The sequence below is a fragment of the Idiotropiscis lumnitzeri genome, chromosome 14 (assembly GCF_059441095.1).
Source record: "Idiotropiscis lumnitzeri isolate Australia: NSW breed Sydney's pygmy pipehorse chromosome 14, RoL_Ilum_1.0, whole genome shotgun sequence".
Classification (NCBI taxonomy): domain Eukaryota; kingdom Metazoa; phylum Chordata; class Actinopteri; order Syngnathiformes; family Syngnathidae; genus Idiotropiscis; species Idiotropiscis lumnitzeri.
This window is the reverse complement of record NC_142404.1, coordinates 5,451,665-5,595,036: the sequence shown is the minus strand read 5'-3', so window position 1 is coordinate 5,595,036 and position 143,372 is coordinate 5,451,665. Positions and strand designations below refer to the sequence as shown.

At 40.1% G+C, this 143,372-nt stretch overlaps 1 protein-coding gene and 1 non-coding gene across 2 annotated transcripts; both read right to left on the bottom strand.

Moving 5' to 3' along the window:
• Window positions 1-62,638: 62,638 nt before the first annotated feature.
• Window positions 62,639-142,498, bottom strand: plcl1 (phospholipase C like 1). The gene is made up of 12 exons (XM_088314990.1): window positions 141,705-142,498; window positions 85,002-85,076; window positions 83,121-83,408; window positions 80,636-80,914; window positions 78,215-78,606; window positions 75,875-76,982; window positions 75,176-75,352; window positions 68,979-69,341; window positions 67,181-67,384; window positions 64,942-65,017; window positions 64,707-64,816; window positions 62,639-63,724 (listed from the first exon to the last, which is right to left on the bottom strand). The coding sequence occupies exons 1-12, from the start codon at window positions 141,873-141,875 to the stop codon at window positions 63,524-63,526; spliced, it is 3,444 nt and encodes a 1,147-aa protein (XP_088171116.1). The 5' UTR covers window positions 141,876-142,498; the 3' UTR covers window positions 62,639-63,523.
• LOC148323216 (U1 spliceosomal RNA) lies at window positions 124,161-124,324 on the bottom strand. Its single transcript, XR_015846573.1, has one exon. It is a non-coding gene; the product is annotated as a U1 spliceosomal RNA (small nuclear RNA).
• Window positions 142,499-143,372: the final 874 nt, after the last annotated feature.

The window sequence follows — 143,372 nt, the reverse complement described above, 5'->3', positions numbered from 1 at the left end:
AGTATTTGAGCCAGTATGGAGCAGAAGATGAGTTTTTTTTTGTTTTTTTTTCTGTCGACTCAGTGAAATCAGTTTGTTGCATTGTGCCAGCCTAATCCTATCTTTTTTTAAGAGTATTTAAGAAGAAGTGTAAAGTGTTTAGTGTATAACGTCTGGTGCAGTGGTGTACACCTACAGTATGTTCAAAACATTATGAGAATGAATCCTTTCTCATGACCGTACACTCCAACAGACGACCTGCTTTTTAATTATCACATCAACACGGATCAGAAATTGTTGTGCTTTTCTGTAAGACAGAAATCAGGGTTGGATACAATTCCCATGACAGTTCATTTCAAAATGTTCATTCAGTGTTGAAGTGAATAAAATTTGTGAATTCAATAGAAGTGTCTTTTCTGAAACGACTCTTATTTACTCCAATTTCATCTGATAGTAAAATGCGTTAGGTTTGGGTAAACCGGAAGAATGAACAGAAGGCTTCAAAGTAAATGATTATAAATGAAGGTCTTGAGATTGAAATGAGAAAAAAATATCATAAAAAAATGGAAGTTTAATGAACCAGATATTGCATTATATTTCCCCTCTAAACACTGAAAACACTCATATAAATGCATTTTTTTCATGAACTCGTACTCTTCTAAGCATATTCATGTTACTAAATATCAATCATTCCCACAGGGAGGTAAGTTCAATTTTTTTTTTTTTTAACCTCTAAAGCATGCGTGGGCAAACTATGGCCCGGGGGCCACATGTGGCCTGTTAGACGTTTTAATTCGGCCCGTTAACTTGAAAAAAATTTAATGAATAAACCTTGTTAATGTTTTATTTTCTAAATACTGTGGTTTTTCAAAGACATTTGAAAGTATTTTTTTTCTCAGATGAGGTGAGGTTACCAAAAACACTCCATCCATCTGCTCCTGGTCCGACCCCTCTGTCAAATTTTAGAACCCATTGTGGCCCGCCAATCAAAAAGTTGTCCCACCCCTACTCTAAAGCATAATAAAACACAACCGAAATCAGAACTCTCTTGGGTGTTTATACGGTAAATAATATGAGTTTAAGAACAGACAAAATGTCTGAGCAAATTCCTTTTTTCTTTATTGTTCTTGAAACTAAATACTCATAGCCTCTTGTTCCAAATAAAACTAAAACTTGATGAAATCTGCACTCTGTCACACAGAATTTGGTATGAATACCGTCTGTCCTATTCTGTTGGGAACAATTGTCTGAAAACATTTTTACCCGTCAACGCCTGTCCTGCGTCAAATTAGCTGATTGCGCGATGCCTTGTGAGTTAAAAGTGCAACAATACTCTTTCTCTCTGGGTTTAGCATAAAAGGCAGTTCAAAGTAGTCTTGAGAGGCAACTGCAAAACAAAGCCGCATTTGCTGTGCATTTTTTAAGGAAGAGCAATTTAGTACCTCTTTGGTAACATCAACATTAATAAGTACACAGTACGTAATCCAACTCACGTACGTAAAGGAAAAGCTGTTTTATTTTATTTATGTATTATTTCCCAATTAAATGTTTTTTTCTAACCAAGTGCTAAATAGTTTCATTAGAGAATCTGTATTTAGGATGAACCACAGTTCTGATACAGTCCCTTTAAAAATTTTAATCAGATATACAGATTCACAAAAACTCACAGTTTAGGTTTGACTGGATGTCAGCGCCGCTTTTGATAATAGTAGGTTGCCACATTTCATTAAATTGTACTCTTGTACTCTTTAGTTGGTTCATCTCCTACCTCACAGATCACATTCGTTTCTTTGTAGGAATAAATATATTTGACTCCAGAACACATAACATTGAACATGGGGTGCCTCAAGGGTCAATTTTAGGTCCAATTCTTTTTAATTTAAACATGTTTCTCCTTGGGGAGATCGTTAGTGGAGAGACACTCCAATTCTACCCTGGTTGTGGTGGTCTCTGTGGCCTGCCTCCTCGGTGACTGTGGGCTGTAGTACCTCTGTTGATGGCTCCGATAGGTTATATTTCCCCATGAGATCCTCAGTGCCTTGCAAAGTTTTAGTCTGTGTGGATGTGTGTGTCCAAATGATGATTGGAGGGGTCGGTTTTTGCACATTTTCTTGCTATTTAATCGAACAATTTATCTCTACATAGCTCTTTGCGTTACATTTTTATTGCACCAAAAGTGCGACATAAATACAATTTGATTTGATTTAATAATAATGGCAAATCGACACACGTTGTCAGAGTAAATGAGCAGGATAAGTGAATGACATGAATGATGAACCATGAAAATGAGAGGAGACAGAAGATGGGTCGTACTACTTATTGATATGTTGCAGCCCAGACTTAACAGCAACACTTAAGGGAATGGTATCGAGGCTAAACAGGCATCATTTAAACTTTCCAACCTAGTTATTGCCTCGCTCGCGTCGTCAAGACAGAGTCAATTTGGCTCCGAGTGGAGTCTGTGGCTTTGTGGTTGAAAATTGATGGGTCACGGAGGTTTCTCTGAATTGGGCGAAACTACCTTAACTAAACTGACTCAAGATGGGCTGTGGTTGACACTGCAGGACAGGCAGAGTGGATCCCAGTTGGATGTGTCAATCAAGGGCCATTTGGCAGACATAAAAAGCTGACTTTTGTTGTGAGAAATCTTCGAAACGTCTCCTCAGATGAGTTTCAGCACAAATCTTTTAACTTTCAAACAATAGCCCCTAAATGTTGATGATGATCTACACACATGAATAGGGAAGACAATCAGCTCATGCAGCGCTTTTGACACAATGGGATGATTTACACCTGCAGAGATGCACCATTTATCGCTGTATAGCCCCGTCCTCCCCGAGAAAATGCTATGTCTCTACGGATCCCTGAAAAGATTTGCATTGTAACACATTTTCTCACTCCAGCGAGCATGCCGGGAAGTGATCATTTCAGAAAAGTCACATTCTATTCAAGTTCTACAGGAAATGGACTTGAGCATGTAATATTAATTCTTTTGTGTCCGTGTTTGAAAGTGGCCCCAAGAATCCGCGTCAACATCTGAACAGTCATCAAGTGATGGACGTACCGGCATGTCCATGATGAAACCAACCAGCTAGTTGTCAAAGTGTCAAAATGAAGGCAACTTTCATGCACAGAGTGATGCCATTTCATCCAGACCCGGTGAAATGGTCTTGCCAAAGATATTATGTTATATTTCAGAATATTGTTTACATCTTCATGATAATAAGGTATTTCTTTTGTTATTACTCTGGGTTTTGATGATTACCTGAAAACATTTAGAATTGAGAATTTGTTCAATGTTATTTGTGCGTCTGACCTGCTTAGATTATTTGCATGATGAGCATTTTTCACATGATGGTAAAATTAAAAAAAATAAATAAATAAATCACTGTGCGCTACTGCTCTTGTATGAGTTGCCTGAAATGGATTTAATAAACGAAAAGTCTTTTGAATTGAAATCTTGTAATGTGTTTCTCGTGAAACATCCAACTTTTAACTTTTTTTTCTGAATAGCAGCTTACTTTGTAGGCTGTGTCCAACAACAATTGGGCATTTTTACATTTGTTGGCAGTGGAACCCAAACTCTTCCACTACAGATACAAAGTCATATTCCTGAGATATTGCCGCCCCTTATTTTAAAAAGTGTCACAGAAAAGAACTGCTGTCTTGTGTGCTGTTATCCACGAATGGCTTTTAATCTCCTTGAAAAATCAAAACAGACAGCCAGAATCAAGACTTGGTGAGCTGACATTTTGCGATTTGAACAATTGTCTGTAAGTAATCAAGAAATAAGAGAGATTTTTGTCTATTGACTACCTTTGCCCAAATTAGTTGACTGGGGAATTTGGAAGGAAAACATTTGGTTTTCTCAAGTACTTCCAGAGGATGGCACGGTCACAACTTTTTATTTTCACGAGTGATGATGGTATTTTTATTAGATTGGGAAACCTGTAGTCATTTTTTTCCCCCCTTTCAGCACAAAATATTCTTCACTGAAAGAATATGTTTACCCGTTTTGTGTCATGAACAATAATGTGCATCGTATGAAAAGCTACAGAGCAAACTGAAGACAAGCGAGCGAGAAAAACGAGCGAGCAGACAACGCCGCGGCCACAGGAACCAAATGTTGCTTCATTTGTACATGTATGCAATCAGAGCAAACCAGAAATGAAAAATACACCCCAAGATGTTTTTTTGGCTAAATTTACTGGAAATTGAGGATGACAATGCAGCTTATTTTGTTTAGATACTAAAAAAAGCATGTGTCTCAACTAAATAGATGTTCCAAAGCCGCAAATAACTGCACACAAAGGTACAATCTGGCCAGTACACAACTACCCTCTGCAGTTATTCGAAATACCAAAACTAATCCACTTGAAAGGAACATCATTATGCAAGAAATGGCTAATAAGTGGCCAAAACCCCAATATAACTGCAAATGTTTTGCACGCTCTCTTTTGTTCTGAAAAACAAAAGCGAATTACCACATGGCCTCGCTGTGAATGCTTCGGGATATTAAATAATAAAGTTCAACAAGACAGTCGTACTCCTTGTTTCACCATCACCATGCAGCATAGATATGCACATAAAGAGAGGATATTGAAATGGAAATGCCACTATTGTCAAAGTTACTTCACAAGACTGCAGCCGGAAAATAAAGTGCAGTAGTGCTTTGTGTGTCCATCTCTCAATCTGAAGTTTGTGGTCCGAATATGGGGTCTGGTCTTCCTGTGAGTATTCCCCCCCCCAAAAAAAATGTCAGTTATGTTCATCAAAGACTAAATTATTATGCATGTTTGTTTATAGAATATATGGCCTGCATTAGACTGGCGACCGGTGCCCGGCGTAATATCATTATTATGTATTTTTTTCATTCAAATTAATTTTTCTTTTACTTGTCAAATTCTGTTAGATCTAATTAGTTTTTAGCACCAGTGGGTTTCTTTTTCCTTTTTTTGAAAAATTTTATCTTTTTTTTTAATTAGTTTTGTTATTATTTAATTCTTTGCTTTAGTTATTTAAATGCAGGCTATTTCTTGTGTGCAAAACTTATGAAGATCAGAGTAAGTACGGTGTCCAAAAAAAAACTCAACAATTAAGAAATATTACAAAGCAGATGGACAACTATTACCAAGTCAAATACAGACAAAGTAAAATAAGTGCAATACATGATACTGTTATGAGATTAGATTCAAAGTATCACAATTTTCAGAAAAATAAGACATATTCGGTATGTCAGAAATTGCCAAACATCTGTTCGACCTCCCTTGCTTGCTATGGCTGTACATTACAGCTGTCATAAAACTGGAATGAAAACATTTGAAAATCAACCCCGAACGCTTATGAATGAAATGAATTGACAAAGACCAAAACAAATATAATTTTTGCTCTATAGTTAGTTTTACTGTGGAAAGTTTTAAAAATGTAAAATGTAGTTTATTTGTGTTGTAGCAACACTCTCATTTTTAATTTGTTTTCAATTGAATGTGTTTTCAGTTTTACTGATGTTTTTTTTCCCGTTAACCACAATGTCCTTGGTTTTCACTGTATTGCTAGCGCAGTTATCAAAATAAGTGGCAAAGCGTGCATGCTACAAGCTGTTTATGTGTAACTTCTATTTGAAGTTTATTGTAAAACTGACTCATAAAACAAAAGAAAATGAAACATTTTATATCTACACATCAAAATGTTCAACGAAATCATATAAGTCAAAGTGCGCTATGCTACCAGAATTGAAATGCCATTGACAACTAAAGGAAATTAACATTAATGTTACGTTCCACAATGAGAGGCCAGTGTTGGTCAAGATACTTCAAAAATGTAGTATATAACATTAAATGTTAAATTACTTTCATGAGAAAATAAGAAGTTCCTTTACATTATTACTGTCATTATAGAGAAATTAGATACTCAGTTACTTTTAAGTTACTTTTATTTTAAATCTGGGATTAATTTATTTAATAATGATTTTGACCCGTTGAAAGAAAAATGCAAAATTTTCTCCCATACTGAAGCTGGTAAAGTTAACTTGTAATGATATATATATATATAGATATATATATATATCTATATATATATATATAGATATATATATATGAACTGACAGTTCCATTTACACAAAACAAAACGTGTTACTTTTGTAACATGTTATCCACAACACTGCTAGAGGCTCACAACTCGAAATTTGGAATTGCCTGTAATTTCATTAAATCCGCAACACAATAGGCTGCCAATGATAAATTGTAAAAAGGTTATTTCAACAACTGAAAATAATAATATTTCTAAATAGTAATAAAATAATATAATTTATTATTTATAATGTAATCATATTCAATAACTAATTTTCTTTACCTCTTTTACAATGCATTTGAAAAAAATCCTGGATAACAACAACAACAACAATATTATATTTGTTCAGGGGAGCTGGAGAAGAAAGTCTGTCTGGAAGTCAAATTTCAGATTCAGGAGGAACAGTGTGTTTTTCGTACTCTCTGAGTTCTTCGTAAATACAGGGTACTGAACCCCCTGGGTCTGTTCGGTCCCGGGACAACTGATGTCAGCGTTTTGTCTGCATTACGACGAAAATTCGGATTTGTTTCCAGCGGGGGTTGGACTCCGCCAAAGCTGCTCTTTGTCACAGATTCTGTTCGTAACCTTTTTGGAGAGAATTTGGTGGCGTGTGGAGTCCGGTCTCAATCTTGCATCTCTCCTTTTTGGAGATTATGTAGAACTAATGGCTTCAGCCGCGATTTCCAACTCTGAGTGAAGCTGCTCGGATGAGAAAATGTTGGAAAAGAGTGGAGTTCTCTCTCCGGTTCAGCGATGAGATCCTGCCCCAAGTGGAGGAGTTCAAGTATCTTGGCGGATCAGTGCAGCGTCTGAAGTGATGCACACTCTGTATCGCTCTGTAGTGGTGAAAAACCCCAAAACATGAAACTCTTCATTTACCGGTCGGTCCACGTTCCTACTCTAATATATGGTAAAATGAAAGAAAAGATCCCGGATAAAACGGCCAAAATGATTTTTTTCTGCAAGGGTTCTAGGCGCTCACTTAGAGATAAGGTTTTGCCAAGAAAACATAGATGTCACGGCAGGTCGGGTCAGGTATAGGACCAAAGCTTTTTCAAGTGCCACAAAAATATATCAATATCGCTACGTAGAGCATTGCTTTTTTTTTTTAACACATCCCACAAATGTTCGCGTGAACAAGATTTAATATGTACAGAATTCCACAGCGAATAACGATTTGTATTTATTGTCTGTCAAAATGACTGCTGTAGGATGTTCAAAACAACAGTAGTGGAAATGTGCTTGTAAGAACATTCCGGGAAGATCGGCATGTTTAGGGCTGTGTTCACACCACAGCCTCCATCATTAGACTCGAATCCCCGGGCCCACTGCGGCGGTGACAACAAGCACCTCTGGTTTTCATTCAGCTCCAAACGAACCCTTCTTCTCCTTCTTCCACCTCATCCCTAAATCTCTTGATTCAAGTTATTATTCGCTCAATTGGTGGGCTTCAACCCCTCCCTATTCCCCTGCCTTCCTGTGGAAGCTGGTAGTCATTAGCAGACTGAATCTGTAACCGCGCCGCTCGCGTGCGCACACTCGCGCACACACACGCACGCGTGTGCACGCACACACGTACATACTATGAATAAGTGGGTTCAGAGCAGCAGAGTGTCGCAGCAGTGAAACGCATATCAGCCCTTCAGTGTTAAACAGCAGGTTTGATGGGAGTGGGCTACAACAGATAGAAAGACAGACAGTACTTTCACACCGCAAGACCACCCAGAGGCTCTTGCGGTCGTCAGCATGCTGATGTGTGTGCAGCATCTGCCCCACCGAAGCCTTCTGGGAAGTCTCTAAGGGGAATGAATTTGACCTCGTGTTGAGAGGAGGCACATTAAGCTTTAAAGCTCAAGTGATCACATCCCCTGTGTTTCCCGGTTGTGATGGTGGAGGTCAGCGGATCAAAGGCTAATTCAAAACAAACCACAATAATGCAAATATGACGCTTCAGATCTGTTTACACAAGCACTTAAGGTCGATTCAGATTGGGATGGAACACCATTTTTTGAATTTCCATTGACAATGGTTATGAAAGGCAGCAAAATAAATGGTCTGCACCACTTTTGGCTTCGCATCATGGAACCGAAAGGCTCATTTGTGACGGAAACATGGAAGGGTTGCCGTGATGGCAAAGAGGGAAAATGTGTTCATAACCACAGAGCAGGGAAAGGTACCCAGTCCCAGTGGAATCCAACTTACAATTTTTTCGAGAGAGCTTCATATTCGTTACGAGCTGCATTTAACTCCAGCATGTTTGCGTGGCTATGAACTAATTTGGTTACAATTTTCAGCTGGGAGCCATCTATTGGGGTAGGGGGCACGGTGGATGCCTAGTTAGCATGTCTGGCCTTCCTGTATGGAGTTTGCATGTTCTCCCCGTACCTGCGTGGGTTTCCTCCGGGTACTCCGGTTCCCTCCCAGATTCCCAAAACATGCATGGTAGGTTATTGGAACACTCGAAATTGTCCCAAGGTGTGAATCTGAGCACGAGTGATTGTTTGTCTATATGTGCCCTGTGGTTGGCTGGCAACCAGTTCAGGGTGTCCCCCGCCTACTACGCGAGGACAGCTGGGAAAAGCTCCAGCATTCCAGCGACCCTTGTGAGGAGAAGTGGAACAGACAATGGATGCATAGAGTGTAGCGCTTGAGTTGAATTGTTCAAGTGATTAGCTTGGTTGGGTGTTGCACCAAATAAAATTGAATAATGGCCAATGAGATATCTTTCTAAGTTTTACTCTCTGAAAAAGAGGACTGTTGCGGTCGTCTTGAGCAGCGGTGGCAACTTCTGCTACCACCAGGTTGGATTAACACGAAGGACAAGAGACACTGATGTTCAAAGTCGGTTACAATTAGCATGTTTGTGCGTCTTGTGTGTGCGAGATTGACAGGTGTGTTGATACCCAGGGCTCCTAAGACAGCTGTGAGGGGACCACTGTGGACTATTAGGCCTGAAAGAGGGATGATTAGAGAACATTAAGGGTGAATAAGGGGGGAGGGGGGAGGCACATCTGCTGTTGCTATTATTACCCACAATGCAGCACCAGAGGGGAGGCCCGATACGGAGGCTGCTCACACACCTGTGGCCTCCTGCTGTGGCCACGGGAGATGCAAGTGTCCCACTCCTGCTTCACCGTGGTTCACATAGTTACACAAATTCTGCTTGATAATATGGCCCAGAGACGTGATTTTGGAGTAATTCCCATGCTCACAACTGAAAAACTCGCATACACAGTTCTGAAATGCTCTCATTCGCAGCACTTAGACTGAAATCCTCTTAAAGACACACACGATTGTACTTTTTTCCTCGCACACAAATTAAACTCTGCCACATATGCAATTGAAATACTTATTAAACTGAAACATGCTCAGAAAATATCCTGGAAGGCACTTCTATATGGACTGAAACATTTGCTTCAGAAGTGTTGATGAGAGTGTTTCAGTAGTGTGTGGAACCGCGGTACAGTGGAACAGCCGTGAGTAAATCAAACAAAACATATCCGACCCAATATCGTTTTGTGTATGGAAGTGTGTTTCCAGAAGGCAACAAGTATTCTTTTGGCGGCATTGCCATCTTACAACACTCCCATCAGGGGGTCCTCTTCAGTAACACTCAGGTAACAGCAGTGTCTTCTTTTTGGAGATTTGCAAGTTACAGCTTTTTGTGTGATGGCTCCACAGCGTTGTGTGTGATCAAGTTTGGTCGGTACAATATTTGGACAGGTTTCCAGCCAATCATAGGGCTCAAATTGAACATCAACCATTCAAATCGACATTCACACCAATTTAAAGTCTTCATTTAAGATAAAATACAGAATGTGGCAGTAAGGCAGAGAACCCAGAGCAGGCAGACAGAACTGCGATTTAAACTACCCGACGTAAGAAATGTGATGCAAACATGCAAAAACACCCCTCGTTTGCTTTGGGTTGGGTATGGAGCAACCGATTCATTTTGGGAGAAGTTCCGCCCTCTTCTGAGGGTCACCGCAAACAGCCAAGAAGCAAAACAAACAATTTTTCATGTAAAAAGTTGAATGCGGTGTGAATAAACAATGTCCCGTGTTGCAGCAGGTCACATGCGTCTCCTCCAATCTGGCTCTTTGTCAGCCTAGATCTTCAATATGAGAAGGCAAACAGCTGCTGTGATTAAAAATAAATCACACTCAGCATTTCTCTAAACCCTGGAATAACTAATCTGGACTGGGACATGAAAGATGCATGAGGGAAAATGTAATGATTGCCCCTATCAAAAGATTAAATCAAGAAGACTGCACTGCGAAAACAATGAGAAAAGCACAGACGGCAACAATGGAGATAAAATGAGTTTAAAGGCTCACCTGGGTCATAACTGGCATGAATAGGCTTTTTTTAAACAAATCAGAAGTTACATTTGATGCTCGCTAAAATCACACTAGTTGATTCGTTTCACCAGAAGCCCATCATTTCCATCATTTACAGCATAGTTGTGTTCATTTCCTTGAATCTTACGGACATTAAGCAAAACGCTGCAGTAGAGGTGAGGAGATTAGATGGTAATAATTCTGGAATAATACATAGCAATGAAAAAGATTTCCATACACATGCACTGATGGGTTTAATAAACGCAACCTTCTTCAGAAGAAGAATCTTCACCACCATCTCCATGGATGCTGCAAGTGCTGTAGCTTGTGAAGCCATAAATTAAAACATTTTCAAGGTGGTTCAAGAAGGTACGCTCACTCATCGCCGTGCTTACTGTTTTTCATTTGTGTTATTCATACAAATATGAAGTGTTGTAATTGTTACTTCGTTACGATTTATGACTTAATAACTTAAGTTTACGGCGCACTTGTTTGGTTGAATTTTGTCTAGTTGTCTTTGCCAACGATTAAAATACTGCAAGTTAAAGTGTTTAGTAGGTTATAAACTCTAATTGAAGTAAATAAATTGTCTTTCATATTAAATCATGGTTGATTCGCTGTTATTTTAGCACACTTGCAATACTGAGAGGGGGACCAAATTGCAATTACATTATTTTTCAAAAATCTTTCAGCCCTATTTAGGAGAATGAGTATATGTAGACAACCAAGGAGAAAAACTATGAGACCGTCATGTTTTCTTTAATTTCTTAACAATAATGCATGTCTGGTGTCACTAAAATTGCATCGTGACAAATCGAAACAAAAGAAAACATGGAATGGCGAAAAGTGCCAGTTTTGCCAGTTTAAAGATTGAACTCTTTATGTAAGAACTTGAAAAAAATATTTTGGTTGTTATCAGGAATCTCCATCAGGTCTTAAAATCAACTCTATTGATGCGTTCAGATCAATTTTGCGTTAAAGATATGCGCATGTGGCTTTGTATTTGTAGTGTTTTGTTCATTATGTTATTGACATGTCTGAAATTAATTTTAAAACGTAATGAAAAGCAGATAGTGATGTTTCAAATTATTTCCAAAAGGGAACACTGAAATGATTTATGAGTAAATTGAGTTACAAGCTTGTCATTATTTTTTTCATTTTCTTTTATTGAGTGCATATGTGATCCGTCGGGTTACAAGTAATAGTCAGCTATAGGGAAAAATGAGCAAATTGATAAATACCCAATACATGTTTACGTAATAAATGGGTCTCATTACTCAATCCAAAAAGCTGACGCGTCAAATCATCAATGCATTGATGTCTTTTTTTCCCATGTATAATTTTATACGTCAAAAACATCGGAAACAACTGACTTAATAGACTGATTGCATCTTAAGCCCGGCTGCCGTAGGCTCGGGCAGGCTTCCCTCAGGCGAGCAGGCGGCAGGTGTGCGCAGGCCGCCGCTGCCTCGGGCTGTCCCTCGGTGACAGCCTCCACCAAACTCAGCACTGATGCTTGCTGACAGAGAAGCTGCTCGGACAACGCGGCCAGGGGACGGACACAGTACAACTACAAGAACTCAAATAGATGAGATGCCCACTCAAGTCGGACCTGGACCGAAATATTTTGGGGAAAAATGTAGCTTTGGAATTTTTTGTGAAGCTTCCACCATAAAGGGATACCAGTGGTAGCCGAGAGAAAATGTGATAAACCAAAATGACAGTTAATTGTGAATAGCATTTTGATTGTATACAATGCGATTGGCCACCGTCATTTTACCAACATTTAGTTTTTATTATAACAACTTATTTTACAATTGAATTAAGAAAAATTATATTAAATTGTTACTTAAAACATTGCTTATAGAGTTATTAAAGGTTTTCAAATGGTGCGGATTGATTAATTAATAAATTTCCATTATTTTCAATAGGGAAATTCCATCGAAATTCAAATTTAGATTCTGATTCTTCATTTGAGATTCAGGATTCAAATCTCAACTCTGACTCTTGTGTGTATTTAGTTTGCATGTTCCTTTCGGACTCTAAATTCTCCATAGCTGTGAATATGAACTTTAATTTGTCTATATGTTCCCTGCGATTCGCTGGCAACCAGTCCTGGATGTACCCAGCTTCTCCCCCAAAGTCAGCCGGGATGGACTCAACTTTAACCACACATGACGACAATGAGGACAAATGGTATTGTAAATAAATGGAAAACTTGATCACCCGACATTTCGTCCATCTATATGTCCAATTTCTGTTCTGTTACCCAATGCAAGCATGGGAGGAACACAAACTCTACACAGTTGGCCCTAAACCGAGATGCAACGTCTTGAATGTGAGGCAGACGTGCGAACCACTCGTTGACTGCGCTGCCCATGACCTTATATTAAAAGCCTGCAAACAAGACAAGCAGTGGATGAGTAACTAGCATTTACGAACGTTGCGATGAACTCTCATCAGGCATTAACCGCATCAGGAGCCTATTGAGCCGGGCGTGCCGCTTGAATGGCCACCGGTCACTTATTGTCCTGCGTGTGTTTATCTTAATACATCCAAACGATCATTCCGCAGATCGGCAGGACATCAATCTGGCACTACATGGGTCTCCTAGGCCATTCATTCAAAGCAAAGACAAACAAGACCGATTCAAATATTTACTACCATGAAAATAAGTAATGAGCACTGGCCAGCGTGTTCCATGCTGACAAAAGTCCCTCATTATTTGTGTGTGTTAATCAACTAAAAACAAGATGAAGCTACCCTGCAAGTAGTTCACTTTGAGAGGAAATTGACATTATTCAGACGTTATCGCATGTTGTACAGATAAAGCACACACACGCGCACGTTAACATGATCGCACAAGTGTGTTCAATATTCATCAGCTCAGGCTGTCACATAATGGGCTCCCTCTGCTGAAATAGTTAAACAGCTGACAGAGCACAAGTGACACGCACACACGTGCACGCTTCTTGCACTAGTGAAGAATTTCTCTTATGCTAATTCCTGCTAAGGTTCACAACACCATTCTTCTGGACTGCCTTGTGCCAGCAGCGATCCCCGAACAGGTGAAATCTCTTTGCTGCATCAACAATCGATTAACAACAATTTGTTAACTTCCACAAGGTGTTTGATTAAATCAATAGAGACGGCTTTGGAGTAACAGAATGTAATCAGAATTTTTTTTTTTAAGTAACCACATTCCAATACAGTTACAGAAAAAAAAACAGAATACAGGCATATTTATGGGAAATTGTCATTATTGTGCAGTATTATAATTTTCATGCTTGACAGTGAGCAGAGCAACCAAGTTTTTTATTAGATACAGGGGAGTTGGCTATGGTTGTGATAAATTCAATTTGTCCTCTTTATTTCCATGTCTTGTTAAAACATTTGCTTTGTTATGCACGGGAATCTAATTTGGCAGACCTTGCAGCACATACGGCACAAGCTGAAATGTGATTGGCCAAAAAAAACTGCTACATCCAAATCAAGAGAAACACAACGAAGAGAATCGACTGATGGGAATAAATTAATACAATTCCATGTAACACATATTGGAATGAATATGGTAAATGTTAGTCTGTGCTTCTGACAAGACCTTCTCTGCCGGCCCTGACCGCCGTCCGCTGCCTCAGGTCTGTGGACCAAATGCTGCTGGAGGTGCCGAGGACTAAGCGCAACCTCAGGGGGGATCGCCCCTTTTCGGTTACCTGTCCTTCCCTATGGAATGAGCGTCCATTAAATGCAAGCCCCCTCTCTGTCCATTTTTGAAACCCATTTGAAGACACATTTTTCTTCTTTAGCTTTCGACTCAACATGAAACTGACACTGTTCTGCTGTTCTTCTGGTATCTATTGTAAATGTGTTTATGTGTTTTAATTTGTGTTCTTATTAACTGCTAATTTATGCTTTTTCACAGCTCCATCTGTTGTGAAATGCGCTATAAAAATAGTATTGTATTGTATTGTATTTTCTCTCAAATGACATTGAAAGACATTGAAAGTGAAAATAAAACATCCTGCTTTTGTTGATACACATAATTAAAAATTCCAAAATAATTATGGCCGAGAGTACACTGCACATATTCGCTTTACTTGTTGCTTCATTGGGATGTGGACAACTCGTGTATACGTGTTGTGGATCAGGTCTGGACTTGGCCTAAGAAAGGTGTATTAGCTCACCTGCTCCCATACAATCTGCAGTGTCACGCTAAATTAGCCTTCAATGAGCACATACAGGCACATAAACACACACACACACGCGCACACGCGCACTCACACCCCATACACGCAGAGACGCTAGAAGCGATTGTGTGATCACAGCGGCGATACGACTGCGCCCGTCTGTCTGTTGATGCCACTCTGGATAACATTCACAGCTCCATTTTCAACCACTCCCCTCGCACTACACGAGCAGGACGTATGAAAACAAATTTGTACAACACACACACACATGCACACACGCACGCACCCCCACACACACACACAACAATTTGGGATGATACAGGTGAGGACATGGAGGGAAATCACAGAGCTAATGAAAAATATACAGAAATGGTCAAATACGTGGTACCTTCACTTGTAAGTTTAATTATTAATTGCAGGACCAAGCTAGTGACACAATTTACTTGATCGTTGAAATAAAATAATCACAAACTTCATGTATTCCTCAGCATGATACTGTTTTGTTACATAATTTTTAAAAAACGAAAGATATCAATGAACTAAATTGGAAAATTATATAATAATAATAATCACACTAATGCTAATAATATTAATACATTTTGCTCCTAGAATGCTTTTAGAAGGTGCTGAAAGACACTTCATGTATCACAAAGACAGGTAGCAGAAAGAAATGAGTAAAACACATTCAGGAATAAAACATGCAATTAGAGCCAGAAAGGAATAAGTTAGTAAACCATATAGAACCATAAAATAACCTGATCAAATAGAAAATACCTTTTACTGTAAAGTGAAATCAATCCGAAAGCCACACATACACTACATTTACTGTATGTGATGGTGTGTGTCTTTATCAGATGAAGTCAGGAGCTGCAGTCAGTTTACCATGTGGTTAGTTCTGTGTTAATGTCTGCTTCATGCTCTTCGTGAAGGATTTCATTTTGTATTGTGTCTGACTGTTTGTGTCGTTCAGTAAATGGCTAAATATAAATCTCGGTGGCGGTCATTACTTTTTCTACTTCACTTCAGCACTGATCAGACGAAACGTAATACAGATGAATTTACTACTTCTGCATGTTGAAAAAAAATCCATGGGACGATGACGTTGAAAAATAATAAACGCATATTAAATCACAATCGCAATAGTGAGGAGGAAAGTTAGAATCAAATTATTTTTCAAAATTGGTCAGCCTTGACTCTGATGTACACTTTGTCCTGCAAACGGGCACCTTGCCAAAAGTCACAAAGCAGAAGAGATCTTTCCAACAACTACTTGCCTTTTTATTTTGTTGGGACTTAATTTGTGCCATTCTGGTTCCAAAGCTCAAGTCCTTACTGTCACGGCAGTACAACTGAAAGACATTCATGATGTTCCAAATTTTAGAGTACAGCTGTAGTAGACTAGAGCAGGCTAAAATCCAGACCAAAATCTGGCTTTACCTAAAGAAGGGTTCTCCAAGTCCAGTCTTGGGTAGCCCTTATCAATCATGTTCCTCTCGTTCCAACACATCTCATTAGAATGAGGGAAGATGGCATGATGACATGTCAACTGTCATTGACATTTTTATGGAAAGGTGTGCATCCTTGTGGAGTCGTCCTCTGCAGAATGAATGCAGCGTGGCGATATTGGGAAGTATTGGAAGATGTAATTACATCTACACACGGTTGTGTTGCGTGTCCAAGGGGTTCAGAGACAACGGGTAGGTGCGAGATATGTTTTGAGCACTCTTTTTGTGAAACACTTTGTTCTGCTTTTTAATAATGAAGGTGTTATATCAACAAAGGGTTGATTGAGTCATTCGTTCCTTGAATAATTGATTGGTTTGTTGATTGATTGAAGCAAGTGGTATTCTTAATGACTGTAGTATGTTCTGATTTTATGGGTGCGTGCCAACTTGAAATTGCCGATAACGTCTCATTTAACATTCATTAGCAGAGTGCTTTATGGGCCCTTGTTGCTTTTATTTGACCCTTGCAAGATTGATTGTTTTGGATACTTGCTTCTCTTTACATTTTTTAAGTTGAAATAATATAATCTTATCATATAATTTTGAATTTGTTTGGTCTGCATCATTTGGGGGCTTGTATAAGGCTGCCATCGAGTTAGAACCACCGCTGCTCATAAAATTTGTGATTTTTTTTTTTTTTAGCCACAATAATTCAAGTGTATATATGTTTAATAGAAACTATTCAAACTGTACAACTGGTATTATTTGACATCATTGAAAATATCGCGACCAAAATCTGACTTAACCTGCTGTTTCTAGGCCTGTCTTCATACATCCCCTCCAACTGCCCGCTTCCCTCCCGCCTCCTTCCTTTACTGAAGGCCGTGCCAGTCAGGAGGAGGGCGGGGGTCTCAGGCCCGGGCCTCCCAGACAACTGCAAACAATTAGGGAAATTAGTGGCTCCAGCATCACCATCAGGAGGCCTGCTTGTTTATAATTTAATCGGGCCGCATGTCAAAACAGTCAGGGCTTGAGAGAAACAAGATGCGTCGGTGAGATGAAATTCAAACTGCCAGCCAGCTCAAAATATTAGGAGTGCTCTTTTAATATAGCGTGCCAGTGTGTGGCACACAGTGACATGTAGCAGCAGGACACAATCAAAAAGGCTATTTTTTTTTAATTTATGGAAAAAAATAAATATATATTTTTTTTCAACATGCAGAAGTAGTAAGAAATAGGCTTTTTTAAAATTTTTATTTTTTTACCAACCCACATTTTGTTAGTCAATGCTTTCAGTTTTTGGACACTTGCCCCCCTTACTCACTCCCCTCCTCCTCATTTCACTTAGCGGAGCTCTGGGAATTTCAAAAGCTTGGATCTGCGCCGCCGTTCAAATTCATTATAAAAGCTTTTTGCTAACTAAATAGAGAGCGAGGGGGGGGGAACTGCCACATTCATCTCTCGGAAGCCCCCCTCCCACACCTCCACCCACGTCCTCCTGACAATATATAAATAAACTAGAGTGACCTGATTGAGATGTAAAAGGCAGGGAGTTAGCACTGGGACCCATACATTACTTCCCAACATTAAGAGGCGTCTGCTCAGGCGACACATGGCATTCAGAGAGAGCGGCCCCAACGGGCAAACGTTGAGGTTACAAATGATTCACCTCAACCAAAGGATGAAACGGCAAAAAAAAAAAACAACATTTCTTTTGCTATTAGCACCTTCAAAGCCTCTCGCCAAAACACACAAACATAAAGACGTCGCTTACATAAATCCAAAAATATTTGAACATCAACGGTTTGGCATAGTGGAGGCCTTTGCCAAAGCCAAACAATCCTAATTTGGACCAGCACCAACTGCTCACCTTCTGAAACACCTCATCCATGTGCTTCAAGATCATTTGTACATTATTTTCTAACAATGTCATTTAAAAACTTTGCATCTATGACAAAAATCTGGAAAAAAAATAACTAAAGCAAAAATAACATTTATGGGTTTTTCTTTGGCAGCAGAATCCCAACTGTAGCTGTGGCTCATTTGCTGCTTGTCAATCATTTTTTTAGGTGGCAAAAGGGCTATACTAAATTAAAAATAACCTTTGACACAGGTGAGGACAGGAAGTGTGTGTGTTGCGTCGGGGCTCAGCGTGAAAAGTTTGGCTGTCAAAAAAGTGTTAGGATTGTGACACCCACAACTTTCTGAGGGGTGACACCCTACAGCAAGTAGTACTAATAATATTGAAGTGGTTTTATATAGAGATTTTGTAAATTTGCAAATAAAAAAAGAAACTATTTATTGATAAAATGGTTACTTCATATCGCAGCAAAAAGTATTTCCTCCACTTTCTGCTCTGTGTCAAAGTCTGATTTGATTCTTAATTGTTATATGTGATTCCGCTGCTGCTTTGTGCAGGCAGGGATCTTTTACATTATAATGAGATACAGGGCCACCGGGCACCCCAAAATCCTGAGAAAAAAACCTAAATGAGTATATTTACCTGAAACAGAAAGCAATGACAAGCAATTTTAGTAACTATAACAGAAGGAAAATGCATATTTGCTGAAATGATTGTGCGCAGTGTATTTGATCAATTTAAGTCCGGGAATTTAAAATTGGCTGCTGTCCTTGTACTGTGGTACTTTGACTTATTTATGTATGTTCTAACTTGTTTTCTTATTGTTTCGTAAAATGCACCAATATGAAAATTCTTGGCCAAAAATGGGGCCACCAAGGCGGAAAACTGAAAGACCAAAAAAAAAAAAAATCTTCTACTGAATCATTTTCTTTGCCAGATTTGTCTGAATGCTTCTTTGTGCTGCGGGCCAAAATTTGAGGAACAAAATCTTCTGATGGAATGAATTGAAAAATAAGGACTGTCATGATGAACATTCAGCTGTTTATCGAACACAATAAACAGTCACATACATGAATACAAAATGAAAGCACTCACAAGGAGCATAGAGAAGATATTAACACTAAAGTAACTGCATGGTCATGGCCGACAGAACAGAATCCAGGCTGAAACCTGGCAACAGTCACTAGGCCATGCCCACTTAAAGGCGTTACATGAAGATACTAAAGTGAATATGTGTGGCTTTCCTTAATGACACTTCGTAAAATCTCTTTATTTCTTTACATTGTCATTTATTTGCAATTTATATTTACACTTAAAGTACCATTTGCCTTCATTAACAGTATATAGTTCTAACATGGTGCTTGAATAGATTAATGGCATTTCAATTACTGTATTTTCATTACCGTAAGGCGCACCAAATTATTGGGCGCAGATATGTTACAACATACTGTGGCGCTCATGGGTCAATTACAGACTCGAGCATGTTAAAAAAACGTAAGCAGATGCATAAGCTCACAGTCACTTGATCACATAATGCCGTTGTGGGCAAGTCACTCGTCAACACACTAGGTACGGCCACATCAAAACCAAAACTATCATCCAACATCAACTGAACAGCAAACCGGAAAACAACAAAACAAAGAACAAAAAAATACAACCAACACATAACATGTATCTCTCATGCCATTTATATCCAAAAACAAAAACAATTAACATAAAACATGCATCTCTCATGGCGGCACGGTGGACGACTGGTTAGCACAATGGACGACTGGTTAGCACAATGGCCTCACAGTGCGGAGGTCATCGGTTCGATTCCGTCTCCGGCCTTCCTGTGTGGAGTTTGCATGTTCTCCGTGTGACTGTGTGGGTTTCCTCCGGGCACTCCGGTTTCCTCCCACATTCCAAAAACATGCATGGCAGGTTGATTGGACACTCTAAATTGTCCCTAGGTATGAGTGCGAGCGCGGATGGTTGTTCGTCTTTGTGTGCCCTGCGATTGGCTGGCAACCAGTTCATGGTGTCCCACGCCTACTGCCCGAAGATAGCTGGGATCGGCTCCAGCACCCCCTGCGACCCTTATGAGGAGAAGCGGTACAGATATTAGATGGATGTGGATGCATCGCTCATTTCATGGATATCCCAAGTGCTGCAAAGCATTCTGGGAGTGTTTCATCCTCAGCCAATCAGATAGCTGGTTAGAGAGATGTCAAGAGTGGTGTGCTTTGGGAAGCGTCTGTTGTGTAAAGGTTTGTGGTATCCTGAGTGTGAAAACTAAACACGGTTAGTGTTCCAAGGTTCTCCAGTAGGAGGTGAAGTCACCTCGTACATACCATGTGACGACATTAGACCAAAAAGAACAATATGTATAATAACATGACAAGTTGTTGTGACTATGTAGTTGCCAGTAAAAGACGTCTGAGCAGAACATGTGAGATGTTGTATTGAATTATTCTGTCACGTCACAACAAGGTTAATCTAACGTGTGACGTTTCTTGCTTACAATAACATCAATGATAAGACAGACTATGACATCCTGGACATCGGCCCTTTTATCCAACTTTCTCCTGCACATACATACACGTATAACTGGTCTACTGCCCAAACATAGCTGGAATAGGCTCCATCATCCCCCGTGACCGTTGTGAGGAGAAGCGGTACAAATAATGGATGGATGGTCTGTTTCAACTGACTGTAGTCTCAAACCTTCACCGACAGGGTAAAAAAAAAAAACTGGCAAATAATGGATTCGTTGATATTGAATTCTCTCGCAGCTGTTCGATTACAATGTCCCTCTACGTAACTGTTATCGTGCAGCTTAGACTCTGCTTCGTAGGTGTATCTCTTTGGAGGTGCCATTTTCAAGGATCCTTTGCCAAAGCAACGTTTTGCACAATATATACCGGCTCTACATATCGGCACCTACTGGGGGCATGACTTTCTGTCGACTTTCACGCGCACCCTTCGCCCTTTAACGTCTGCATGCTGTCATCAGTAACGTCCACCTTTCCTCAATATTAGCAGTGTGTCGGCAGGAAATGTTCCCAGTCAGTCCAGCGGCCGCTAATGAAGTCTCACCATATTTAACAGATATTTGGAACTCGGTTCAGACATATAAGGCACCCAGTCCATTTTGGAGAAAATTTAGGACTTTTAGTTGCGCCTTATGGTTGTGAAAATATGGTCATTTCAATCAGGAAAATGTGTTAAATAGATTAGTAAATTGAGGCGCGAGGTTGGTGACGGACGAAATAAAACTCATAAGTCAAGTTATCTTTGCATATAGGGGAAAGAAGGCTGAATTTGAAGGACATTTTGGATTGGGCCAGCATCCACATGACCTAATGTGGCTTCAAATGCAACCTCCCAAGAATAAAGATACTAATTTGGACACATCTGCTTTTAACAGCATTTAAAATGAGACCCAAACAAACACAACCAGCATAATAAAGCAAGTCAAGTCAAGAAGAGATGGTACGCATGTTGTGCCGAGAGAAGAACTAAACAGACGAGCAGAATGAGGTCAGCGTGGATGGAAAAGGGAGTCCTGACGCTGATGGTCTCAGTAGAGCATGATTAAAGCTGATGGGAATCACAACAAGGCCGTAATTGGCGATAAGACAACGCACGGTGAAAGTGATCCAGAGCCAGGGATCATGATAGCACAAACACACGCATGCACATTCATACACCAACACACACTCACTCAGTGTGTGCTTGAGTGACAGACCAGCCAGAGAGCAGACCACAAGGACTGGCAGACATGCAGGATCCCGGTCAAAGAGCATTATTTCCAGTGCATGACTGCATGCAGCGTGGCACCAAACGGCTCTCATTACAGCAACCCGCTAATGTGGCTGAGCTGGGCCGGCCTCTCACACAATACACACGCACACACTCAAGCGTATGCACACACGCACACACTCAACACACGGGCCCTGACCACCAGCCGCCAGGCCGTGCAATCAGCCGGCTGCTATCAGCTTTCTAATTGGATCAGTGGCACGAATGTGATTACAGCAGGCGTATTTATTTACATAATAATTATTACTGCCGTCCCCAGAGGAGCCGCCGAGAACATCAGGGCCTGAGGAGAGATGGAGGGCGGGATAGGATAGGAGGGAGGGAGATTATGGGCAGTGCAAACAGGGAGGATGAAGAGTCTTCCTGATGAGGAAGACAAATTAACTTTGAGGCAAACAGTGGAAGAATGCATGCTTGCAAGTACTCTCTAAATTTTCGGTGGAATTGCATTCCACAGACTAGCTTTCTTTCATCACATCAGTCAGAATAGGATAATAATGAATATTGAGTTTACTCACTGCTTACTATTATAAATACTATAACAGTTTCCCCCATATTGCAGTGAGGTCCTTTGCGTCCCCATTATATCATAGATTTTTTAGATCTGTTTTTTTGTTTTCCAGTACACTTACTATAATGCCCAAACATGTGGGAAGGAGCGACACCGTTCCAGATGCTCTTTTCTGCCATTTCTTGACCGCCAGTAGAGCAGTAAAACACAATAGGTACACACACAGAGAACCTGATGTCAACCACGGCTTTACCCAGACATTCACACGCAGACTTGCTGATGCTACACATCACGCCACAGGGCCCCGCCTTGTAAATGCACATGCATCTGACACAGACACATGTACAGTATTTTCAGTATATTTTGTGCTAGTTTGTGTTTGAATACATTTTCAATGTGTTTAGAGAGTATGTTATAGTTAACGTGTGTTTTAAAGTGTTGAAATGTGTGGCAGCAGTCGAACAATTTTTAACAAACTACATGGTCTCGGACTTTCAATATCGTGCATTTTCACCAAATGAGGGTGGGTCTGGGCAATATCCCAAGCGATAAATGGGGGGTCGTCATATCGTAATTGAAAAAAGATGAAAGCAATACAATAGAAACCGAAACAAAAGTTAGCTGGATGAGCATGCTAGTGCCCGCTACCTGGCACGTTTGCTATTGAGCTAACAAGAGTATAACGTAACTTTATGGATAATAACATGATTTCTTACATTGGAGCAGACTAAGGTGCACCTGACAACTACCCAGCTATATCACAGCTTGCAATTATATGAATTACCAGAGCTGGGCACTTGACCCTTTTTTGCCAATCAGTCCTGCGCCCTCCGACCGCGACCTAAGTACCCCCAACCCAACAAAAAATGTCCGTGGATGACGCCGCCGCGAGAGCGATGCTATCGACAGAGGTTTATTTAAAGATCATTGTTTGTGTAAGAAGAGATGTGAGACAGCAGTGTGTGTTCAAGCGTGCCTGAATTTCCTCATTCTGACGTCACGTAACCTGCTACTGGTGCCTATCAATACAAGGGGGTTGGGGGCAGTACCACAATCCCTATGACAACCGTTAGCTGGCTAATTTACTATTCAAATCCCCTTTCCTTGTTATAGATTATGTCGATAAAATGTCCCTTAGCAAAGCAAAATTGGTAAGAAATATAATTTTGAGAACTGTTATTGTGAGGATCTCGAAAGTCAGTACTCTGAGGTGCAAATATTGATGAGATGACAAAGGGGGTCGCGCCCCACTATTTGAGAATCACTGTCATACACAAACAGTTGGTAGTGGCACTTTTGATGCGTTCAGAAGCATTTTTTGTTGTTTGCCCGTTTCCGAGTAGGTTCATCACACGCACGAGGGCTGATTCATGGGCCCGATTAAAATCCACGTGAGGCCTTTGTTAACCGAACCGTTTTTAAAAATTTTCTCACCCCCAACCCCCGTCCCAAAAATGGGCGTCCGACCAAGTAGTTAGCGTTTACACAATTAACATGTTGAGACCACTGTTAGCTAAAAAGTATTCTTCTTGATTTGTTTTGACACATAACAATTGGAAATGTGCACAATCTACAGCAACAGAGACTAACTACAAAAATATAGTTACCATGTCGTACTTTTTAGTCACTTTCCACAGACAAAAACTCAAAACACTCTAAGATTGTACAGTGCATACTCAGTTTAACACAATCAAGCTAATCTGGTTGAGTTTCTGCCTTTGTTTTTTTTACGTAACCTGTTCCCACTTCAACTAACTGGGTTAGCATGCAATTAAGGATAAGACATTAGCCGCATTGGAGATAAGCATGTTCTGCAGGCCCTGTCTGGGGTCTGGTATTGAGGTTCCCTCACATTAACGTGTACATATGGTTATAACGCACATTAATTTACATTGGTGGTAGCCTGCCTTCCAATCCTGACAAGCTGTGGATTTTTAACAAAATTCAGATAACGGTTGTTCCCTTGAGAATCCTTCAAATACATCCTTCTAATTTACCAGCAGTCCTTTGGAAAGAGAGAGTCAGGGTGAGCGATGTGGGAGGGGGAACTCTGGGGACATGCTTAAGTTTATGTTTGTCGCTATTGAAGTCGTCCGTAGCCCAACTTTGCGTGCCGCTTAATGGTGCATAATCACAGAGTCTTCTAAAATGGGCAATTATATATCGGCTATGGCACGCAAGAATGACGCCAAGCCCTTGGGGCTGTAGTAAATTAACAGTCATTAATCAGATCCTTTTCGGAAGCCTTGGTTGATAAATACCTCCTGAATGAATACGGTTTGCTCACCATGTATAAACTACATTTGATATTTGTTCTGATGGCCGGCAGGGTGGGACAGGAAGCATGCAAGCAAACCAAAGAGTCCCAGAGGAGCGCTACCACAGTAGTTGACGTAAATATACATCCGTTTAAAAGAGAATAAATGACACCTACTGACAATTAAAGATGTAATCGGCTTCCTCGTTTACAAATAGTTCTGAAAAGTAAATATTAAGCTAACTGGAAGTCTCTGGCTGAGCGCCAATTCAGGATGGTCAAGCAGAAACTGTCAAAACAAACACTCCTCCGGGGCCAAACATTGTCCACTCTAATGGAGGGTTAATCAAATATCTGGAAACTCTGCTTGCTGTGTTTAATAGCTGACGAGACCACACGCAATTACTTGTTAGTGATTGCGATTTTTCAGTACTTGCAATTAACTGACTGCAGTTGTAAAGAAGCCAGCAAAGCAGGATTGTATTCATTATATTCATTCACACCTGTTTTCCAACATTATGCAGTTTGTTCACTCACGGGCTCTGATACGGCCAGAAGTTGGAAAATTGCAGGGTTGCCGTAAATGAGAGAACTGGATGGGAAAATGCTAGCTTTGACAGGCACGGCTCTGTATTCCTAGACAGCTGCGGTCAAACGTATCAACTGGAGGATATTGATTTTTGTGCTGGTTCATATCATGGAAATTTGGGATCTGTGCCATTCTGGCCGAAAGTAAACTATGTCAACTTTATGCTTGTTGGAACCGGATTTGGAGCCGGTGGTGGAACAGACAAAATTCTGAGTTCCCGGTATATTGGTTATATATCTTCTGAACAATCTTTTTTTTTTTGCAAACAAGGGCGTTTCCTGTCAACTCTCCCAGCTCTATACTGTCACGCCTCTTAATCACTTATCTCCTTCCTTTTCCTCAAGCCACCTATGCATCTCTTGACACTCAGCCACAGAGAGACTGCTAACGCAGATAATGTAATTAATTATGAACCAATACGTTACCGTCTGTGTGCGGCTTGGGGGAATTTGTGTCTCCCTGGCCTGGCATCTGGTCCTCTCTCATCATCAAGAAACAGGGGAATAGATGCGAAGGAAAGAAACCAAGAGGCGGTAAAATGAAAATCCTGAGTGCGGCCACATTTGGGGAAAAAAGTACTTCAAATGCCAAACGAGACGAAGGAAGCAAGAGAAGCTGACGTCATCAAATGAGTTCTTGTATGTACTGTATGTTTACATTTCTCACTTAGCTTTTACGAGACCTCTATTGCTGAGGCAGGTGTTATAGAGTTCAAAGGTCATTGGATTGTGCAGAAATAATCAACTGTCAAGATGGTATAAAGTACAACAATGGCAAATGGCTTTTTCTAAATTAGGGTTAGGTTAACAATGCTTGAGATTCTTTGTACCAGGATGACTGTATGCGCCTGGGAGGTGAGTCTCTTGATAGAGACGGAACATGGTTGAAATGCTGATTATCTTATTGTCATTTAGCCATATTCTACTGATCGGCCAGAACAGCAATGCCTGTCAGACTTTTGTTGCATTGAGTTAATTGACTACAATTAAATGGCTTCAATATTCGGGCCAAAGCTAAAATTACATTTAACTAATTCGTTGACATGTGTGAGCAGACAAAGTTACTCTCATGTACATGGTAATTGTAATCAATTGGAATATGCCCATGTCACGCACGGACAACCAAATTATTCAAATAGACGTGATTTCCACTTATTATTTACTACTATCAAGAAAACATATTCTTTCACTGCACAAATAAAGTGGTCGCTTTCCTCCTCGCTACAAAAGTGTGGATCTGAGTTGGTTTGTTTGATAATCGCTTTGTGTATTTCTGATTTTTTTTTTCTGATTTCAGACACCGTGCATAGCCTGCAAAAAAACACAAACGAAAAAACAAAACAGCATTGACTAGCATTGTTTTTTTGTGTGTTTTTGTGCTGGTCTTGCTGCTGTCTAGTGTCACCAGAAAGACCAGCAGCAAAAGCAGCCCAACTACAGAAACCACCTTCACGAGGTGTTGGGCCCAACGAAGAGTTCCTGGCAACAACGAGATACAATTGGCCCGAATTATCTCGTTGCTCGACAACAGCAGCAAAAGCAAAACGAAGATCCAAGATTCAAACAGCTGAAACTTCAGTCACTGGGTAACCCGCTCTCAGAACTGAGTCACAGCTGTGAATCGTGGCTGAATTTCTTGTGCTTTTGCCGCAGCTGCTTGTCAAACCAGCAAGACCCAAATGTTGCTGTTACTCTGCTCGTAGCTGGCGACAACGGCATAAAAACAAAACCATGCTGGGTTTTTTTGTCTTTTTTTTTAAGTGGTTCATCAACTCAAGAGACCAATATTTCACACAGAAAGAGCGGGCACAGAACACAAACCAATTTTCCTTTTAATGGAAGTATTCAGACACGCGTTTATCCATATTCAGGTTAGAAAAGGAGTATCGCAGGGGTTATACTCAGGTTCTTAGAAACCTAAATATGAGCATATTCTGGTTTTTGCAGGTGTTTACATGGCCTTGAACAACCTGGATATTGCTAATATTTAGGTTTTGAAAGCGTTATTAACGGCATGTACATAAAATCATTCGGTTAAATGTTATTCCTATCAGTGGTAGCATCAACAACACAAATCTAAATTGTAGACCCACAGACTCGTTAGGTTCCACTCTCTTTTGTGTACTGCATTGTATGTGTGTCGGACAAAATGGATGTGGCTCTTAAACAGGACTGTGAAAATGACCAGTGGTTTTCAATGTTGTGATTGAATGGTGTAAACAGGGTGTCTTCTCTATATTTATACAGAAATTATGTGTTGCAAAAGTTGATATTAAAGTAGAATTCTTTTCTATGTGACTAATTTGTCACCGCACTGCCATTCTGGTCCCATCCTCGTTAGCCCGGCGCGGTTCACGCCGGGACAGTGGGAAGGCGCAAGCGGCATCCTAAAGAGAATAAAGCAAAGTGGGATGAAGCCACTGTCCACTTTATGGCTTACACCTGTGGTTTTGCAGCTGTGACAAAAATGTCCAGTGTGGGAAAAGGCCTCCTCCCAAGAAATGTTAGCAGTGCGGCAAACGTGCTTAAGTCATTTAGGTTTTCTTCTTTTTACCCGTCATATGCACCCGTGGCCGTATTCCAGCTTCAAGACGCGTGTCTCTTATGAAAAGCCTCTTTGTTTTCTCAAAATTATTGTGACTGACATTGTCCCTTCTATTTTTCTACCACGCAGCAGAGTCAACTTGTGTGGCCTTTGCGTGTCCTGCCTGTGACCTCTGCTTTGTTCCAATGAAATTAAACCTGTCGTGACAAATTCCGCATAGAGTCAGATTTTTTTTTATTTTAATTGGTGGTACACCAACCACTTAAAAGCAGGCTGGCTGCATACCAGGAAAACTACAGTACGGTGAAGCCTTCAAAGTGGAACAAAAAAAAAAAAACTAACCGAAAACAATTTTGGAAAGTGAAGGGTCTAACTGACACTTGTAAAACCCATTATTAACTGTGCAAATTAAACATTAATTTGTGTTCTTATAAAGCATAATAAACTAATATAAATTGAAATTCATAGGCATTGACAGTTACAAAGGGGATGTTAGATTTGGCTAAAGGAAAAGTGTGCATGTAATTTTAATGTTATTACATTTCTCATAATTGTACGGAACAACCAAACCTGCGCATCTGCTTCACAGTCAAAGGTTTCTGAGATTTGAAAAACAGTATATGCAATTCTCAAAAAATTCATACAAATAGTAAAACCTCTCGAAAATAATGATGTCATCGAACATGTCAGCGCCATCAGACAAGTCTTGACGTGTTTTTGTTTCATTCTGTTTGGGTAAGATAGACAAATGGCTTCGAGCTCTTCGAAGGGATGTCGGCGAAAGTTTTGAAGACCACTATTCCAAATTGTAACTAACATCTTAGTGCGTTTACTGTTTGTACTGCAAGTTGTTGACAGGTCATCTCACCGTGATACCGAACGGAAAAGGCAGCAAAAAGAAAAAAAAAGAAAAATTGGAAAACTGTACATTCAGCAGAGATGGAGATGCCTAATGCGAATGTGAGTGTCCCTCTTTTTTTTTTGGTCTTGCAACTCGACTGAGAAAAACTGTATACAGAGCACCAATGAATGGGGATACGTTTGGATACGTTTATTTCAGCGAGAGAATGTTGCAATGTAACTGCGACGAGCAAATTTGACATCATTATTATGACAACTTATTCTAACATTTCACATTTAAAGATTTATGCCATCAACTAATGCCACCATTTTGTTGAGCGTGGCTCAATTCCAGAGAGACCCATTTACATTTTGATCAGAAGAGAATGGTACATAATCATTTGCATGGATGTGCCAAACAATTGCAGCTTGTTCAAAGAAAGAAGAAAAATTAATTACGACGTGCACAAGTGACAAATGGATGTGAAGATTGCGCAAGAGGTTTTTTCAAATGCTGATCTGAGAAATGTACAAAAGTGACTTGACTGAGACGAAATGAACAGGTGGATGGACAGAATAATAGTCATGAAAATGCGAGGAAGAGCCAGATCAAACGATAGATCCACAGATATAGAGAGAGATAAAGTTAGGAAAGGACCTTTGACTTTTAACAGGCATGTTATGGCCCCTATTTTTTATGAAAGGAAGGCTAAACAGTCATGAAGTTTCACATAGAGCTGGCGATAGATAGATAGATGAAATATTGGTTGTATTCCAAATTATACGATCTTTAATGTTTATAACAGTTGAGTTTATACTGGTGTATTGGTGTGTGAATATGTTTACAGATGTGTACGGATTGAAGGGACACTTGGACAAAGGTGACCAAGTGCACTTCAAGTATCACAGGACCTTTTCATTGGTTAATAAATAGAGCTTTAACAGTCCGGATATTGGAGGGAGATGACAGTACCAGGATAGGGGGGAGTGACTGCGTGTGCGTGTGTGTGTGTGCGCTGTGTGACTTCTATACAGGGGTTGTTAAATTGTACTCACAAGGCTGCAGTTAAATGCTGGTTAATGATGGGCAGCAGTAGAAAAAGACAAGCCACCTTTGGACTCGCCAAGTGTCCTCAGAACAATCCTAGCTCATAAATCGTAATGTATCCATGAACTACACACACGCACACACAGTACATTTAGAGTCGCCATAATTTGGCCAATGTTACAATCGATGGCTCTCTATGTAATATGCATGTAATGCAATAAAAAAATAGACCACCCTTGAATAAAAAAAAATATCAGAATTGGGCAATTAATGTAGCAACACCCTGTTTTAGTCACTGATGCAGCATTCGAGAATGCTGGGAAAAAAGAAAATATCCCACAAGGAACTTACGTGTTTATAGCTGCAGCTTTAACCACTTATTCCACATGAAAGTACAAGAAAAAGAAGTTCAGGCGTGGAGTTGAACATTAGTGGTTGCAGGTTCACAGGGATCACAAGTAGGAATTCAGATTTGAGCAATGAAGGCCAAAATATATCTTTCAAGCATTTGGGAGACACCGTTATTAATGATCATTTTGTGCAGAAGACCAAATCATAATATTAAATATACTGTAGGTGTACCAAAGGCGAGAGAACAGAGGGAAAGTCAAACCGCTAACCCACTTCGGTTTGACAAAATGCCTCCATAATGAGCCCATAATAAGGTAAGCGGATTTGAATAGTAAATTAGCCAGCTAATGATTGTCGTAGGGATAGCGGTATTGCCCCCACCCCCTCTTGTAATGGTATGCCCCAGTAGCAGGTGGGAGGCGTGGGTTACGTGATATCAGACGAAGGAAATAAAGGCACACTTGAACACAATCAGTCGAGGCCCGACATTTTTTATGAATAAGGACAAAGGGTTGAGGCCGGATGGATACTGAGATAGCAGGTCAAGTGCCAGGCTCTGTGAAACGGTGAATATGTCAATACAATATGTGGATATCCGTCATTTTAAAACATCTGCTTATAATTTGGAGTTCCTAATTACAACAACATATAGCTTATCAACAAGAGTATCATCTTACGAAAACAATAAAATATACTGTTTTTAAAACGAAAATTGATATGGAACATGACTGAGGTTAGCATGTTGGCACGGCCCTCAGCAACTCTTGCACTTTCTCACATGGCTTTGACCGCAATCTGTATCGGGCTGTTGAAAAGTTTAGTTCCAGCCAAGTAATCATACTGACTGGCTCACTGCTTTTATGTTCTATTGTTGAAAGGGTCCTACGGTCAACATGGGCCAGCGTTGGTTCTCACAATCACTGGTGCACTGGGGCGGACTACAGACGCACATAACATGTCCGCCACCGAGGCCGCAGACGCCCCACCGTGCCTCATGATTAGCATGGCCGTAGCTGCGCTTTTGTTTTTTTGCTTTGTTTGTTTGCCACAGTGCAGAAATGTCTCTGTGGAATCTGGTGTGATTGCACCACAGGTTAGCGACACCCATCCATTAGAGCTCAGAGGAGCCTTGTACTTAGACAGTCTCAGCGGCATCTATATTTGACCATGCATGCCTAGCTGAGGCCGGACGTCGCTCAACTTTACTGCTGATGTCCCGTCCCCCCCCCCTCCCCCGCCCCGCCACACATTCCAGCCACTGTTAGCCGTCCTGACGACCAACACTAAGGTCCTCCCATTAGTGGGCCTCACTCTACTGGCACCATTTTGCACAAGTCAAGTAATTCTTTAGTTAAAATGATCCTGGTACTGTTCATCAATATAATTTCAACTTCTTATACTGTTATGTTAAGTATGGCAATGTAAATATAGAATTGAGGCTTCTATAATTTGACAGACAAAAATCCATTCTGCCTCACAATTTATTTTTTTTTCTTTTAAATCGGGATTGATTTTAACCCAAAATATGCTGCGGTAGGCTCTGACAGTGGCAACAAAAATGAAAGAAGCTAAAAGTATGCAGTATTATGGTGGAAAAGTCACAGCAGTGCACAATATGCAGCTGACTACTTGGAATGGTGATGAATACATTACAGGCAATACAGAGATGTGCAAAATGACAGCAAAGTGTCACAGTTTACTTGAACAGGTCGTCTCTTCAAAAAGTGAATGCAACAACTGGTGGTTTTGGTGAGCAGTGAGGGAAGACGTTTGAAAAGGAGGTGTCAATGGTCAGAGAAGCATGTATCCTGCTCTTTTCTTTGGACTTTCAAAGTGAAACTCCCCAAGAGATGGTGGGTGGATACCAATAACTAAATGAAAAACAGACTTTTGGGGCTCTCTTTTCATATATTGCGCACATGCACTAGGCGTAAATAATAATGCATCTTTATTTGGGTGCCGGGGCAAGTCAGGTTTAGCATGTTTGGCAATTTGGCAGACTACGATGAGCCATGTTGGGTGTTCCAGCAGGCCAAGGCTGTTTTGTTTTACACGCCACGGCACACCTGAAATTTAATGCCGTGCTCTACTGGATTTGGTGGTGCCATTAAAAACTGTGCAGTCAAAAACTAGACCTGAGCCTTGGTTTAATGACAGAACTCGCACAGCTAAACGGGAGTGCTGCAAAGCTGATCGCAAATGGTCTCTTATCAAATCTGGAAAGACTGCTACCAGATCACAATTAAAGAAGCCAAAACAGAACATTTATCAAACCTTATTCAGTCTAAACGTCACAACCCACCTGTACTTTTTAAAATTACTGATTCTGTACTTAAACCCCCTCAGCCTATTCAGACTCTTCCCCTCAAATGTGCAATGAATTTCTGAAATGTTTTATTGACAACATTTCTATCACGAGGACAGATAATCCCTCTGTCCAAGTCCCGTGTTCAGCAGTGTTAAATTCTTTTGAAATGGTTTCTTTGACATTTTTAAAAGATTTGGTTTGCCAGACTATGCAATCTGGCTCCCCTTATGACTCTTTTCCTCTGTATTTCTTTAAAGAGGTTCTCCCAAGTATTGATAAATTGGCAACGCAGGGAGTGATTGAAAGGGGCATTTAATTTAAAGAACCTTAGCGCTAGATTTGCACTGGGCATAAAAATATAGTGATTGGTGTGTTTTTCTTTACCCAAAAATGATGGTATCATGTGAACAAACTGCAGGAGGTGGCAAATCTAAAAGGGAAAGAAGATGATTCACAGCTCCTATTTTACACTGGAGACGGAAAATGATGCGTCCCACTAAATAAGAAACTCTGGACAGATTGCCTGGATTGGTTTTGACACAAAAAGAGACAAAATCCTAGCAACCTAACTCAATGAAACTTTGCAGTACTACGGTGAAACATTGATGACGAGTACACGGCATGCTGCTTACTTTTAAGAATTACAACGGCAGGTTTTACCGCAAATCTGCCAAAAAATGTCACATTACTGAACAATGGAAGTCGACAGCAAGACAAGACAATCGATGAAATACTGCTTGGAGTATTATGCAAAACTGCATGCTGCTCAGAATGTGAAATCAATTTGAAATAAAGTGTATTAAATGGAATCAAATGATCAAACTAAAGAATTCAGCAGCAAAGACAGTGACTGCAGCTGAAGCACATGCAATGTATGTACGATTCAAATGTTTCTCATTTTTTAAACATTTCTATAATACTTTATGAAATATTTTGTAAATATTTATTGCCAATCATATCTTATCCGTGTCACTGATGGTGTAGTGGTACACTCGCCTGACTTGTGTGCCTTTTGCACAGTCAGCTGGGATGGGCTCCAGCGACCCTGCGTAGGATAAGCAGTGTGGTTGATGACACATATCTCAACCGTTTCCTCTTTTACCTCTGCTCACTTGGAAACATTCATTGCAATGGGACATTTTTGCATATACTGTACAGCCTGTGAGTCTTACGACAGCCATTTAAGTTCACATTAGTAATAGTAGCAGTAAATCAGTCAGCATAATAAAATTTAAAATGGTCTGTGTGTCGTGTTTATTTGACAGCGGCAATTAAGACAGCGAATTAATATATTTTTAAATGCAGAATTTTGTTTTGGATCGTAGATGTGCAGGTACATCATATTCTGGCCTGTGTATTTAAATGTGCTTGTGTATCCAATCCCACGTTTGAATATATGTGTGGCAAAGGGAAGGTATCACATGGGAAAGAAAAGACATCTAGAAGAAAGGAGAGAGAGCAGAGTTGAATAAAAAAAAAAAAATCGTCATTTTGACTTAAAAATGCACTCATTATGTGCACTCATGAATTATTTTGCAGCAAAACACTAATTCTGCATTAGACTTACAGTACAGTGATTCGGTAGGCGCAAGAAGGATATTCAAACACTCGTGGGGATTTTTTACCACCGCTCTACTCTCCACCTTGGTGTGTTAAAGTGCTGCGGTGAAAATAGGTCATATCAGCACCGGGCGCAAAGGATGGCGCTGTAAAGTCTCTTGGCAATGGCACCAATACCAAGGGAGAGGCTTCTCTCTGCACTGGATGCTTGTGTTGACACACACGCGCACGTGCACGCACGCACACGCAAACACACACAGTGATCGGCAAGCTGCATTGCTATTAATACAAGCACCAACCATTTTAATATTTAATTGCTTTGATGGACTGCATCTGTGCTGCTCTGTGATGCAGACATTATTATATATACTAAGTGCCTTAATTGCAATTAGAGCTGAAAATTTAATTAAACTCAATAAAGGAGATCAGAGATGCTTTCCCCCCGTTCCTGCCTCCTGTTTCCCTTCTGCGTATTTAAGCCCTTCCTTGTCGGAGTGGCCCACTCCACCCGTGAGCCTTCATGTCAAGAAGAGTATCAGTATGTGTGAAGAAAACTGTTCAAATTGAATAATGTTTTCAAATTGTAATTTGATGTTTTTTAATCAATGATGCAAATGATCTTTTAAAACATCATCATCATATATTTATTGTATTACCATACAACGAAAAGGTAAAAGCAACACGATCCCAAGTTTTGATTCTAAACCGGTGGCAAGAATACTCAAAAACTACAGCAAAAAAATATGCCCCTAAATTCACACAACTTGAACTTCAAAATGTATTTTTGCCTTGAATCAGGAAGTTCTACTGTGCTCAGTGTTGCACAGTGAGTTGATTTGCTAGCAAACACATCTCCAAAATATATCCATCCATCCTTTTTCTGAGCTGCTTCTCCTCACAAGGGAGGCGAGGGGTGCTGGAGTCTGTCCCTGCTATCTTCGGGCAGTAGGCAGTGTACACCTTGGACTGGTTTCCAGCCAATCGCAGGGCACACATAGACAAACAACCATCCGCACTCACACTCATAATGTGTGGTCAAGTTCAGATTGATATATCTACTTCGGACTGGTACCGTCCCGTTTTGCACATCATTTTGTTTTGGGTATCATTGCAGTAGTACCAGGTTGATATTATGGGACCCTTAATAATGAGTTTTTGGAGGCAATGTGACTTTTTTGGCCTAAAAACCTCTGAAGACATTATATGATATTGTTCTACTTCTCTGCTCAATCTCAATATATTTAAATGACATTAAATGCCACATACAAGATCACTAATTTCCACAAATAGATGATAAATAGACCAACGGATAAATAAACAATGACATCTAGTAGTTCCTATTTGCTGTCGAGGCTGCCATGCCGAACACACAGTGATGCAGGCAGCAATATAGCCGTCTGTCGGGTGTGTGTATTATTTATCAGGAGGCGAGGCGTGTCGGCGTGGGGTGTTTGTGGCCTGGTGTGTAAACAGCTGTGTACTGCTTGACATGCTTTTGCACTCTCAGCTCAGCGCTCACAGGGTCTGCTGGTCCTGATCAGACCAGAACCAAGGCGACAGGACAACTACCGGACCCTCCCTGCCCCCCATCGTGAAACCGCTCCCCGTGCACACAAACGTCTATTGGTGAGTGCAGGAGGATGCAGGCACTTAAATTGTCACATGAGCTGAAAGGTGCCTCACGTGCAGATAAATGGCACACACAAACAACAAATATACACAGCTTTAAAGTAAATCATGAATAAATGAATACATATTCAGTCTGCCATGGTCTTTGTTTGAACTTGCATGGTTTATACCAACTGCTGGTTATGTGTGGCGGTAACAGTCAGGTTGAACTGGGAGGGTGACAAATGCACACAATGGTTCAAAGGTGGAATGTCAAACTCATCTACAAATAAGAATAGGATTTGTCAGTTGGTCATTGCTGACGCTATCGAGAATAATCTTCAATCATTACCTAATTTACATATTGTGGCTGTGCGGCGCTACTAATGGTGCATCCCCATTTTGTCTGTAATGTTTAGGCAATTTTAGGTCATTTGAAGCGTGAAAAGAGTTTGAAAATAAATACAAATACAAATATGCCGCTGCTCTTGAACGCGACTTTTGTTTGAGAAGTCTTGAGAGAGGTGGAGCAGAACTACTTCCTCGTTCTGCGGAAGGTGTGTGGCGCAGTTGCCACCTCGGTTTAATGCCTGATTGTTATTTTGGGACATTAATGAGCAAAAATAGTTGGCTGAATTAAGGGGCTTGTTCGTTGAAACTCGATCGAGGTAATTACTGTTTTTTCCGGACTATAAGGCGCTAACAAAAAAGCCACAGCAACTCTTTCGGGGGGGTGGGGGGGGGGGGGGGGTGGGGGGGGGGGGGGGGGGGGAACAAACAAACAAAAAGAAACATATACAAGCCGCACCAGGTTATAAGCCGCTGTTTTCTATATTGAAAAGAAATTGTTGTTTACTGCATGTACAGAACGGTTTTGTACTGTGAATGCACATAAAGGTACATAAACAGAGTGGAAACAGTGCCTTTCAACACGGCAACTACTTTGCTCATTAATACAGAACAGACCCAAGAAAAGAAAAAAATCAAGAATTATTTAGGGGTATTTTCTGAACTATAGAGCGCCCCTATTGGTGAAAGAAAAATCCACAGAAAACCTGCACCATTGTATTAGACGCATGGTTCAAAATCTAGGAAAAAAAGTAGCAGCTTCTATACGGTAAGTCTCCCCATTTCATATTAATATCCACTTCATAGACTTGGTTAGTTGGCTCATTGTTTTATTCATTGAATCACGCATGGCCTAAGATTTTTAAGAAGGACTTTATCATGCACATTTGCTTTTGTAATGTTTTTCAAAGGTTTTTGAACACAGTAGGGGTTTTGGATGTATTTTAGGAAGTATTATGTTGACGTGAGTGTACAATAGCAATGTAATGTATAATCCAACCTGAGCAAAGCGGTAATTGGAAACGCAAACAAGCTGTCATTTTTTTAATATCTTAATATCTAATGTTGATGATGAGTGGAATTTATCAAAATGTTTCCCGTCCATTGGATTAATTCAAAGGGCTACCGGTTTGATAACACACATTTGAAATAGCAAATTACCTGTAATCATCTAATCCTTGTATGTTATAATTGATAATAAATTATATTCCTTTAGGAGGACACTGATCATCTTAATGATTTCTCACTAGAACAATTATGCAACATTTTATTTCTATAAATCTCTGCCAGTGTTTACTTTTCCAAATGATCACAACATTCCTCGAAGATCACAATATCCCATCAGTGCTGCTCACGGGCTACTCATGTGTTCCTTGGACTATATCTCCCAATACATTTGTCCATAAAATGTAATTATTTAGTTGTCCGTCATGTCTCATCTAGAAGAAATCAAGCATGCTTGTAATATTCTTGGTGCACAACTTTGATTTATGGTTATGGTAACTCTGTGTCTTTAAAAAATGATTTACACTGGGAGTAAACATAAAAAAAAATGGATTGGGGGATTGGGGGAGGGGGCGGATGTTAACAACGTGATTTACGGAAGGAAAGGTTCAAATCGATGCGGCCAGTAATGTATTCAGTGCCCACTCTGTTTACAGCGCATGTAGACCACCTGATGATATCCAGGCGTTTGGCCAAAATCAAATGAAAACCTTTTAGCAGTCGCCTGTACTGCTCGTGTCTGAAAAGTACACAAGGGCCAGTGGACCTCTTGTGAACAAACTGTCTGCTGAATGAAACACTTTGAAGATGTGATCTTGTGCTTTATAAGAACAATAGCTTTGCTATGAAGCATCATGTATAGTATATAAGAGTGGAAATTTACATACCAAGGATAAACTTCAAAATATATTGATTACAATAGTCAAAGACAGAAGCACTAAATTTGACAGAAACGGCAGTTTGTTTAACTGAAGTACATGACATCACGCATTAGCAAAGCTCATGAGATGACAACTCCATGAGTGTCGAAAGGATTTGTTCCAAAGTTGTGCTATGCGCAGTACCTATTAATAGGTCGCATGTAATAAAAACCTTAAAAAAAAAAATGAAAATTTGGTGCAAGTAACATTACAAGTTTTGGACACTTTTTTTTTTTTTATGCCAAAATACTAGTTTGGCTGGTAAACCAACTTCCTGCAAGAGATTGCATTGTGAAGGGTGGTTTGCATCATTCACGTGCAATCGGTGTTGTACTTTGTGTCTGGTCCAGGAAAATATGATATTGGATGTGGTAAGAATGGATTGTCGACAAACTTTTGGGCTGAAATTGCACAAAGCAAGATTTCATAAAAAAGTGGTCCAGTAAGAAATATTGAAGAGCTTCCTGTTTTGTGGGAGTTGCACTAATATTACTGAGCAAGCCGAGTATCTAAGTCCCAAGTTTTGGTGCAGCCAGGCAAAACCCAAGTAAGTCCCGTGCTAGTTCCATTTTTTGGTTACTGCTGCGCTAAAATTGCTGAGAGTGTCGCGAGGACTTCCAAGCAAGTCTTGTTCTTGTTTCGTGGCATGTGCAAGATTTCCGTTACCTTTCTCAATTCATCCTAATCTGGTTGAGGAATATTGGAATGGGTTGCATCGTGTTTCAGACGACATCCTCTTTTCAAGTCAAGTGTTTATGAAGACCGCAAGAGCCAAGAGGGTCAACCATGAGAGTTGAGAAAGCAACAAGTAAGATAAGAGGAAAATAAAGGGAAACAAATCTAATCTATTAAAACAAATGTGTATTCAAATACTAAGGTGCTTCCCCCAATAAAAGCACCGTTGTCTGAATGAATCCAGGAAGTCCCATTCAGTATCATTAGCAGATTGAATTCATATCGATTCCATATCAGTAATAAGTGATATATGGGGCTCATATTGGCTCTATTAGGTTAAACAGGTTGGCATGAGGTCATGTGCATGCAACATTTCATAGTTGCTCGTAAATTGAACGCTATGTTTTATTAGATTGCTGCCCTGCAGTAAACATTTTGATTAAGTCCTTTCATATTTCTTATTTTTTAAATTCCTTCCGTGTAGGCAGTTTTGCAAGTGATTGTTAATGCAACAGTACGACAATATAACTTGACATATTTGAAGTAGATGTTGTTTACGCAGGAGGACAGCTTGTCAATTTTATTAGTGAACATTGCACAAAAAATTCCTCAAGCTATTTGCAGTATCATCGTTGAGTGATTTCATCCGTTTATAGGAGGGTCAAGGTGTAAAGTGCATAATAAGCACCGTGGCATTTTTTTTTTATGGCAGGTGTGATGTGCTAGTTAACGATGCCATACTTAATGGCAGCGCTGTTTTTTACGAGCGACCCAACCTACACACGGACTGACCCATAATGGCACCACACGAGCGCTAACTTGTGTTAGCATGTACGAGCCACATGTACCGCCGTAATGTTCCGACCTGGCGCCTTAATCAGCGCTGCTGGTTTCAAATTGAGCATTTGTAAGCATTACCGGATTAGCGTCGCCCAATTATCTGCCATCTTGGGCGCTGATGTGAACAAATTCTATGTCCATAACGTGGACTTAATAGGCGTGTGCCAGGTTGACGTAGCACACGGCTAATTCCCTGATTGCATTTCCAAAGAGCAGATCCTTCCCTGTATGCTAATTGCAGCAGGTTAAGTAGCCACACAAGGCATTTTCTTGCGCGCCGTGTATTTGCACATGCATTAAGTGAACTCTCGCCTTGTCCTTATTGATAGGGCTCATATGACCGGCTGTCATAAAAGCAACATCTCTATTAAAATGAAATACATGTTCAGCAGGTACTTTTTTACAGCTACACTAAAAATAAAAAGTTTTTTACAAGCGTTATTGTTTTGAGGCAATGGGTAATGACAGACATGAAGAGATATTTTATGGACAGTTTATGAGGGGTCCTCTTTATAGAAAATCTATCAATATAAATAAAAAAAAATCGGGTGGTGGAGATAAAAAAAAAAGTGTCTGATTCTCTCACGGTATGTGTTGACCTCACATAACCTTATGGGAGCAGTGTTTACAATTGGTCAAATTATAATGTGACGAAGGTTTGGATTTTTGCAAAGGGAGGCGCACATTCATGTAGCCTTTTATTGACCATGATTTGTCAAAATGTACTTTTCTCAGTTTTTAATCAAACGCAAGTTTTGATACATGTCCATTTTTTTTAAAATATGTGTTTTTATCCAGGAAGCCCAGTTTAAAAGCGCTTAACAATTGTGCCTCGCAATTCTGAGGTTGCAAATTCAACTCATGGCTTATCTTTGTGGAGTTTGCATGTTCTCCTTGTGCGTGTGTGGGTCTTCTCCAGGGTTCCCTCCCACATTCCAAAAACACCTATGTCAGATTATCGACTTCAGATTTTCCAAATGATGCCCTGCGATTGGCCAGTCCAGATTGCTTCCCGAAAGTCAGCTGGGATAGGGTCCATGTTACAAACTGTATGAAATGGTTCTGTAACAATTACAGGATTGCGCATTTCATGACATTTTTCAATGAAGAATGCATGCATGGATTTAAAATTTTCAGAGGATTGCAAGTCACATTTATTTCTCAAATTATGACTGGAGGGTTCAGCATACTCAACTACAGTCAATAGCGGACATTTATTCAAGGGAGGCTTTGTTACTCAAGTGCACACGACATCCATTGGAGTGGAGGCCTTTTTCAATGATTTCTGGGTTCCACTTAAGGCTCAGTCCAACTTTTTTTTTAATATATATATATATATACACAAGGGTTGAGAAAAACACTTGAATTCAAAACCACCAGAGACAGACAATGGATGAATATCGTCTAAAGATTCTGAACGAGTACTTAAAATAAAAGCACACATGCAAACGAAAAGGCATGCTGTATTATCCATTCTTTGATCTATGGCGCTTTCGAAGGTAGCACATATTGTTTTCATAGTCAGCATGATTTTGGTTATATCACTCTGTATATGTCAGAACTGTGAGCAAAATCCCAAGAGCATTTAGCATTTACTTGGAGTCAACACCAGAGAAAAAGTCCTCTGTTGGCTCGAGTGAAGGCGCCTCTGTGGGTCAGTTTGGGTTCCTGACCAAAAGCCTCAAAGCTGTACCCAATCCAGCATGGCCTTCGCCGCAGGACATGGTGTGACTTTGTGTAATAAAACGCTGCTGGATTGACAGACGTCTTGACTGCAGTGGGACGGCTTTTGATTGAGTGAAGGAAGTGGAGAACAATAAACCTTAAAAAAATAAAATTCAATTCTAAACCACAAATGTGAGGCACCACAAACAATAGGAATGCTAACTGTAGAGAGTTCAAAACTGGACCAGATCGACTCTGTCTGTTTTATTCCATTTACTGCAAATAATTTGGACATCATATGAAAAAATATGTACATAAGAGAAGCTACGGTAGTTTATCTGGTAACAATGGTACATTATACATAATTTCTTGTCAGTTCTTCTGCTCATTTCCATTGCGGAGGTACAGCAATTGTTTCGAAATCCGTGACTCACTGCAAAAAGCAGGAGTACCCATGAAAAGTATCCAAATTGCAATATTGCTTACAGCTACTGTGGAATTGCCCACCTATCGTCTTTTCCACTTGTTTTGCAATTGGCATCGTATAATACTGATTACTGATGCCTACGGAACCTTTGTTGTATTGTAATACAAAGGTATACCTCGACTCACAAGTACTTGTATTTACAAGTTTTACAAGTCTCTCTGTCAATATTTTTTCTTGGATATCGCTCCTCTCCCGTCTGTCGCCTGCTTTACATTTCCTGTATCACATTACCCACTAAGATGGGAGGGAAGAATCTACTTTGTATTAGCCGTTATTTTTCGGCCTTGGTGAAAGTCAGCAGAGTGCCACTCTAGTATGATGTTGGAATGTTCGTGACTTTCTTTTCTTGAGAGGCCTCCGTGCCAAGCCACCATGACATCTCCTCACGCTCAACTCTCTGCAGAAACGTTCTCACATATTTGAACACTGTGTGGCTATCATAAAACATTTGGCGGAGGGCAGCGGCCATCCTATACTTAGTCAAGTAATGACTGGTGGCGTTTCACATGGACATGCATTCTGATTAGACTGTCATCTGGAGGCATGTCTGCAGCTGCCGCAAGGCCACAGAGCGACACAGCAAAACAACAACAGCAAGGAGCAAAAAGATGAAAAATCACATGTATGCAAAACTGAAGGATGACCATGACCATTGACACTCTGCTCCTGATTGGCGCTTGCTCAACCCGGTGACCATCAGGCACCAAGTTAAGGTCTCGAGGTGAGAAGGGCCATTGGTTTAACCAGAACTATACTGCCCCCTGTTGGTCACAGAGAAAACACCCCATCTAGCAGTTATACTGTACTACTTCTATGGCAGGGAAGCTTTTTTTTTTTTTTTAATTCTTTTTTTTCAGTGCAGGATTCCAAATTAAACACCATCTAACTCAGTTGCTACTCGCCACAAATTTCAAGCAAGGATGCCGCTGACTTTGCATTCATCTCCTCCGCCTTCAGACTGTGGTAATGGTGATCTTAACGAGACAGACAGCACAACCCTGGCATTTAAAAGTGCCCAAATACACGACTGAAGTTCTCAGCCACAAATATGCTGTATAGCATATTCGTTTTTCTAAACACTACTTATTTTTGCTAGGTCATACACTCCCACAGTCAGATATTAATAAAATACCGCATAGAAACAAATCAAATTTCCACAAAAAAAAAACATCTTCGTTGATATATCTTCTTCTCACGAGGGTCACAGGCGTGCTGGCGCCTATTACAGCCATCCACACTTACAATCACACCTTAGAGCGTCCCATCTCTAATCTCGTTGCACACTTGAGTACAATGACAAGAAAGGGATTTCTGATTTCTGATTTCTGAACCTACCACGCATGTTTTTGGAATATGGAGGGAAACCGGAGGACCCGGAGAAAACTCACGCTGACACGGTGAGAACAAACTCCACGCAGGAAGGCCAGAGTCCGGGAAGGAACCATGCACCTCTGAACTGTGAGGCAAACGTGCTGACCAGACGCCCACAATGCCTTCGCCACAAAAACAAAGATAATTTACCTGAATTTTGCATAGATTTTTTTTAAATGTAATTTGTAGAACAAGTTGTTTGTAAAATCAGCTAAAAATATTCTACTTCCATTGCAAGCTTTCAGTCATTCAATTGTCATATTATGTATTAAAAATGCCTAAAAATTACAAGTGCGGGAAAACGGAGACAACTGTAACAATTTTGACACCTCGGATGTTCAAATTGGCAGGCTTGGAAAATGAAATGTTACAATTGACTCCATGCTCCGGGTCAGCTGTAAAATACCTTGGGGTGAAATGTAACATGATGATGAAAATGCCATGATACTGACTAAAGCTAGTGAGAGTTTTCTGTTAAAAACAGTGTTTTTTTTTTATTTGTCTTGGATTCTGCAGACTATGGCACTTAAAATACACTTAAAATACACCAACAATGAAAATTCTGCCACTGGCGACTTTTTTGGTGGGCAATCAATCTTATCACAACAAGTCTTGAAGACGTGACGTGGAGGGCGCAAAAAAGGTACGACAAGAAGAAGCAAAATGACAACGTTTGACTTTTTTTTTTGTAAATCAAAGCCAGCTAGAAAATAAAATCCTGCCAAAGTTGAGCGGTCGTTTGGCAACTAGCTCAATCACTGAAGCGGGAATTCACCCTACCCATCCTTCATGGACTTGCCCGCCACTACAGCCTCAAATTCGGCTATTCGGGAGGGGTGGGCACAGAATATGTTTTTGCACCGAAGCCTATCACCTTGATGTTACATCTTTGTGTACAAGCTTGGTTGCTGCGTGGATATATTATATTATATTATATTATATTATATTATATTATATTATAGTATAGTATATTATATTATATTATATTATATTATATTAAATTATATTATTTTATATTATATTATATTATATTGTATTATATTATATTATATTATATCACGGCCATACTACCCTGAGAATGCCCGATCCCGAAAGCTAAGCAGGGGCTGGCCTGGTTAGTACTTGGATGGGAGACCGCCTGGGAATACCAGGTGCTGTAAGCTTGCCCTGCAATTGGCTGGCAACCAGTTCAGGGTGTCCCCCGCTTACTGCCCGAAGATAGCTGGGATAGGCTCCAGCACCCCCGCGACCCTAGTGAGGAGAAGCGGTGCAGAAAATGGATGGATGGATATATTGTATTACAGTACAGTACTGTACTGTATTGTATTGTATTATATTATATTATATTATATAAATGTTACAATTTACCGCAGGGAGGTTTGTTACCACTGTCCCGGAGTGCATTAGCAAGAAGCTAGCTTTGCCTACAGCTAAAAGTTAAAATATTACCACAAGCTCAATGAAATCTAGCCAAATAGACATAACCAACATGATATATTTTTGATGGGTTCAACTACAAAGCAGGTATTTAATCACACATTTTCTTTAGCTCAAAATGTTTTCCTTCACAATATTCTGCGTCTGCTTCATGAACTACATTCTCACATGTGAACTGAGGACTTAACAAAGCAGTGCAAGGTGAATCAGGTCATTCCTGACTTCTTTCTGATTGCCATGAAGCCATAAAGAAAAGGTGTGTCAGATTCGTAGATAATGTACATCGCAGTGTGACACCATACCCCCGGCATCATTACGTGGTACCACAGTATAAAGGCACTGATAAATTCTACAAAAGGACTTCAGTCACTTAGTAACCTTTCATACATTTTATTAAGTTTCAGATTGTTTTTCTCTTTGCCTTCTGTGATTGTTCATTGTCAACCGAGCAACACTGGGCAATGCAACTGCCCCTTTAGGTAACCGACCACTATACTTGGTACCCCAAGGGAACGGAGCAAAAAGTGATATGGACCCATTGCAAAGGGGCTTCAATTGTCAATGGAAACACAAAAAGTGAAGGAAAGGGCCTTAAACGGTCATCAAATCATCAGTCACCATTTGGATCATCATGGAGCTTCTGGAGATTTAAAAAAAAAAAAAAGTTCCTTTTGCTTCATAAGCATCTCTACTTACAAAAGCCTGTATTTGAGTTTCCCGCCATGCCACCATAGTTTTGAGATAAAATATCATGTGAGGATTCTAATCTAAGAACAAGGAAAGAAATGGAAAGACCATGTTGAGTCAAAGCGAGCTGGCCACATATGTTATTTATTTTCCCATGTAAACACACTGAGAACGCAGACATAATCAATAGGAAACTCCAGATTGTAAATAGACGGCTCTAATAGCCTAAACAGTGCCCTCTAGTTACACACAAAGTAGCACTGAGACTGGGATGGATATGAGCGTAAGGAGTGAAAAAAGAGAGGAGGGAGGGGGGCCAGGCCAGCCTTATTTACCAATAAAGAGGCCTGATGAGAAGATAAACACACAGGAGACAGTCTGGGCGCATGAGGATGGAGGTGGAGCGGGTGGAGGGCGAAGGGGAGGGTTAGGGAAGAAGTGAGCCAGGGAGAGGTGGGAAAAAAAAGAGGAAAGAGATTTTATCTGATCCTATGCTTTGTGCAACACAGAATAAAAGTGACAAGAAGTTGGGAAGGTTTTAAGTGGATTAAAAAAAAGCGAGTCGAATAGGTTACCTTTTCCTTTTTCACAATGGATTATTTTAATACTTGCAATTAAATTTAAGCAAAACACACATTGGTTATCCTTCCGTTGCGTTGACATAATGGCACAATTTTAATAAAACCATAAGAAAACAGAAATATCACCTAAAATAAAAATGTTTTAAATGAGCCGGCAAATAAATCAAGTGTCAATATTTGAGTGAAATCTGCCTCAAAAGACACACAAAATGACTTGGAACCATCGGCACAAAAGTTGTCAGCATGTGGTCCAGTTGTCCTCAGTTTTGCACGCATGTTGCAGCCGTTTTGCTTTTTCGTTGCCATATTGAGACTTTTGCAACACTACTTCTCAAGTAAAATATTCACTAATGACCTCACACAAAACATTGACGGACGACTCTGTTTGACTGTCTGTTTTTCCATTTTCTTTTGCTGAGATCACGATTAATGACCGTCTAGAATCTCTGCGTGCCTCACGGACCTCGGTTCAAATACAGAAATGATGAAGAATTACAGCAGACTTGTAACATTCGGAAATTAAATTATTTAATTTTTTTGCTTCGTGGAAATGAGCCAATGCTCACCCCACACCCATAATAAAATGGGTGTTCTAAGTTAACAGTCCAGAGTCTGAAGAGAAACGTGAGAGAAGCAGTTCATCACCACCAAGTCGCTTAATTACACTTACACTTATGTCAACAACTTTGCCAAACATACCCAGAAGATGTAACTCCTTTCACTGATAGCAAATTCAGCGAGTAAAAAAAACTTAGCATTCCAAACTTAGTCAAAAACAACAAAAATAGAACATTTGCAGACAGTGCTATACTTTGTTTCTGACCGAGCAGCTTCTAAGAGACAGTTTGACTTTTTTCACAGGGATGAGCAGTGTACTGTATGCATCTGGGCACTGGCCCACTGCAGCTGGCTTGTTTGCCATACATTTTCCCACCGAGCCTCACACGTTTCCCAAAGTCTGCCGTCATGGCTCAAGTATGTGTTGTACATGATTACATTTCATTTTTAATTACAACATGTCTGATGCTGGCACATTTAGACTAAACCGGTGGGTAAAAGGAGAACAGTCCCCTTTAAAACCTCAAATTACATCTAATTTGATGATATGATTAGAGAGCGAGTGTCCCGTAAACACAAACCCATGGTCTGATTCTGACCCATTAATTGCATGCTGGTCCAAAATAGCTTATCACTTCATATTCTGGCACCAGTCTGACCATGAGAGCATCAGAAGATGAACTAAGGACACAAAGGTCGCGCCTTGTAGATGTTTGTGCGGCACATGTGCTCGAGTGTTGGCGTTCTACTTAATAACGTCGAGGATGTGGCTTTGTGCGTCGCTCAAAGCCAAGAGCAAGCAGCACTCACAAGTGGTTTTGGTTGCTCACGCCGTGTCACAAGTCATCAGGCTGAGGCTGAGCGGCGACCCCGTGACCGCCATCGGAGATCACAAGTGAAGCACTTAGTGGTCGAGAAACATTCCCTTGCTGCCCCCCCCACCCCTTCCTTCCTCCACATAGACGGCCTTCTCTAATTCCACCGCTGCTGCTAATAAAGGCGGCGAGAGGCTAATTCAAGTCAACAGTTGAAGGAGAGTCCTTGAAAAGAGAACTTAAAAGCTAGCCTGTCTACACATTTCAAACTACTGGTACCGTACCCAAAAGTGAGACAGGAAATTGATTACAACGGGACAACCGGATAAGAAATACTAGTCGTCTCTTAATTTGTAATTCACAAATGTAAACAAAGAATCCATCCGCCCATTTTTAATAGTGCTTGTGGGTTATTGCAGTTTTCTGAAAAAACGACCACTTATTTAACTTTTTGTTGAAGTACTGTAATAAATCATCATAAAATTAAATTTGTCCAGTTCAATCGTAACCGTACACTTTTCATGAGATATTTTCTTGTCATCCCTGTTTTATTTGTCATGTCACATATTTTATAATGGTACAGAACAGATAATCAGGCACCACAAAGACATATTTCCAAAATATTGCTGAATTAATCCAATATAATTTATTCAAGTTAAATTTAAAATGAATACTAATTAAATTCCAGCATATTCTAATTTTGTTTCTGAACAAAATGCTCGCAATCTTAGCTGCTAAAAAGTGGTCAATAACAAACTTAAGAGCAGTGCACACATGGGGACAGCGGTGTTGCACCATCGGCTCCGGTGCGGGTGGCTCCCGAGAGCCGATGGCGCGGTTCTCCACACACATTAGGCGCCATTGGCTGCTTAAACTTGCATTTGGGATCATGTGAGCAGTCAAGATGGCGACCTCTGAGCCTGTCCGATTTGTGCTTGTCCTTATATTCTCGAGACCTGACATGTTAAAGGCAGGTATCATCTTGCCAAAGAGAGCCTGCGAAATGGACCGACAGACACCATATTTGGTGCACAACGAGTGCATACGCCGTAAAATAGCCGGGTACGGTTGGCACCTGTGCCCTGCACACCTGACGGAAATGATCAAACATGTTAGATCCTCAGCTCAAAAAAATACCCCTGGACATGAGGCGCGGATGGTGAAATACCGACAGTGGACAATCAGGAGCGCCAATGGCAACTCGAGTGCACCGGGCTCAAGCTATTTATTTAAAAAAAAAAAATTTTCTTGTAATATTGATATCACATTTGAGTGAAACGTTCCATTATGACAGAAAACAGTTTTTTTTTTTGTAAAGAAAAGTTTAAAAATTCCACCCTGTGATTGGCTAGTGACCAGTTCAGGATGTACAGCTGCGATAGGATAGCAACCCCAGTGAGGTTGAGTGGTTCAGAGAATGAATGAATGGATGGACGGATTTACATTAGTTCTACTGATCCTTGGGCAGAGGGGGACATCTGGATTTTCGGGAAATATATGAATTTTTACGAACAGCCTTTATATTTCCGAGCTGGTCCTGGCCATCACGGCTCCTTATTTGCTCTCCTACTGCGGCTACCAAGGCTCCAACAGAGGACTGTTGGCAACACGGCTGTAGTGAACGCCAACCCATCCAAGGACACTGGCACCCGCAGATCCCGACTCAAAGCTCAACACTGTAAAAGACCTCTTGGCTGGTGTTTTGTTCCAAGACGTCCTCCCCCACCGTTCTCCAGGCGCATGTCCCGCTACGTCCCCACGGTGGCAACAAGCATTCTGGAGCCGTCTCAATTCCAATTCTCTCGGCTGGTTCTTTTTGCCTTTTTAAACAGGGAATCAGAATCAGAATCAGAAATCCCTTTCTTGTCATTGTACCGTGTGCAACGAGATTAGAGCGCTCCCATTGGTGTCTTTAAAATCGCCACAGAATAAAAATCTCATTTAATATTGTTTTCAGAGAAGCAGACCAGGCGCGAGAAAAAAAATGAAGGTAAGCCACTCACTTCCTCAATCTCTTATAGTTGTTATAATGCTGATATAGTCAGAGGGTGAAGTTGGCATAGGTAGAGATGTCCACATACATTTTGGTGATGAGTGATTGTAGTTTTCCGACATTAAGCAGCATACATTGTCTCCAGTTCTTTTGCTAATTTCACAAGACATGGGGACGTATACATTTTGGCGATGAAAAGGCCGCATTCGAGGGGCAGTTAACTATTTACAGATTGTTCCCAAACAAAGTGATATGACTGAATTTTACTGAGCAAAAAATACAAAAAGTGATTTTGCATGAACGATCTTGAGGCCGGAAGAGAGGGCACAATTTGTGAGTCACAGTCCGTGCTGTAGGTCATGACTATAAAGGCACTTGTTTCTGTGAAAATTTTTCGAAGTTTGCAGGCTACATTCTGACTTTTTAACGATGACAGAACCCTATGAATAAAGAGTATGCATGGTTGACCAGCTAGATTTTTGAACGATTAAAACAAGGAAAATTGTGTGTAGCAAACATTTCATGACATTGTGCTGAAGCTAGGTTGTTGCGCAATATTGGAGACAGACAAAAATAATCATGAATTTTTGCAGTTCTATTATACACACTGGGTTGGGCGAGGGTGGAGTAATATTAAAAAAAAAAAAAAAAAGAAGCGATGATCGTTTCCCAGGGTAATAACAGGCTTGAGCATAAGCTATGTTTGAGGCTACCACAATGGCTACCCTGTCCTGCACCGCAGCAATCCCATGACCCGGCCTGCGAGGGACGGCACAGGCCAGACACAATTAGTGGTCATAGATTCCTTGCTGTATGAGTGTGTGTGTGTGTGAGTGTGTGTGCAGAAGACAGATGGGTGAACGAGAATGGTGTCTATTCGCCTGCCTGCATATGTATGTGCAAAGCGTTTGTGTGTGTTATGTGTGTGTGTATGTGTGCGTGCGTGCGTATATGTATGTGCAGTTGCAATCCATAGAAAACCAAGATTCCACATTGAGAGTCAGCGGGTGCATCAACCTGCTGGTCAGTTGCCGACAACAAAAGTTTCTACTCATTTTTTGTTGTTGTTTTGTTATATATATATATATATATTTATATATATATATATATATATATATATATTTATATATATATATATATATATATACACATATACATATAAATACATATATACATATACATATATACATATATACACACATATATACATATATATAAATACAGATATGACACAGCACATCTAATTGGTCAATTATTGTATAAATTAAAATAAATCGATTTTTTTTTTTAAGTGTCGGGTTGTCCTGTAACAGCAGCAAATTTTAGAGGCAAAAACACAAAAGTACAAATGGAGCAAATAGTTTGCACTGGAGGGGTCTTCCCCAATTCGGACTCGTATGTCTGTGGGCATGACTGTGGGTATGGAACCGAGATGAAAAATAAAGCTGAACTTGACCCATTCTTGTTGTTTTTACGTACACAGAAGGACATTTTTTACATCACTCTATCTTTATTGTTTGTCAAAAAGTCCAAATTTAAGTTGAATTTGTCGTGATATTGTCCTCCATGATCTGTGTACTGTGATGAGATGAAATTAAGTATTAAATGTAAACTTGCAGACAGCGCTTTTGTGCCTGCTGGCCATCAGTCTTCATTTTTCTCCCCCAATGCGAGCCCCTCGGGATGCACAATAACAGCCTAGCTCTGTTTTGATCTTGGTCTGTGCTGCGGTGAGACTGTTATGAGCAAAAAATGGCAAACTTGGAAACAAGCTTCCACTTGTAGCATTTTTACGAGTTGGCCCATGGCTGCCGATTTTTAAAAATATACATATATATGCAGTCATATCAGTTCATACAAGACAGCAACAAATCAAATGCGTGGCAGTTCAACACATTATTTTTGTCTTCAACAGATTACCAAACGTTGTCTCACAGCATTTATACTGAAGGCTCCAAAGTTCAACACAACCCATTCTGGGAACATTGATCAACAGAACAATTCTTATCATTGGAAATAATGAGAATAAAAATCATCAGTGTTTAAGTTTGTTTCTTTATTCACACGAGGACACATTATCTGTTTGACAAATTTAAAAATGGGTTCAATTAACAAAAGCCGCAGGTGGATTTTAGTCCGGGCCACAAATCGGCCCTCGTGCGTGTGATGAACCTACTTGCAAAATGGGCAAATGACAAAAAAAAAACTCTTCTGTGGCATATACCCCATTTGACACTTGAAACTAACTAAACTGAATTTGGGTGTCGTAGTAAATGACAGCCATTCAAACCAAAGTTTTGTGAGACTTTTGAGGTATAGTTTCCCTGAATTGTTCGGACGAGGGCGGCACGGTGGCCCGACTGGTGAGCCCGATGGTGCAGAGGTTGTGGGTTCAATTCCGGCTCCGGCCTTCCTGTGTGGAGTTTGCATGTTCTCCCCATGCCTGCGTGGGTTTCCTCCGGGCACTCCGGTTTCCTCCCCACATTCCAAAATTGAATCGATTGGACTCTCTGAATTGCCCCTAGGTATGAGTGCGAGCGTGAATGTTTGCCTTGCGATTGGCTGGTGACCAGTTCAGGGTGTGCTACGCCTACTGCCCAAACACATCTGGGATAGACTCCAGCACCCTTGCAATCCTCGTGAAGACAAGGGGTACGGATGGATGGATAGTTCGGATGAAACCTAATTTTACGAGAGTGTTAAATAAACAACCTAAAAAAAAATAAAACTGACGCTTATTTTGCTTGATTCAGTTCTCATCACTGTAGGATTGTGCGTATCTAAAAAAACAGAAAAGGGAAGACAGACACTTGGTCAGTGAATTCCAACTTTTTCCAAGTCTAATTAGACACTTAGCGGATGCAGACGCTCAGCAGGGCTGGTTCAAACCGTTGGCGGAGTGGAGCCTCGGTGCTATTAGGCATTCAGCGTCCAAGAAACCAGCGCCTGTCCTGATTTAATGACAGCCCACACCCAGAGGTAATTTCACCGCCATTACAGCTGCCTTTTTAAAAGTGTCTGAATTCCATCTAACTTATCATTCTTTTAAATAACTACACACAATGGCCCCACGTGTTTTCTATGCATGACAAATCATCTGCTCTTCTCTTGGACGTGTATTAAATGAGGCATCCAGCTGATGACGCGATGATGCCTTGATGGAAAAGTTGAAAGGATCTTTTTTTTCCCCTCGCCTTTTAATCATTTGATGCAAATTGGTCTTTTTTTGCGCAAATAGCCTTCAATGACAATTGTAAACCTTATACAGGGATGAGTCCGATCTCACTTTCTGAGAGTTCCTTGCCTGCAATGGAACGTCAAAGTTTATAATGGAAAGTCTCACCGTGAAGAGACCAACGATCACTGTTCGGATCATTGCTGTTCTGCAGCTGTCAGTGGCATGTGTTTCAAACTGTTGCTACCTGTCAAAACCAGTCAAGAAGACAACATCATTTTGTGGACTTTGAATGATAATAATAAAAACAACGCATTGAAAGCATTGCAGTTAGTGACATTTTACATTTAGGAAAACATGTAAAAATCAGTAACCCTGTGCATTTTGGGGGGTTAATTTGAAATCAACACTAAACTAAATAATATATGATCTTGTACTGATGAACAATTTAGGTTGGTGAGATGACTCCAAAGTTTTGTGTTGCCCCCCAAATTTGCCCTGCTTTCTCTGTGTACAGAGTAATCATCCTAAATTAATTTCCCATACTCATATTCACACTTATGCCCTAAGTGAGAAAATATCGCTGTCACTCTATCACCGGATGTCGACATGTTTACCATCAGAGTTACATTTCTCGTCTACATGGTAGTCTTCTTTCTCCATCCGTTTGCTGTTGTGGTGCGCAACGGGGAGGGAGAAGCTGAAAGACAATGATCACTTGCGCAGGCACTAAAATAAAACTTGCCTCAAAGTGTTTCACGTTTTATCAATAAACCACTTCGTCTCTATTTGTACTTTATGTCCCAGGCATTATTTTGCACGTAAGCTCTCTCAAAACCATCCAAAGGAAAGAACCGATAAGACACAATTTTGAAAGGGGTTCCTAGTGGCAATGTTTTGGGTCCAATTTTTATCCATAAAGGGTAGATGCACTCAAATCTTAAAGCAAGTAAAAGATTTGCAAAGGTTTTGTCCATGATTATAATGATATTTAGGGGACGGCGAGATGTCCATTCAAACAAGTTCAGAAACAAACCTAAAAACATCTCATCAGTGTTTATTTAAAAAAAAAAAAAAAAAGGAATCTTTGTCTTATGTGCGTCAAATCACAGCCTATTGTGAATAGTGGCGTGTACCGGCAATTACACTGACGAGTGCCTGCTTCACCTTGCCGAACTCTTCTCGTCCCGACCCCCTACCTGAGCAATCACACGCCATCTTCAGACACATTATACTAAGATAATTACAGCCATTCACAAGTTCAAATGATTTTTTTCAGTTTGCCTTTTTGAGAGTTTGTCAACTCCAAGTCAAAACTTCAGTCACTTTCAGCTGTGAAGAGGCGTCTTACAAATAAATTTAAAAAAATGCTCAAATATGGGTTGCTTTGTCTCGCACGTTTCTAACTCCCAGCTAATGTTGTGCGTGTTAATAGCTTGTGCCACTTTAATTGGTTCTTAAATGCTGTAAATAACACCCCCCCCCAGAACCCCCGCCAGGCCTTTTAATGAACAGGTAGCCCTCCATGATTACAGCAATCTTAAGCCTCCATCCCGCTGTTAGTCACTGCGAATGCACGCCACGTGCAAGCTTGCCAGCCACGCAGCGCTAAAAGGACAAAAGCAATTTGAGGAGGTACCGCATGCTGCAGGATGCTGGCTAATTTAGCGGTGCAATAGAGAGGGAGGCAACAAAAGAAAATGAGGGAAGATGAGCGGAGGAAATAATTGCCGGCCTATAAAGTGAAAGGGGAAGACGAAGAAGGACAAACGGAATCACGGCCATTTTTTACTCAAATGTATATAAGAGAAGCTTCGCTGTATTGTAAAACTATTTAAAAGACTTTAACTTGTATGAGCGAGTTTTACACTCCTCAAAAGAAGAGGGCAAACTTTTTTCCATCCTTTTCTCACCCCTTGCCTCCATCTGTTCTTTCTTTACCGAACTGATGAAGCTGTTGAGAGTTGAAAAATCTTCTTAAACAGAGCAATAAAGTTGCATGCTTGCACATTGAGGACTACGGTCCTGTTTTTGTTTGAATTCCTCATTGAAAAAATTCAAGCAACAAGTTTTTCCTCATTTTTTTGTGACATTAGGGCAGTGCTTCTCAAATAGTGGGGGGGGGGCCTCCTGGGGGTCGCGGTGCGATGCAGAGGGGGGGCGCGTGTGACCCTGGGGGACATTCTTTTTTTCCAACGTATCACAATAAAGTGTAATTGCACATCCACTCCAGTAGTTGGCAGTGGCGCTCTCATTGCCCATTGTGCGCAGAGAGTATTAACGCTACGGTGTAGGTTTGTTTGGGGACGAAAATGCTATTATTTATAGTTGTGGCGGTGAATATGTGGTGGGGGCGCAAATTGATTTCTTCTTGCTAGGGGGGCAAAAAAGAAAATAATTGAGAAGCACTGCCTTAAACGTTGCAGCAAGCTAATCGTGTGGACTGAATCGGTGGCAACAATGGAAAATGCCAGCATTAGATCGCGGCAAAACATTGGGAAAAAAACAACTACTAAGTTGTTCATTTTTGGAAAAGGGAACTTAGTGAAAAATGTTTCATTTTAAAATTTGTGAAATAAATTTAAAATTTGTTTCGACCCCTCCCCCCCATCCCACATCAGACACACCTTACACACAATTCAATGAGCCGGGAAAAGGCTACTTTACAAGGCTAATGTACAAAGGGAGAGCCAGTTGGAAATCAAATCTAGATGCATTGTGAATCATAGTTGATCGCCATTGTTTTCTTTACAGTGGCATAGATGGTCATTTTAAAAGAATCTTCAAATTTGGCTCGGGGGCCTTGAGTTTGACATTTGTGGCCCGGAGTGAGCAGAACCAGAGGCAATCTCATCGGAGGCCTGTCGCCTGTGTATAAGTGCCGTTGGGTGGCAAACCTCAGCTTGTATACATATTTGTTCAATTGTGTGTGTGCTGCGTCCGTAATCCTGGCCGCCCTCCCGCACGTGTATACAAACAGGTAGGCTTTCGCCCAACGCAGCCAGCGAGATGGCAACACGACTGGCGAGGTTATGCGCGGCCTTTTCGCCAGATGCCCTTTGTAAATAAGCAGAGAGTCTTTGGAGGGGCGCCGTCGGGCCGCCTGGCTCACCTGGTCCCGACGGACGCAATCAGCACCCCCGAGCCCCCTCCCTGCCGCACCTCTTACCTTGAATAGAGGTTGAGGATTGGAGCGGGTCTGGTGTGTATGAGCCGGCCTGTTGTGACACAGCCAAGCCGTGGCTCTAATTCATTAAAGCAGCCTTGCTAATATAAACAGCCATTCATTTAGCTCCCTGACACCGGCCGTCTGGACAATGTGAAGAGCCTCAATAGAGCTGCCATACATGAGTGTGTGCGTGAGTGCAAGTTTGCTTGAGTGCGTGTTTAACCAAGTTTTTCCCAAGCAGGTAGACTAAAACAAACCAGAAGGCCCATACTTCATTACTGGTAAAATGGCATTTAACAAAAATGACATCAAATCAATATACAGTGTTACCTCACTAAAATCAAATGCCTCTGACGTCATACAATTGAACTGAGGTTCCGAAGATAAATGTGCTTCTAAAGTGGCACATAACCCCACCAGTTCACTTCAATTATGACCTCAAAATACTTGATGAGAACTTAGTTCAGTGGTAATCAAAGGGTTTTACATTTTATTTGGCTTTTATTGCAAACAAGGGTGCTAAATGGGCTAGAGAAAGTGATGACAAGTGTGTCCATGTCTGACAAGAACTAAATGATATGCTTATTTATTGTTTTTTTTACCTCTACGACTGTTGCTGCGTATACAGGTGTGGACCTAAACACTTCATCCATCCGTCCATTTTCTGTCAGGCTCAACCTTCATTATGAGCCCTTCTCATACATTTAAGTTGCTCATCCCTGATTAAGGGAATTACCTATATTTACCCACAATGCCTGTTTTTGGAGTGTGGGAGTAATAACCAAGTACATTACAGTAAGTACAACATGTAAATTCCATACAGGACAGAGCCCAGATTTTAACCCATGACCCCTGAACCCCAAGGCACATTGACATCCATCCATCCATCGAATGTCATTCTAGTTCTAGTTACACTTGAATTAAAAACAGAAGGGTTCATACTGCCTCCTTTTATCAGCATCAGTGAGGAGTTATGCCTAATGTTTTCATGTGCAAGCAAACTAATGACTTCTTTGCTATCACCCGTCATCCAGAAACACAAGTTTGATTTAAACTTTTACTCAAGTGATCAGAGCTACCGTGTCCTTTCTCAGGGGGTTGAGTTCAACAGTGAGTGTACGTCACTCGTGGTAGCATCTGGCCCCGGGCTAGAGGACCCTGCCGCAGGGCCAAAAAGCAACGTGGCCCGGCAACCTCCAGATGTTCTCCTGCATTAGGGACTGACAGGCTGTCATGTCACCACCTACGCTAACTACACAGTTCCATCAGCTCCCATCTGCTTCCCAACACCTCCTGGGGGGATCTCACCACCCGTCAACCACATAAAAGACAATACTATAGCACATTAATGAATATGTGCAGGGAAAGCTCTCGTTTAAGGGTATGCGGACTGCACCTATAGTGTTCACATACATTATTGACAGATGTTCCCTACACATGTTATATAATGCAAACACAGACACGATTAAAGTTAGCACATTAAAGCAAAAAGTCATGTTTCAGAGGATGAAGCAACTCATTTGCTTAAAATGCACATTAATCTCAATAGCAAGAGAATTTATTTATGGCATTTTCTATTGTTCTTGTCGCGTAATGGTCATTGGTGAGCTGGAAGCTAAGCCAGTTGACTTTGGCACGTTACACCCTGTAGTGGATACCAGAAAGCAGCCAATTGCAGGGCTCAAATGGAAATGCATTCATTCACACCTATTGGCAATTTAGAGTTTGCAATTAACCGAACAAGCATGTTTTTTTTACCAGGAGGAAGCCAACTATTTTAAATAAAACCCCGATCCTCACAACTGAGAAGCAGACGTTCTACTATACCACCATTCCACAGAGTATAAACTATTCAAATAAAATTCTAAGAAGATTGAATGATATCGAAAAATAAATTGTATGATTAAAGAGTTGCTTCGTGCAGAGATTATATGATTCAATAGTCAACTATTGGATGTTTCATTGACTCGCCCATCAGCAAATAAATAACTTGCTGTTATTTGGCCCCTCCTGCTGGTGTGACTGAGGAAAGACCCCCGAGGGTCATTCTAAAATTGAGGGGGGAAATGTCGAACACTTAATAATCATTTTGGATTACGAGTATTTGTGGATTAAATTTATTGGGACGATTTTAGTTTGAATATATTAGATGATTTCGGTTAATATATCAACGTTGCATAGTGTAAAAATATGTACAGTATGCAATCTGTCAATTTATACATGTAAACAATTCGCTAAATGAGTCGACAGTTTATTTGAATGCGTTGCTATTAGCGTTAAAAGAAAGTGTATTATAGCAAGAAAATGAAGAAACTACATTTATCACTTAAATAAATTGTACCGTAACTTTATTGGCTATTGAGTCACGTTTAATGGAACCCAGCACCCGTCAGCGGCAGCGAGAGTTTTGAACTAAAGGCGAGTCTCATGTCAGCTTAATTATGAAATGGACACGAACTTGGAGATTTGACAGCTAACGGACGTGTGGACTCTGCTGCTATTCCTGAAAAAAAAATATAAAGTATGACAAACAAGAGTGCATGCTCTATGGACATATGAAGATGTGTTTAAGTAATTTAATATATTTTTCTACAGGTACCGAGGCACCGTTAAATCAAGATATAGTTTAAAGCAAGAAAATAGAGAAGGTTAAAGAGAAACTTCACTGACGTTAACATTGGCACTTTTAGAATAGGTTTGCATGTAAAAATGACACCAGTACTAAAATGCCCGCCTAATTGTTTTTTGTTTTGTTTTGTTTTTTTGTTGTTTTTTAGATTCACAACAAATTGGCACGCACCATTTTGGAGCTCAACTTGTGTTTTTTTTCTGTTTAGCATCTACGTCACTGCAGGAAGGTAAGTGAAGTATTATTGCTCAAATTGGAGAAGGGTCCGGAGCTGTTACGTTCTAAAGAATATCAGAATCAGAAATCCCTTTATTGTCATTGTACAGCGTGCAACAAAATTAGAGAGCTCCCCTCTTCCAGTGCAATACAACAATAATTTAATCAAATATATAAATTAGATAAATGAAATAATACATAATGAGATGGAAAATAATAAAAACACATTACGTCGCTGTTCTGCAAGGTAAGGGAAGAAAATGTTTTTCAGTCTATTAGTCTTTGATTTGATGCACCTGTAGCGCCTGCCAATAAAACGACGCGTTGTAGTTACGTCGCCTGCAGTCGAAAAACTGGAGCCAATCCTCATCCAAATAAATATGCATGTATACTCATTCCCACTTCTGTCTCTGTAAATATCCCGGTTGGTGCTTTTATGCCGTGCAGTCTCACCGAGATCCGCAAAGAAGCTGTGCGCCAAGTCCTAACAGCATAATCAATGTACCTCTGCTCACTTTCACATTTCCTCATTGCCATATAAATCAGCAACCGAGAGGTTAATTATTTTGTTGAAGTGGTCATGAGTTGGAATGTCCACATGAATTTTGGTGCCAATCGATCACCGATTTGGGACGTTATAAGCAATGAAAGTACAACGATTTCCAATGAAGAGGTTGCAGTCGCTCCCTTCAATTACGCTGCAGTACCAAGGAGAGAACGGAGGGGGCGTGGCACGATTACTTATTAAAAGTAGGCGTTTTTCAAGTCGTTTATTATTTCCTAATTTCTCCAAAATTAATGGAGAAAAAAGATAACTAATTTCAGTTTCCCGATAAAAAAAAAATACATAAACTGAGCTTGTTAATTGAAAAATGGGCCATCTTGGGTCTTGTCCTCCTTTATGGAAGGCACGTAACAATAAAAAAAACATGTCTGAGTGGGAGGGAAGTGGGTGAGGAAACTAAAAAAATATATGGTTTAAACGTCAGAAGCGTTGACGTTATAGAGAGATGCATAAAAGACCGATGCAATGGAACCGAAGGGAGGCAAAAAAAAAAGTTTACGTGAAGGAAGATACAAAAATAATTAAAAAGTCTGATGAAGGAAGTAAGGCAGTCATATTCAAACACAGTTTCATCATTAAAAAAAGATTACTTTATTACGCCTGAAATACATGTTTGTGACATCAGAGTTCCTGTCAGATACAAATCAGTAGCGTTTTAAAATATAAGCAATGTCCATTTAGTTAATAATTATTTTTATTTATAGCTTTTAAAATACACATCAATAAATATTTCATATTTCTTTTGGTCTTCAAATAAACACACAGTGAATGTCAGAACAGTTGAGGGACCAATATTGGGTTGGACGTCAAAGCCATAGTCAATGTAGATGCCAGATTATGGTACTGTAATACATTTCCAACCAGTTTACATCACAATGATGGGTACAAGTACACTTTACGTATTTACGTACGCGTAAAAACATAAATGTAGAGACGTGAAGCGCTACTGGACCACACAACCACAAAGACGGGTCGCATCACACAAGAAGCGAGCGCAGAGAGGTTCTAAAGGTTTAAGACACATGGGCAATGCGGACACCTGAACACAACGTCCAGAAGCCATATGGTGATCCACTAACTGAAAATTAATAAACAGTCAGAGTCGAAGTTTTAGCAGTTCTTTGCTGAGGTTGTGCAGGATATCCAGGCGACACTAGCAGTGATAATTTGCCTGCACCTTGCAGAAGTAAACACTCGAGCTCTAAATACTGGAAAATGTATCAAGTAGAGTGTTCAAGTACAGAAAACTACAAGAGGCTGAGAAACACCCTAAACATTCACAGGGCTACCCCTTTTTTAATCTATACTGCAATTCCAATGAAGTTGGGATGTTGTTTTAAATTAAAATCAAACTATAACTGCAAATCATTTAAAACTTTTATTCGAGCGAATACACCACAAAGACACAACTCGATGTTGAAACCTATCAACATTATAGTCTTTTCGCAAATATTCACTAGTTTTAATTTGATCCGTGCAACACCTGTCTCCCATTGAAAACGTGTGGCACATTATGGAGAGCGACAACACTAATCCCAGAACTTAATTATCAAGCAAGAATGGGAAAGAATTCCACCTACAAAACTTCAAACAACAAGTGTCCTCAGTTCCCAAACACTTAGCAAGTGTTGGAAAAGTTAAAATGATGCAACACACGGGTAAACATGACAAATAGAAATCATCAGTTTGAACATAAAATAACTTGTCTTTGTCGTGTATTCAATTACATATGTTATAAAGGATTTGCAAAATCATTGTAGTCTGTTTTTATTGACATTTTACACATCATCCCAACTACATTAGACGAGACCACATAATTGTCACATCTTAACAAGGCATGAGTGCTGTTTGTATAAGTCAATGTAAAGTTATTTGACAATGCACTATAATTCTCAACATCATCTGAATCAATTCCAGGTCCAAAAAGCCACTAAAGACCAATTACTACCTAATTTTTATATCAAAAATATGTTTTGATTTTTTTTTTTTTTTTTTTACATATAATTTCTTGAGATGGTGAATTTTGTGTTTTCGTCATCCATGAGCTATAATCATCTAAATGTATGTTTTAAATGATATTATGAAATATTTCACTCACGGTGTTTCGCGATTTAAATTCAACTTCCAAAATATTTTTGCCCCCAATTTTCTAATTATCTAGAACTGTGTATTTGTATATACTGCATCTATGTAAATCATGACAAGTTGAACTAGCAAACATTCCTTGTCGTTGCTAAGAGACAAAAACTCACTCCGAATTTGAATGCCGCTTAAAACAGTGTATCATCGTGAGGCCCAGACGCCACGTAAATGCGCCTGCTAATGACAGCCTTGGGATGACAGAGCAGGGAAATGAAATATATATATTATACTGCCTAAGACTTCTGGAACGTCAGAAATAGCTCGCTAGCTTTTGAGATCCAAACAATGCAAAGACAACTAAAACGTGGACATGACCATCACCTTAAAATTGATTTGGATTGGCACTCTCTATTCGCTAGATGCTGACCCGAAAGTATTGTACCGACGACCTTGATTTAAACCAAGTCAGACCTAATTACTAAAAACCTAATGCCACCGCGACCTCATTTTGCAACGTCCCCGCGTGTACGGCGATATACCATATAACATGTATGTCAGCGCCCTTGTAAAGTGGGCCTGGAAAGATAATACTGTGGTTTGTTTTACGGGAACGGATGTATCATTCATAGCAAAGATCGTCTACGAGGTAAGAAGATTACCAAAGACACATGAAAACGACTTTTTGAAACCGGGGCTAAACTGTTCTTGTTTTCACACCATAGTCTTGTCTTTTACTTTGCTTCGAGTTCAACGTCAGCCTGTCTAAGCAGCATCGAGTTGGGACAGAATTATTTTTTAATCCTGGTGGTCGTAGTCGTCGGTCTCACGGTAAACTTTTGCTATTTACTTTGTGATGAGTTCTATGGAAGCCTGTCTAGCATGCAAAGAAATCCACCGAGCAGGTCACTCTGACCTTGCCTGCGGCATCTTAACATAAATCTTTTTAGGCATGTGTTTTCATCGCAGAGTCTGGCGATGACGCAAAAAGCATGAAATATAGCAAGATACTATTTTTAATCGAACAATTCAGGGATTCCCAATCAGAGTGCTGTGATGGATCATCATGTGCACCCTGGGAAATTATTTCACTTAAAGGGGAAGTCAACCCAACAATAAATATTTGCAATAATATGTTTCATGTGCCTTTACAAGTTTAAACAACTCTGATTAATATTGTGTTTGTGGAATATGAGTTAAGCGGTGCATTTTTAAACATCTCAGGGGGCGGCCATTTTGTCACTTTCTGTCGACTGAAAATGACATCACAGTTGCTCAGGGCTCTTGTAGCGAGCAATCACGGCTCACCTGTTTTCTGAAGCTGAGTCATGATTGGTCGTTAGCTGAGCCCTAAGAGTCTGTGAGGTCATTTTCAGTCGACAGCTTGTGGCACAATGGCCACTCCCTGAGATGTCCAAAAACGGGCACATTTTACTGCTTAACTCATATTTCACAAACGCACCATTAATCAGAATGCCGTGTTTCGACTAGCCGGGCATCGTAGAACATATTCTTTTTCAGAAATATTTTGGGTTGACTTCCCCTTTAATGAGTCCAAAAACTATGTATTTACCGCATTACTAATATGGTTGGCAACTGGTTGACACATTTCCCTCAGACCTCTGGTGTTTTGACTTCTGGTGTTATGGGTTCAAATCCAGTGTTCGGCTATGTGGCGTGTTCTCCTAATGGAAAAACTGTAGGATAAAAAAATATACCGATAATACTCATGAAGTTTGGGTTGAAAGACGACGCCATAATACGAAGAAAACACACATTTACACTCAAAAGGCCAAAGTTAACAACCATCATCAACAGGCAGTTGATGTTTTCACACATTCAAAGAGTCAACGTGTTCGATTAGAAAGACACAGCACACCCTAAGCTATCTTTATTTAACGCACGTCTCTATTGTTGTTATTGCTACAACCATTACATACAGTGTCGTACTGATTTACGCCCTGTCGCAGAAAATAGGGTCATGTGATCCAGACATGTACTGTACGTCTTCAAGCAAACAACCTCTCCAATTACCCAATCTCTTATTTCAACCTCTCTGAGTTAACGAGACAAGAACCAAAGGCCACCGAACAACCTGCACCATAATGCGGCTGCTTATGAATACTGTGTATACATTTTATTTATTTAACATGATCATCAGTGAAATGACAGTGTTTCTGACAGGATGTTGAGTTTATGCGCCTCAAATTTACCATGAAATTAAAGTCTAGGAATATCCAGCATATGAAACCAGAAAATCCAATTAGACTAAGCTTCATATGAACGCAGAAACCATAAATTAAAGTTTTCGGATTATATATACAAAATTGATTGCAGGGTTCTTTTTTTTATAATAACAGTTTGCAATAGTTGCAAATGCAAAAACAACAAGAAAAGATCAATTAGTGGTGGGGGGGGACCTGAATCCAGAAACACTAGTTCAGGACCTTCTATAATTTAATAGATAAACTCATTGCAAATCCAAATCCATAAAGTGCCCTCATTATACAATAATTTAAATACTACATTTCATTACATTTTCAATGCTTTTTAAAAATAATTTATTAATTGAATATGGATATTTAAATTAAATATGAATATTCATTAAAATTTCACAATATTTTCTTATGTCACTAATTAAAAAAAAAAATCTTGCAAAATGGTTCCTCACATGACAAAGCAGCGCACCCTTTTTTTTTCATAAGTTAAATATACTACTGTTATTAAAGTAAATCACATGTGGCTTAAGTACCTTCAGCATGTTCCACATGTCAACTTCTGGTGCTGCCTCCTCAGCGCTATTTGCTCAAGAGTTACCAATGTTTTGTTTAATGAGGAAACTGCGCTTACGTTAGACTGAGCCTTAATGTTCTGTTAGAGTATAAAGCAGGAATTCTGCGTCATTCGGGAAAGGCCTCTCTTCAGTTCGAACCGTGGTAACACTCCCACAGGGTGGACTCACACTGCAGCAGATAAAGAGATATATCCCACTCAGCAAGAAACAACGTCAGATGCGTCCGTTGCTGTGCGTGCTGCTTCGGCGCCTGCTAAAGTTATGGGTAGTGTAGTGCAGCTCGGCCGCAGAAAAACTAGATGTGGAGGAGTTGGAGGAAGGTGAGGTGAGTCCAGAGGCCTCGCAGGCCAGTGCCACCTGCCTCAGGGCATCCAGGGAATCCATCTTGGCTCCACGGAGCAGGTCACTCTGACCCTGCAGCAACGTAAGCGGACTTAAATGTCAATGCATGATTACCAAAAAACACGTAAAAAAAAAATCTCCCAATTTTGGCAGCATCATTTTATTTGGTTTATGTCAAGAAAAAAAAAAACAAGACAAATTCAACATGCATTTTTTTTTATCGGGTTTTATCTTATTCACCGCCAATAAATTTTAAGGTTTGCGGGGAAGTGGGAACCCAATCACAAGGCACTTATATAGAACCGTTCTACACACAATTCAGACTCTTCAATTAACCGAAGAAGGACATGTTTTGTGGAAGGTGGGATGAAGCCAGATTACTTCCAGAAAACCCACGCAAGCACAGGGGTGAAAATGCACCCCTCAACTCTCACCCTCCACCAGCCAGGGCTATGGATTTGAATCCCCAACCTCAGAAAATGTGAGGCAGATGATAATCGATTTAAAAAAAAAAAAAAGATATTTCCCTCAAGGATCAAAAGATTTTCTGATTCTGGGGAAATTCTAGGTAGTTAAATGCACAGTAATAGATTAGCAGAGTGCTTCTGTTGTTGTTGACATACTTAGCGATGTTCCTAATATTTTGACATGTAGCTTGCAATAAAAATATTCTTTGACACACTGAAAACACAAATAAAATAAATAATTACGCCTTTGACTCGTAAAAATATCATGATTTCTAAAGGCGGAACTTATTGGCTCCGATTAGATTGTACAGATGTACCTAATAAAGCGGCTGGTGAATGGATATGGCAACAGGCCAGCTTTCATGCCTCCGCAGTTAATACATTGTTCTAATTAACTGCTGACGTCAACTCCTTAATCAATATGGTCGTGTAAATTCGATTAAAAATGTCACATTACACTCAATCTGAATTGAAACACGGCTTAGTAAGAAGATAAATAATTGAATACTGGTCAAAGAAAAACATTTATCCACAAATAAGACTTGAACTTAAATATTTGCATACGGTATATGCTTCATTTGGCGTACCTTGAGCACTGTGACGTTCCAAGTGAAACTTTCGACAGCTTTGCTCAGCTTACATCCTTTCATTCCTTCCTTCTCCGCCAACCGAGACAGATCTTCATGGAATTCCATGCCTGCAAAATAAACCGTTCCACACGCAATTAGGTTTTCGGTTTAGTGATTCAAAATGAGCTCTTTGTAAAAATAAAACATGTTGTGAAATGAATACTTCTCATAAATGACAATTATTATCGTCTACCTTCTTTCTGCACCTGCGCAATCCTCTCCTGGACGCTATCGGCATTTTCAATCAGCTGTTTCTGGGCCGCAATCATCTGAAACCAAAAAGAATTGTTGTGAAATTGTTCCCAACGATTGAACCTGATGTTGCAATAAAGATGAGAACGCTTTGCAACGCGAGGCAGTTTGATGTCACTTTCATTCAACAGTAGAAGGCGATATTGGCCAAATGAGATGGAGGGATTTTTTACTCCACAAACGCAGTATGACTTTGAGACTTTCAACATATTCGTGCAAATAAAAATAGAAAAACATGGATAAATACAAAAGAAGAAAAATGCCAGCTTATATCATCTTGAAAGAACAATACATAAATTGAGCTCATTATTGAAAAAAGGACCATACTGACGAGATGATCCCTTTCATGGACATATTTTTCACAACCTTATCAAGCATTACTTTGGGCACTTTAAACAACACTACAACCACAAAGATGGCTGCCTACAATTGTCCAGAATTGTGATTGCAACTTGTTTAGAGTCTCCTCCAATCTCTAACACGTCAGCTACTCAGATGCAAAAAGTTTACATGCTGGCTTGTTTAACCAAGTAGGATCACCTACAAAAACCCGAAGCCACTATGTATGACAATGCGTGTAGGTGTAACAGCCGAGTGGTGACACAGGTAGGAGGGAGGCATCCTGAGATGGAGAGGGAGCAGCTGGACGCCTGGGATGCGTGAGCTTGACGAGGCGTGTGGGGAACTGCTTCACGCGTGTCATCAAGTGTCTCTCTGCATACTCAATCGCATAACAGTGCATGTGTGTGTGTGTGCGTGTGTGTAGGCAATGCAATTTGATGTTTCACCATTATAGAGTGTCAGCCCGGAGGAGGTGTTGTAGTGTTGCACTTTTCTGGTCCAATAACAACGCTGGTTGGATTTTAATCACACATTCTAATGAAGCAGAATTGTGTTTTGTGTAAATTAGCAAATATGAGAATTAATTAGATGAAATCTTCATCATGGTTTCAAAAAACATGAAGCCTTTTGCACGCAGAGAAATACTGCAGCAACTGTGTCTTCTCGTAATAATACCTCTTCCCGCAATCAGATGAATAGATGACAAGTTTGGAATGATGGACAGCATAAAACTACTGCACTGGACTCTACAGTGTCATGTGTTTGTACATTTTCATTTTCACATACATTTTTTAAACCAATTTTCTTCCTGTTATTTAAAAATATTGCTGTCTTTATGCTTAAGCCAAAGCAATGAATTATTATTTTGGTGCAATCTTGTGGCATCTCCATGCCAAGGATCTATTTGAAGTGAGCTGAGGTGCTTCATTAGACAAAAGTAGTGCTTTTCTGCCATCTCGTGACACCTTAAGGCCTTTGGGGCTGGGGGCATGACTTCTTCACTACTTTTTGCAGTCACTGTCCGGGCTTGGGTCGGGACCCACCACGAATAGCAGAGGAACACTTTGCCACACACAAACATGCCTCTGTTATGGCTCTGATACGACTTTCGAAGGCCAAACATTTTCTATTTCATCCCAACATTCCATGTCAGCGCCTTGTATACACAACAGCAACATGGGAAACAGGCACGAGATTCACTTTGCCAGAGTCACAGCGTGCAAACATTCGAATTTAGAGACAAAGTAATGATAAAATAACTTCAAACTCAGGTTTATATGACACTGGCTTGTTTTATGATACTGTCCTGTCTGTCGTTACCATGGTAACAATTGATAACTAATTTTAAAGGGTGTACAATATGATTATTAATATCAGTGGACCAGTCAGGAAACCGGTCATGTCACATTAGAACGAGTGTCAGTGCTAATGTGTTCAGTAATTTGCACAGGCATTGTTTTAGGACTCGGACAAATTATGGTATAGTTTATGTATGTAAAAAAATATATAAATATTAAAATAATTTATAAAAAAAATAATCACTGTAATGTATTATGGTATGGCTTAACAAATGTGTATTTAGCCCTATTCATTGTTTTACCAAACTGGCTTAAAGGCAAGTAACACTTAAAATAAAAGAAAAATATTTAAATAAAGTGAGAAGCAAAAAAATAAATAAATAAATCAAAAATGTTCCTCACTACTTCTGAAAAATCATCAGTGTCTGTGAGGAAGTGGAATTTTCACACTTTCAAAGCCAATGCTCAGTTTCACGAAAAGAGGAATCTTATTGATCCCCAGAGAGGACAATTAACAAAAAATAAATAAATAGAACTGACTGTGTCATATGCAGAGAGCAGCTTGCGGGTGGGCTCAGACACACTGACCAGGGCCTCCAGACACGGGTAGCCCTCCTTGAGCACCATAGTGGCCCCCATGGTGCCCTCTGGGCTCTGCAGCCTGGTGGCCAGGCTCTGGATGCACTGCTTGAGTTTGGCCACCGTGGGGAGCCCACACTGCTCTTTGAAACTGGCCATGGTGCCCTGAAAGCAACAGCGCCATAGGAATTCAATTAATAACAACAACAACAAAGAAAATAGAGAGTTGCGGGTGGGAGGTAGACTTGGACTGACCAGACTAGACGAATACCACATGCCACCTGAGTGCGAGTGTGAGCATGTGTGTGATTTGCATCAATGTAGGCGAGATGAATGATGGACTGCTGAAGATGAGCCCACAGTGGGTGTGTTTGTGTGTGTGTGTGCGTGCATGTTAAAGTAGGTGGGTGAGTGTTGGGGGGGTTCAGGTTTCCAATGTTGCTGCTATTAATAAATGCTTAATAATTCTCCTACGCTTTTTTTTTTTTAATGATTCTTTTCCCAGCTGGCTTTTTTGCATCTTTACGTAATCTTACGTAGTTCATTTTATGCTAACTTTTCAGCTCAAAACCAAATTACAGCTTTCCTTTCCACCATGAAACGTCAAACCTCATAGAATACACCCAATTGATGAGGAACACAGCAGAACTTCAATCTATAAAGCAAACATGAAGACCAGAAATCCAAGAAATTATACCCCTGATCAACAATACAGATTATCACAAGTCAAAATAACAAGGATAATGATAGCAATAACAATAGTGACATCTATTTCATTTTGACAATAGTTTGCATAATACCCATAAAGAAAATGTGGAAAAAAGCAAAACCCCCCAAAAATAAAAAGAAATCATGGATCTGCACTTTTATCTTGAGCTACACTAAAATGGATTGTGTTCGTCTTTGACCGATGCCCCACCATAAGGTTAACAACTGATTGGGTGGTTTATCTTTTGTTTGTTTTTGCAAAACACGACAAGTGTTATTAAGATTATTATTAACATAAATAATAAATAATCAATAATCAATAATAAATACTATAATAAAAATAGTGGTACTTAACAATTTTTTTTAATCCAGTACATGTAGTAAACATTTCAATTCGGTACAATTTTGTCATACTGATTGTGGCCAACTGGTTAGGACGTCCACCTCACAATTCAGAGGTTGTGGGTTCAAATCTGGGCTCTGGCCTTCGTGTGTGTGAAGGATGCATGTTTCCCCCTGAACTCCCCTTGGCCTTAGCAATGATGAATTACTGGGATCCAGATTTTGGAGGAACACTGATGAATGGAGGGGTTGAACTTTTAAGTACAATAGATTTGCAGTTAATATTCTAAAATGAATCATTAATGAAGGACTGTTGATGATTTATTTAAATTTTAGCACAGTGTTTATAGTCCAACTGCATAATGTAACAATGATTTACAAGGGTAATAAATGTACATTATAGGAATAAAATCTCTATCTTCTTTTTGATTGACATATAGAACATATATACACACTAATGTATTCTAATGTCGGTAATTATGGTAGTGGTGAGCAAAGAATCGTTGAGGTGGCGCAAGCAAACGTGCAGTTTTTAAGGACACTTCAAAATGGTTACAATGGGGAATCAAACCTCCAACCTCTGAGTTGGGAGACGACCACTCTATTACTGACCCATGCCACCCCATAAAAGTAAAGACAATCATTATTGAAGTTCTTGTACCAGGAGGACTTGCAGACATTGAGGCAAACTAATAACAGTAAGCTTTACCTGAGCTTCTTCCCGCAGGTCCATCACCTCTTTGAGGGGTGCGCTGGCCAGTTTGAAAGTCTCATCCACCGCCTTAATACCCGTGTTCCTCAACGTGACATATTCGCGCCCGCGCCGGCCCACCCGCCTCACCGACAGGCCCCTGCGGTGGGCCTTGCCGCCCCCTCGCCGGTTGGTGACGGCTACGTGCAGAAAGAGACTAGCGTGGGGTAAGGGCTCCCCCATCAGGCCCAGCAGGGGCACGTTGCGGTAGCCGGACTGAAGGCACTCGAACGCCACGCTGAACTGGCCGATGAAATCGTCTCCAATGTAGTCGTCGTCCAGCACAACGAAACGAAGAAGGGCTAGCTCGGGCATGTTTACCTGGAGATGCAGAAAAAAGACGGTCAGGTCATATGAAGAAAGGCAAACATGTTTTTATGAGTTAATTTACGAGAAGTGAAACTGCAAATTGTGACCAATTGGCAAATATATGTCAGGATGCTTTTAATACATAAAAAAAGATTGTAACACATAACCAATGTACCCAATGCAATACGGGTTTTGCAACTTTAACAGGTTTCACTCTTTAATTAATTGGTTGATAGGGTTCAGTCTTTCTTGAAAAAAATTGGACTGGACTTTTTTTTTTTTGCACTGATTCCAAATCCGCTCTTGTTTTTTCATAATAGTAACAACAATATAATAACAATAATATAATGTGCAAAGGTTTGTTTTTCTGAAATGGCATAGCTATAAATAAATGACATGAAAAAAAGTTTGGAACTGCAAAGTCTTATATGTTTAAAATATATTGTAACACAGCCACCTACTGGAAGTTAAAGGTGAATGTGACGTAAAATGAATAAAAATCATTTCACTGAGGAATTATATGGACACATTCAGCACTTTGCATCTGGAATAGCTTCCACTCTTGAGGGAAGATTACGTTCATCTTTACTTGAATAGGTTCAACGGATGGAACTGAAAAGATTTCTCTGAGGAATTCCACTCAAATTTGGGTCTGAATGATCATCACTTTGGACAGAAGTTTATTTGTCATAATGCAAAATTCCTCAGGAGGGATCAGTGAAAGATTATTGTACGCTGCCTTCTTATTTGGGGTACATGCAGAGAATTGGAACACCAACGGCAAATAATATTTTTGTTTTAACAGATTTTTACACTTCAGGAAGCCGTTCGAGACGTTGCCGGTGTCGGTGTCAGAGGGAATTGTTTACCATTTGTGAGGACATGCACTTGATTTTCCGCATCAAACTCATCCAAGCACGCCGTGTACAGGGAACAGAAAAAATCTATTTAAAATTATAAAAAATTTACCAAGTTTTTTTCTTTTTAGAGTAAGTGCTGACAGTTTGAACTGTGATGCATCATATTACTGTTGTCTATATTGCATCTCTGCGTGTAGCTTTGAAAGGGAGACAAATATGAAAAAGAAAAGCTTCATCGAATGTTCACAGTGAGATCATGTCGTAACAAAACCGTGCCACATGGAGGCTCAAACCGAGTTCCTTGTTATAAGGTGTCACTTGCTGAGCCATCGAGGCGCAGCATCCACTTTAATTACACGCTACAATAAAAGACACGTCCCGCCGCGCCGCACAGGGGCTTGCAATATTAAATTTCCCACATTTCCAGGGAAGTCTTTGCACTAATAAGGTGGCAGGAGAAGCTGCGGAAAAGTCGCAGAAGAGCGAATATGCCGGCAGTGTGACTATTATTGCTTTATGTGGATGAACAAGAGGAAGCAATGCGCGGCGTCTATTAGGAGGCGTAATCGCACACCCAAATACAACTCATTATTTCTAACAACCAACTGTATGTACTATACATCATGTATATTCTATGTACAGTATATCTTTTCCAGGATGGTGGTTGAAATTTGTTCTAGTTTCAAAACAATTTTCCCAATAGGAGAGAGAATGAATTTCTGCTTGGTTTGTCATTTGCGCCCTCGTTATATCTTCACATTTTAAATGAACATTTTTTTAAGGGTATTGGAGTATACTGGGAAATCCAAATATTGAGTTGGACACCTTCAGTGGAGTGAAGTACAACATTGCGCGTCAGGATTGTGGTCTACTGGAAGAGATGCAGCGTAATTAACGTGTCGTTATATCATCCATTGTCCCCACACAGCATGTGTCTTTTAGTATTCCTGAATGGTCTCGGTGAATATATTGCTGTTGCTTCATGTGTGTAAAAGAGGCAGTTGTTTGAAAGTTTACACTAAGACGTTCACATTACTGTATGTGTTGACATAAAGCTGGGGACTTCTGTTAATTGAAAGGAACTTTTGTTCAGAGCCTCTTTTTTTGGAGAACTGTGCAAACAAGAAAGTTTTATTTTCGTTTCCTCATGGTTATCCATCCATCCATCTTCTGTACCGCTTCTCCTCACGAGGGTCGAGGAGAGCGCTGGAGCCTATCCCAGCTATCTTCGGGCAGCAGGCGGGGACACCCTGAACTGGTTGTCAGCCAATCGCAGGGCATCCTCATGGTTATGTTATACAATATTCTAGATTTCTTGAGAGAGAGAGGAGGGTAGAGTTGATAAGGAATACAAAAAAAAGTATGTTTTTTTTATGTTTAAACCATGTGGGCAGGGTAAAAAAAAAGTGTATACCGTGTAATAAGTGTTCACTTATTGCAAATGGGTCTGGAACATATCTATCCTCCTGCAATGTATTGGCAAAGTGCTTTATTTAGTTGTTTCTTAATTGTCATCAAACGGGGCGGCACGGTGGACGACTGGTTAGCACGATGGCCTCACAGTGCAGAGGTCGTGGGTCCGATTCCGGCTCCTGCCTTCCTGTGTGGAGTTTGCATGTTCTCCCCGTGCCTGCGTGGGTTTCCTCCGGGTAATCCGGTTTCCTCCCACATTCCAATAACATGCATGGCAGGTTGATTGAACACTCTAAATTTCCTAGGCCACAATAAATTCCATTTCCACTTCTATGGATAACATTACAATGTTTGCATTTTCTGTGTGTGTGCGTGTGTGTGCGTGTGTGTGTGTGTGCCTTCATGCATGCATTTGTGTCACTAAGACCCTCATGCTGCAAAAGCTGTGAGTGAGGCTGTGAAGTTGTGCAGAGCACCGTGTTTCATGCATGGACAAACCAGACAGACAACCCCAGCAGACTGGGTGTGTGTGCTTGGGCATATGTATGCGTGTGTGCACGTGCACGTGTGTGTACTCAGAGCTCTGTGACATTTAATTCAATGATGTGGCAATGGTGAGTCGCACAGGAAATGGACATAGGCAAATCATCCCACTTGAGGACATTGTTCTTTACTAGAGCAAGCAATAGCAAACAACAAATGCTGCTGTCAGACCAAATGCGAGTTGAACTATTCTCGAGACACGATGACAAATAAAGTCACCGCAGTTCACGCAGAAAGGTGAGAATCCGTCGGGCGGCACGATTGGCGCGTTTGACGGGACGCAAGTGGGAGGCAAGCGCATTTGCTCAAGTTGGTGAATTTGAATTGGAAGACACTCGTCACGTCGCAACAGCCAATCGGAGTTGAGAATGTACTCACTACTTCACATATTCACTGTATGTATGAATTTGAGGATTCAAATACAGTAAGCTAGTCTTCCGTAAATTGGGTTATTAAAAAAAGAAAAAAAAAACAGATGTGCAGATATTTAGTCTTTTATTATGTCATTTTTGTCCTAATCTGGCTAGGATGCCCGCGGCCCTCCTGTTATGCGGCCCCGATGTGCTGCTGATGAAAAATTGTGGCCCACTCATTTAAGTTGCCCATTTTTGTTTTATGATACAGAATCTGGTTAACATATCCTTATATTTAAAATTTGACTATACATATATGTAGGTAAATACATTTTGTTCACAGTTTGTTCCGAGCACAGATAAATTCCAATAGGAAAAATAATATATATAAACCATATGATTATATTATGATTTATTGCAGAGTCACTGATGGGCAGTGGTACATTTTCCTGGGATCAGCTGAGTGTGGACAGTTGTCTGTCTGTGCTTTCTGTTTGTGTGCGCCATGCCACTGATTTGCATCCAGGCCCACCTGTCGCCAAATCCTGATCTCCTGCGACATTGAACACGATAAGAGATAGATAGATGGATGAGTGTTTGTCTATGGTTGGTTGTTTATGCTTTCATCTTAGCATTTCAAAATGGAAGTGCAAGCAGAAAAGCATTTATTGAAGCCGGAATGATTGGACAACACTCAGGAAAGCCATCTGCGGTTGTGTCTTGAGAAATTATCAAGTGGTACCATGGCAACACTTAAATTATGGCAAAGTGTGATTGCAGGTAATTTTCTCTCAAAGAGCAAAACAACAATGAAAAGTCCAAATCCTTTTCACATCTCTCCAATTGGAATTTGGAGCTCGTATCTGAGGTTAAGTAAATTAAATAAAGGTTATGCAGTCATTTATGGTGTGTGTGATTATCAGCATAAGAGTGCATTATAACTTCTATATAGCCAACGAGATCAAGTCCCTGCCAACCGTGTTACTTTCAAAAATCAAACGCTGTTATTAGACCAAACGCACACCAAACAGAGGCAACCATACGCGACGAAAGTGGACCATTCCCCCCCAATTTTTTTTTTTTTTTAATACTTTTTGCCACGCATCAAGCGACTGAGCACTGCACATACACAGTACATTTCATTGAGTACACTTTACTTTAAAAAGACTACATTTGGTCCAAGTTGAAACAGAGTCAAATTCACACTTGGAAGAGAGTAAAATATTCAGACACAAATCTATTCAAAGTAGTGGATTCATTGTAGCCCAATGGATTGAAATCAATCTTTTATTTGATGAGAAATTAAGTTACTCAGCCACATTTTACATGGATGAGAGCCTAATGTACTTTGTGTGAAGAGGTTTTGATTCTGCTCCGGTGGCCGGGGGAGGCAATTGTACTCCAAAATGTTTAAATACAACTCATTTAGTGGGGAAAAAAATGTGACTCTGTAAAAAGTGAGTCTACCAATTTTACTGTGACCTTGTTGATTTTTTTTAAATGTTTGAAATTTGGCAGTGACGTTAACAACGCTCTTTTCTGTGGCGTGTCAAATTATAAGATTTATTTTTACTTTACTGGGACTTTAGGCACTCGACGAAATTTACCGTGTACTACTTATGAGCTGCAATGAAATAACTGCAACCCTGTATTGGGTGACCCGACTTTTAAGGAAGAAGATAATTACTACAAGGAGAGGAAACGGGTGAGAAATAAAGGAGCGTGCGCTGCATTTTTGAGAAGCTTTTTGCAACGATCAATTGCCTCATTCACTGACTACACCCGTTCATTTTGGCAACCGAGGCTCGTCATGCTTTGCTGCGAAGCCACAGGTACATTATAAAATTATAATATAACAAAACACATACACACAAAGCACAGAAAAAATACAACTTCAATCTGGGAGTGCGTATTTTTAGTTGTCACTTCGGCCCTAATCCTGCTTTGGAATTGAGTAAATCTTTTCATTTGATTTCCTTGTACATCAGGAAATCTTTTCATTTGACATTGAGTCATTCAAATAGGGAATTTCATTCAGTGTTGTATTTAGTTAAAGTGTAATTATAATGCTCTATGACACAGGTGTCTAACTCAAGGCCCAGGGGCCAGATCTGGCCCGCGACCTCATTTTATGTGGGCCACGAAGGACAAATCATGTGCATCAACTTCCTGTTTCAAGCACATTTCACTTCACTTTTAACAACATTGAGATATGAGATATTGCCATTTAACTGTCACCAATCCTCCCCCTTTTAAAATAAATCGTTGAACAAACAATTACTTACTGGCTGTCCATCAATTTATTGTGTGGATGAGAAAACATAAGGTGATCATACATTTATTTGGGTTCATAGTCATAACGGCCCTCTGAGGGAAACCAGAACTACAATGTGGCCCGTCCACAATAATGACGACTTCTATGTGGCTTTTGTGATGACTGAAAAGACTTGGGCCAATTGTTATTCTGGAAATAATATTCCTAATAATTTCATCGTTCAAAAAGACTTTAGGCGCCACATTAATAGTACCGTATGAGTTTGAATCATAAGACCTCTATAAAAGCCTCACTTGTTCCGTCTGTTTTTAACGAACCAATGTTCTCGCGTTTTTATTATATTTGTAAAATTTATTCAGATACCGTGCAGAACATTTGATAGCAAGTATCACAAAGTCTTACTTGGAATTCAAAGGTCTCGTCAAAGAGGGGATCATCCTGGTTCTGTAGAGCAGTGCGTGTGCGCTGTTCCGCGCAGTCGGCAGGTACTCCGTGGAGTTCCAGGACCACGTAGGGGTCAATGACCTCTCCCTTGGCACCTGATCCCTGAGGTTTAGGTAGGTTGTGTGCACTAATAACCTGTGTGGCAGAACAGGACATCAGGCGGAAACAGGGAGCTTGTGTATAAGAAAATAACATCTATCAAGCTAAACAAAATTAATCACGGCAATACATGCCACTGAAGACAAACACCTCCCATCAAACACAATAGATGCCTGCCCCTTCTTTTCAGCAAACATGAACAATTAACAGCTGAGCCCATTTGAATTCTCTTACTAACCAAAACAGCAGCACCTACTGAGACTCAGAGGAACTTTGCATGTTTTAAACGGGTTTCCTGCACAGTAATAACGTAAAGTAACTCTTCTGTTATCTGGATATTTAATGGTGATTCACAACGTTGTGTGCACCCATTTTTATGTTCCAGGTAGTTAATTCACTTAATTATTTTGCCTAGAATCCACATTTTATATAGGATTTATCCTCATTAGGGTCAGCAATAAGCGACAGCTTGACAGCCAATCACATCCAGTGAAAAAAACATTTGCACCTACATTCAAAGGCAAAATCCCTTCACTCAAATATATAATGGAAGAAAACCTTAATGCGAAGAGTTTGCGGTGGTACACCAGGCACGCAGCCATGCGTATGAGCGCTGAAATACGACACTTCGTCCCTCATGACAGCAGGCCGCAGGACGTAACCACAGCCTCCGTTTTGAGAGAAGCGGCCCTTGTGAAGGTCCAGCATGGCACCAGGGGTCTGCTGGTTTAAGGCCACCAGCTGAACGCCACCTTTCCAGTATCCCTGCGGGTTGGGGTTACTGGAGTCCAGGCGCACCGAACTGGGCCGCACCCTCGTTAAAGTGCGCTTGGTGAACGTAACGAGGTCTTCCGGACTCTCTGTGGTCAGCCTCCCGGCCTCCCCCTCGCCCAGGGAGCACAGCGTCCAGTAGGGTGTCTCGTTCACAAAGGGAGTGCCGGGAGAGCCGGGACTGTTGGGTGGCGAGTGCTGCTTGTGAACGGCTCGTTGGGCGTAAAAGTAGCGGCTGTCAGTCCGAGCGATGGCCACCAGGTCGGAGAGTTCTTTGCGTAGGCGGAGTTTCCTCGGTTGTGAGGGTGGAGGTACGACCAAGACCACACCAAGATCCTCCTCACCAGGAATGGTCATCCGCCGCCCAGCCAGGGGACCCCCTCCTCCGATCTCCTCTTCCTCCTCAGACACTTCGCCATCAGATCCTTCATGATCTGGAGGGAGCTTCTTGCCCACTATAAGGACACGCCCCTTCAGCTGCTCAGGGGATGGTAAGGTGGTGGCTCGACCCCCCAGGCTGACTGGGAGTGATTCCGGTGTGTAAAGTCGTGAGCCAAGTGCTTTCTTCAGATGCTGAGCCATCGTGCGCTGCTGGGCAGGTGAGCAGCGTAGGCACAAGTACACCAGCAGTGGGTACCGCGAGGTCAGGAAGGCGTACTTGTTGACCACCTCGAAAGCGGAGCGGATGGTGACGGGGGCGTGGTGGTGGTAATGCTGATGATGGTGGCAAGGGATGTCTGAACCATAGTCAACCCCGAGTAGAGGCTCCCCCTCTGGGCCGTCAGTTACGCCGAGCTCCAGGCACCGGCAGCCAGACTGAAGGGCTTTGATCAGCCCGCCAAGGTCAGCTCTGCCATGGACCTGATCATCCAAAAGGTAGGACCGGTACGACGTACTGAGGAAACAATGCGCAAAATTGGTGAATAACTCTGGTCAACACATTTTTACTGTTATGTTAATCAGAGATGCAAGTAAACTATTATTTTCTTTGTGGGAAATGCAGGAAAGCTAATTTCCCCCATTAGTTTAATTGTCCAACTTAGTTACTTGTTACTTGGACAGCAAATAATTTTTGGGGCTGTGAACTAGGGCTGCTTGATTATGGAAAAAAATATTAATCCTGAGTATTTTAGTAATAATTAAAATCAAGATTATTCAAACGATTGTTTTTAATTATTTTTTTTGTACAAAACAGAAAAATGTTTAAAATAGGGATGTCAAAATTAAAGCGTTAACTCAAGATAAATTTTTTTAATTGAATATTTTAATTCAGATAACTCAGTTTTATTTATTTAAAAAATAATTTGCATACTTAGCAAAGCCAAATTCAAATACTGTACCATATTAGCTGTACATCAACTCAGAACTAAACACCTTGCTCAATTTACCACGGGTCCTTGCAAACCAGCACTGCTTGAGTGTGGTGTTTGTGGGAACAACTAAATATACTGTTGAAGTTTTTAGAATTATTTTTAAGAAAATTCTCTGTAAAGATGACTGTGCTTAGATTGTATTCAAGCATTCAAGAAAGCTATTAGGACAGTCTTTGAATAAAAAATAATTCATATTTGGTTATTTTACATTAATTTCAAGATATTATTAAAGTAAATATCTGATACAAGCTTCACAAAAAATAGTAGCTGAAAAATTTGGTTGAGCACAATTAATTACGGATTTTTTGGGGGGTGATTAATTAGTTAAAAACTTTAATTAAAAGCACTAGTTTAACAGTAAACAATAGAAACACAAATAAAATTGTTTGAAACACTATAATTATGCAAGCTCCTTTTGGACCAAAAAACATTTATAAAACCAGTTATTTCAAAATTAAAAAAAAAAAGGTGCAAATGTATAAATTCGAGTATGGTTTCCATGGATAAAATAACATGCATTGGTGTTTACTTGCTACACTTATAAAGTGTCATAAAACTGTTGTTACATTTAAATAAATATTTTCAATAGAACACAAATTTTGAACTCAAGTGTACTCACTATTTTATTAGATGAGTCTTATTTTAACATATATGACATATTTATGGTATATGGCCATTTTGTAGTAGTCAATCCTCGAGCCTCTCGCTAGAATGTTAAAATGTTTTTTTTTTAACTGTGTGACGCATTGTGTACCTTATGTAGTAGTGTGACAGTGGCATGTTCATGTCCTGGCACACCCCCTCGTGCTCAGGGTCCAGCAGCTGGCACTCTGGAGACTGCAGATAGCGAGCGAAGCCGTCCAGCCCCAGCAGCCCCCTCTCCTTGCCCTGTGCTGAGGGCTCATAGCGCCTCAGGAGCTCCAGGCAGCCCTCGGTTGTGGCCAAGGACAGACCCTGCTCCGTCTCCAGGAAGAGGCGCAGGTCCTGAGGGTCCAGACACTCACGGTCCTTGGCCAGCTGCACCATCAGGAAGTAGACGTCAGGCCGGGTGCACAGCTCGCAGTAGGCCTCCTGGAACTCCTCGCGCGTCACGTGAGAGGTCAACTTCTCCTTGCTACGCTGGATCTCCTTGAAGCGCAGACGGACCTGGAAGTGCGAATCGAAAGCTGATGAGAGTCCCATCAGTGAGATGAATGTAACAAACTTGACGAAACTCTTGACTCATCCATTCCATGAAGTTGGTCGATCTGATTAAGCGTTCGTTATTTTGTTTCGCAGAGGAAATGGAAATGACCTAGTTACATGGCGCCGCAATAATATCGTCCCTATTACTCATCCTTTGTCCTGCTCACCCTCACTCTTTAATCTTGCTTCTATTCTTTAACATTCTTTATTATTACGTGCTCCTTGGGGGGGTAAAAAAAAAAGTCTGCCTTTCTGACATCAGAGGACACAAATGGATGAATCAGCCAGAGAGACACTGCCAATAATGAAAAACCAGTAAATGAGGCAAAGACTTTTTCCTTTTCCCTCACCAAGGCAAATTCTTCTTTACTTCTTCACTCTATAAGATTAGCATCTTCCCTCAAGCTAATGTTAAAAGATGACCGCTTCCCGAAGGAAATTACGTAATATTTGCAAACAAAATGGGCATTTTGACCTTGTTTGATTTTATAGAAGGGAATGGTTCAATCATCCCGCCTACTGCCCGAAGATAGCTGGGTTAGGCTCCAGCACGAACGTGACCCTAGTGAGGGGAAGCGACTCAGATAATGGATGGATGGATCAACTTTTTTCACTATAGGACTGACAGGCAAAGTGCCCATCACCGCAAATAAATATGATAAAGAGATGTGGAAGATGCCTCTTCATGGTTTGAATGTGTGGAAAAAATGCAATGCAGCAAAGGTGTGGAAGAAGCAGAATTGCACATGATATTTGATATTTGGGTGTAATCTCCTACCTGAAAAAGAATAAAGGGTTCAATTAGTAGGGATGAATAGAAATAGGATTATATAGAATAATAAACAGTTTTTAAATCAATGAATAATCATTTTCAATTATCATGATTTCAATATGAATCAAAAATAATGATGATTATTATTTTTCTATTATCGGCCAGCCCAAATACTTAATAGCCTCTTTCACATAGACATCCTGCAAAGCAGGCACATCAAAAACGGGGACCTTTGCTCTCGAGAGAGAACTTCGCCAAGCAGGATGTTGCATAACTGTTTCACACAACGGCACGGTATGTCTTAACCACTGTTCAAGACTGACATTTTTTCTGACAGTAGCACAAATGGCTTACAACAGTCACTCGCCACGCCAGGCTGCTCTCGTCCCACCGCTGTTGTTCCATAAAACATGGGACAGTTTTATATGTGCACCACTGGTATCAATATTTGATATCTGAGAAGTAAAGGCTCGATCGGAAAAAGAAAAACTGCAGCGCCTTCGAGATTCCGGATGAAAAAATATATTCCTAAAGATCATAGTTCAGATCTAAAAAGCACTGATGCAGAAACAAGTTCATGGCGCTAGTGGAAGATCAGAGCACTTACATTCAGCACTATCATAGAATTCCAGCATTTTCTTTGTGTGTGTGTGTGCGTGTGTAAATAAGAGTTTTGCAGTGTACAGGAAAGTCCAAATTTAGATTAGCAAATTTTCAGTGTCGTACCTCGTTTTCCCTTCCTGAGGTCCGACAGCTAACACAATATTTTGCCTGTGACAACTGTTCTATGCTTTTTTTTTTACATTTTTAATTACATTTATGCTAATTTGCCTTAGCCTGCTCCCCATTCCGCTTCATATGTTAAACTAGCAGACTGCCATTAGGCATAACTTAATGTTTTTTTTATGAACATGTTGGTGTTTAAATATACAATGTTTACTTCTTTTTTGTTTTATGCATCCATTTTAAAGGAAACAAACTGGGAGTAACATTATACAACTTGAAGCAAGCACACAGTTTCCGTTTAAAATTGAACACGGTCCCCATATATCACGTAATTTAACCTATTGCAGGTGGCTCTGAAGTGTATCCTCCGCGATGAACATTGTTATGATTTACTGTGATGTATTAACCAACATTATATGAGTCAATAAATTTAAAAGACAATTACACAGCTTCCCCATGCTTTTTATGTCATGGCAAATGCAATAGTCGCACCTTGGCCTCCTTGATGCCCGGACAAAGTTTAACAATAGTCGAGACCGCCACGTCTTCGGACACGATGCCATAACCATCTTCATCCACTTGAGCAAACTCGGTTGCCAGCCACTCGGTCCTCATCTTGCTGCCCAGACTGCCCTCCATCGTTCCTCCTTCTCCCAGACCGCCACCTCCTCCGAGGCCACCGCCAACGATCGAGGGGTGCGCCAACAGGTAGCGGAGGCCCGTTACCCAGATATTGGCGACATCCGCAGAGAGTGCCACCAAATCTAGAGACTGTAAAGATGAAATAGTTTGGGTTTAAAAAAAAAAAAGTTACTGATCAATAAAATACAGTGGTCAATCCTGATTGTGGTTTTTCTTTACGATCCAATAGATTTGTAATAATTTGACCCAGAGTCCAAATTGTTCCTATTTTAAACCCTTTATTAATGGTACAGGCAATGTTTTAATGAACATTTTAACATTCCTAACCATCATACAAGTGATGTGATCAATTTGAACCTTTGTATATTTGAAGTTCAGCATTTGCCAATTTACCTGTTTGTAGATTTTTGAGTGGGTAATCTATTTTCCAACTTTTCGTCAAAATTCACAGTTTTTCATATTGATATCGCAAGGATAAAAAGCATTCATATGACATTTGACAGAAGTTACCACCATAACTTACCATTTCATTGCTTTCAATTTATGGTCTAAAAGTATATATATAAATATCTACTCCAATAAATTAAAGGTGTCAAAAATAATCGGTTGTCAAACTAATCGACAGCTATCTTAATAATTGAGTACCGTATTTTCCAGGTCAGAGGGCGCTCTTTATAGTCCCAAATCCTCCCCAAAACAAATGAGGCGCCTTGTAAAACGACACGCCCATTATATGAACTAAGCATCACTCACGACCATCAACCCTTTTACTCATTGGGCTGTACAGAGTGCAAAAAGCCCAAAGCACAACAGCACATCTCTCTAAACAGCCATGCACATCTCTCTCAACAGCCATGTGATTGGCTGAGTCTGAGTGGCTCCCAAGAAGCCATTGCTGTAATTGGCTAAGGCTGAGTGGCTCCCAAGAAGCCATTGCTATAATCTTTTTGTGTTATTTTTATTTCTTTTGGGTATATAGATGGCATGAGAGATACATGTTTTGTGTTAATCCTATTTCTTTGTTTCATTGTTTGCTTGCATGCTGAGTTTTTTTTTGGTTTTGATTTGAAACCGTGACTCTAAGGAGTGTGGTGACCAATGCAGTCCCTCCCCTGACATAGTCTAGTAGACTATTGCCAAGACACCTATTATTGGTTAGAGTCATTGTCATTGTTATTGGCAGTGATTCCTAATAGTTTCATGACATCTACCATCGAGACGGGGTGATAGCTCTGGCAACAATCCCTTAGGGAATTGAGTCCTGGTGAGCTGGCATCAGCTAGCACGAGCCAGCTGTGAGCGCGCAGCTGAGCTAGCGCCTTGTAGTGCGGCGCGCCTAGTATATGCATTAAATAGGGAAATAGCACCCTCAACTGGTGTTGCGCCTTTTGATGCAGCGCATCTTATGGCTGTAAAAATACGGTAATTGTTTCGAGAGGGGCTAAGCTGGGTACTCATTTTCGAAGAGGATCCGTCATGGATATTACATTTTTGCCGAGTATGAGCATGAAACACAGCTTGTCATTATCCGTACTGCTGCTGAAAGAAAGTCCTCAATGGGTAACTACTTTTGTGTTCACTGTTCACGCGCTGTGATCGGCCAGACACTCACAGCAACCACGCCTCCCGAGGCAGAATTGCTGTTGCAAGAAGAGCCGTGTCTCACCCTTTCACACACAGACAGTGACTGATGATCTCTCTGTGCTGGCTTGGCTTGACTCTGGCTCACGTTGCTCCAATCAGTACTCAGTTTTCCTCAGCTGGCCCCTATTTCGGTTTGTGTGTTATTTAAAGTCCGTTGGGAAACTTGTTTCATAACGTAAGACGCTTAGAACAAGATGGCGCGGTAAACAGCTCGTGTTGCATTGGTCACTGCCTGTCCATTTCATTTATTTATTTATTTTTTTCGGCTGCTTGCTTTAAAATTGGCTGATTAAATTTGAGCTTTTTCAAATGTTGATTGGTATTTTTTTTAGGCTAAACAACACCAGATCAATACCAATATTTGGTTAACAAACACAAATTCAACAAAATGGTTTTGTAATACACTCGAATTCAAAGTAAAATTGAATAAATTGATTCCATAAATTGATAGAAATACTAAACAGAAAAATTGATTGTAAAACTATTTCAGAAATACTTCAAAACCGTTGATTGACTGCAACACTTTCCAATTTCCGTGTAAAGTCAGGGTACGCTGGCGCCTTGAAAAATAACTTGTTAACCAACAGTGGTCATCGAGAAATTTAGGGCACAACAGCTTGTCCAAAATTACATTCTTCAACTTTTGTGGCATCCAAACCTTCAAGTGACCGCTCTCCATGTCCAGTCTTACCTGGTAGTCCTCCCCATGTATGATAGAGAACGCGGCCTCCTCAGCCAGTTGATCAGAGAGGGGGCCGTTATGCAGGAAGGTCTCGGTGCTCTTGCCGGTTCGCACCTCTCGGATGCAGGACACGTCCAGGCGGGCCCGGTCCCCGTCCTTCTTGGACGGCTCCCAGCGCAAGCAGCTCAGGTCGGCCTCCAGCGTGTAGAAGCGACAGTAGATCCTGGAGTTGGGGCGCACCTTCTTTAGCTCACATCCGCCCTGCATGAAGGCCAGGCAGTCGGCTGCGCTGTTGACCTGCGGCGGAAAACCAATGTTGTGTTTAACTGGGAACATTTCTAGATATTTTCTGGTAGGTTTCCAGTAAATTTGCATGGAAAGTTAAGATGTGAAATTTTAACTCACTGTAAAGCTTATGCCCTAAGTGAACAGTATTAGTAATTGCAGATGTGTTTGTGTGATATGTTTATGTAAGAATTAATACACACCAATTTGAAGAAGCTCTTTAAACCAAACTTTATTTGTACGTATACGTGTGCCGAGGACTAAGCGGAGCCTCAGAGCAGATTGTGCCTTTTCAGTTGCCAGTCCTTCCCTCTGGAAGGACCTTCCATTAAATGTTAGGAAAGACACTTTTTTATCTCTTGATTAGCTTTCGAACAAACATGAGACATTGTTCTGCTGTTTTCTGGTGTCTACTGTATATGGGTTAGCATTGTTAATTTTTTATTTTATTTTGTTTTTATTTAGTGTATTATATGGTCATAGCTTTCGTGCAGCCCTGTGTGCTCCCAAGCCGGTGATGGAATGCAGGAGTGAACCCCCAGTGGGTTTGAACACCAGTGACATAAGTAAAAAAGTTTAGAACGATATTTTTATATAATATAATAATAATAATGAAAAAAATCATGAATAATTACAAAGATGTGTATGCATGTATGTATTTGTTATGTGTGTATTTATTATTTATAATATATTATATACATACATATGATATTTTATAACCAGGGCCGTGTTCTCATTCTGCAACGTGCTCTCCTTTTAGTCTTACTCTGCACTGTTGCATACTCTTGGTCGGCTGAAGCCAAAAACGTTTGCCCCACCGTTTTGCAGGTTTCCACCAAGAGCATGATAGGGAAAATTTGCATTGTGGGAAAAGAATGCGTAAGAATCTTGACCCTGCAAAATTCAGTATTCGTAAAAGCTCAGTCTTAAAATAGGCTGAGATTAAAAACTCAAATTTGTTTTAAAACGTGAGCAGGTCTCAGAGGGTAGTCTTCCAAGGGACTTTTCTAAATCTTGTCAGTCGTCAGATGGCAAGAAAGCATAATAATAATAAATAAAATAATAACACGTCTTCCCAGTCAGGTAAGTGTGGTTGATATATTTAATATGTTTAAATGTCTCTTTTTTTGTGTGTTTTTGCTATTTGGTCCTAAATGAGGTGCTGTGACAGGTGATAATCTTCATTATCTTACAATGAGGCTTGCTGCCTCGACTCCTGGCTTATACTCACGAGATTTTGAAAACAATACATTATCTTTCAAAGAGGGAGTGTCGTTAGTCAGTCAACGCACGTTCATTTCCAACAAATCACACACCGAGTATATGGGTGTATAGCTGACGGAAGTACAAAAAGTGCACACTTTTGCCTGCTAGCTTGTCTCTCCAGTCTCTATAAGGACTGTGTCCAACAGTCCTTACCATGTGACATGCGTAAAACTTGCCAGCCCAAGGAATGCAAACACGGAAATCTGTGTGGGAGTGTGTGTGTATGCGAGTGCACTGAACCTCCTGCCACCCCAGGAAAAGCTTCCTAGAAGCGCCACTTTTCCCCATTGAAGCACTCAACTACGTCTCGCGATATCTTCTTGTTGTTCTGTAACGTACCTTCTTCTCTGAAGGCATGCTGCTGAATGACACAGTCTTCTTTCGGCCTCCGCCCACCTTCTGCACCGAAGGATCCTGGGAAAACAAAAACCTTGATGGTCAAAATGTGTGTGCGTATGTAAGAAATACAGTACACAATGAAGACAAAAGTCCAGTTTAGAGTAATTTCAGTTTGGTTCAAAACTCTATTTTTACGTCACTATCGTCAAAAATAAAATGACCACATCACCAATTGCATCAATTAGATGTTTATAATATTTTTTCAATTATTTTTCAGTGGGTAACCTCTTTTAAAACCAAGTCAGTGAAGAGCAACCTTTTGTATTAACAACACATTTTTACGCTTGTCTGAATGTTCTTGTGAAATAAGACAACACAACGCCAGTCACAGACAAAAACGTTGCTTTGTTCACACATCGCCGCTCTGGCTGAGGATTCCAATCAAGCCAAGAGAAATGGGAACAGAAGGAGGAAGGAGAAACATACAGTAACAAAACCATTAACATTCTAAAAATCAGCAGTTAATCATCTACTTGGTACATGACCAGTAGTCATTGACTATGGCAGGACTGTTAATCACTAAAATTAAATTTGACCTGAATGGTTAATATGGCACAAATTATTTTCATTTCTATGATTTCTTCCCGACCAGCATTTGACTTCCTGTCCCGCTCACATAATAATGACAAACAGATCACACATCAGGAAAAACAGTCATTGTGTGGAAAATGAACAAAGAGGGGCGGAGCTTAGTTTTGACCAGGCAGGAAGTACAGTTTTCTTTTCATCTATTAATACAGCAGCCGTGCCGAATGATGACGATTGGCAAAGTGCATGTTTGTTTAGGCTTTCACTCGGTAATCCCAGTTTCTAAATTTAGTCTTTTGTTTCGCCTCAAACTTCTTTTCACATACACATCCTTATTTAGTTGCTGGCTGGATGATGATAGATTTGACACCGGAATCTTTATTTTCCTCCTTCTGGAAACAAGAATGTGACCTTTTCAAAGACAACCCTCACTGTGCAAGTAATTTACAGTACATATACGTTAAAATGTCGATGCAGATGACACTGGAAGGTAAATTGCAAATCATGATAATTATGGCCAGAGCTAGGCATTCCGGCAGACTGACCGGTCCATCAGTTCGTCACTGACGGACGCCCATTTACCTGAGGAGTGATGAAAATGGGTCACTTTTAAAGAATGATGGCATAAGCACTGACTGAGGATTTTCTTCACTAACCAAGTTAAGTACAGACAGACTGATGTCACCGACGGATGCCCGTTTTGCCGTGTTTTTATTTTTTGGGTGTTGTGGAGGGACGGACTGACGGACCAATTGATGGAGCGTTGGAACTCTGACAGATTGACTGCCGGTCTGACTGACCAAGTGGTGATTACAATTCGGTGCGGTTTGAAAAAATTATGGCTTGACAAATGACAGACCGGCAAAATTAGATAAAATGCTCATCTGATTATCGTCCGACATTATGCAAAGAGTTTATAATGAAATGAGGAATGGCAGAATTCATTTCAATTCTTAAGGAGGCATATGAAAGAATACAATGCAATACAAATGTATTGATATAGCGCATTACAGAACAGTTGGAGCTGCAACAAAGCACTTTCCATATGGTCTCATATAAATTAGCAGTAAATTAGAACACAAATTAAAGCACAAATAGAGTAGATACCAGAAGAACAGCAGAACAGCGACAGTCTCATGATGAGTCAAAAGCTAAAGAATAAAAATGGGGCTTCAAATGAGGCGGCTTGCCTAACACTTAATTGAAGGTCATTCCATAGAGAAGGACTGGCAACAGAAAAGGTGCGATCCCCCCTGAGTTTCCGCCTACTGAGAGGATTAAAATGATCATAACTGTCAATTGGCGGAGCAAAAATATGTATTTATGAAAATCAGTTACAAATATTCTTTTATTTCATGACAACAATGCCAGTTATTTAAATGAGTCGTTACCTACGGGTACCAAGTCCCAGCACTCTTCAATTTTAGCCTCCAACATACAAGGACTTTTTACGGCGTACTGGGACTTCACATCGAGCCCACAGTACCATCTCTTGTTCCATTTCTTTCTTGCGTTTTATGATAATCATACTCCTATGGCTCAATTACATGAATCAGTGTGCACTGGTAGGTGTCACACGCTCTTCCCGCGTGCAGCGGTCTTGCAAGTCCAGTGTGTGGCAGACAGAGGACGTGAAGAGGAATGGAGATTGTGAAGATAAGGCGATTGAGAAATTCACTTTAATGCCCGTTCTTGTTTTTGGTGACACATGTGCTCCGCTGCCATTAATGCACGCACAGTCCACATGTTTTTGTGCACTCTGAATACTCCATCCATTGTGTTAACCAAATGGCAAATTTGGAGTTTCCGAATGGTCAGAGTGAACCAGTGCTCGTTTCCAAACGCGTCCACAATAGAACGAGTTGAAACGTAATGACAAAGGGAGCATCCTAGACTCACTTATTGACTAATCACTGCGTTTTTTCTCACTTTTAAGACGGATTTTCACTACAGGTTTCCAGTGACAACATTTACATTTTATGGTCCCAAGCGGCACAATCCAAATTTTGGCCACATGCTTTGGCAGTGTAAATAGGAGAAGAAAAAAAAACATGAAATGGCATTTAATACCGTCACAGATGGGAATTAGGCTTGTTTCAAATGTGCATAAAACTCTGATCGCTGCAAGTGCAGCAAAACAAACAGATCGGAAACCACAGTGATCGACAGCCCCCCATAAATGTGTATAATTGCCTTTGATGCTGCAGGACAAAACTATCATTGTCTAAGTTAAACTTCTCTGACCCTATTTTGGTAGACTGGCGCCCGTGTGTTTGTTATAAAAACGGATGTAACTTAATTTATGTTTTTAACTCCAGCGCACCGCGCAATTTGTTGTCAATAAGTGAGCAGAATTTTAGACTGGCAGAGAGGTGGTCTATTTTGCAGCGCAGGCGGTCTCACGCAATTTTAGTGCATTTCATTGAGCGCGCGGAGTCAAATTTGGCTCTCTGCGGACGTGCATGGTGGACCTTGTGGTATTTCATTCCGAAATAGGACACCACCTCTGAATCAGTGTCGAAATCAATTCATAGAACGGATTATAATTATTGTGAGCTTGAAAATATTTTAATAGCACCTCCGTCACCATTGGGTGGGTTGGGTTACGCACGGACGGGAAGTGGAAGGCAGTCCCCAATTGCACATCACACACATCATCCGAAAGAGTAAATGTTGCAGTTTATGTGCCAATGTCATGCACAAATAGTGTACTTGAGTGTGCGCGCGTTACCACCCTGATTCTAATGCAAATGAGTGATCCTGCATGGATTGGCCGAGAAAACACAATGTTCTGTCCTACAATGGCGCACAAAGGCACAAACGCCCCATTACGCCCATTTTGAGGTCCAACAAAACGGCCAAAGAAAGAAAATTCCACCCATGCACACAGACTGTGCTTTGCACTAGACTTGCACCCGGAATCAGAATAAAGCCCTTCAACCGCACTTCAACATAGTTCCTTGAAGCCAAAACACTACAAGATGGCACCAAGAAAAATCTTTCAATCCTTTAGCATGAGCACACTGCATTTCTGATGGGCAAAATTGTCAGCATATGCCAATTCCATAAGCATGCATGTGTGCGTGTGTGTGTGGGGGAGATGAGTCAGGAAAGACCATCACGCTAGGTCATGAATTTAAAAATAGTTTGATAAACACACCCTGCTCACATGTCAGCTCCCTGCACTTACAATCACCCTCCACCGAGACATTGATTGACAGCTCCATCGCAGCATGGCGGGCAAACGTCAGTGCTTTGACAACCTTCATCAGCGATGCGGTGAGGAGGTGTCAGCCAGGGGACCCGCTAATAACCGCTCGCAGGTTCTTCTTCCTGTATTGTCGGCTAGCCTATGATGCAATACCAGACTGTCAGAGAGGCATCAGTTGAGCAAGATGTATTATTCTGGTGGTAGTTTGGAGTGGCATACAACTGAACTGCTTCATTCTGAGAACTTATCCTAACAACGCATCATAAGTATGTGTGCAGGCCTGTTGTGAAACGGAATAAATTATGCATGCCTGTAATAGTTAGCTTGTATCTAAGGTGTGTGTGTGAAGAGGTGGGTCACAAACAGACCTACATACCAAGGTAACCTGACATTATCATCAATAATGTAATGCAAGGGAAGCCAATGAGGGAAATCTGAGAGCTGAAAAAAAAATCTGCTTTAGGACATTTGTGTTACTGGCATGCGCTATAAACTGTAATTGCTCATGCATCGATGAGACTGATGTTCTGATTAAGAGGTAACAAGCATGGTTTTAGCAGAGTCCACATGCTAGTTAAAATCACAGTTACCGTATGTTCTCAATGGGTGCAGTAAAGGAACAAGATTTTTTTATTTCAATCTCTTTAATGTAAACAGGAACTGAATTAAAGGGACACTTGATAAGGGACACTTGATTAGGCTGCACTTTGGCAGTTATGTAATAGGTGTGCATGTAAAAATGACACCAGTACTAAAATTCACCCTGCTAAACGATTTTGCAGAGATTTAAGGGCTTTTTGTCACTCTCCCTTTTGGAGCATGGCTGGTTATTTTTTTCACCTCAGCTGTAGGAGGCAAGCATGGCAAATATTGTGTGGTTTGTCACGTTGTGTTGTCTGAAACGGTGACCAATCGCCACCAAAATTCAAAGGCATATTTCTTCTCTTGTCCACTTCAACCTGTAAGAATATAAAAGCGTACTGCAAAATATCCATCAATCCATTATCTGAACCGCTTTTTCTCATGAGGGTTGCAAGCATGCAGTAGGCGTGTAGATCCCCAGCTGGATGGCAGCCAATCGCAGAGAACCCTGGTGGCAAATGGTTGCAGTTTTTTTAAGCGATGCTAAAGTTTTGTTAAGTCTCACAAGGCAGCCAGCGGCTAACAGCAGCCGCAGAGGTGGTGTTAAATGCCACAACGCTGCTCAAGGCAGCAAATAGGTTACAGAAACAAGGTTAGCATCACAAAAGCAGCTTCTTTATGCCCAGACATGCGTCTCTTTACATTCGCGTCCGCCACCGCTTGCAGCAGTCAGCGTCGCGATGTATGTGGTCGTCACTGTCAAATGAACACCTCATCGACCAAAGTTGGACTTTGAAAAATCCAGCACGCCAGCGCACTACCCTAGTAACGATATGCAGTGGACAAAATAGATGGATGGACAGACTTGCAAAAATTCAGAGCACCATAGCACCAGCGAGGAGGCCGACTCCACAGCCAACTGTGGCCGCACTGGGCGCGTCGTTTTCTGAGTGGTGTAGGCATAGCCCGGAGTGGCCTTGGTGGATAAAAAAAAAAGTAAGTCAAGCTTACGCTTATGGATGACATTGTAATGTACATTATAACGACCTATGAACAATTAACCTGACGAAAAGCCTCTCAAAATGTATATTGTTTGTGTATCTTGGAGACTTATTCAAGAAAACAGACACAATTTGCTCTTTGTTACTTCCCACCACTGAGCAGAAGCTGAGCTGCACTGTATTTGTTTCCAGACTCTGTACCCAGAATTCGGACTTTCTGTCCCAACGATAATAAACACCTTGCACACACAATTGCCCCGGAGTACAAACGTATCATTTTTTTACGTTGTATAATTTCCCTGTGGTTCACCAGCTACCGTCTAGGGCAGGGCTGGGCAAACTTTTTGATTGGCGGGCCACAATGGTTCGAAAATTTGACAGAGGGGCCGGACCAGGAGCAGACGGATGGAGTGTTTTGGTAACCCTTTTCAAGTTCGGCAGTCCGGATTAAAACGTTTAATCCGCCGCATGTGGCCCCTGGGCCGTAGTTTGCCCACAGCTGGTCTAGGGTGTAGTCCGCCTCTTACCGAGGGTTGGCTGTGATATGCTCAAGCTCCCCGCAACTCTGAACAGAACCTATACCCGACTATTAACAACACACAAAAAATGGCGGATGTTTTTCAGGATACTGGAACAGAAGAATGATATTTCAGTTCATTTCAATGAAGATGTGACATAAAATCAATTATAAGCTTGCTCATTTGATGGATCAAACTCATATGTTAGACTCCACTTTACGTACAATAGTTCAATTTCTGCTCCAGAATTGTATGCCGATACTGTAGGACACCTTGTTTTTTGTCAATGGTATCTGGAGCTTTATCACCATTCGACTTTATAGGTGTACTTAATGCAATGTCCCATCATTTTATATTTACTTTTCCCAATTCAGTCCCCAACCCTTGAGCTTATGCTCCCCTTCCCTCATCACTCCACTTCCCATCTGCTCTCGGTCTTTTCCTCCAGGCGGCGATTAAGCCGTGAAGCCAACGATCAAATCGCAGATGAACAATCCAACCAAAGTGCCCTTCCAGAGAGCGAGAGTACGGGAGAGAGAGTAGGGGGCGGAATTTAAAGGCAGCCAGTGGATTAGAACCCATAAATGTTCTCTTGGGACAAAAACCGAGTGCTGTATTAGAGACTTTGCCTGACCGTGCGGCATGCTCACCGTTTCCTGGATGGCGTTATGTGTCATGCATGGGAATGTCAACGCATAATTATGCAACAGACACACACACACTCTGGATTATCAGCCTTCAGCCACAACATCAATGTTCCCAAACGTCCGAGGCCCTCAGCATCACCAGCACAGCCAGGCCGCTCATGCTCAGTCCACCTAAATACTCGCTGACCTGTTTTCGCTAAGCGCGTCTGTCCGGCTCCGTCTGGTCAACTTAATGAAAAGATGTTTTCTGGGACGCTTACGTGAACAAAGGAAAACAGCGCTCATTGACGAGGGAACGCCGGGATTGGAAATCCATACGTTTGCGTAGTTGGCATCAATGTTTACCTCGCAAGCAAAGTTGCGACCATCCGTATCTGCTTGAAGGTCTCACAGAAACTTTCAGGGCTCGATAATTGTCAGTTTTGTTTGCGTTCCTGTTGTTACTTATTACTGCAAGGCCACTGATCAGACGCTCAGGAATTCTTTGGGCGAGTATTGTGAATACTAAGCAATGACATGTTGATAAAGGACGGAATATTGTTACCTCTCACGGTACATTAACAATCCCTGATATTGAGAAAGATACACAGTAAAGTTCCATTTATCACAGCAGACAGTTTCCAGACCTGACAGCCATAGGTGAAAAACCTCAGTATGGGGAGAGAAATAATATTTCTTACCTCTACCACAATATTCTAGCACAGCGTGTAAAGTGATCACGTAACTGCAGTACTCACAGGCATTATATTCTCTCGGTTCCAAACAACGACTAAGACTGGGGTTTATCTGAGGACCTTGTTTGCTTCTTTTTCTTCTTCTTCTATTAGGCTGCAATTTTTCCAGTAGACATGAGTGCTGAACTCTAAATTGGGCCCATTTCAAGGTTCTGATGGGGAAACGGAGCAATATTATAAAGTTTGATATATATCTGGTGTCAGCGGTGGGCCGTGCATTCAGTGAAGTCCTGCTTAGTCCAATTTGAATAACCCCCCCCCACACACACACACATAATACCGTCATTTATGACACCGGCTGGACAAATAATATACAGACGCACGCTTATACACTACTGAGTTTTGGACCACATCGGCTCACGAGAGAGCTTTACTTGAAAGGTCAGTCTTGAAAATGGCCTTGCAAGTATATCGGCGAACAAATCCACACTTTTCCCTCCTTCGGCCATTCTGGGTTAAAAAAAGCAAGAGTAGATTTTAGATTTTCGAACGGTCGCCGAGAAAGACTGTCTGGTGTGGATTTCTGCATAGCGACGCCCTGTCACGAGTGACTCTCGAATCACAGAACACGTTCGCAACTTCAATGTAAGGCCTACGAGAAGGCTCATCACTGTAACCAACCCGTGATCGGATTGGCTATTTGGCTCGCAGGCCTTCACCGCCCACCACTGTCTGGTGTTGCCATCATTGTCTAGTCTTGTAACAATCCGCCCACAACCCCATTGGAACGCCCTTGAAACAATAGCTTGATGTGCAAATATATTTTTGGTTTGAACGCTGAACCCCAATGCAGCGATGTAACACTGTTTTGTCATCATCCTTGTTCACTGGAAAACATCTCAACAGCCTAAGGTTGCTTTATGAGGCGCTCCTCGACATATCACGCAGAAACCGCTTCTATCACCTGTCTGTGTGATTCATCTGACAAGATTGGAAGTTAGAAGTCAGGCCTGTGCGGACTCACATCCGCCCTTCAGGTTTACATTCAGACACGTTATTTCCCCTCGTCAGAACTGCAATGTATACATTTCTACCTCAAAATTACTTTTTATATTTGCGACACCCAAAATCAACGTTTGGTCGGTTCCATGTTTACTGCATGGACACACTCCGGACCAGCATCAGATGTCGGACTTCCTTGCAGTGAGAAAAATAGGATGAGAATGCTAATCTTTTAGAATTTTTTTTTTTTTTACTTTATCTTTTACTTCGTTTTATTTAATTACTGCAAAGCAGAGGTTGTCGAGCTTAGTGACATCATCGGTACATCCCATTCGTACTTTACGGGAGAAAAGCGTCTTTCACCGAATTTTTGGGACCGATCAAACTTGTCTCTCTCTGTGCATGTTAAAGCTTCTCCAGTGAACTTAATTAAGCGTAACTTGCAATCACTAAGCAGTGATTAAGTGTGAGGGCACAAAGTAAAGAGGTAAAAAATAAATAAGGGCAGGTGAGCGTGATAGTCCCGGCTGGATCTTGTTTTTATTTTTATTTAGTTTTAAAAGTCTTCACGTGAGAGGCACTTGAACCAAAATTTCTATGAAACATTGTATACTTTTAAGTGAGTATAGTGTTGATCCTTGCATTTGAAATCAATGTGTTTCTTTACAATATTAATGAATTTGTCGAATAATAACTTACTTGTTACTTTAATGCTTAATGCTTTCAACATTTTAAAAGGAAAATGCAAAATTTGCGAGCATAGCTGGTAAAGTTAACTCGTAACTCGATCTTTAACAATGTCGTGTGGTATGTTAACGCTGAGGTGGGAGATCACTCCCATTTATTCATATTTGCATCAAGAACAAGATGTATTATTTTAAATATTGGAACTGATATTTGGTCCAATAAGTAAATAATCCGAAATACACCATAGATAAAATTATCAACATACTTAAATTAATTTACACACATAGGAAATATAAGTTTAATATCAATAAGGACTAAAATGATTAATGAATGACAGCCCTTGCTACAAGTAGAACGAATTGGCTTGTTCAAAAACTATTTGGATATCCAGGCCGAATTATGATGCAGGTACGAGTGAAATCAGGCAAAAGCAGCAACTAACAGGCCCAGAAAAGATATTTTTTCATTGAGAATCCTTAAAATGATCATCAAAATTAAAGGGCATGTCCCACTGACATTAAATGGCGGAGACAAAAAAAAAGGCTTTGCAAAATCTATGCACTTATCTTTTTATGAATGGCACAACTTGTTGCCCACCGGCCAATCCGTAACTTGTATACTGCCACCAGGCAATTCCTTTTTTTTTTGTTTTTTTATATTGACATCCCTACTTATTTCTGCCCGACAATGCCAAGCGATATTCTGCACACATTACAATATTGGTTTTATAGTAAAAAAAAAAAAAAAAAATCCTGACCTGACCTGTCACCATTGAATATGTGCGGCGCATTTTCAGGTTGGAAATATGACAATAGACGGAACTGTTGCGCAATTCAAGTTGCACATCAAGCAAGAATGGCAAAGAATTATTTAGAAAAAGCTCTGTCCTCAGCTCCCAAGCACTTATTGGGTGTTGTGAAAAGGGACGGCCATGTAACCGTCGTAAATTATGTCCCAGTTTCTGTCCCAGCTTTTTTTAGGACCATGTTGCAGCATTTAAAAAAAATAAATCTTGCAAATCAGTTGTATTCTCTTTTTATGTAGGTTTCTTCATTGGTTTGTATTCAGTGCAAATTATATTCAAAAGATTTCTGATGAAAGCAGAGTATGCCTACCTTTTTCCCATTGGTCCATATTGAATTGTCTGTCTATTGGCTCTTATGTGTTTGTATTTGTCTGAATCTAAGCAAAAGATTTGGAGTTCAAATCCGGGTTTGAGAGTAATACTGCTTGGAGTTCCACAAACTTTATTGGAACGACACTTGGGGCAAGTGACCCCTGTGAGACAGATCCGATCTGGCGATCATGCCACAGAGCCTAACTCTCTGTGTGCATTTCCAGAGTAAAACAGATTCTAATAGATTCTAATTAATCTAATTCTAGATTCTAATATATATATATATATATATATATATATATATATATATATATATATATATATATATATATATATATATATAATGTACTGGACATTCATCCATTTTCTATGCCAGTTATCCTTGTAAAAAAACATTATTCAATGTCACATTCACATATTTGGACGGTTTCTATACAGTCTTCACTAAACTTAAGATGCATTATTGGAATCTGGGAAGAAGCGAGGAAACCTGGAGAAAACCCTTGAAAGTGGAAGCAGACCGCAGATGGGCATGAGCAGAAAGTCAAACCCTGAAACCTCAGAATTTTAAGCAGACATGCTCACCACTAACATATCCAGGCTGCACAGGAAGAATATAAATTGGACCAAATTGGACTGCACGCATAGTTGTTATGATGAAGAATGAACAATTGGACCGCCATCTTTTACAAGGAGTCCTCCTTGAGAAGAGTGAATGAGGGAGATGAAAAGACGCACGGAGAGTGCGGCAGAAGGCAAATAAGAGGTGCTGTCAAAATAAATAGAAAAAGGACAATGGGTCATTGTAGTGTACATGGAGCAGGTCTGCGCAGCAGCTGGCTCTTCGGTTGGGATGAATGAGTTCACATGACATACAAACACTCAAACAGACGTTTATTGTTATTCGAGAAAATTACCAGTAGGGAAAAACAAACATACAAGCTAAAAACTAAATGCACACTAGGACTGAATGATTTAAAAAAATAATGTAATTGTAATATTTTTTATCAATATTGTGATTGTGATTTAAGATGTGATTACTTTTTTTCAAGATTGTCTTCACATTCTTTTTTAAGAAACACAAACAAAAAAAAAATTGTGTAACGCAACTGTCTGGTGTGATTCTTGCTCTGCTCCATAATATACTTTTAACAGACCTTCTGAGAGCATCAAACAGCAGGTTAATTTATATTGAGACGAGATTACACGAAGGCGGACTCTATTTATTATCATCTGTCATTTAGGTCAATAGTGAATCATGCCGACGTAATCAGTGAAAGTCTGAAGTGAGTTGGCTGCATTGAAAGTAAAGGAGCATTTTCAGATTTTTTAATCCTTAAAAAAAAGTTTAAAATATTAGAAGTATAATAAATCTAGTAATAATAATAATTTCATTCCACTTTAAGATTGAGTCACGCTTGGTGTGCACTCTTCACCAAAAAGATCCCATTTTATATCTTTGTTTGAAACTTGAAATGTGGCAAAAGGTGAAAAAGTTCAAGGGTGTTGAATACTTGCCCAAGCCCCAATGTTTAAAAATGCATTCATCCATTTTCTAGGATTCTAGTGCTGCGGGTGAGTGTGTCACAATCACAGCTGACTTTGGGCGAGAGGCAGTTTACAGCCTGGACTGATCTCCACCACACAAAAACAACCAGTCACATCTATGGATAACTAACATCCATGTTTTTGGAATGTGAGAGGAAGTACCCACATAAAACCCAGGTAGGTTAACGTGCTGCCTTGGGAAAATTCAGCAGAATGTAACATAATTTGCTGTGGGTTGGTTGTTTATATTGTTGGTTTTCAAAAGAAATATTGGTAAATGTAATGGAAAAAAAATAACAACAAAAACAGGCCTTGAGTTGAGTTGCGATAACCTTCAACAAGGTCTAATTTGAAATGAAGTGAGGGAGCCAATGGAATGTTCATGTGAAAGTCCATTTAGAGCTGTGGCGCGCACACACACACACACACACACGCGCACATGCACGCACACACGCACACCTACACTCTTCAATTTCCATTTATTATCCTTATGCATAAATCACACACATGATTGACACACCCCCTGCGAACACCTGGCTATTGCGTAATTGTGCTGCGAATCCGATCTCATGATTTGATGCCATAAATCCGGCTACTGAGCCGCAGTCACACTGGCGGCAGATTAACTCAATAGATTACCGCTACAGTCGGACACTAATCCAGTGCTACCGTGTACGCCACCAGTGCAGCACAATGAGGCCAGTGTGACAATCATGCTCAGTTTTGATATTTGCCTTATATTATTGGGTCAAAAAATTAGGAACAGCTCACAGTCTGAAGCACAATAAACCACGATTGTAAAAAGGTTGATGAAAACATTTCTGCCACTAGCAATAATACTGAGCATTAGTATCTTGGTAAAGGCACCAAAAGGACAAGACAACATCTCTTCTTCACGTCTACAATATTTATCTTCATCTACCTCCCTCTCTTCTTGTTACTGCTCAAGAACGGTGGTCGCCCCCGACAACCGCCTCCCCCCCTCCACTGTGTCCTTGTAGATCAACTCTCTGTTATTGTTTCATCCCTTTCCCTCCGTTGCCCTTTCCTTCCTCCATCACACATCCAAGCATTAACATTCTCCAGGGAGGCCCAAAAGGGGGATGGGAGAGGGTCTTTTTTTGGATTGTGGCCACCGAGGGGGGCCTTTATCCCAAGAGATGACACACTTACCAGTCAAGAGGATGTTTGTTACGTAACAGCATCAAGCTCGTCTGACTCCGGTGATATATACACACGAGTGGAGCGACAGGAGGGAGAAGATTGAAGCTGGAATGAATAGTGATGAAATGGAGGTAGGAATTGGCGCAAGATTGAGGGGGAAAATTACAGAAGAGCAGAACAAGATGGTGAACTCTGTTCAAGTGTACCGGATTGCGACACCATTTTGGTGCAGTTACAGATTAAGGTGCCATTACAAGTGTGTTCGCACAATGTGTTCGGAAGGGTTAAATCAATCATGGGGCGCGGGCCACTATTGCCCATCCCCAAACTAGATCATGGAAAGAAAAAGAAAAAAAATGACAGTAATGACAGTCCCCCATAATGATTGGCACCCGTGTTAAAAGCCTTCAAATAAAATCTATTTTAAATATATACAGAAGCATATTCTCAGACTGAAAATTGTAGAATCAAGCTCTTCCCATGGCCATCTTATTACCCAGACTTCAACCACATTGAAAATGTGTGGAGTGAGCTAATGACAAGTCACTGGATGATTAAAACAGATTGTGCAAAGGGGACTGCTCCAAGATCGCTGGTTCTGTATTCTCCTATCTTTTAAAACATTATAGGAGAAAATGAGATGCTGTTAAATTGGCAAAAGGGCATTGTGCAATGCATTAGCAACAGGTGTGCGGATAATAATGGGCTATTTTTTGGGGGCACGGGCCAATGAGAAGAAGACAAGATAAATGTGTGTTTTCGGGCTAACAAACTACACCTCAACCCTACAGGGCCCTTCTAGGACTTCCAGAGTTTTAATGCCTTGTAGGGCAATCACTTCATCAATGGAGTCAAATAAGGGACAGTTAATACGTTTGCAAACTAAAATAAAACAACAGTCCAGACTGCTATCGGAGCGCTGTGAGTTTGCGTGTGGGTGTGTGGGAAGAGGAGTGCACCAAGATGAGTTGGATGTGAGCCATGCATGCTACAGAAAAGGAGATGTTTGCTAAATGGCCTGATGAATCTTTCACACAAGATGAGGCACAGATGAAGACAGAAAGAAGAAGATGAAGAACGAATAGCAGGATGAAGAAGCTGAATAATTGACTCCAAGGTAATTAGCTGGCAGGTGTTGAAACGGAGCACATGCACTGTGATGATGACATTCTCACAAGACTTCTTTTTGAGGGATAAGATTATGTGGACAAGATAAAGGAGGATGACTAGTCAAACTGATAAACATCACCGCGGAAAATTCCCAAGGTTTCTCCTGGTGTGACCTTTCTAAAAAACAGCAAATGCTAATGTTTTCATCATTAGCCATTCCATTCCCCCCCCCAATAGTCAATTTTCTTTTGTACTTACGATCATTAAGCCCTTGTGAAACGGCTTTTGTTTCCTCTAGTTATTATTCTCAGGACAAGGCCATATCCCCTAGCAACGTGAAACGCTGTAGGCATTCCTATCATTAACCTAAGCTTTATTGAGATTCACGATCAGCGCGCCCGCTATACCACTGGTTTGGGTTTTTTTTTTTAACGATTGTGTTTACGGGATTTTACTATACAAAGGGAAGTCTGAATTTAGAGTTGTGCATCTTCAATGTGGCACCGCGTTTTGCCAGAACACAAACACTGAAGTCTACTCAAAGATGAGCAGCAGAATTAACAGCATGAAGAAGAGGCAAAGAGGGACCCTAACGAAGAGCCAGGAAGAGATAATATGTTGGATGCGGTTTGTATGTGTTGTTGCTACGTGAGTGTTAAAATAGCAGTTGTTTGAAGATTGCGCATTATATGTTAGCATTAATCTAGCAGACTTTGATTTGGGCAAATATGATTTAGTAGCACACTTTAGTGTTTAAATATACAACGTCAAAATTGTAAATCAAAAAAAGTTTTACATGTCAAAACATTTGCATGATTTCTAATTTACAAGTTTTAAACTCAACTTAAACTGAGAGTGGCAGATAAACAGCTTGAAGCAAGCTTTCAGACTGCCTCCTCCCAAAAAACTGCTAACAATGTGTTCAATTCAAGCACAAGTGACAGAAGTGATGCAACGTCAAGTAATGACAGCCAAAAATAAATAAATAAATACAGAAAATGTGTCACCATCTCATGTCCATGTCCTTGTTACATAGCATAACAGAGCAGCCAGTCTGGCAGACGATGATGCCATTACCGGCCCAGACAGCAGTTATGTAATCACCCCCCCCCCAAAAAAAAATATATATATACATATATATATGCACATATATGCTGTCAAGCGATATATTTTTTTAACTAATTAATCACACATTCTTCTACTATTTTTTGTGAAGCTTTTAACCGATATAATATCTTGTAATTAATGCAAAATCACCAAATATGAATTCTATTTTCAATCAAAACATATACAGTACATTTATAGTTATAAGGATCACACTCCAGCAGTGTTGGGAGTGCAAGGCCCAGTGGTAACTTAAGCAGGGTGTTTTATTCTGAGATGATGTTCTAAAGATGTACAGTTAATATGGGACAATATTTGCAAAGTATGCAAATTATTTTTTAATTAAATCAAACTGAGTTAAAATATTTAATCGCATGAATTTAAAAAAATATATATTGAGTTAACACTTTAATTTTGACAGCCTAAGTATAAATAAATACATACATGCATTAGAAATAACAGATTCCACCCTTCCTGTATATCTGTTATTTTTACAGCCGATGCAAAAAGATTGCTGTCAGTCGAGCGTGAAATGAATGAAGGGAGTTTGGGGCCGCTTGCATAAGGCAAACACTTTCTTACCTTTTCTTCGAAGGACGAGTCTTCAATGAGAGCATCTCAACGTTATAATGACATTTATATTTCTTACTTAATCTGCAGGACAACCACCAGGCAAGGCACCACACTGACCTCATTTCCCATGAAGTAGAAAAAGAGCGATAGTTGCTGCTCTTCTGTGTTCTTTACATAATGATGCAAATTGGAGCTGAGGCCTCTGGCGTTAAAATGCAGAACAAAATAAAGCATAGTGAGACAGATGGACAAATAATATATTGAAACCACTGAAGCTAACATTAATTGACAGTGACAATACTTGGGCCCTTGAATCGGGCACGAATATCGAGCCAAACTGAAACATTGCAAATAAATCTTTCATCCACTCACGCATGTGCCTATTTTTTGTTGCTGACTAACTTCAGCTCCACACATACAACACACACACACACGCACACACACGCACACGCACACACACACATCATTTACCGGAAATATAATGAAAATGAGTGGAAATATTTACTAGACAGGCCAATTCACAATGTGTGCCTATAAAATTTCTACTTGTGCTCAGAAAATTGCAGGTTAGTAAGCCTGTAAAATTATTTAGTCTGGAGCAATTATAGTTTCTAAAAACCAACGCCAAAATTAAAATTGCATTTTTGTTTTTGTTTTATTTTCAAAGTGTGGGGACTGTGAGACAGTGCCTGTATTTAATTTGTGAATTGGTTGCTTTTAAGTCAGTATTTTTGTTGAGTTTTTAACAACACAATATTTACCCTGAGTTTTTTTTTTTTTTTTAAATCATTGCACACAAGAAAGACACATAAAAAATAAAACTAATAAAAACTAAACTAAAACCACTTCGGAAAAAAATATTTTCTGAAAACGAATTAAAACTAAGTAAACATAAAAAAAACAATAATTAAATAAAAATAAAAACCTACTGTAATAAAAATTCCAAAACTTTTAGACTGTTGTACACAATTGTGTCCCCTAAAAAGTGTGGAAGCAAACTGTTTAGGGTCTGACCTCTCATGGATATGATTGGGATTTTATGATGTCACCTGCCGTGACATGACTGGTGACCAGTCCTGGTCATCTGCCCTCAATTAGCTGCACTTCACATTATACAGTAGTTGAGGGGTCTTCAATCCTGTTCCTTGACATTCACCATCCTACCTGTATTCCATCTCTCCCTGCTACAACACACCTGATTCAAATGATCAGGAGCATTATCCAGCTTCTGCAGACCTCGCTGATTGTCTGATCATTTAAATCCGATGTGTTGCCGCAGGGAGAGATGGAAAACAGGCAGGAAAGCGAACCTCAAGGAACAGGTTTGAAGACCCCTGATGTAGTTGTTTTTTTCAGTAAGTCAGCTTAGACGGAAAATGTCATGGGTAGTTTAGTAGGACTGGCATGGTATTAATTCCCACTCTAAGCCCCATTAAAAACGAGCAATTGACTGGCAACCAGTCAGCTGGGAAGAATAATCAATCATGTTTGAATTTGCGTGGGATTATTTCCAGGTCGATGTTTCATTCCCCAGAGCTCAGTGTTTGGTTGGCAACAAGTCCTGAGTGTGTTTTTGTCTGTAGCCAGTCGTACTAAATCAGCTTGGAAACATTGAAGGATGCACAAAATTCATGAATGGCTGGTTTAATCGATTCTTTGTTCTTTGGGTCTTTCCTTGTTGCTCTGATATTTCACCAAGGAGAGGAAAAGCTAATCAAGCAGATTTGAGTTAATCAGCTCTGTTAAGAACCACACCTCTAAGCGGGCCACTCAAATGATGCACAAATGGCGTGTTGAATGGATTAGGGTGATTAAATGATGAGAAAAGAAGGTGGGTCATAGACTTGATGGGTGGCCTAAGCGAGACAAGCGAGTAGGAGGCAGTCGTGCAGCAGACGTGAAATAGATGATGATAAATGCCATTCTGTTACTATTACCGAGTAAGAAAGAGAGCAAAAGAATCAATAGACATCTTCTGGTGAGTCGGCAAACCTTGACTATTACCGTGGCGGCCATTTTGCTTTGTTGAGAGAAGATACGCTTCCGGGTTCACATTAATTGAGATATTGCAATTGATTTTGACAAATAAACACATAATTAATAATGGATCACCCAAACAAACAGGACAAACAAAAAGTGATATGGAATTTACTGTAGCATCAACAATTGTTAAAGCTGCTCTCCAAAAATTTACGAACAAACGAACGGAAACGGACCAGTTTCATAATCCAAAAAAGAGTCGTTATTTCGAGTAGTTGAGATTCAAAGATGTGAATGCATTTAGGCATTGTGCTACGCAATCAGCTGACTAGCTTCAACTCAACTTCATGAACCCTTTGGCGTTACATAACAAGTGGAGGCAATGTGTTCAATGATCACCCAACTCTGGTTACGTCAATGCCATCACACGTTCAGCATGTGCCTTTTCTACAACACAGTTATTGGACAGTTCCATTTCAAACAGAAGGAACTGTATAGACAACGGCGGAACTGAATCGAAGGGTTCAAAATTTCAGATGTCGTTAGGTGAATGTGAGTCCAACATTCTACCGTTCGCTTTAAATTAGCTCGGATAGAAAATGCCAATGTAAATGTAGTGGGTCGCATAACTCAGTGCCTCATTCACAATCAACTTGTGATTGACTGAGGACTAGTCAAAGGTGTAGTCTGTCTTTGGCACTAGTTTAGCACGGCAGGAAAATGTCATTGGTAGTGTAGTGATTCACATAGCTGACTTGCTGCAGTATTATTCTCTAAATTATCCACTTTTCTGCAATGATCTGTTGTCTTTATGACCACACTTTTTTATCGGATATAAATGTTAGACCCTAGTTTTTTTCTCATTTGTTGTCTCATTGTGATTGATGCATTCAAATGGGCGTGTTTCTTGCAATTTCCCGCTTTGCTATATCAAAGTGGAAAAAAGACCTCCCTAAACCGAGCGGACCTGGAGGATTGCTGTGTTCGTCCATCTCAGGTTGCGCCAAAAGCCAAAGAAAAAGCTAAGCAGACTAGTGGAAAGCATCTTTTACAAGCAAGTAAGCCCAGGCTGCACAGCGCAGTTCGAAGCATGGCTTATCTACTTCATTTAACATTAAAAATGACAAAAACTCAAATATTAACTTAAACCACACATGGGCTGCGCTCTCTGCTGGGGACACGTGGTACTACACCCATCCCACTCATTTCTATGTGGAGGTCATCTTTTGAACGCAACTTTTGAACCAATGGCCTAGATCAGGGGTGTCAAGATCCAGTCCTGGAGGGCCGCTTCCCTGCATACTTTCAATCTCTCCCGGCTGCAACACACCTGATTCAAATGAGCAGGATACTTATCAGGCTTCTTCAGAGCTTTCTGATGAGCTGATCATTTGAATCAGGTGGGTTGCAGCCATGAGAGATTGAAAGTATGCAGGGAAGCGGCCCTCCAGGACTGGATCTTGACACCCCTGGCCTAGATACTGAGAACCAACGTGGACTCCCCCGTTTTCAGGACCCTGAACATGCCGAACAAGCTTATGTGGCTCGACAACCCTCCTTTCACCCAGAGTGGGTGTGTGAAAATGGCTGTTTCAAACTGTTAAGTTCACTCCGCCTCGAATGACTGAGGCGTGAGAGTTTGAAATGGTCAAAGTTTTAAAGTTAAAAAAAATATATAAAAAAAGAGTGATGTCATTAGACAGCGCATCATTAAAACCCACTGAGGAAAGAGTATACCAAAGAAAGAAGAATGAAAGTGCTTAGAATCTGTGTAGGCTGAGTTAAATGTTTAAGTCCACCCCTCGGTGAGCCACCACTCGAGATGTGGTCTGCAGCCTGGGCTACTCGCTCCATGCTGTCTGAGCTGAAATCTCAGGAGATTAAATGCTGATTGACACATGAATGGAAGGATGTTGGCACTCTGGGAATTGTGTGTGTGTGCATGAGAGAGAGAGAGCGAGAGAGAGAGAGAGAGAGAACGAGAGAACGAGAGAGAGAGAGAGAACGAGAGAGAGAGAGAGAGAAAACGAGAGAGAGAGAGAGAGAGAACGAGAGAGAGAGAGAGAGAACGAGAGAGAGAGAGAGAGAGAACCAGAGAGAGAGAGAGAGAGAGCGCGAGCGAGAGAAAGAGAGAGAGAGAGAGAGAAAGAGAGAGATAATGATAGAAAAGAGCTCCCAGCCAGTGCAGGTGTGTGCAGGAGGCCAAAACACCCACGGGTGGCACCCAGCTGCTGCTGGTGCTACACTATGGTAATACACACGCACACACACGCACACCCCCACACGCATGATGCAAGCACTCTTGCACACACACGCACAATATGTATTAACATGCAAGCAAATGATGACCTCCTTGACAAAAATACAACTAAATATTACATAATATAATCTCCTTATGTAACAAAAATACATATGCACACACACGAGACAAACAGGAAACAAGGTCATGTAATGCAGATGAACAATAGACACAAACAAGCAGTAGTATAAATACACTTCTGGAAATCAGTGACACTATAGTTAAAAACTCATCCGACCAGATGTGTGCACTTTGTCTGACAACAACGCAATCACCAAAATTCCCTGCACGTAAGACGAATAGAAGTAATTTAAAAGCATAAAACTTAAGGCATGCAAACAGTGGTTAACATGCCACTACCTGTTTAGTCACAAGCAGCAACAAGCAGAGATAACTGGAAAACAAGTTTGAAGATTTTTGAAGGGGATGGAACACTCGATGCAAAACCTCCCACAGGAATACGATCCGCTGTCGCTCTCGTCCCAGAGTAGCAAGCGAATATGAAATATGAGCAAGCTAAAAGTCATCACTGCGGCTCATAACCTAGATATGCAACTTTATCTTTTTAGCTTTAGAACAACTACAAAAGATATGAAAGACAAGATGTGATAAATCTGCAAGCCAATACACAGCTTGATCTCTGTTTAACAACAAGCTGACAGCAACACAAACTTGCCGTAAAGGCAACAAGCAATGTAGGTTTGATTTTTTTTTCCCAATAAAAATATATAACATCATTATCAAATCAACAAATTAATATAAAGTCACTCCTCCTTTTACAGCTAGCTTTATTGATTTTTAAAAAGTAAGGCTAAAAGGATAACACAAGCAGACATTCTCGAGCTGTCGTCTGTTATAATATGCGGTCCTTTTACTTAACATCACAATTTGTTTTTTTTTTTCTTACTGTAAAAAAAGAAAGCGAAGCAAACTGCTTATGTAATGCTCTTTTAATAGGCATATTGGGCAAGCTGCCTGTGTTTTGTAACTACAGCTGAATATGCTTGTAGTGCTTTAACTCAATGAAAAATGGTGCCAAAAGCCAAAGACAATTATGACCGCGTCCTACATAAGCACTGTTATTTGTCATCGCTACGACCTCCTTATCAGCTGTGGACTCATTTGCGCTTTTTTTGTTCTATCTCTTCAATGCACACATGACATCTGCTATTTCTCACACGCACCATAAGACACGCAAACACACATGCACTATATATAGGCAATCATGTCCCAAAGGACGTCCTGTATGTACGTTCCATGTACGAGAATGTGACACACACACGTGCACTTTTGCGTTAATAGTGGAAGGTCATCATGTGTGCAGGTCGAGCCCTTCCACGAATATCAAAAACCAGTAATTGACATCCTCAATAAGGTTATTACCGATAGACCAGGAATGGGCAAACTATGGCCCGGGGGCCACCTGCGGCCCGTTAAACGTTTTAATCGGGCCCGCCGAACTTGAAAAAAGTAAAATGAATAAACTTTGTTCATTTTTCATTTTCTAAATACTGTGTTTTTTCAAAGACATATCTTGTTGTAATGCTTTTGTTCACTTTCATTTAAAATTAAATGTATTATTTTTCTCTAATGAGGTAAGGTTACCAAAACACTCCATCCTTCAGCTCCCGGTTCGGCCCCTCTGTCAAATTTTAGAACCCAATGTGGCCCGCCAATTAAAAAGTTTGCCCACCCCTGATATAGACGATACAAGATGGCAGCAAAACACCTCCTCAACTCACTTCAACATATTTCCTTGACACCTCTAATCTCGTTGCACACTTGAGTACAATGACAATAAAGGGATTTCTAATTTCTAATTTCTAAGATGCCACAAATGATTTCAAAGTAATACTATGCATGTATTGTACAAGAGCGGCGTGAATAGATGAACATTTTATTCATCAAATATCAAAGTATACATTCACCAAAATGACAAATTTTATGTGAAATGTTAATGTGAATGCCAAAATAGAAATTTGTTTAAAAAGAATGAATCATTATTTTAAGGACAAGCTACAGGAAAGATGAGCTTGAGACGCAAACTAAACAAACTAAATGCAGCTCACTTTAAAGGATGCGGTAATTCTTTTAATTTTCCATCATTCATTCATCCACTTCATTATGTGCTTGTCCTCATTAAGGTCGCAGTTGAGCTGGAGCCTAGCCCGGCTGACGTTGGGTGAGGAGAGGGTTACACCCTGGACTGGTCAGCAGCCAGTCGCAGGTAACATGGACAGACAAACTTGGTTAAGTTAGTCTTCAATGAATCGAACATTTATGGTAGGTGGAAGAAAACCGGAGTAAAACCCATTCAAGCACAGGGCGAACGAGCAGCCAATTCCACACACAGGACGGTGGGGGAGCCGAGGTTCGAACCCAGAACTGCGAGACAGATATTATAATAATTAGCCTACCCTTTTTTTTATAATCACGTTAGCCATATTTTTCTGCCCAGTCTCGTGTAAGCACAACAGGTTCTATTGAATCCAACGACAGAGGCGCACTTTGAATACTCCTTAGTCATGTGACTTTAGAGGTTCCGTTGTACAAAGCAGTACAAAAAGAGTTCAGTTTTTATTACAATCCTAACTGACCCCCCCTGTAGCTTTTATTTGATTCCGCCACATCTCGGCGTCAATCTACGATCATCTACATTTCATGCCACACTCCACTTATAAAGCTTTCTTTTCATTCCATGCCTCTCTCCATTATTCACATTGTAAGCTTGCCTCTCCTCCTCCTCCACCTGCTGTGTGGCATTCCCAGCTGGATGTAGGACGCATGGCGAGCAGTAATGAGAGCGCACGGCATTGTCTGCAGGAGGCACGCATTCACAGGCCATCGTGGATCACTGTAACCATGGAAATGACTGGCACCGCCGCGTCACCATGCACAGATGTGACAATCTCCACACATCACACTCACACAAACACACAAAGAATGCACTATTCTATTATATATTTTATATTTTATTTTATTTATTTTTGGAGGCGCCGTCATCACACTAAACCAAAGCGGTGACCTCAAAGATGCAATAAAATTCAACCAGCTCACAGGTTATCATAAAAGTCTTGTGACAAAATGTTGCATGTCACACTTTTAAAAATGACTGCATATTATAAGCTAATGTTAGTTATAGAGAAAGAGTAGACAAGATAATTAACTAGTTGACACATACGATAGTTTGAATCTGTTCACACAAAACAGGTACACTATATGCCATCAGCCATGTTGAAATTTCAAAGAAAGGAATCGTGGCTTTGCTATCAAATGATGCCAACCGCAATTCTGATGTCGCCTTCGTCTGTCCTAAGCTGTCAAAATTTGTGTTTGCAACAGATAAGGCCTTGAAATTATTGCTATGGGCTAAATACTACATTGAAACAAAGGTGAAAGTAAAGCATTGAAGTTGTTAGTCCAAACGATTGTTCATAATACAATATTAGTTATCCCATACAGATCTCTACCGTTGAGTGCTTGCGGAAAACACATTTCTAACCAAATAGTTTTTATTTCATTTCCTTTCAGTGTTGATCATTTCTATTTTATAATTCCATAATTTAACTAAACACCCTATTGTTTTTCAATCAAGCAAGTTTGTTCGGCTTTGATTTGCATTGTTTTAAGATCATTTCCTGTTTTTCGTACTTACTCGTTTTTGGCTGGTTGTGTTCATTGTTTATCCATTTTGATGAATGTAAGCACTTCTGTTGGTTTTTGTTCTTTCCCGTCTATCCTTGCATAGGAAAACGTTTATTTCTATAGTTCTCCATCTATTAGAACATTTTTATACTTGACGATTTTTCACGTTGAACTTTTTTTGATCTTTGACCTTTTTTTATAACTGCAACTTAAGATCTGTTTCTCGTGTTTACTGTGCCTCCTGGTTCAGTAAATGCTGGTCAATTACTCTATTTTATGAGGAATAAGGTCATGCTAACATGAAAAAAGAGTAAAGAAAAGTAGTATTCTATAACTATTCAATCCCTTTGAAAAGCTTCTAATTGAGTCCAGAATCTGTGTTCAAGCCACGGTAGAGGAAAATAAATGAAATGTTTTTTTTTGTAGTTGTTTTTTTTTCTATACTGGAGCAAAATGAACCGAAAACGATGAGCATTGAAGCAGTGACCTTGAGAAACATGCGGGCGGCGCTTTCAAAAGTGCCTGGGCATGTTTGCATGAGTGTAAAGACTGAGGACCTTTGGGATCAAGGTGGAGTAATAGAAAATAACTTTTAATGGTTTAGTGCAACAATACTGCTATGGGTGTGGGAATACTGCTCACATACATATATACATATACATATATATATATAAATATATATACATATATACATATACATATATACATATATATATACATATACATATATATATACATATACATATATACATATACATATATATATATATATATACTGTAATTCAGAAAGAATGGTTCAATTCATCAGTTCCATTTAAATCTGCTTGACTTCCAAGCACCATCTCTCATTCCTCACCATATCTCACACACACATTCTTCATTCCTTCTGAGAACATCCTGCTTGATGTGCCACAATGGAAAGGTACTGCGGATCAAATGTCAGGTCTCGTCTTAGTCTCATGGTGTCAAAATGTAAATATCACGATGAAGATGACTTTTTAAATACAATTTCTTACTCAACCAGGAAATTTTGGATCAAATACCTGTTGTGAATTTTTGACATTCAGGTCCTTTCAAGGGAGGAACATTCTACATTTACACATCATTCAGTCCACTTATCTGTTTCGTTGAAAGTCTACCAGAGGTTGTCGAAATAAAATGTGGTTTATCAATAAACATTTCACCCAAAACACGTTTTGTTCCACTTTGGATGAAAGCCAGCTTGTAATAGCTTGCGGGACCTGTCTGTCTGATACGCCATGCCAGCTAACACACGCAGAGATACTTGCTCCTTCTTGGCTTGCGTGAAGCATAGCCGTGACATAGCGCCGATGAAAGGCAAATCCGAATCAATATAGGCTGCCACTGGCGGTACCTGGATTCTGTTCCATGAAAAAAAATATCAAGGCGGAAAGCAAAGCGTGTGGATGTCTCAATTACAGGCAAAAAAAAAAATCATCATAAGCACTCGTGATACAGACAAATCAGTGGTAACTCGAATTGAGTAGCGAATTTTCCATTAAAAACTAACGCCAAATTAGTATTTCCAGACTGGAGTATCACCCTACTACATTCGAGAAAGAAAACACAGAAGCATTTATGAGAATATTTCTGTTAAACAGTCACTGAAGCCTAGCTAGACAGTTCATCAACACCTTTGTCTTTGTGACTTCATTGCTTGCTTCATGCCGTCGCAACGGTACATGAAGGAAGTTTGACCGATTGCACATTGGAGATGACTCCATGACACATTGGTTAGCTTAGTGATAGCGAGCTGCATGTGCGGCAAGTTGACATATTTAAAATTTGTCAGGACCAATACAAGACTAGATACAAAGGGGGGAGCACCAAATATTTATAAACCGTCACAATATTGCTCAGTCTGAGTTATCGTTTATGGGTCCAACAACTTAATTTAGTTTCAGTGTGTTATTAAATACTAGGCAGTAAAATGTTGTTCATTCACAGACCTCCTTCACTGAATGGTTGTCATGGAACAATGCCAATTTATTGTAATAGATTAGCATGTGTGGGTGTGTGTGTGTGTGTGCGCTTGAGTGTGTATATTCCTAACTTGACGAGATTGAAATGACGTGCTCAGATAAGAATGGACCTCCCTCATCATCTGAAGATTAATACGATATTAACAAATTGGCTCATAAACGAATATTAACACGTCCACCATTGAGACGCAGCATGCTAACGAGCTGGCGAGGGGGGCGGGGATTATGTCACCTTGAGCCGTCTCCTGTTGCACAGACTCCCCATGTTATCGACTTTAATAGGGCGTCTAGACGAAGAAATCCTGAAGCTAGAGACGCGGGCAGGTTGAATGACACAGGAGGGAAAATTTTAATCAATCAATGGACTAAACACTGACAATGCTAGCATTTCATATAAAATAATAAATTACGATACAATACAAAACAATAATAAACTGGAATAGCCAAGACACAAAACAAAGAAATGAAGTGAAACTTTATAAACCAATTACTTAAATGAGACAAAGATTAATGCTTTAAAACTTTTTCATGACATGACCTGCAACCGATACAAATAAATTTACTTTTTTTTTCTGGATTTTATCATGAAAACAACTAACAACAACTCATAAACAAGTGAACGTGTTAAATGAGATCCAGCACACACATGGCAGTTCCTGTGAAAATAATAATCATAAAGTTCAGATATTCCAAAAGGCTTTTCCTGACTTTTTTTTTTTTGCTTTCTAATAGAAACCTAAAAGTTTTGTGCTCATACTGACTGATATTTAGAACTGCTCATTATTCTCTCGACTTTGAGGACGGCCCGAGTTCTAGGTGAAGCAAAGCAGCTAAAGACCGATGCTACCACCACCCTCCATGCTTCACTGTAGGTATGGTTTTATTTCGGTGATGAAAAGTGTTTGGTTCCGCCACCATGCCTTTTGGAATTATGGTCAAAAAGCCATCGGACCAGAGCACATTTTCCCACGCGTTTGGGACTAATCACAAGGATTTTATTGAAATGCTCAATGTTCTCTTTTCATATAAAATGCATTAAACTTAGTATAAATTAACGGTTAATAAAAAAATCTCAGTGTAAGTGTGATAAAAGCCCAACAACATAGGAAACAATTATTGCACCACATTTTTATTTCCTGATTTTAGTATGGCCCTCTGAGGACTTGAAGAAGTGCAGCACGCCGAAACACTTAAGCGAGGAGTAGCGGTGCCGTGGTAACAAACAAGGATGGATGGGAAACGCATGCTTTTTGAGACAGGGCTGACAGGCCAAGGCAAAAATGGAGAGTGGCACAAAATAAATCAAGCGGGACTGCAAAGGAGTGTGAGTGAAATGTTTACGATAGCTTGGCATAATTGAGAGTGAGAGAGGTTGAGGGGAAATCCCCACTATCTGTCACAGAGACCTCAGCAAAACAGAGCAAACCACATTGCGCGTCAAATATGCACTCATTATTTGGTCATTATTATTAGAGTACATTGCTTTAATTAGCAACACACACCTGGGGGTTGCACACAGTCGACAGAAATGACAAAATGGCCGCCACCTGGCTAATGATGAGTGGATTCTACTGTTTAGCTCATTGTCCGCAAAGGCAATATTAAGCCGAATCCTATGTTTCCAGTATTATTGTTAAGAAAATTTGGGGGTTGGCCTCCCCTTTAAGGATATTTTAAATATCACATTATGTTTCTACCCGGAGTCATTGCAGTAAAGAATAAGAATAAAACAGGCTAAACCGTCAGCTGAGGAAAACATTGAATGGCAGGAAAAAAAGTAATACATCAGTGTATTACTGACACCTATTTATCGTATGAACATTAAAAGGAAGAGCAGGATCGTGCCACAGCAATGCCCGTGATTCTCTACCAGTCTTCTTTGAGAGCTTATCAGGTGTATTGTGGGAAAAATATTTATATGCGACAGAAAAAAAATTTGGTCACCAAACTATGATTAATTGCTCTTCCACTAGATGGATTTTGTGTGACATTTTGGTTTATTTTCCAATGTGAAATGCATGTCTTGGTTCAATAAATTTTGGGAAACACTCCTCTGCTCATTTTTGTCTGCCTGCTGCGGGCATCCATTAAGGTGTTGCTAACACATCTCTGAAGCACCTGCGCACGTGTAGAAAACAAGCCCCAATTCTATCCGGTAGTGCTGCATGTCCAATGGAGGAAGTTAGCAACTGACTCCTAACAAGATGCTTTCATCCATTTTCTCCCGACATGTTTTGTAGAAATCTGAGGGGCTCGGTGTTGTTTTAGTTGGTTTTAGTTAACTACAAATTCCAGAGCCACGTCAGGGGCTCAACTAATGGCATCTTTCACTGCCACCCGCTGCCTCGTTGTTGTAAGAACAAGGGCAGAGCGACATGGTGACCAGGGGTGGCCCAGTCCCCTGGCCACCGCACGCCTACAAGAACATTTTTAGATCTGTGACCTTCACATGGATGCAGTATTTTGAGATCAATTGATACTCTGCCAAGATAAATTTATGGTAACTGTATATTTACGAAAGACATTTACAATTAACATGCATGCAAACTGTTCAAGAATCTGTCTTTAGTAAATAATTTTAGATTTGTGCAGTGATTGCCAATCAAAATCGCTTCTTTCACACGACAGTAAGCAAACATGGCTGAGAAGTCGTCGTTTAACATATCAACCACAGTCAGGGTTTGAACGCATTTACCAATCTCGTCCAGCACATTGATAATAGAAGCAGAACAAACATTAGTTAAAAGCAACATTTACAATTGCGAAAAAGTGAGTGGTATTTGTATCGATGTGATTTTTAGACATGATTTCACTGAATGGGCCATCAATCACAGTATGTAAAATGGTGAGGTCCGTCGGAGACAATTGATCACTCTGATTGGTTGCTGGCCAACTATCAGTGCATGTGATTGAAGTTGACTGTGAGACAAGCAATACATCTAGTAAATTAAGCTCAGCAAAACCTTGCGTTTTACTTACAGTGCCATTTTTACAGAGAGGGATGCGAGCATGTGAATGTACACGTGTGCACACGCTCTCTGAACACCCGTCAGTGAACTGTTGTGTCACCCATGGCCACCCCACCGAAACTTCAACTTCAGCTAAGAACACAGGTGGAGACGTTGACAAGTGGACGAATTAGATTTGACATAGCTGTGAAGTTGATGAATTACAGATTACTAACAAGCCACTTATCGTGTTTGTTCGATGTGAAGTACAATACAAACGTCCCCCAAGCCGTCTGATCCTGTGGACTAATTTGAACTGTAAAGATAAAGATAAAGATGTCCTTTATTAGTCCCACAATGGGGAAATTTGAGGTGTTACAGCAGCAAAGATATAGATCACGTAGTTGCTCCACTTAGTGGAAAAGAGGGTGAATTAATTTGGTGAAGCGAAAAGAAAAAAAAAAAATTACAATAATTAACTATTTTGGGGCCCTTGTTGATTCTTCAAGTACATGAAATGTAAATCACGATTACTGACGTGCTGCCTTGTTTTTATAAGAACACAATTATCCTGCTGGCAGATCGGGCCGTTGGCCACAAAAACAAATTTGAAATTCCAGGTCATGCAGACAAACACACGAGTGATCTAATTAAACTTTGCCTTGTGTTCTATGCACACAAAAGATTCTGCAGAGACAGGAGCCTGACATCTAAAAGTCCAATAATGCAAACAGCATATTATTGATGCTAATATTAGTGTCTGTTTATGGAATTTTAAGTGTGTTCTTCAGGCGCTGTCTCTTTGGTAATCTAGCGGTGCGATCTATTGATTCTGTGTTAAGCTTTACTAGAACTGCTCCGCCGACTTGTTATCAGACCAAGGGAAGACTTGTTTTACAGTGTTTTTGTTTCCACTTGTGTGATATGAAGAATGCAAAGAAAAAAAATGACAAGACCGCAAAACATGATTCACAACAAGTATTATCTTCACCTTCCACCTACATTATTTGTCACAACTAGTGTTTTGTTGTTTTTACATCTAACATGCAATGCGTTTAACTTTTTCTTTGACACCAAAATGAATGCTTTAAAAAAAAAAAAACACAACACGTAATTTGCATCACAATTAATCTTCACGTTTCACAATTCTCGAGACTTAATGTGTAAACCCTGGGCCGAGGTTTCATTTAATTCTTGCAATTTGAAAACATGTTCCTAAAAGACGATGATGGCAATGCTTCACCATAAGCAGGCGGCCGAGTGCGCTAATTGATCCACACTAGTGAGTTGTTTTGAACCGATGTACTGAACAGTGACCTTCCTAACCCTCCATGTGGCCAGTTTGACTTCATGCTAATTAGCCTCCCATGTTCCCTCGAGCACTGCAGGCCGCGTTGCATGGAAGACCTCCATCATACATTACAAATTATTAGCCTTAGATGAGCGGTTATAAACCTGCACAGATGAACGCACAGTATGGAAATAAAACTGCCCGTGTCACCAATAATCCAGTCAGCACTCGTCTGATAATCTGGGCGATACGCTGACAGGTCATCAATAAAGTGCTTACAACTCTCTAGTGTCAAAGTGCAAAAGGTGAACTCTTGCTTTAGCCTGAGTGAGACCAACATAGCCGGAGAGACTACGACTAGAGAAGGATAAATGACAAAACCCATTACACTTTTTTTCGTCTTCTCTACAACACAGACGCTTTGGAAACCATTTACCCCATAGCAAATAATGTAAATCCACCAACTCCCTTGTAGGCAAGCATTAAAGCTCAGAACGAGACTTCATCTTTGCATATTTTCTTGAACTCTAAGCGGGGATATCATTTATAACATGACAACTGTGAGGTCGTTTAAATGCTTAGGTATTGTATGTTCTTCCGTGTTTGTTTGCAAGGGAGTTCAAATGCTGTTAACTGGTATGAAGTAAAGTAAATATTCTATTTTTATTGATGATGGGAAAAGAGAGGCATCCATTTTTCAAAAGAAGATGCAGCACCCTACAATTAATTGGGGCATGGCATCTATTAGAGCAGTGGTGTTTATCATACGGCCCGCGGGCCGGATCAGGGCCGCAAACGGGTTTAATCTGGCCCGCGAGAAAATTTTAAAATGCGAGAAAATGAATTGATTCAACCACATATTTTGATTGGGACTTTTTCCTGCCACAGATTAGAGCTTCATTGTATTTATTTATTGATTTGTTGTTCGGTCATACAATTCTGTGTTCTGTACAAAATGTCTACTTTTCTTTTATATCTTGCAATATATTTACAGTAGACTAGGACAGCTTGCAAATAGCGCTAATCTCCATATTGACGGCGATTACTTTTTGTTATAGTTAACATAGTAGTTTTTGTTATGTCACGCCCCCCCTACCAAGAAGAAAACTATTCACGCCCCCAATCGCCATTTTTTTAATGAACATGTTCTTTGTATATTGATGTTATATTGTCAATAAAATATCCCTTAACAAAGCTAAATTGATAAAAAAATATAATTTTGAGAACGATTATTGTGAGGATCTCGAAACTCAGTACTGGAAATATTGATAAGATGATAGATTTTTATTATATGTTTTTTTTTTTTTAACTTTATTAAGACTGTTCTGACTCGACGCAAGATAGCTTGGCGCGGTGCATTTAAGTAGCGGCGAAAGAAATCACTTCCGGGACAACGAGCGACAGGGCGATGCTTTTTTTTAATCAGTACTGCGTGAACTAGGGGCACAAACAGCTTTGACGAGCTCAAACTCGCGTTGATTGGTTGCCAACAGAAAACAAAGCAAGTACCTGACCTGGGTCTGCACTTACTGCATGCAAGCAGGCTAATAATGAAAGATAGTTTTTAGGAAGGTGTGACTTTTTTTTTTTGGTTTGTGTTGACACCACAGTCAGAAATGAAAGAGAACAACCACAACATAACTTGAAGGTGTGGTTGAAAACTAGTTAGGTTCTTTTCTTAACTGTACCAACAGGCCTGTAATTAATTGCAGAGAAAGCTCTCTGCCAACAAACACACTCTCACACAGATACGTAAATAATGTCACAGAAAGGTCAATGAATTGAAGTGAAATACATGTTATTCATGTCGTACTAATTACAGGACATGGAACCACCATGCATGACATCACATTTCATTTGAGTCTCACTTTTCCTTTTGGCTTATTGCATCACTTTTTCTTTAAGGAGAGAAGAAGAAAAGTAAACATTTTTTACTGGTGTCCAGCTTTTTTTATGAGGTGTCAGCAACTCTTTCTGAGATGATTACCGGTCATGTGAGTGACAAAGGAAAGTTTATTTTGGTAAGAGCCCCTGTATTGCCTTGATTTACGAGTCATAGTCATTCTAAGTCCATGTTCATAACTCAAATTACTTGTTTATAAAAACTATTCTCTTAGTGAAATTTATTGAAATGTTGTAAAATATAAATATGAAAACAAACTGGCTTAAACTGTCTTATGTAGTGTAACGATTTTATGTAATGCGGTTTTAAAGTGATGTGTGTAACTCTGAGGGGCGTGGCCTAGAGAGTCAAGCTGGCAATGTCTGGGTGTAAACCTGGGCCTACAAAGCTCCTTATGGGTGTGGTTATTCTCTATTTGTGTTTGAAGAGATGGAGTATACAATTTTTGTCACTATTCATTTTCACAAAACTATTCAGCCAATCAAAAATTACATAAAATTTTACCCTCTATTTGTTAAGCCTATTTGAGGGGGTGGTCTTGTCTCATGAAAATGAGCCAACGTTCACCCCACCTGCTTTGATGCTGCACCTATTGTTGATCAAAGTTCTATTTTACCAACCGTTTAGATTTCAGTCATGAAACATAACATTGTGAACTTGAGTGCACATAAAGTTAAATTGCTAACCAGCCAACCTCCATTACTTAGAGCAGTGGTTCTCAATCTTTTTTTAGTAATGTACCTCCTGTGAAATATTTTTTTCAGCCAAGTAGACCTTAACCAGCCCAAAAAATGTTTGGGTTAAAAAAAAATAATAATAAATAAATAAATATAAATAAATATAAATATAAATATATATATATATATGTAAATATAAATATATATATGTAAATATAAATATATATATGTGAATATATATATGTAAATATAAATATATATATATATATATATATATATATATATATATATATATATAAAAGGTTTTAAATGTGCCATCAGTGGCTGATTTATTTAAATGTAGAACCTTTGGTCCACCAAAAATAATCAACAAAGTGTCCTCTTTTGGATCATAGAAGAGCTCTATTATCAGGTCTTCAGCGATGGTGAATGGCTTCTTGGCTTTAGCTATGAGCAAAGACATCACATAAGAGGCTTCCGCTCCGCATCCTATCTTGAGATGATCTGAGTTTCCTCTTGTTACAACGTGACATGCATGTTTCGTCTTAATTGAATAACCTACTAAAAATAACATTTATTTTAAGACCTTATATTTTCCCGAAACATTTAATTAATTCAATAATTATTTTGAGAGCATTTTTGCATGATTGTTTTGTTTTAAAATCTCGCGTACCCCCTGAAGTTCCTTTAAGTGCCCCCAGGGGTACGCGCACCCCCCCATTTGAGAACCACTGACTTACGTATTTGTCCATTATGATGTTTGACTTCATTTCATTATTGGGTGACAGATGTTTGGGTTATGATTCCTCGTTCTTAAATACTGTTTTTTTAATTTTTTTAAATGTTACTTTTTGCAATAGTAAGCACACAAGCAGTGTTAACACAAATGAGTTTTGGTTAACATGAGTAGTAATTAGACCAGAGAGGATCAGCGAGAGAACTATTTCAGTGCCCTAATGATGTTTGTCTGGGCGGGGTCTAACCATGATAGCAAAGTGGAAATTATTTTAATTAGGCCTTGATTGAACATCAATAGAAGTCTATCACTCGGGTTTGTGTGTGTGTGTGCCTGTGCAGTTCACATCTGTCCTCCAATCCTCAAGTGAACATGACATTGAGCAGTCTGTACAAATGCACAAACCAAAGTTCCCCCACGCTCTTTGGACAACGCGTCGGCTTGATAGCGAACACAACCACGACGCACAAGATTTAAACAACTCATATTCATTGCATCCTCACAGGACAACAGAATTCAAACAGTTTAAAAAATGTAAAATAATAACAATAATCGAACATTTTCACTGGATTTAAAACAAAATTATTAATAATAGTAGTAATAAAAGATGACGACATATTGTAGCAACTCTTAGTGGATGGATGGATGATGCCGCATGTTATCTTGAAGTGTGCGGCTCCATTCATTGAGAATGAACAAGGCAGAGCAAAGACCTGTCGCTTTCTCTCCCACTGAATCTAAACGGTTGCTAAGGACCGGTTACTGTTTGTGTACACAGAGGGGAGGGAGTGAGCCGGGATTGCAGGAATGCAGGAATTTCATTAGTTCATCAGGGAAGGAAATGTCCGATCTGATTTGTCAGAACATTAATGTTCACATGACCTCCAGCTAACAAAATATATAACAAAAAAAAAAAGAAAAAACACATTGGTCAGGCAGAACTCGACCAAGCATGCTGAGATATTTTGTAATAAATGCAGCTTTGTAAGAATACGACACACTCAGTTATAGTCATACTTAAATGTTTTTTTTCCACGGCCTAGATGTGTCAGACAAACATTTGCTGCAATTAGCATTGGTTGATGACTGGTTAATGATAGAGTACAACCTCTTTGGTGGAGTACTTTGATAATAAGTGACGACATGCAAGGTGATGCGTGGAACTTGCCTCTTTGCATATGAATCTGAATGCTTGAAAAATTGGACATGTGAAGAAGCTCACCTTCCTTAAAAGTTACGACCACTTAAAATGTTTTAGCTTCAACGTATAAATGGGGGTTAACTTATTTGAACATGAATGGCAGTTAACGTTCAAATTTAACTTTCTTAAAATCCACCTTGAATAGTTCACTCAACACAACAGGTGTTATGATGATGATTTATGATGTTTGATCCTGGAACAGATGATATTTGGTGTAGAACGGACACGTAACGAAAGAGAATCACACATTATATAGTAAAACACCAAAATGTTCAGCCAAACCATAAAGTTCAGCCTAACAAGTTAGCTGCCTTTATGCTAGCATATAACGGACATTTTTTTTAACCTTTTGTAAATTTTTGTTTAAAAAGAACTGTTATATTGTTTACAGTGTACCACTACATTTTTGCAGTTTGGCATTCACAAATTTACCTAGTCGCAGATTTTGGGGAAATCCATCCTAATTTACTGGAATTAAATCACCATTTTCGGTTTTTGTGTTTAAAAAAAATGCATTATTTTACATGATTTGTTTTGTATTATAATAGTGTTTGGCTAACTGTAAGCAGCCATTATTTACAAAAGCTAACTAATTTGTATACTTGAATGATTATTACTATATATATATATATACATATATATATATATATACATATATATATATATATGTGTATATATATATGTGTATATATATATATATATATATATATATATATACATATATACATATATACATATATACATATATACATATATACATATATACATATATACATATATATATATATATATATATATATATATATATATATATATATATATATATATATATATACACATATATATATACACATATATATATATATAATGTATTTATATATTTTTATATATATTATATATAATATAACATTCATACTTAATTCCCATGCACAGTCAATAGATGTTGGCTGAAAAACATTATTCCTATTTCCTATAAGGCCTATGGATAAAATGTTTGAATCCAGTCGTTTTTTTATGATTATTGAAATTTGTCGGGTGAGACGCTGACCCACTAATGCGAGAGCCTATTACATCATCTCGCGCGTGTGCGTGGATGTGTCAGCTGTGCGTAGCATTAACCTCGGGGTGGATAGATCGGGGGAAACTCTAGAGACTGCATGTCGGCTTGTTTTGTCGTTTCCAGCTTCAGCCCAGAGGGCAACATACACATACACACGCACGCACACGCACACATCTGCCAGGTTGTCATCCTCTCCTCCTCCAGATCCACACAGACAGAGAGGGAGAGTGTGTATGAGATGGTGATGGTCGCAAGGACACAGTGAGATGTGTTTACACACACAAAGTGGGCGGGACAGGAAGTGATTTGTAGATAAACAGCTTGTCGTCTCTCAGTTGTCCTTGCCACACTATAACCTCAACTTTTCCTCCAAATCCTCTTTTATGCTTTGGTGTTTTAATTCCACGTCACGAGCGAGGGAGGAGTGAAGGTCAACTTTATAAACCCAACATAATTCGCATTACCGTCCTAATACAAGACCAAAACACTCTTTAATGCCAACCTCATTGTCCTGCAAACATGATTAAATATTGTCTCCTCACACACCTGGTTTATGTTTTTTTTTTTTTTTTTATGTCCACACGGACGCTAGTAGAACTGTCATTTGTCAGTTATATTAGCTATATTTATCGAATTTTCCGACCACTCCAGCAATTATTTTTCCCCCAAAAAAGAGACGGGCAAAAATGTCAAGAGGGGTCCTAATGTAAGCAAGATTCGTTCCCAGTTCACCATTTTTCTGATGATAGGTCGTTATTTGAGCCCGGAGCAACTGTGATCGCATTTTCAGTCGACGGAAGTGACAAAATGGATGCCCTCCAAAGATGGTGAAAAACGGGGAGATTTCATTGCGTAATTCATATTCCATAAACGCAATATCAATCAGAATGCCATGTTTCAACTAGTAGGCCTGCATAGAACAAATTCTTATAAAGAAATGTTTTGGGTTGTCTCTTTTAAGGATAGGAAACCTTGAGTGGCCAAGTCAGAGCCCGGACTTAAACCCTGCAGAAAATGTGTGGATTGGCTTGAAGACAACAGTACATTGCTGTTCTCTTCACAATTTGACTGAGCTTGAGCAATTCTGCAAGGAAGAATGGGCAAATATTCCCATTCTAGGATGTGCAAAGCTAATCACCACTTTATGTAAAGTGCTGTCCATGGAGTAAAAGTAAGTCATACAACAACGAACAACAAAACAAATTAATAATGAAGACAGTAAAAAGCACCAAAAATGTAAGTAAGAAAGTCAAATGCCGAGTCAATAGCCAAAGAATAAAAATGAGTTTTAAGAGTTTTAAAGAAGTTCAGAACCCAACAGTTAGCAACGAGGTCATTCCAAAGAGATGGACCGGCAACGCAAAAGACTCGATTTCCTCTGAGCCTCCACTTAGTCCTTGGTACATCGAGTAGCATCTGGTCCGCAGACCTAAGGCAGGTGTGTAAGTATGAAGGAGCCATTAAAAGATTTGAAAACAAATACCGTAATAAAATCTTGAAAATAACTCTATAAGCATACAGGGACCCAGTGAAGGGATGTTATTTGCTCCTTCTTACGAGTACCAGTCAAGAGGTGAGCAGCAGAATTTTGGACCAACTGGAGATGCTTGATGGAGGATCGTCTGACTTCAAAATAAAGTGCATTACAGTAATCCAGTCAAGATGTGACAAAGGGATGAATTACTGTTTCAAAGTGCTGTTGAGAAAGGAGAAATTTTACCTTAGCCAGCTGCCTAACCAGGACGACAGGATGAGAAATACAAGAGCCACTGGGAACAAACACCACAACTTCTGTTTTCTTTTCATTGAAATTCAAAAAAAAAATCTGTGCCTTCTAGGTCGTGACTTCCTCAAGACAAGACAAAAGCAAAACCCCACAAAGTATTAGATCAGAGGGCTGGTAACTTTTCCAACTGTATTATTTTGAATTTTCATCTTTTTATTCATTTTAAACAACTGTTGCCGTTGTTTTCATTATTTCAACGTTTAAATTATTTGCAAATAAACTGGAAAAAGATCATTTTTTAATGAGTTTTGATTTCAGGTTGTATGACAAATAAAGTAACTATTTTGCAGGGGTCTGATGATTTTCTATAGGCACTGGATTTAGTGCCACAGCATTCGAAGCAGCACTGAGGTCTACCAAGATGAAGAAGCAGAGAAGATTTCCAACTAAGTTCCAGGGAGATTTTCCACAAAGGAGAGAATATATCGGTTGCATTGTTGGATGCTGTTTGTTTACGTTGCTGCTACTGCTGCTGTGTGTGTGCGTTAAAGTAGAAGAAGTCTGAAGGTTTAAAAATACCTTGAAATCTATGCAAATATCTATTAGCCCATCTATGGCAATTTGCACAGGTTAGCATTAAGCTTGCAGACTTTGGAATGAATATGGGCTGGTCGAACATTTTGGTGGTTGAATATACATTGTTGAATTCTCATCATTCACGTGTCGACTGGGTGAAACAGTTTGGAGCAAGCCTGGTATCTATCACGCTATCTATGAGAGGGAGAGAGTAAAAACAGGTGCTAAGAAACTTTTTGAGAAGTGTGTTTTGACACTTTTAAATGTGTTTAAAGCACGTAGGAGGGGAAAGTTAAAAAATAAACACTATAAAAAAAAGTATAGCATTTGTTCTCTCCACATCACAGACTCTCACATCCCCAGCGATAAACTGTAGTATCTCATTTTAAAATGAAGAAAATCCATTTATACTTACTTTAACAACATATTTAACTTAAGTGTGTTAAAACATAATACTGTAATTGTTCTAAATATTTTATTTTCTGAATAGCCAAACACATGCAGTGAAATATTACAGCGTACCATTTGTAGGGATAATATCAACCAACCTTTGGAACATGATCGTGATAATCGATGAATGATTATTACCGATTTACAAAATGATGTCTATGATCAAGCTTGGAGGGTGAACTGCACTGTGTCATGTGTTAAATTTGCATGAAGCCAACCCGACATGCAAAATGTACATAATGTTGCGTCCTGTGATTATGTAAAGTGATGTCCTCATACATCACACAAGATGCTTTGTCCCGAACAGTCAACAGCTGTGATGAGCCCATGTGCTGCACCAGCAGCGGCATGACACCACCTCACAGTGGGCCCTCAGTGGCCACCATTGCTTTGCATGCACACACACGCACACACACACGCACGCACACACTGTCACTAGTGTTGAGCAATGTCCAGGAGTAAACAAATGATTGTTCTCTGCTTAGCACTGAGTGACAGGATATGAGAGTTTGACTGAATGCAACAAAGTCAGAAAAAGGAAATGGGGTACTTTAAACATTTACGGGAAAAGAAAAATAGGAACAAAAATAACTAAAACGTGCAAGCTAAGTTTTAAATGGAGTGATCAGAAGCACAGGCCATGAGAAAAGAAAAAATAAATAAATAAATACGCTCCACTAACAAACTGCCCACGTGTATTTCATATGCAATTCCAACTCCGATTGCATGCTTGTTGTTTTGATGATTTACTGCGTGCAAAAAAAAAAAAATTAGACTACGAAAGAAACATGTGTCAATGTTTTGTAAATTTCAAAGACATTTTAAAGCCGAGAACAATTTTTACGTACAGTATCTGCATTTCTAAACATTAAATACATTCAGGAGTATATAATCCTAAAATGTGTTTTGCCCCCCCCCCCCCCAAAAAAAAAGGAAAATCACCGACAACTTGAAGGCTTCAGTAAACATACAGGACATGTAAAAGATAATAATAATAATAATAATAATAATATTCCCTTTATTAGTCCCACAATGGGGAAATTCGAGATTCGAACCCAGGCCTCCTGGGGAGACTGGGTCCTGAACGCGGCGCCTTAGACCACTCGGCCATCCTGGCAGCCAAAAAAAATAAATAAATCAGGGGAGAGCGCGAACGCAGTCCCCCACTGTCAGAAATTGTGCAGTCGAGATTCCCACATTTGGGGAATTCGCAGGGGTCAGTACAGCCGGAGTGCAATGGCTGAGCCTCACCCTGGGTGAACCACCTTCGTGATCATGGTATCTCCCCTGCCAGGTAAGTATAATAATAATAATATAGTTTGCAAAGTACCTAACGAACGTGATTTTGAACACTGATGAGACTTTACTACTTTTCACATTACAATACTTTACAGTAGCGTAACTCCAGTCTTTGAGGGCACTTATCAACAATGTTTTAGATGTGAGAGACCTCCCTCCTCCAACACACCTGATTCAAACAATCAGCTCATCAGCAAGCACTGCAGAAGCAAGAAATTGTGGAAACAGCAATTTTATTTTGCAAAAAACTGTCATCGAAACATAGCTACTGAACAACAATTTAGCGCTTGATGAACCTCGCATACATGTATTCATAAACAACAAAAATATTTTATAGTCTTTTTTAAACCAAGCCAACAATGGGTTGGATAAAGTCTACACACCCTGGTTCAATTGGCATTTTTTTGTGATCTAAAAAACAAAACCAAAATAAACCTTGTAAAATGTTTTCCAGCAATAATGTGAACTCCTACAACACCATTGAAAAATGCAACTTTTCAAGAGAGGAAGTTTAATAAACAACAACAAAAAACTTGTGCACAGGGAGGGGGCTCTGTTCAGAATTAACCTATCACATTGAAACTCGTGTTCAAAGGAAAACAGTACATCTGCCATCATTTAAAGAAAAAAATTCAGTTGTTCTAGGAGGCTTTTCTGACTTTGTAATCACATTTTCCAGCACAATGCATCCATCGCAGAGAGCCACCAAAGCATCACAGGGGTCTGATTGGTCAAAGGGAGGAGAAGGGTACAAGACAATTTCCAAGACATCGCATGTGTCATGAAACACAGTGAAGTCATCAAGTTGAGAAAATATGGCACAAAAGTGTTGCAGAGAACTGGATGTCCCTCCAAAATTGAGGCTGAGAGAAACATCAGAGGAGTTGAAGGAATTTTTGCAAGTACTGGCTGTTTTGTAAAAACATGTCATGTGTCTGGTTTATGAGGTAGTGTGGTGAGATTGAAGTCGTATATTACGGAGAAAAAAAAATTAAAGACTGGCTACATTCTGCAAAAACACAATTGAAACTTCCCAAATGGAAAACGTGTTATGACCAGATGAAACCAAGGATGGACCGTTTTGCAAATATTCCAAAAGGTATGTTTGGCGCGTTAAAATTTTGCTCATCACAAAAATCAAATCAAATCAAATAACAGCATGGAGTAGAACATGTGGGTGGAAATTATTATAAAATAAAATAAAACAAAACAAAATAAAATAAAATAAAATGAATAACAGCATGGAGTAAAACATGGTGGTGGAAATTAGGGGCATCCGGATACAACTTTTTTTACTTCCAATAAGATACCGATATTGCGGCCTGGAGTACTGTCTGATACCGATATTGTCCGATACGATATCAGCAGGAATGATACATGTTTTAATCTATTTTTTACTATAAAAAATACATAAAAATAGTAAGTAACGGTGATATGAAAAAATATTACCCATTAATTGCAAACATTCGGGTTATATAAATTCAACCTCAAACATGAGAATGTACTGCACTTGAAAAAAATAAATGAAAAATAAATCAAAGCAGGGATCTAGACTGTTTTTGAACTGGTTGTAGATTGGCACGCCCAACTTTTTTTGCTTGGTTGCAACAGCACTAAAGTTCGAAAGATTTAGAACGACGTCGATGGGTGTTCACATCAGAGGTTTGGGGAGTAGACTGATAAAATCCGATACTGTTTTTTTGGCTGATATGGGACCCCAGTCCAATACAAAATATTAGATGGGGACAACCCTAATTGAAGCATCATTCTTTGAGTTTGAACAGCAGTTCAAAATAAGAGTCAGTGTTTCACTTGAGGGCTTTGCTAGAAAGATGAAGATAAAATAGAATGTCATCATCAAATCTGGCGATTTGAAGAGGCCTGAAGGTAATGTCCTTGCAATCTACGTAGGAGATTGAGGTGCCACCCTGTCCCGCCTCTGCAGACGTGAGTGGCCTCCCCGGCTGGAGCTCCACTGCTGAAATTTTTCCACCTACATGCGCTCGCCCGTACATGTGAAGGCGCGCTCCGAGCAGCCTCCCCTCATTGGCTGTGGCTTCGCTTTCAATTTTATTTTATTTTTTGAAGTAAACACACGCCCACTTTCTCTAAGCAGACAGCGGGACACCCAACAAGAATATCCGGGAAAGAGGCGCTATAAGCGGCCACATCGGCCTGGTCGCCGGCCTCCCCGGAGACAGACATTTCACTGCCGTTTGTCTGATCATCATTTCTCAGAGGACTGCCAGGCGAACGGGGTCAGTATAAAAGTGGATTGGCCCTTAGCTAAAGCAATGACATAATATTAGCATTAACGCACTAACGTTAGCTTTGTTGTCAAGCACGATAAGTACGTTTATTTTTTTATACAACAAAATACGTCTGACATGTTACACACATGACCAAGTGCATGGATGAATAGTAGTACATCAATGTTGTATAAAGATTGACATTTGACTCTGGATCAAGGATGTAAGGCTCCAATATATTCAAATTACTATTTACAGTTTCGTGGGTGGTGCACGCAGCACCTGGCTTTAGACGACTTCATAAAAGGGGCGGGGCAGCCACACAGGGAGAGGCGGGGTTTTAGTGAGACAGGTGTTTTACTTCCAGGTTAGAGAAATAAGAACTCATCTTCTATAGGAAATTATCTTAAAACAGCAAGATATGGGCCCTTAATTATTTAAATGAAGTATCATACATATTTTGGTTTTCCTTTTTGAGACAGCTGTTACATTCATTGTAAACATTTGTGGAAGCATCTTCAAAGTACCTACACCAAACTCAAACACTCAATTCAATTGTTTTTTTTTTTTTAGTGCTGTCGTGGTAAAAAAAAATAATAATAATTAACCCCCCCCCAAAAAAAAAAAATCCATAATAAATTGCCATTAATCACATTTTTCAACAACTATTTTTGTGAAGCATCTAACTGGTATTTATTTGAATATTATTTTGTAATTAAGGTAAAATCACCAAATATGAAGTGTATTTAAAATCAAAGACTGTGCTAATAGCTTTCTTTGATCCTTGAATAGGATCTGAATGGAGACGGGTATTTTTCTTGGGAGCAATTCTCCAAACTTTCACAGTACATTTAGCACCACAGTCCAACAGTGTTTTTTGCAAGGCCCACTGGGAACTTGAGCACGGTGTTTTGTTCTGAGATGATGTGCTAAAGATGTGCAGCTAATATTTGAATTTGGCTTTTCAAAGTATGCAAATTATTCTTGAAGTAAATAAAATTGAGTTAAAATATTTACTCGCGTGAGATTTTTTTAATTAACCTCGAATGAACGCTTTCATTTTGACAGCCCTAGATTTTCTGTAACAGATTACGCAACATTTTTTGAATGATGTCCATTTCTTTTAAGTTAGTATGAAATATGAATTACAAAGTCACGTAGTATTAAGATAATTTAAGGTAACTGTAAATGTAAACACTGAAGAGACTGAGTCTTCAATTAAGAACGTGCCGTAAAAGACTTGAATATAATTTAGAGTTTGCAATGCACCGAATATACTGTAGATTAAAGTCAATTTAGACTTTCCATTTACTTAACATACCCATTTTCCTAAACATCCGCTACATTAGTGTCACTTAAGACAAAAATGCAGTCTTCACTGCCAGTGCCTGCTTCTATTAGCACAAGCAGAGCGCAGGGAGGAAAAGGAGAGCACCCAAGGCAATGAAAGCATTTTGGTAGCGAATGGACATCACCAAACACATGAACCCCGCCGATGACTTCACTCAGCCATTAAAAGTGTGTCGCATTTCTGAGGCAAACAGTTATCTAACACTAATCTGTGAATCCCCAAAAACTCAATGAACTTTAGATTGATTTAAAAAAAAAAGATGAAAATTGCAGTTGCATTGTCTTAAAATTTAGGGGCATTTTGGAAACCTGACACTGTTAACTAAAACTAGTCTAGAAAAAAAATACTACAGTATTTGGGGGAGTATATCAATGGCGCCGTGCTCACATGCTTGGAAGAAACAATTCCACAACTGCCACTATTGTGTATCGAATATTCCATTGCTTAATTGGATATTTGAATAAAATTGTATTTTTCATGAAGGTGTATTATAAAGTGATTTAGCAGATTACTGTTTATTACCAAATTATTGCTGTTTGTTTGGGATTGTTTAGTGATTAAGAAAGAAAAAGAACGACAACAAAATAACAATATCACAGGAGAGGGACTGGTGATGCATCCGTCAACCTTTTTGAAACCGATTCAGCAACTGGTTTGGTCATTGTTTTCCAAAGTAAAAGCAGATGTTTGCATATCTTTTGGCAATTTGATTAAACACAAATGTTTCTTTAGTATGCCTTTTATGCGTTTAATATGCTAAATGATTTCTAGATTTTTCAAATAGTTGACGATTAATTTGAAAATCGATTAGTTGTCGTGTAGTCTTGACACTTGTAATGCAATGCCACATTGTCCCGTTTTAACATTAGTTGTTCCCCATGGAGCAGAGAAAATATATAATGTGCCTGTGAGTACTGGCGTATGCTCTGTGTGTATTGAGGTAGCAGTTGTTTGTTCAGAACAGTGATCCTCAACCAGAATGCCGTGAGAGATCAACAGGTGTGCCGCGGGAAATGATCAATTATTATTATCAAATAACTGTCAATAATTTTCTATGAAAAATTTTTTTTAGAATTTTATTTATGGCAACCACATTTATTAACAGGCAAAGCAAAAAAAAAAAACGTTTTTTCCACGAACTGACAATGTAAATAATGAGCCTGTATAATAATTGTTATAAGTGGCGTTGAGAAACACTGGTTAACAATTACCATAAAATCCATGTTAATAATGTATGCCAATCTTTGGCATTTTGCATTAGTTGTCAGCATTAGAAAAAAAGATAATTTGATTGACCATTTTGGTGCTTAAATATACAATACAATGTGTAATTGTCTCTTTTGATTCTAAAAGTCAGTTTTACATTAAATATCATCTGGCGGTGAAAAGTAACAGCTTGATGTAATCATGCATCTTATTTGAAGAACAATCAGACCAAGAGGGGGAGAACAAGCGCTACGGAATATTCTAAAAAGCATGCGTGACTAAGCTTAAGTAAGTTCAAAGCATGTATGAGGGGTAAAAAAAAAAAAAAAAAAATTAAAAATTAAAAAGTAAAATAAAATAAGTACTATTCCACAAAAAAAAATAAGTGAAAAAATGGATTCAATTATTTAAATTCACACTTGGTGAGTGGGCAAGCAACCCAGAGACCTAATTATACATACAATCATTTAAAGTAAACATTCAAAAGTGTTGGAAATGGCTTGATCACTTGATCAACCCACGCCACATCTCGCCAGATGGCTTCACGACGCACGATGTTTCGATGATCATGACACCCCCCCCCCCCCCCCCTCCCGCCTCCAAAACATGATGTCATCAACGTCGCACTGCCCTCCTTCTAATTGCATGAGCTGGTGACATTTAAACACACACTTAGTTGCTAGGAATCTTCAAGTGACTCGATGACAAACGGATTGCATTACCACCAGTGCTTTTAATTCAGTCTGGAGTTTATTTCTAATTTGTTTGCTTGATTTACACACCGCCGCGCAACCAACGTGATTGACATCATCATATGTGAATACCTCTCGCGCAGTGTTGTGCCCTAATCCTTGTTAATCCCGCGCCATCAGTGGCCATCCAATGGCAGTTAACATGCAAACGCGACAAGCTAATTGAATGACGCTACGATGGCACGCATTCCTATCACAGCCTGAGGCAGCTTGTGTTTAACCTGATTGAGATTAGCATTCCTGCGCGATTTATATGAGGCGATAGGGCAGAATTTACATCATAGCACACAGCTGTGCACAAATTACATAATTGTCTTGCATGTACTATTTCTTTCTTCAGTGAATACCTTGGGGGGGGGGTCACATATTTGCGCAAAAGTGCTCATTGTGACATCAAGGGCGCACGTCATGCATGACCTCTCCGACATGTACTTGTCATGTCGTTCAAATATCACCCCATTGACAAATTAATATCATTGCATAGAAAAGGTCCACAAAATCGAGCAGTTTGCACACATCAGCGTTCAAATATCTGTCAGCACCGTCTATTAAAGGGGTTGTGACGGCGCTGATCAAGGTCACTTAAATTCCATCCATCATGCCCAATATGCAAACTATTGTCATCTATCGAGAAGTGATCAGAATTATGTTGCTAACGTGCACATCTTCGGAATGTGGGAGGAAGCCTTAGTACCAAAATTCTACATTAATAATACGGTTTAGATTTATGTTTTCGTACGCATCAAAAACAGTCTGCTAAAGACTATCTGTCTTCACTTTTGTAAAAATAAAAATCCAATGATCAGGGCTCTTGACTAACTTGGTAGTGTCACCACTAAGATTAGGTGCACCCACATTTTCAAGATCATTTTATTAAAGGAAAAAAGTATTTTACACTACATTGACTGGTAAAAAAAATAAACAATCTGGTCAACAACTACGTTTCATTTGCTGAGACCAGAATATGCTTTAAGGTTGAGGAAATTTTTTTTCCATCCATTGCAGACGATGCAACTTGAGATTTTTTTCAATTGCTCCATTGTGACCTGTATGAGTCTTCTATTAAGCTTTTCTTAAACATCAAAGACTATTTTCATTCTTAAAGAAACATAACTCTTTTAAGTAAACCAGTCAAGTCTTCAAAAAGAACATTGGATAACTATCCCAAACAATTTAGTCTTCAATACTTTGGTAAGCAATGATTACATTTGCTCTCAACGAAACGGGTTTTTGTAAACATCAAACACGATTTAAAGTCTTCTCTAGAGTGTTTTTGAAAAAATCATATAAACAAATAGTCTTGAGGAAAATAACATCCATGTTTGGTCATTATCGGGTCAAAAAATTCATTTTCAATTAGCCTAACTTGAATTGAAAATCCGTAGATGTGTTCTTTTCCCATACCGTGAGGTCATGACTTTTGTGTAGCAGACACAGCCATCGCCGTATCACAACTCACCGATCCATTCTCTATCATGGAGAACTAAACTGGACCATTTGATGGAAACATTGAGTGGTTCGACTTGGCGTTGTCCATGTGACACAGATGGGAACAGCAGGAACTTGTATACGAGGAGGTGTTCATAATTCATCCGAGTTACGTAAACTCATAATAGTGTTAAAACATTCAGGAGACTCTGAGTCAGAGTTGAGAAGGTTAGAGCACTTCTGTACAATGAAAACGATATTGTCAAAAATGACGATATTCCTTCATAATATTCCGACCTTCTTTTCCTTGCCAAAGATGACATGCTCGATATTGGCGTTGTTTGCAAGGAAAGTGATGATGTCAAAGCCACTTCAGACAAACCAACTTGCTGAGGTATTTAAGGAGCCTGAATTACAACAAAATAAGGCTCGACTGCAGATGAAACAAAACCAGAACAAGCTGTTCATTTATGATGATGATCATAATGATGATTATCGGGAATGCTACTTGCTTATGCGCTCTTTTGCTCAATAGGCAATCACTACATCCATGCAACTTAACAGAATGCCTTTTCATTTCCTGTGTTTGTGTTTTAAAAGCTGAACAAACACAAATCTGTGCGTGCGTGCGTGTGTGTGTGTGTGTCGGAATCTCAGACGCACGTGTTGTCGTAGTAATGCGAAACCAGCTCAGAGATTTTCCCTGCATTGCAACCAGCTCTCCTTAATAGATTTCCTTTAAAGGGCAACCACACACATTGGAAGAACATCTGATAGCATCAAGAGTGTCTTCTAAAAACATCTCATCTCCTCGGGACAGGGCTTGCAAATTGGCAGAAAATTCCCCGCAATTCTTTTTAACTTGGCAGAAACCTCGTTTGGGAGATACGCTAATGTTGTTGGACACTTACAGTAATAGTAATACACCCTCAAAACTGCTAGGCTAATGATAACCCAATATGGGTTATTTTGGTAACCCAACGCTTATGTAAAGTTGAGTATTGGAGTGCAGTCGGACTAGGTTATGGGTGTGAGCCTGCATTTTAGGCTGGGATCATATCGACCAAAATGGGTTAAATGTGACTATACTATTGAGTTGAACCAAAGTAACCCTAAATGGGGTCTCAAATACTTTGGGGGGGGGGGGGGGGGGGGACTCCCCCCTGCTTATAGTCGGGACCTCCATGGTTTGCCATGTGGGGGAGATGAGCAGCTGCAGCACATCCTCTCACCCAGGTGCGCTTGTTCAGGATATTAATGATGTCATCCCCCAGCTGCTGTCTAAAACGTCAGTCTGTCTTGTCCACGTTAGCAACTACAAACTGCAACTTAAATATGACAACATCTCCCTTACTGGATGAACACCGTCCAGTATTTAAACAAACTGCCTAACGTTTTGGGGCCATTTGCTCTTCCAGGCTTTTGGGATGAGAAGTTTAGCCGCATCGGACAACTCCACATTTAGCTCAAAGGATATTGTTGCAGGAGAGACATCCCCTATGTCAGGTGTGGGCAAACTACGGCCCGGGGGCCACATGCGGCCCGGGGGCTACATGCGGCCCGTTAAACGTTTTAATCCGGCCCGCCAAACTTGAAAAAAATTAAATGAATAAACCTTGTTAATGTTTTATTTTCTAAATACTGTGGTTTTTCAAAGACATTTTTGTTCATTTAAAATTAAATGTATTTTTTTCTCTCCGATGAGGTGAGGTTACCAAAACTCTTCATCCATCTGCTCCTAGTCCAGCCCCTCTGTCAAATTTTACAACCCCCTGTGGCCCTCCAATCAAAAGGTTTGCCCGCCCCTGCCCTATGTGGACAACTTTACCTCTTTCCTCAATCGATTGGACCGTTTCAAACCAGACCGTCTCCACCCAATTCGACAGCCTCTCTTCTGTCATCCCTGAACGTTGAACTAACTCTCCGCTCCTGTTATGTATTTTCCACAATGACGGTCAGGACATCTACAGCGTTACAGCAAAAGTGAACAAAGTTTAGTCGAAGATGACAATCATCCACTTGTACCACTACTCATGCTCATGGAGCTGTTGAGATAAAGTCTTTCACAAGAAATGAAACAAATATGAATAAAGCTTGAGCACAAATGGCGTGCGTCTAAACTCGTATTTGCTAAAACTTTTTTTTTTCTCCAGAAGAGTCAGTCTTACTAAAAATAACCCTAAATACTTTGTTAAATCATTTATATAATAAATAATTTGATACAGTACAGTAACAATGGCGACCTCCAGTAGCTCCTCCCACAATTGATAATTGTCGGACAACCCTCTCTCATTTTAATAAAGTATCCCTTGAAAGTCAAAATTATTAGACAATCGTTTACGATATTAGGACCTTCCATCTTAAATATTAATTTATCGCTCTCCTCTGGCGCACTACTAAGCAGCTTTTAAGACCGCTCCCATTTATTGCGAAAATTCTTGCAACCGTTTAATGACTACATGGCCGCGAACAATCAATGTGAACTTCTTCAGTCAGAATTCAGGGCAAATCAATCTTCTAAAACAGTCTGAGCAAAAATGATTAATGAGCTTCTCTGAGCTATGGACTCTTAACATCTCATCAATACTGACATTATTCGAACTTAGTACTGCCTTTGACACTGGCAATCATAACATGTTATTAGAACACTTTTTAGAACACAATTTTTTGCTTCTTCATTCGATAAAACCGAAATGTTGATTATTGGCCCTGCTCGTCCACTGCACTTGTTTAAGGACATTGCGTTGAGTCTTAATAAATGTACTAATAATCAATGTGACTCAGCAAAAAAATCCTCACTCATCAATTGACTCAATTCTCTGTTTACAACACCAATTATGAATATTACTAGAACATTTTTTCACCTCCGTAAAATCAATCCAATTCTGTGTGCCTTCATTCATGCGTTTGTTACGACTCACGTCAACCGACCATTGTCTTCCCATGTCTAGTATTAAAAGTTTGCAGATAGTACAAGATGCAGACTCAAAGACCAGAAAGCTCAATCATCATCAGTTTTTGCCATTTACTTATATCTATCGTGTTGATTTAGTGGTACCGTATGTTCCGTCCCGGGGACCTTCATTCACAACACGCTGGTCTTTACGAGCCAAAAATTAGTCTGCAGGTTCTAGAGTGCTTTCTATTCAGTGCTCTGGAATGCGTTACCTGCAGAAATTAGGGCCACTACCTCAGTAGAATCTCTCTTGCCCCATCCTCTCCAGGCATGGAGAGAAGGCTCGGTGGCTGAATTGGATGTTGCTGTACGCACTCGGCACCGAATCACAGGGACAAGATCTGACGCGCATTGACCAACTGATTAAATGGACTTTTTAAAAACATTGTATAACATCACATAAAATGTTCAATGTTGCCCACTAAGCATCCATTACAGCATGGTCATCCTGGAAGTAGGATTCCCCCATCAGCGACCCCCATTTTCAAGGTTTTTCCTAACTTGCGCCAGATGTTTCTTTTTTTTTTTGTTTTGTTTTTCCGAGCTCTCCGGTGGGATTAAGATCAGGAGGATGTCGTGAATATTTGTCAACTGTGAGCTTGTGAAGCCTTTTGAGTTGCTTCTATGATTAAAAGGCTATATAAATACATTTGACTAAACCTGATTAAAAAAATATTTTGTACTTAAAAGCGCACTTTACTTTTGGTCTCTTGTGGCACCTGAGAATTCATCCGCCTGCCTTGGTATCTTTTTTCGGACATTGCGGAGGCACTCCTCCAAGAATCCTGTTGCTGGATTATGAATGCTTCCTGGGGTAAACTTCTAAAGGGAAGGCATGAAGTGTGCCGTGTGCCGGCTGCCTGTGATCTACTGCCTGGAGCAGGTGTGGGCAAACGACGGACCGGGGGCCACATGCGGCCCGTTAAACGTCTTAATCCGGCCCGCCGAACTTTTAAAAAATTAAATGAATAAACCTTGTTAAAGTTTTATTTTTAAATACTGTGGTGTGTCAACGACAGATATTTTGTTGTAATGCTTTTGTTCATTTTCATTTAAAAATAAATGTGTTTTTTTTTCTCTGATGAGGTGTGGTTACCAAAACACTCCATCCATCTGTCAAGTTTTAGAACCCATTGTGGCCCACCAATCAAAATGTTTGCCCACCCCTGGTGTAGAGTGAGACTATAAAAAAAAGAGCATAAAATACTTTAGTGTTTAGGGAAATATTTATACAATAATATGCCTTAAAAAATGTCTTAATTTTGTATGCATTTGAATAATGTTACTTGAGTCAACTCAACCCTGATTTGCGCATGTGCAGAGGCACGCGTGAGTGGAGCAGTGCTGTGATTTTGGAGGCCATGGATATTATTGTGAGTTTGTTGCGTTCATTCAACATGAAGAATTATTAACAAGTGTGTAGTACTTGTTGCATGCATTGAGTAGATGAAATAGATGGTTTCGACGAGTTGAGACGGCCTTCGGGGCATTTTTCTATACGTGATAGCAACGTTGACAGTGGTGTGTATCCACTCACTCAAATTACCTAACGTTCCTCAAATGCCGGCTGAACCAACTGGGCTTTTTATTTCATGGAGCATTGCGTACCCGTCGTCTAAAAATGTATTTTTCACAGTGCCGAATGAATTCTCGCATATCGCTGAAGAGGCGCCAAATGTTAGACTAAGTTTGTAAGCAGCCAGCTCACTGATGATCACATGTGTGGGTGATACTTTGATATTAAGTGACATAGAATACAATCAAATAAAAATGTATTTATATAGCGCATATCACAACAGCTGAAGCTGTAAAAAAAGAGCATTACACATGGTGCAATATAAATTAGCAGTAAATTAGAACACAAATCAAAACACATTTACAGTAGATACCGGAAGAACAGCAGAACAGTGATAAACACCGGAACTTCAGTTTATTTTCATTGAAATTCAAGAAGTTGAGTGACATCCAAGCTTTGATTTCCTCAAGACAGGACAAAAGAGGTTTTGAGTAGAGAGCGTCTTTCTTTGCTCAGCAGGACATCGGTATGACTGTCGTCTGAATAGCAATGGAAGAAAATTCCACAACTCTTAAGTAAATTCTCGTCAACATTTTTCCTGTTTTTATTTTGTTGTGCATAGCTTTTGTCTTGATCTCTGATCTGTTTCACTGAATGCCGTACTTGGTTGCACCGAACCCCGATTATCCGAGCACATCATTGTGGATAGTGAAACAAAACCAACAAAGAGAGAAGGTGACTCAATTCCAACCAATATTCCCGCTTATCTGCGCGAGTGAGCAAATGCGCACATCTCTCATCCTCTCAGCGAATGAATGCAGAGCACAAGAAAATTCCAGCCTGAGCTTTTTTTGTATTTCGTATTTGTATATACTACTCATATAAAGAAACTGAAAAGTTAATTTGACACGTGGTTGACGTAGCGGGAAAGAACAATGTAGCATAAAAAAAAAGATGAGGCAAGCACCATGTCGTGTAGTCACACAAACATTCCTCTCCACGGAAGCCAACATCTAAATTAATTTTAACTTGTCTTCAGTCCTACGTGGCTTATTTACAACAATTATTCTCTAAAGTACCTTCCTAACATAACATTACAACAACTCTGACAGTTTGCAAACGAGCAAATATAACCGGTACATAGTTATTTGACCACACGTCAATAGCAGAAGCGGCGTTGTCCAATGCTCGGGCTGTCCACTCGTCACATCACCAAGTCTGCTCATAAACGGAGTGAGAATGTCACTGCACAATTACTCCATATTACTGCGATGCAGATATGAAGTGTCTGTCGTTGGTCAATGTGTCGTGCAACCGACGAGTTCGGGCAGTCCCGAGCAGCCTTTGTGACCAATGAACGAGCCTTACATGATAACACTTTGACTGGCTCGGTCCAGGGCTGGAGCAAGTCATTTGTAGGCCCAAAGCAAACATAGTATGAACCCAGCCACCTTCTGTACATTTGTTAGGCCACTTCTACTTTTTAAATCTGTTACAATGATTTGACAGCTTAATTTATAATTAAGTCTATTTACCACCAAAGAGTTTGAATATTAATGTTAAACGTTTAGACGCACATATTTTGATGAAAAGTGACACTTATGTCACTCCCCACTTGATCAGAATTCTGATGATATAAAATAGCAAATAATGAAGGCAAAATGTTTAGCAGTTCCCATTCACTTATATTGATTTCTGGACAAGACAATTTGGGCCGATTCACGACATCAAAAGTGACAGAAAATCCTTCTTATAAACAAGGGCAAATGTTATTGATGTCACAAATGTCTAATCAATGATGTGCTCCATTTTGATATGGTGGCGGTTAGATTTTTTTATTGTACCATACCTACATCATGGAACTTATGGTGTCAGGTTTTAGGCAAGTGTGATACGGGTTTGACTGCGTCTATGTCTGATGTTGCTCACTGTGGTCCAAGGAATGCTCAGGAGCTGTGTGAATGCTCAGACACATGGAAAATACGAGGGAACATGGATTCTAACCAATAGTGGTGTTCGTGTAACCCAGTGATTCTCAAATAGTGGGGCACGTGTGACCCTGGGGTACATGCTTTTTTTCCCGCCTTTTTCCGGCTAAACCAGGGGTCCTCAACCCTGTTCCTCGAGGGCCGGTATCCTGCAGGTTTTCCATCTCTCCCTGCTGCAACACAGCTGATTCAAATGATCAGATAATCAGCAAGGTCTGTAGAAGCTAGATAACGATCGCTCAGGTGTGTTGCACCAGGGAGAGGTGGAAAACAGGCAGGACACCGGCCCTCGAGGAACAGGATTGAAGAGCCGATCGTTTTGAGACCGCAATGCAAATTTGAGATAGTCAGCGCTGCGGTTTGTGCCCCGGGTTTACGCGGTTGATCACGCAGTACTGATTAATATAAAAAAATTTTTTTTTAAAAACGTCACTCTGCCGCTTGTTGTCCCGGAAGTAATTTCTTTCTGCGCTACTTGAATGCTCTGCGCCAAGCTATCTTGCGTTGCAGCAGTATGAGCTTTATTTCTACCAAGTCCGTGCACAGCAGCAGCAACGAGCTGCGTGATGACAAATAAACAACCCCACTATCAAGTAGCCTTCTAAACGAGTCAGCGAACGAGGCGGCGCTAAGCGTGCTAATCGCTAAAATGAATTACAGAGTAATAAGTGCTTCGATGTGTACACTCGACTTTTAACAGAAGTCTGACTCGAACCGCGTTTGCGCGGAGAGCCAGCGGCTCTGAACAGAAATGTTGTATTGCAATCATTACATATTGAAACATAAAATAAGACGACGGCTACGTTAGCAATTTAGCAGATGCTCTCAGAACGGAACACAGAAACGGATGACGTCATCACGACGAAGAGGTTCGATGTCAAACATATCGTAAATATATATCATCTCATTAATATTTGCACCACAGAGTACGGAGTTTCAAGATCCTCACAAAAATAGTTCTCAAAATTATATTTCTGACCAATTTAGCTTGGCTAAGGGACATTTTATTGACAATCTAACATCAATATACAAAGGAAATGTACATTAGTACAAACTATTTTAAAAATGGTGGCCAGGTGGGGGGGCGCGAATTATCTTCTTCTTGGTAGAGGGGGCGTGACGGAAAATAATTGACAAGCACTGGTGTAACCCAACTCAAACTCTACATCCTATAACAATAGCTGGGTAATGAAATCAATGTATTTTGTTTTATGTTGTGGGCGGGGCATCTCTTACGCAACAGATGGTTTAATAATTTGATCCAGTTTTGAGCCAATGTTTTGTAAAACTGACCCAACCTCAACCAATATGCATACATTTTCAACCATAAAGTTTGTACCCAAAATGTCATTTAAATATTGCATCTTTTATTAATATTAATTTGGCAATGATGGTATTTCATTCGTCAAAATTTGCAATCACCGACAAAGAGAATATTGATTTATCTCACTCGTGTCTACTTTTCCATTATTGTATGGTTACAAATGAAACCAATTAACAATTATAAAATACACATTTAAACCCAAGGTTGGGAATGCAACCAGGTTATCTTCTCCCACTGACAGTGATGTGACATGGTGACACCCCGCAGTGGGTGTCGACGAGACAACGTTGTCACAGATGACTGAGCCCATCACTAACATGGCGCCTCTTATCCGCCACTTTCTGTCAGTGGCGCTGAGACAGGGCGATCTGTTCATCTGGCTCTTGCAGATGGGCAGGTCGCTGTCACGGACCGTTGACAGGAAATATGGAGACGGGTGTTTGCTTTGTGTGTGAAATGAGCCGAGGCGGTCTTGAACACCTCGAGTAAAAGCGGGCATCATAAATGGATTTATTCATTGATTTCAATACTTTTAGCAATCATGCGGAATTGCTGTGAAGTGTAATCACAACAGTTTCGAAGCTATATATGGAGGCATATTGGAGACTGTTCCTTGGCAGCAACCAGCAGAGGGCACAGTTAATTCAGGCCCAGTTAGTTTGCATTCTAAAGGGCCCTGGACATTTGTTGCAGTGGCTTTTACACTGCCTGCTGAAGGCAGAATTTTCTGCCTTTTCTCAGAAGGCTTTTCTGCATAAATGGTATCGTCACAGAATAGATTACCTGGAAATCTATGAACTTCAGAGCTGTAAAGCAAGCCATAGTACCAAGACTGACGTGTGGCAGGTAGCACGTAATCCAGTATCAGTAACAGCGGCATTCGAAGAAGAAATAGAAGAAGCTAGGATATATTTTTTTATATTATCTTGTAACTCGTGCATTGCAGTTGTAAATGCCTGGTCATTTTCATTGTGAATCTGACTGAAAAGCTGTGGCGTGAACAGTGTTGTGAAAGACTCCTTGCCAATTAGAGAAAATTCTTGATTTCAGTTGTCGCTGCTCAGAGTGGCCCAACCAGTTATGTTTCGGGGTCAAGTACTTTACACAGGGTCAGGTAACTTTGAATATTTTTTTTCCTTAATTAATGAAATAATTTCAAACTACATTACATGCCCAAACCCCACTATTGAAAACGGATGGATGACAAACAAAAATCAGGTTTCTCCAAATGATACACCCTTAATCTGGAGCCACTTGTTGTGACTTGAACATACAGCACATCTCCGCCTCCTGAATTGAGGGGTGCTACATGAGCCCAGCACACACTTGCTAACAAATTAGGCTGAGACATGAAGTGTAATGATGGCCAAACATGATCCTCTTCCTCACTTCTTACTCACCGGCAACCTGAGCACAGGTGAGTATAGACAAGGATGAGGTCATGTGTATAGATAGAGTATTGGAACTGGACCACCGGAGGTGGGAAGCCGAGGCCTCATGGGCCAAACACTGCCAGTAAGTTTTTGATCATGTCCACCATTAAGTCGTAAAACAAAGCATAGAGAGGCAAACATTGTAAAGATAAGGTCAAATGTCATCTTTCCGCAACATTTTCACGTATCACCAGAGTGCATATTGGCGCACAGACTAAAACCTAAGACCTCATATATGGTGCAACCATCAATCAGTCACACAGAATCATTTTAAATTCAAACGATACAAATTGAATGAATGCTGCTAGTTTGTTATATCCGTTTTGGAAGGTTAAGGCAGTTTTGAGGTAGCCACTAAGACATTTTAAACGGCCTCTCCTTGTTACCACATTATCACAATCCAATAAAAAAGCATGGACCTCTTCATTCATTGGCTATATTCTTTGTATCTAAAATCTGTAGAAATTATTTTTTGTTGTTGTTTTCCTGATACAACACATACGTTGGAGATGCATTTTTTTTATTCTGCAGTAATATAAAGTGTTGTCTCTCAAGGGTAGTCAATGTCCAATAAAAATAACTATATTTCCACATTTTTTACCATTTTACTTGTTTCCCCAAACACTAAAAATAGAAGATTGACTATGACAAAATTGGACATACGTGTTTATGAAAAGGCTCAGTTCAATAAAAACTAAATACATTATGGGTGTGTTTTAAGGCTTGCCTTACTTTTATGGTGGCCCCACATACAAACCCTGGGGGGCTCCTTAATCACTCAACCTGGTACTATTATCACTGTGCAAAAAACATATTTGCCCACATAATGGGGTGTTTTACTTATATGAATACAGGAAAAATAGAGCACTTTTCCTCGATGGGAACACAGATTATTCGTATTATAATGAAATCTTATCAATCAAATAACAGAAAATATGGATATTTCCTGTTTTTTTATACCATTTAATTTGTATCAAAATGTGTTTTTACAAGCACGCAGATCACGAATTTCCTGATTTTGCCAATGTTAGCTATTTGAAATCATGAAGATAGTGGGAGGGTGTCTAAAAACACAACTTGTCTAAAAGCACAAGTTGCAAAGCATGGAGACATTTCTTTTTTTTCTTTGACTTCAAAAACAGTACCACGACATTCAAAATGAGTCAAAGGTCCTCCTTACCTTTATGATGCTGCTACGACGCGGTGCTGCCTTCACGGACTCCAGCAACATGGTCTCCGGGTCTTGACCGCCCCCGCTGGGCACGACGACACCGCTGCGCCGGCCACGGGACACTCTCGCCGGGATAAAGTCCGACGCTCCGTCGCTGCACGGTCCATCGCGCTCGGACATGTTGACGCGGCTCGAGTCGGTGATTTGCAAAAGGGAAATGAATCAACCAGTGGAAAGTTTGGATCGGCTGTGCTTGAATGCCATTTAAATGTTCAAATAAAGAATGATCAAGCGTGTCTGCGTGCGTGTGCGTGTGTGCGCGGTCTTGAATCACGACCGCATCCACGAGCTGGCTTCACTGTTTGGGTCCTTGAACGCAACCAGCCGTGTCTGTGTTTAGATCTTTTGGAGCAAAAACAGACTGGTGCGCTCCCCCCTGGTGAAGCGCAACAAGTCCGCCCAGCGCTTTATCGTGGAGAGGAGGTGGTCCGCGAGCGTGCGTCAAAACCCGCCCACGTCAGTCACGGTGCACTTGCAAGTAGACCCAATCCAAATGGGTTCCGAAGCCCGCGCTTGGCTTGGTCGCGTCCTCTCCGATGTCAAAGGGCACGAAGGAAGCCAAGTTGAAAGAAGTAGAAACTGGAGCGATTCAGCTTCTTCAGTGCGCATGGCCGAGATTCCCTCCGCCAAAAAAAGGTGCTGCTGGTACCGACTCGACTGCACAGTTCACGGAACCATCGAGCGACTTTTGACGGCGAAAACGAACAATTGACACGCGCCAGGCTCTCCTCCTCCATTCAAGCCCCGCCCTAATGGTGACCTCAATCGTGATTGACGTGCGTTTTGGCCAATGGGTGTATTTCAAATATGCGCGTAAGAAACAGGGACCATTAATCCAAAAAAGTCACAAGATTGGAGCTAATAGCTTTGATTGGTTAAATCACTGTGCGGTGAGAGATCTTCAGGTGTGCCAAGAGAAAATATCCAAATTGACTGTACTGTAATGGTAGGAATGAATGAAGTACAGATACTTGGTTGGAGGTAATGACGTACAAATACTTCGTTGCAGGCTGAAGTTGATTTTTCACATATTTGTACTTTACTGGAGTATTTATTTTTTCTGACAACTTTTTACTTTCATTTCAAACAAAGTTCTGTCATTTCTACTCCTTTGTCAAAAAGGGCCAGTTATTTATTTCTTATTTTTTTTTGCAGATGACAACACGATAGAAACGACATAAAAGGAAGCAGGAACAGAATATAATGGAGCATTAACAACGATGATGCAACAGATTCAGATAAGCAAAATATTCCTGATGCAGTTATTGCAATCCCTTAGGGCACAGGTGTATCACGGCCCGGGGGCAAGATCCAGCACGCCACATTATTTTTCGTGGCCCGTGAAAGAAAATCATGTGCCAGCTTCCATGGTCCTTGTTAAAATCTGAAACAAAATGTGATGTGAAATAAATAACTTCAAGATTTGACACATAAACAAATGTTTCACCAGACAGCTAACTTGGTCATACACACGCAGGTATGCAAAGAGACAATCAGAGGGAAATTTTTATTAATAATCCAAACATCCATTTTCTATACCAGTTGTCCTCATTGTGTCATGGGTGAGGTGGAGACTGTCCCAGCTGGTTTTGGGCAAGAGGACTGGTCGCCATTAGT

Coding starts and splice junctions, on each gene's coding strand:
- plcl1 (XM_088314990.1), bottom strand. CDS start 141,875: ATGTCCGAGCGCGATGGACCGTGCAGCGACGGAGCGTCGGACTTTATC. Junction 76,983..78,214: donor CTGTCACACTACTACATAAG/GTACACAATGCG, acceptor TTGTTTCCTCAG/TACGTCGTACCGGTCCTACC. Junction 64,817..64,941: donor TGCGCAGGTGCAGAAAGAAG/GTAGACGATAAT, acceptor TTTATTTTGCAG/GCATGGAATTCCATGAAGAT.